The sequence below is a fragment of the Carcharhinus amblyrhynchos genome, chromosome 19, assembly GCF_965287045.1.
Source record: "Carcharhinus amblyrhynchos chromosome 19, sCarAmb.v2.hapA, whole genome shotgun sequence".
NCBI lineage: Eukaryota > Metazoa > Chordata > Chondrichthyes > Carcharhiniformes > Carcharhinidae > Carcharhinus > Carcharhinus amblyrhynchos.
In genome coordinates, this window is record NC_137342.1 from 50,767,378 (window position 1) to 50,906,165 (window position 138,788).

Below are 138,788 nucleotides of genomic sequence, written 5' to 3' on the forward strand. Positions count from 1 at the left end.
AATCCAGATACACCACATCCACAGGTTCCTCATTGTCCACTGCACATGTAATGTTCTTAAAGAATTCCACCAAATTAGTCAAACATGACCTTCCCTTTATGAACCTATGCTGAATCTTACCAATGGGACAATTTATGTCCAAATGTCTCGCTATTTCTTCCTTGGTGATAGATTCAAGCATTTTCCCTACTACAGAAGTTAAGCTAACCGGCCTATAGTGACTTGCCTTTTGTCTACCTCCTTTTTTAAATCATGACACCACATTTGCTGTTTTCCAATCTGCAGGAACCACCCCATAGTCCAGCGAATTTTGGTAAATTATCACTAGTGCATTTGCTATTTCTTCTGCCATCTCTTTAACTACCCTGGGATGCATTCCATCAGGACCAGGAGACTTGTCTACATTTAGCCCCATTAACTTGCTCAACACTATCTCTTTCATGATAATGACAGATTTTAGGTCCTCACCTGCCATAGCCTTCCTGTCATCAATTTTTGGCATGTTATTTGTGTCTTCCACTGTGAAGACCGACACAAAATACCTGTTCAATGTCTCAGCCACTTCCTTATTTCCAGTCATTACATTCCCCTTCTCATTCTCTACAGGAACAATGTTTACTTCAGCAGCTTTTTAAAATATATTTGTAGAAACTTTTGCTATCTGTTTTATATTCTGAGCTAGTTTAATCCATCTTCCTTTATAGCTTTTTCCATGGTTTTCTGTTGACCTTCAAAGATTTCCCAATCCTCTAGGTTCCCATTAATCTCTGCCACTTTGTATGCATTTTCTTTCAATTTGATATCCCCCTTTATTTCCTTAGGTCTCCATGGCTGATTATCTCTTTTTCTACAGACCTTCCTTATCACTGATATATATTTTTGCTGAGCACTGTGAAAGATCGCTTTGAAAGTCCTCCTCTGTTCTTCAGGTGTCCCACCATAAAGTTTTTGCTCTCAGTCTACCTTAGTCAAAGCCTCCCTCATTCCATTGTAGTCTCCTTTGTTTAAGCACAAGACATTGGTATTGGATTTTACCTTCTCACACTCCATCTGTATTTTAAATTCAACCATACTGCGATCGCTCCTTCCAAGAGGATCCCTAACTGCAAGATCATTAATTATTAACTGCTCATTAACTGTGTCATTACTCAGGACCAGATCTAGGATAGCCTGCTCCTTCATAGCTTCCATTACATACTGTTGAAGGAAGATATCGTCGATACATTCTATGAATGGCTCCTCAAGGCTACCTTCACCGGCCTGGTTTGACCAACTGGTATACAGATTAAAATCCCCCATGATAATTGCTATACCATTTTTACATGCATCAATTATTTCTTTGTTTATTTCTCACTCCCCACCGTGATGCCATTATTTGGTGGCCTATAGACTATGCCTATCAGTGACTTTTTCTCCTTACTATTTCTAATTTCCACCCAAATGGATTCAACCTTTTTTCTACAGTGTCCATATCATCTCTCACTCCCGCCCTGAAGTCACCCTTAAATATCAGAGCTACTCCACCTCCCTTACCTTCCTGTCGGTCCCTCTGAACAGTCTGATACCCCTGGATATTCAACTCCCAGCCTTGACCATCCTGCAACTATGTCACTGTAATGGCCACCAAATCATACTCGTTCGCAATGATTTGTGCCGTCAACTCATTTACCTTGTTTCGAATGCTACAAGCATTCATATAAAGTGCCCTTATGCTAGTTTTCGTACCTTATTTTTGAATTCTAACACTTCCATTAATAACATCTCCTGAGTTCTCCTTCCGTTTAACTTTTTTCCTGATTTTTGATGTAGTTGGAACATTCTCCCCACATTTTGTCCTTGCTCCCTCCTGGGACTCTTTACATAGGTTCCCACACCCCCTGGCATATTAGTTTAAACGCACCCCATCAGTCCCAGTTCTGTCCAGGTGTAACCCGTCCATTTAGTACAGGTCCCACCTCCAGCATGATGCAGGTACTGTACCTCTGGACAATTCCATATCTTGCTCCATTCCCTGTGTAAACTACAGTTGAGTAATCTAGCACAAGTGGTAATCCTGGCAGCTGTGATTGTGGTAGCTCTAGTAATGATGGGATGTTAGGTCTTCACTCAGAGTCGCAGACCAATGCTGCCTCAGTTCAATGTTTCAACTGGCATAGTAACCTCAATGACTGCAGCCACACAGGTGGCCATGTACAGCAGTAGTGTTCTCAAAAGTGCCCTCCTCCCCATTCTTCCAATCTCAGGAATTAACATTATGCTGCCACATATTAATTCAGAGCAATTCAAGTCTCTATGGATTGCCTCTGCAAATCCAGTTGGTGAATGTATTACATTCTCTGATATATTAATACTTATAGAGACCCTAACCAGAATCCGTCCCTAACCTCATTACTGTCTGCCACTTTGTCACATTCTGTCCAATCCCGAGGTTCTCCTTTGCAATCTTGCTTTATTGTTCCACTAATTCAGTCTCCCATGTACTGTCACAGTGTTTCTCCCTGTTAACTGACGTTCAATTACTGATTTATAAAACAAATAACTTGGAAATTTAGGCTTCTTGAAGTAATTTGTTGTATGAATCGGGAAAATGCTTTCAATGGCATTCATCAAACATGTGTGTTTGAAGGATGGTTTGGCCATGTGGAGGAACACAAGGCAGTTCATTCAGAATGGGCTGTTACAGTCCCCACATGGTTTGCAATGAGTCCGGAAGAGTATTCTCAGCTGCATTGTAGCGTCATGAGTTGCCTGGTTACAGATGACAACAACACGCCAACGACATCCAACGTCCAGCAATCCAGGATAAAGTAACAGTCCAGCCTGTGTTTTCTGTGTAGAAATAACCAATTGTGCAGCATTTCAAAGGTAAGTTCTTCTCCTGTGTGTCTTTGCTGCCGAATTTTTAGCAAGCTAAATAACTAATCAGCTAACTATGGGGATCTCACTATGGGGGAACTGGAGGATGATTGAAGTAAGCAAGCATCTGGTTCAAAAATGCGGTCCCAGGGATTGGAGTTTACACTCCACACCTTCGGGAAGGTTGGTCATCCTTCAGCAGAGCCAGGCAAGTCTGCAGTACTTCAGGCTACTGCTGTAGATTGGCCAGACTGACTCATTGCTGGATTTGGGGAACAGATCCGTCACTGGGAAGTTTCCCCACTCAATAGCCTTGAATATTAATACCCTGAAGAGCAGGGTGATCCCAAGTAAAATTACCAATGCTCTTTGCCAATAAACTACAGAATTTTTGTCAATAGATATCCCTTAAGGTTCTTAGATAAGAGAGACATGACTGTAAAGGAAACATAGAAAATAAAATTTATTTATTAGTTTATTACAAGTAGGCATACATTTACACTGTAATGAAGTTACTGTGAAAATCCCCTTGTCACCACATTTCAGCACCTGTTTGGGTACACTGGGGGAGAACTTAGCATGGCCAATCCACCTAACCTGCACATCTTTGGACTGTGGGAGGAAATCAGAGCACCCAGAGGAAACCCACACAGACACAGGGAGAACGTGTAAACTCCGTATAGACAGAAACCCAAGCCAGCCATCCAACCTGAGTCCCTGGAGCTGTGAGGCAGTTTTGCTAACCACTGCACCACTGAAAATAGGAGAGTTAGGCTATTCAGCCCCTTAAACCTGCTCCACCATTCAATGGCTGATCCTCTATCTCAACACCATATTCCTGCTTTCTCCCCCTATCCTTTGACAACGAGTATCCATTTCGAATCATACAAAGAGAAAGTTCATTTAAGTTACATCTCTCAGTATCCTTCTGCACAGTGATGGCTTTGTATTCATGCTCCACACATATTGGGCAGGTCACAGCATGCATTTCCAAATGACATGGACAATGTCACTATTTGAAGAAGAGCGGGGGAGTTTTACCTTGGTGTCTTGACCAATATTCATCCCTCAAGCAGCTAAAGCAGGTTATCTGTCATTGCTGTTTGTGGGGTTTTGCTGTGTGCAAATTGGTTGCCCCGTTTCCTACATTATAATAGTGACTGCAATTCAAATATATGTCATTGGCTGTAGAGTAACTTGGGATGTCCTGAAGCATGAAAAGCTCAATATAAATGTAACACTTCCTATTATATGTATTCTGAAGGATCCGTGCCCACACTAAAACAACTTCAGATTTTTCATATATTGGTGCTGAAGTTTAAAAAATAATCAGTGATAAAGGTGTGATTTGTAAACCAGTTTATGTGAAGGTGTACGTTAGAGGGTAGACTTTTACTTCCTTTTCTATTTTAGGTATTTATTACATTATGTCTTTGAGAGATTTTGGAACCCAAGGGCAGGAAGTAAAACCAAAATTTATGAGCCGTGCCAAACAGTGGACTGAAGAAATTGAAAATTTGTATCGATTTCAACAAGCTGGGTACAGAGATGAAATAGAATACAAGCAAGTAAAACAAGTAGATGGGGTAATGAATTCCATGATTTATTAACTGCATGCGACAATTGACTAATTTCCATTTTTATAATTAAAAACCTGCAGAAATTTTATAAAGGGTAGTACACATTTATCTAATCCAGATGGTTTAACCTGTAGTATGATCACCCTCGTGGTGACAATAATGAGACATACTTAGCTCGACTTGTAAGGTCAACCAGGTTTGACTGATGAAGTCACAAATGCATTATGGCCAAGTTCTACAATTCTACAAGTTATAAAGACTGATTTAAAATTTATTTTGTTAGTGTCACAAGTAGGTTTACATTAACACTGCAATGGAGTGAAAATCCTCATGTCACCACACTCCAGTGCCTGTTCAGGTACACTGAGGGAGAATTTAGCATGGCCAATACACCTAACCAGCACACCTTTCAGACTGTGGGAGGAAACCGGAGCACCTGGAGGATACCCACACAGATACGGGGAGAACGTGCAGACTCCTCACAGACAGTGACCCAAGCTGGGAATTGAACCCAGGACCCTGGCGCTATGAGACAGCAGTGCTAACCACTGTGCCACTGATTTTTATAACATAAAGGCAGTTTAAAACTATCTCCTAATTTAAAAGTAGCGATTGTTACATTTCTCTGAGGAAAACGCAGCTTTTGAAACAATCTGATGGTCTAGGCACCGTAGATTTTTGTCCTCATTTTACAAACCTAACATTGGTTAGTTAATTCCCACTGGGGAACTGTGAAATACTTATCAAATAAAGAATAAATACCATCCCACACAATGCTTGTAAAATAATTTTTAGGAAGTTTTATGATGTATTGCAACAGCTACCGAAATATTTCATATGCTGCATCTCAATGGCTACATTTCAGTTTGCGATGTGCTGTATGTGTGAGATACTCAAGGAAATGGATGACAAAACTGAGACAGTGATGTTCTATTCAACGCAGGTGGATCGTTGGCCAGACACTGGATACGTGAAAAAACTTCAAAGACGTGATAACACATTTTATTACTACAGTAGAAAAAGGGAATGTGAGGACAAAGAAGTTCAGAAAGTCAAGGTTTACGCCTATTGAACAATTCTTGTTTGTCACACTTTTGAGTCTAAATAAATCAAAATTTACCTTCAAAATATTTGTGGTTGAATAGTTCACATTTTAACATTTGTGAGTTTTTGATTTTTTTTTCCCCTTTGCTAGTTAAACTTGAATGAAAATGTGTTGATGTTGCTACCATATGATAGGTTGTTGAATCAGGTTAAATTTTGTGGGATCCAGGGTGAGGTGTCTAAATAGATACAAAATTGGCTTCTTGACAGAAGCCAGATGTTGGTTGCAGAGGGTAGTTTTTCAAACTGGAGGCCTGTGACCAGCAGTGTGCCTCAGGGATCAGTGCTGGATCCACTGTTATTTGTCATTTATATTAATGATTTGGATGAGAATATAGGGGGCCTGGTTAGTAAGTTTGCTGATGACACTAAGACTGATGGCATAGTGGACAGTGAAGAAAGTTATCTCCAATTGCAACAGGATCTTGATCAATTGGGCCAGTGGGCTGATGAATGGCAGATGGAGTCTAATTTGGACAAATGCGAGATGATGCATTTTGGTAGATTGAACCAGGGCAGGACTTACTCAGTTAATAGTAGGCATTGGGGACAGTTACAGAACAAAGAGATCTTAGGGGTACATGTTCATAGTTCCTTGGAAGTGGCGTCACAGGTGGACAGAGTGGTGAAGAAGGCATTCGGCATACTTGGTTTCATTGGTCAGAACGTTGAATACAGGAGTTGGAATATCTTGTTGAAGTTGTAGAAAATATTAATAAGGCCACACTTGGAATACTGTGTGCAATTGTGGTCACCCTATTATAGAAAGGATAGTATTAAACTAGAAAGAGTGCAGAAAAGTTTACTAGGATGCTACGGGGACTTGATGGATTGAGTTATAAGGAGAGGCTGGATAAACTGGGACTTTTTCTCTGGAGCGTAGGAGGCTGAGGAGTGATCTTATAGAGGTCTATAAAATAATGAGGGACACAGATCAATTAAATGGTCAATATCTTTTCCCGAAGGTAGGGGAGTCTAAAACTAGAGGGCATAGGTTTCAGGGGAGAGGGGAGAGATACACAAGTGTCCAGAGGGGCAATTTTTTCACACAGAAGATGGTGAGTGTCTGGAACAAGCTGCCAGAGGTAGTAGTAGAGGCGAGTACAATTTTGTCTTTTAAAAAGCATTTAGATAGTTACATGGGTACAATGGGTATAGACGGATATGGGCCAAATGTGGGCAGTTGGATTAGCTTAGGGGTTTAAAAGAAAAGGGTGGTATGGACAAGTTGAGCCGAAGGGCCTGTTTCTATGTTGGAAACCTCTTTGACTGTATGTGAGCTCTGTTGCAAAAGACCAACAAGCTTATTTAGTGACTGATGAACATATTATCCATCTGAATGTTTGTTATTACAAGGAAGGCAATTTTACTTTAATGTTAAGAACAAAACCAATTTAATAAAATTGTTCATTTTTAAAAACACTTTTATTACAAACATTTTAAAAACATATTTATTAAAGAAAATTTTAATAAATTTTTAATAAATGGGAAAGTGATTAAAGTTTTTTTTATTAGTGTCACAAGTAGGCTTATGAAGGTAATTTCATTACTGTGAAAATCCCCTTGTCGCTACACTCTGGCGCCTGTGTTGGGTGCACTGAGGGAAATGGCCAGTGCACCTAACCAGCACATCTTTCAGTCTGTGGGAGGAAACCGGAGCACCCGGTGGAAACCCACACAGACACAGGGAGAACGTGCAGACTCCACACAGACAATCCTAATTGGATTGTCTTATTTTGACATTTAAGTGTCAATTTTCTGTTTAATTTTGTCTTTTTTCAGTCTACTTCTGAATGGACCTATCTCATATTAAGTTGATCTTTCCCCACACCCTAGCTATAACGGTAACACTACATCTGCACTCTCTCATTTGCTTCTCTATGAAGGGTATGCTTTGTCTGTATAGCACCCAAGAAACAATACTTTTCACTGTTTAGTAATACGTGTGACAATAATGAATCAAAAAAAATCAATTTCCTCTTCTAGTTGGGGGACTGGACACTACTTATTTGGATTGACAGATTTACTAGGTGTCTCTTTCAATGTTACATTTATTTTGGGTGAGACTGCACTTCTTGGAGAGTGGGATGCATCTCCTTACACAGCAAGATGGATCCAGGAGTTGGAGGCAAAACTATAAAGGTGAGGATTGGGTGCACTGTGATCTGTAGCTGTCTGGTATAGAGGGGTCGATCTTTGGCAGCATGTGCAGTATGTGCTATTGGCCTTCCTGCGTTGTTCTGATGTTTAAAGATGGACATCTCACTTTAGCCATTCCCCTGCTTCCTTTACACTTGGCCTCAGTCACGTTACCACACACCTTTCAGGCTTTCTGTCCCGGCTTTGGTTATAGAATAAGGCTGGTTACAAGGTACAGATACACTTGTGAAAGGTTATTGGGCAACAGAGGAAATTTTCCAAAAGATGCGTTGGTTGGTGCTGAAGCCTGGAGAGTTCTGGGAGATTTCTTCATCTGGAGATAGCTGGGTCGGTCATGTTGGACAAAGTGAAATTTGTCAGTTAGCCAATGGAAAACATCACTTAGCCCCACGTGCACTAGTGTTTCTATTCCCAATTACTCTCTAAGTTTAGAACCTTAGCTCTTCAACCTTGGATTGTTGTCAGAAGCAACTTCAGTAACAAAAGCAGAAGGCAGCAGCACCAGCTCACAAACTATATCACCCAATCTCAATCTGTAAGGTAAGGACACCAATTCTTCCAAGTCAGAGAACATTAATCATGGTGCAACGGTTGAGACTTGAAGCTTTAAAATAAACTTTGGATCATTACAGCATGTTTAGCTTGCAATCCCATAATTTAGGAAAGAAACACTCATCCTTGTTTCAGTAATATTTTGCTCCTGTTTATGGTTAGACCATTTCATTTTACAGAGGAAGTGAACAAATTAATCTCCAAGCAGTTGGCTAACAAGTTATAGTCTTTCAAATTGATGCCAAAATGCTCCCAAGGAACAGGACACACTAATTGACTGTGTGTACTGACATGCTGTATGAATAATTTCTACATGTTTTGTTTCTTTCCCCATCTGTTTATGTAACCCTTAGCCAGGGTAATGGTAGATGCACTACAATTGGCACTGGTGTCCGTCACTTGGGAAAGGAAGATTAATTGGGATCCCTGATGCTGAGCTGCTTTTTCAGTGGTCCTGCTGGAAGTGTCTGTGTGTGAACACAAGGTGAGAACCAGGTTGACTCAAGTGTGATGGCTCTATGGTGGAATACTCTACTAACAATCACTGTTGTTATGAATAGGAGGGGCATTAATTTAAACAGCACTAATTTCTCCTCTCACCACCCATCTACTAGTTGAAGACTTGTTTGCCTCTTTGTAAGTGGTGGCGTATTTCCCAATCCCTCAGTTTTTGTCTGAACCAATTTTCTATTAACAATCTCACAGCAAATAGTTTAACCCCACACAATAGTTTGTTTGTGCACTTTCAAAATGTGGGAGGTGGAGTATGTACGTCTGCACTCACACAGTAAAAAGGGGGATAGGAGAAAAAAGGATTTACGGTGTAGAGACCACAGAAAAAATAAATATTGGTTCATGTGCATCATAGAATCCAGAATCCAAGTCCAATGAGGAATTCCTTCACAGAGATCAGTGGGTTGAAACCGCTCAGTAAATGCAGATGGCCTTTGTATAGCTCTCTTTGAAATTGACCAATACAGTCCATTGAGAATGCCATTGTAAGAATAAGTCTCAAGGAACAGGACACAAAAACAGGATAGGGTGGGGTCAAGGAGAGGTCCCAACAGGTAGTCCCAGGTAACAGACAAAGCCAGGGAACAGAAATAGGTCACCTTAAGTGAAGTTAAGGAAAACAGCAGAGCAATAGGCTCTGAATTCAAAGAAGAGTTACAGACTTTAAGCAAAGTGGGCATGAGAGGAGTCCCGAAGAACCAGGAAGACAAAGGTGGATGACTCTGTGCTGCAGGATGTTGGAGCAAAGGTACCACTTTGGAGAAGTGGTGTTCTACTTGGCATCGTCAAAGATCTGAAATTGTGCTTGGAAGGTGAAGCTTGGGACTGCTCGAAGACTTAAGGTTAAGGGATCTTGGAGACAAGGTTGAAATTATGCAGGTGGGTTGCCGTCCAAGTGGGAATGAATTTTGGACAGAATTCCAAGGCAATTTCTTTAAAGATTGGAAACCTGTGTGAGAAAGATGAATTTTGAATGAGATTGGTTGGCTCACAATGTAACAAACACCTTGATGGGTTGTTGATATTTGAGCCTCCCAGTTCTAGTTCAGTAAGGGGACACAAATTCTGCTTCTTCATGAACTACCTTTATTTCTTTGATCCAACTCCATATACAATTCTCCACCAACATCCAGTGCCATGTGCAGCCTCTTTATATATCTGAGATTTCTATTCAACAATTCACATCAAATTAGGACTTAATTGGAAGGTCTGTTAACACATTCCTAACATTTGAGAAATCCATGGAATCTGTTTTGGTCTTATTTGTCATCTATTGTGCAAAGTACCATAGTTTACCTATCAATTCGCATGTACCTCATGCTTGAATGTTAGCGTATAAGATATATATTGCAAATTGGTTCATCTTTTTGAACTTGTGGTGTAAAGTTTATTTTTGTTTGTTCAAAACCCATGGAATCTTGTGTCTTTATTCACTGTGTCAGTGTTTTCAATCTCAGACTTTACCCACTTAAAACAAATTATTATTAGTTCTGAACTGGATCTCCCCCCCCTCCCCCAAAATTTCAGGATCTGCCCATCCAATATCCTTTCAAAATCATTGATTGTCTCCACTTCCACACCACGCGCTGTTAAAAAAAAACTTCCTCACACCCTTCTGTACTTCTTGCCCTGCTCCTCACATCACAGTTAAATTCTTTGACAATCCACCCTGCTGCCTCTGTCTTAATTCAAGTCAGTTGAACTACTGCAAGTAGCCACCAGATGGAACTGGTGAGAGGAGCTTTTCACATCCAAAGAACAAGAGGGAAGGTTGCACATCTGTGCAAAGGTTAGTTATAATAAGGACAAGAAAGTAATGATCATGTATATCATTTCCATCCAGTGCCCTTTCATCACATTCACATTTAGACGTCTGATGTTTAATTGATGGGGTGGCACGGTGGCATAGTGGTTAGCATTGCTGCCTCTCAATGTCAGAGATCTGGGTTCGATCCCAGCCTTGGGTGGGTGTGTGGAGTTTACACATTCTTCCTGTGTCTCCTCCTGGATTTCCTCCGGGTGCTCCAGCTTCCTCCCACAGTCCAAAGATGTGCAGATTAAGTGGATTGGCCACACTAAATTGCCGCTCCGTGGGGATTAGAGGGGTAAATATGTGGGGCTACAGTGATAGGGCCTGGAGAAAATGGCTGTGTCAGAGAGTCAGTGCAGGCTTGATGGGCCAAAAGGCCTCCTGTTGCACTGTTGGGACTCTATCAATTTATGATTCGTAGAACCTCTGTTGCTTAAGATATTACAATTCAATATGTCAAAAGAATAAAAAAAGGAATGGCAATTCCGATGGTTGTCATGGAAATTAAACCATGGGAGAGAGGCTTATGCCAAGCGGCTGGCCTGGCAGGTTTTTCTGCATAGGCAGCTGGTAGACTGGAGAGTAGGTGGAGTGTGTGGTCCTCCCTCCTGAACTGGCCCCTGAGGCTCATTGGAGAGCAGCCCAAACCCCCGCACGGTGTAACCACACCACCCCCACAATTCTTTCACTCCTCTATGGCTTCTCAAACTCCAGTCGCAATCCTCCTATCCCACAGCCACTCCCCTCGTCCCTCAGACATTTACAAAGCTCTAATTCATCGCAGCTTACCCCTTCATCATCTGACTGCCGTACCAACCCCTGTGTGGATCCCCAAGATATAAAGAATAGAAGCAGAAGTTGATCATTTTGCCCCTCAGGCTTGCTGCATCATTCAAGAAGATCATGGCTGATCTTCAACTGGAACTTCATTTTTCTGCACTATCCCCTTGATTCACTTGATTCCCTTGGTATCCAAAAGTCTATTGATCTCAGCTTTGAATATCCTCAAATTCTGAGCAACCACAGCCCCCTGGTGAAGAGACTAACCCAGACAGGAAACTGGGGGGAGTTAAGATGATTGACAGAAATATGGTGAGAAAATAAAACAGGCAGCGGTTGCATTATTATTATTATTCACACATCAATATTTGAATTGTTTTTAGGCGACCTTCCATCTACAAAACCTTCCCCTGAAGGCATATTTCCTGCAATTATTGCACAAATTACGCAACCATTTCATGTAAATAAATCCTGTGCCAGTACAAACAAACACATGGAAGCACATCACTCAACAACACAAAGCTTGTTTTAGCGGATGGAATGATGAGAGAAAAGAAGGAGAATCGTGGGCACTTCAGCTTTGAAAGGCCAGGAGCTGAGAGGAGACTCGAGCAGAGGCTCATTGGGGGATAAAGAATAATATAGCGAAAGTAAATCCAAAAACCAGCAGAACAAGTGACGAGGGCACTCGATGTGAACGCATATATTTGCCATGTTGCGTTCACTCCAATGTTATTACAATGACACCTTTCTGTCTTGAGGCTTTTCCCTGCCTGGTTGTTGCTCTGTAACTACGAAGCCAAAAAAAAAATGTTTTTAATCAAGGGCTTCCATCTCGCTGAGGAGGCTTCAGGCAATCCACATCCAATAACTTGCTCTGAAAACTCTGCTCAACTTTTGATAGCTGTGACAAATTCCACTGCAGTATCTGAGTCAATCCACAACATTTTAAAACAAACAACAAAATTCTAAATAAAACAACCCACAATATTCTAAACAAAAGACATAGAACATAGAACATTACAGCGCAGTACAGGCCCTTCGGCCCTCGATGTTGCGCTGACATGTGAACCAATCTAAAGCCCATCTAACCTACACTATTCCAATATTATTCATATGTTTATCCAATGACCATTCAAATGTCCTTAATGTTGGCGAGTCCACTACTGTTGCAGGCAGGGCATTCTACACCCTTACTACACTCTGAATAAAGAACCTACCTCTGACACCTGTCCTATATCTATCACCCATCAATTTAAAGCTATGTCCCCTCGCACTAGCCATCTTCATCTGAGGAAAAAGGCTCTCACTGTCCACCCTATCCAACTCTCTGATCGTCTTATATGCCTCTATTAAGTTACTGTTCATCCTAACAAAATCGCCAAAAACTAAGCAGTTCTCCCTTCGGCCACATTCTATCTGTGTACCAAGTTCTGTTGAAATCAGTCCAGTAGTTTCCGGCGTATATTGTTTACAGACGAACAGATGTGGATGTCACAATGGGTAACGTCCCTGCTTCTGCTCCAGATGCTCGGAGTGTGAGTCCCACTCTGGGACCAGTGGGTTGCATTCATAACTAGTTGAGTATCAACTTGTAAATCCTTCCAACACATGCCAATGACAGGCAATAAGAACAGAAATTCTGTTCAGCTGCAACCATCATTATTGCAAACTCCAGGTAATGCCATGCAAGTAAAAATGAATGTTGTTCTAGCAATTTGGACTCTTTGGGCCTCTTGTACGACAACAATAATCTCGCCCTCAATGTCAACAAAATGAAGGAGATTGTCATCGACTTCAGGAAGCGTAGTGGTGGGCATGCCCCCATTTACAGCAACAGGGATGAAGTGGAAATGGTCGCAAGCTTCAAGTTTTGAGGTGTCCAGATCGCCAACAACCTGTCACGTCTCTCCATGCTGACGCTATAGTTAAGAAAGCCCACCAAAGCCTCTACTTTCCCAGGAGGCTAAGGAAATTTGGCATATCAGCTATGACTCTCACCAATTTTTACAGATATACCATAGAAAGCATTCTTTCTGGTTGTATCACAGCTTGGTGTGGCTCCTGCTCTGCCCAAGATGGCAAGAAAACTACAAAGTGAATGAAGCCCAATCCAGCACGCAAAACACTCTCCCATCCATTGACTTTGTCTATACTTCCCGTTGACAATAATTAATCAAATCAAATCAAATCCTTGGATGGCTTCGGCAAAGTGCCCAGCATAATCAAGGACCCCACGCACCCTGGACATACTGTCTTCTATCTTCTTCCATCAGAAAAAAGATACAAAAGTCTGAGGTCAGGTACCATCCGATTCAAGAACAACTTCTTCCCTTCTGCCATCAGACACTCGAATGGACATACCTCATATTAAACTGATCTTTCCCAACACCCAAGCTATGCTTTAACACTACATTCTGCACTCTCTACTTTCCTTCTCTATGTACAGTATGCTTGTCTGCATATTGCACAAGAAACAATACTTTTCACTGTATACTAACACATGTGACAATAATTAATCAAATCAAATCAAATCCTTGGGTGGCTGATTGGCTCAGTTGGGTGAATGGCCAGCAGGAATCAGATTGGTGTTAGTAGCACAGGGTTTGATACCCCACACCTGCTGGGGTGGATTTGAGACCTGCTTCCTCTCCCTACCCAATGCCAAGTTTTCAATATTGTGGATCTGTCTTCGGACAACAAAGTGAAGGAGGAAATAACTGGGGCAAAAGCAATACCCCTGACACTGATGGTGGCTTCCAGGTATATAAGCAAAGAGAGATAAAGGCAAAATACTGGAGATGCTGGAATCTGAAACAAAAACAGAAATGCTGGAAGATCTCAGCAGGTCTGACAGCCTCTGTGAGAGAGAACAGAGCCAACATTTCAAGTCTGGATGACCCTTCATGAATGTAAATGATTACAGAGTATGAATGCTGAATTGGGAGGGAGAGGAGCTCCCACAACTGGGTCTGAACACACCGGGATTTGGACACATCTGCATCTGGACACACCTGGATCTGAACACACCTGGATCTGGACACACCTGGATGTGGGACCCCTGGGTCTGGACCGGGAGACGTTGCCTTTAAGCACCACCCCTTTAAGGGCCGCTGACGTCGCGCCGCTTGTGTTTGGCCGACAGTTTTGGGAGCAGCGGCGGTTGGAGCGGAGCGGCGGCCCGGTGAGTGAGGGGAGGGTGAGTGAGGGGAGGGTGAGTGAGACCCGGGCCCGGGGGGAGCTCACTGCCGGATCCCGGGGGGCTGCGGGGGAGAGGGGGGCAGTGTCGGTGCGGCGATCCCGGCCTCGGAACCCGGGCTCCGGCTCAGGGAGAGCGGCCGAGCCCCAGGCTGCGGCAGAGGCCCAGAGAGCGGGGGTGGGGGCTGTGTGTGTGTGTGTGTGTGTGTGTGTGTGTCCGGGGGGGGGGTGTGTGTGTGTCCGGGGATGGGGGGTGGGGGGCTGTGTGTGTGTCCGGGGGTGGGGGGCTGTGTGTGTGTCCGGGGGGGGGTTGGGCATGTGTGTGTGTGTGTGTGTGTCTGGGGGTGGGGGTGAGGGTATGTGTGTGTCCACTGGGGTGGGTGTGTGTGTGTGTGTGTGTCTGGGGGTGGGGGTGAGGGTATGTGTGTGTCCACTGGGGTGGGTTTATCTGTCGTCCCCCAGTCTGAGGCAGTGTGTTGGGGGTTCCTCTCTGTCCTGCTGCACACTCTGCTCCAGCCATGGGGACATTGAGCTGGATCCAGTGGCCGTGTTGCTCTCTGACACGCAATGGGTTGTAAAACCTGGTTTTTAGTGTATTTATTTTGGAGTTATAAAGCCAGTGTGTAGGGGCAACCCCCTAATCCACCTGATTGCTTGCTCCAAAATCTAATTCAAATTGAATCCAAATGATGGTCCCCACAAAAGAGATGTACTGGATCCAAGCTGATGAGCAGGCATTATTCCTAATCTTAGCCAGAAGCCTGAGAAGCAATATCCCCCCCCCTCGCCACCCCCCACACAACCAGTTCAACCTCAGCTACTAGTCTCCAATCTGACCCAGTGCCCAGTGAGAGTTGTGTCCCCTCCCAGGTTTAACAGGCATTGCTGTGCTGGTTTTTACTGCAGTAAATCTCATATTGAGGATATCATGTGAGATTTATTGTGTGAGTCTCATGTTGGCTGATTGTATTGGTTTCTCTGACTGTTTGGTGATGTGAGAAATATATTTTTGAGTTTGTTGGAACACTTTCCTTTCCCTTAGTTAACTCAGTAAGAAATCTCAAAACACCAGGTTGAAGTCCAACAGGTTTATTAGGAATTACGAGCTTTCAGAGCGCTGCTTCTTCATCAAGTGAGTCTCACAACACCAGGTTAAAGTCTAACAGGTTTATTAGGAATCAGAGCTTTCGGAGTGCTGCTCCTTCATCAGGTGAGTAGCGCACCAAAAACTTGTGATTCCAAATAAACCTGTTGGAATTTAACCTGGTGTTGTGAGACTTTTTACTGTGTCCACTCCGTCCAACACTGGCATCTCCACATCTTGGTTAACTCAGCTATGTTGGTTTCTGTTGCTGGCTTGTCAGCAATATAACACTGGGTGTAAAAACAAAAAGTGCAAGAAATGCTTGGCAGGTCTATCAACAAACAGATGTTTGACAAGAACCATTTATAATCAAATGGCTTGTTTAACCTGTTGCTCAAATGTTTTAAAATACTCTGCTTTTCTCAGGTAGTTTGTGGGAGAGTAGCATTTTTCAGTGACAGTCTTTAGCTAAGCAAACCACTTCACATTGCTACTGTGCAGTGGTTTTGCAAGTTGTAGTTTCCAATAACAGGATGCTGCCATCAGTCCAAAAAATGTTCTAGGCGGCACAGTGGTTAACACTGCTGCCTTGTAGCTCTAGGGACCTGGGTTTAATTCCTGCCTTGGGTCACTATATATGTAGTTTGCATGTTCTCTCTGTGTCTGTGTGGATTTCCTCCCACAGTTCAAAGATGTGAGGGTTAGGTTAATTGGCTATGATAAATTGCTCCTTAGTGTCAGGGGGACTAGTAGGGTAAATATGTGGGGTTATGTGGATAGGACCTGGGTGGGATTGTTGTTTGTGCAGTCCTGATGGGCCAAATGGCCTTCTGCACTGTAGATTTGATACCACACTTGAGCTGGCAGAAGAGGTGGTAGAGGTAGGTACAATGACAACATTTAAAAGATATTTGGACAGGTATATGGATGGGAAAAATTTAGAAGGGTATGGGTTGTCTGCAAGCAAATGGAACTAGTTCAGTTTAGGAACCCTGGTCTGCAGGGATGAGTTGGGCTGAAGGGCCTGTTTCTGTGCTGATTCTATAACTTAGTGTATGAATGAATGTGCTGGGGCGATGCCAGGTATGAAGACCATATGTGCAGCAATTGGTTGATCAAATCAAACAGCATGTTTCTTAACTCTATTTTGTCTCCTTATAGTTACTGCCAGTCCTAAGAGATTTTCCAGCAGTCTCCCTTCTTGTTTCAGATTCCAGCATCCACTGTATTTTGCCTATTCTAGCATGTTCCTTTGATTGTTTTTGTGATAAGCCTAGTCTTGACCATACTCAACCAACCCATGCTCACAAACCCAAAACTAAATGTCTACTGTTAGATGGGATTCTGCGCTCACAGCTACACTGACCAATTTAAAATAATCAGTCAAGCTCATAACATGGCTCGTTTACACTTATTGGAGATGACATACATTACACGCAGGGACCTTTTCTCCTCAACAGCAAAAAATGTCCAAGCTGTCCTTTTCAAATTATTTGGGAGTCTGGGGAGCCTTTGTAGTTCCCTGTTGTCTCTATGGCAATGTCCTGACCAATGAGAATCAATTTGCCAACCAATCAGCACTCTCTTCTCCTGGCATATAAACTGTTGTGGCTATTTGAAATTTGGTATTCTTGCATCTGTCCTGATGAATGCAAAGTGGAAAAACTTTGGCAACTTGTCTCTTTTCAGTAATTTTTTTTCTGTCTTTGGGTGCTACTAGTGCTTCTGACCTAGTATCTGCTTGACAATCTGCTGACTGCTTGCATATATTGTGCTTTCCTTGGAGTTATGAATAAAAGTTAGGGGAAAATGATTCCACGCTTTGCCTATACATTGATTTGATATGCCAGCCTGTTTAAGTCTAAGATCTGCATGTTGCACTGTGAAAAATTTTGTTTTATGGCAAGTTTTTGGACTGTGGAAGTATTAGATACACATTGAAATTCAGCCATTAGGGAACAATTATGGGAAAAATAGCACTTCCTCTACAATGAGAGTCAACAATAGTTTGAAGTGTCATCTTATATCTTCACATAAAAGGTTTACATTTATTTTTTCCTGACTTCATCTTGTCTATTCAGCTATGGTTTCATGGTGCTGTCTTGTGAGAGGGTAGTGTTGTAGCCGATAGCAGTCTTTCACAATGCTTCTAGTTTACTCTTCCACTCGCTGCTTTCGGCCAGCGCTGGCTAGAAGCAGAGCTGACAAACCCACTATTAGCTTTCAAAGTCCCATAATAGCGTTTGTTCCCCACCTGTACAGAGCAAGGTACACATCAGGTCTTTACGAGTGAAGGTGAAGCTGATAGTGGACAATGCTGTTTACTGTCAGCTGCATTTCAGTCTTTGGGCTTCTGAAGAAGGGATACAAGAAATAGAAGCAGGAGTAGACCACCAGGCACTTCAAGGCTGCTCCACCATTCCATACAATCATGGCTGATTTATGCCTCAGCTCCTTTTCTGTGCCATTTCCTCACAGCCCTCAGATTTGTTTTATTTGTGAAGTGGTGGATTTTGCAGCTGCTTTTATTTTGTTGAAAGATAACTGCAGTCTTGAGTGTCCCAACCAGCCCATGTGCTGTGAGCCTCAACAGCATATTAACTTTATAATTTTCCCATTGCAGTATCTATTTATTTATTAGCCACAAGTAGGCTTATATTCGCACTACGATAAAGTTGCTGTGAAAATCCCTAATTGCCATACTCCAGCACCTGTTTGGGTAAACCGAGGGAGAATTTAGCACTGCCAGTGCACCTAACCAGCACGATTTTCTGAGAGACTGGAAGGAAACCAGAGCACCTGGAGGAAACCCATGCAGACATGGGGAGAATGTGCAGACTCCACACAGACAGTGACCCAAGCCGGGAATCGAATCAGGTCCCTGGCACTGAGGCAGCAGTGCTAACCACTGTGCCACCGTGCCGCCCCAGCAGTAGCTGTTTCTAAGGGTACATGACACTACCGGTGCAGTATTAAAATTAGTGTGTTATAAATTGGGTGTTGAGGTTTGAATTGACTCTGCAGTGAGACAGTTCTTTGTGAAATGCTAATTCACCATTTCAATGGTTTTATTGTAAATGCAGTCCGAAGTGGTTACAATTTTGTCAATGATTGCAGTTGTGGGAGACATTTTGAGAAAAATAGATGAATTTAAAAAGTAGCACAAAGCAAATTGGAAAAGCGGCGAAGGGACAGGAGGGTGTTTTAGGCACAAATCCAACTTCAAACTGCAATATTCGCTTATCCAAAAATAACTTTTGAAATTTTGCTCATTTGGCTACTTTACAGAATTATCGTATCTGCTCAATATTGAAGCAGAAGTATTATTATAATTAGTATAGAAATATCCAGAATGTTCTGGAAACTAGATTGTGTCAGTTTATTTTAGATATTTGGGATTTGTTGTACAGCACACAGGTTGTCATTCAGTATGTGCTGTGCTGCATGGTACCTCAGAGAAAATAAAACATTGTCAGGATGTCTCAAAGTGCTTTACGACCAATTAAATATTTTAGTGCAGTCTCTTGTAATGGGGGCAAAGTGACAGCCAATTTGTACACTACAAGCTGCCACAAACAGCAATGTGATAATGACCGGATTGAGGGTATTCTGATTTTGTGATGTTCATCGAGGGATGAATATTATCTTCAAAACAGCACCATACGATCTTGTGCGAGAGTGCAGACAAGGTCTTGGTTTAATATGTTCATCAAAAAAACACACTTCCAGCAGTGTAGCAGTCCCTCAGTACTTCAGTGGAGTGTCAGTGTGGATCTTGTGCTCAGGTTTATGGTGTGAGGCTTAAACACACAACCTTCTGACTCGAGAAGATTACTAATGTCCAGACCACAGCTGACAGAATGAACTGATAAGGATGTGGTCTCAGCCAGTGACTCCTAATGATTTCAAATAAGCAACAGAGTAGAGCTTAATGTGTTTTTCATTATTTAATCATCCAATTTAACACGAGTGCATTTAGTCCTTTGTGCCGCCTCTGAAAGAGTAGTTGTCCATGTTGTCCTGTCCCTGCTGTGGAAGCAGCAACCTGTAAATTCGAGCTCGGAGCTGCTGTGCAAGTGGGTGACCAGATTTCAGTCAAGGGGAAAAGGAAACCACAGCCTTCCTGAAGATATCTTAGCCATGAAATATTAATTGCTTTACTTCTAGCTTCTCTTTGCGTTGCCTATCTTCAGATAGCAAAGGAAGCAAAATCTAAACATTAAAAAGGGAAAAACATCTTCAAACCCAGATGCTGAATTACCTAGCTTCCTCTTAAATAATTCCTTTTGTCGTTTTTTTTCTGTTTGTGGTTTGTTACATAAAGTACTGAGGAAATGGACAGCATACAGATGGCAGTAATGGAATCCAGAAATTCACCATGCATCATCGTTGAAGTATATTGCAGGACTGATTTAGAATGCACATTACTTGTCCTAGAGTGTGACCTGAACCTGGAGCTTCTGACTCAGAGGCAGGGATATTACCCACTTCGTCACAAGACCTTCCAGAGCAGAGTATAGTGAACCAAAGTCTTTATGCTGGTTCATTGGGTCATTGTGATCTGGTCAAAATCTGTGATGTAGTCAAAAAAATAACAAGCTGACATTCAATCTCGAGGGATACTTTTACCAAGTCCTGTCACAGCAGAACATCATTAGGTTTTAGAAACATAGAAAATTATTTCTATGTGGATTAGGCCATCTGGCCTTTTGAGCCTGCACCTACCATTCAATATGATCGTGGCTGATCATGCACTTCCAGTATCCCACTCCACTTTCTCTCTCCATACCCCTTGATCCCTTTAGCCACAATAGCCATATCCAGCTCCCTCTTGAACATCTCTAATGAACTGGCCCCAACAGCTTTCTATGGTTGAGAGTTCCACAGGCTCACAACTCTGAGTGAAGAAGTTCTTCCTCATCTTAATCCTGAATGGCTTACCCCTTATTTTTAGACTGTAACCCCTAGTTCTGCACTTCCCCACCATCAGAGCATTCTTCCCACATCTAGCCTGTCCAGTCCCATCAAGATTTAATGTGTTTCTATGAGATCCCCTCTCATTCATCTAAATTCCAGTGAGTACAAGTCCAGTCTCTCTTCATATGTCAGCCCTGCCATTCCAGGATTCAGTCTGGTGATCCTTTGCTGGACTCCCTCAATAGCAAGAATGTCCTTCCCCAGACTAGGATCCCAAAACTGTAGGGATTCTATGATTCTGTTCCAGATGTGGTATCACCAAAGTCCTGTGAAATCATTGCAAGACTTCTTTAATCCTGTATGCTAACCTTGTCTCTTTTGAATATCAACATTTCAGTTTCACACCTTTATTAAAAAAAACTTCCTATTCTTACAACCAAAGTGAATAGTCTCTTTCATCCCCACATGAGACTCCATCTGCCAACTTATTGCCCACTCTGTTAACCAGCCTTTATCTCTGTGACCTCTGTCCTCCATACAGCTTGCCTTTCCACCTAGCTTTGTATCATCAGCGAAGAAGACCGAAAGCGAGAGAGGAAAAACTTATCTAAATCATTGTACCATAGATTGTAAAAAGCTGAGGCTGTTGTACTAATCCTTGTTGCAATTCTAGTCAGAGTTTCTTGGTTCTAGTTAGGCTATCAGGAAACATTTTATTGGAATGAACAACTATAATGTGAATCAAGCTGGCCTATTGTTCACCTTTAAAGTAAAAGCAACAATGACCTGGATTTAGTAATAGCAATGAAACTTCTAGGGTCCACGTACATATGGTTAAACTTAGAAATGTTCTGGCTTTTTCCCATAAGGTGTGTTGTTGAGGTCCGTGTAGACTGCAATCAAGTAGAAATCATTGAATTGATATGAACTCCCACTTTTACGGCCTTAGACTCTACATTAAAAGTTACGGTTTGTTGAGGGAGGTGTAACTGAATTTTGAAGTGCAAAACTTCATATTTACTGCCAAATAACCTCTGATCCTGGTACCGAAGGTTCTAACTTAATCCATTGTGTATGTCCCAATCTGTGCTCTCTGTGGCACAGTGGTTAGCACTGCTGCCTCATGGTGCCAGAGACCTGGTTTCGATTCCCGGCTTGAGTCACTGTCTGTGCGGAGTCTGCGTGTTCTCCCTGTGTCTACATGCGTTTCCTCCAGATGCTCCAGTTTCCTCCCACAATCTGAAAGAGGTGCTGGTTAGGTGCATTGGCCATGCTAAACATGCGCTCAGTATAACCCGAACAAGTGCAGAAGTGTGGCTACTAGGGGATTTTCACTGTAACTTCATTGCAGTGTTAATGTAAGCCTACTTATAACATTTTTTAAAAAGTTAGAATATTAAAAAGTGAAGGTTAATCAGTGCTTTTAACTTCCTGGATGGAAATACCCTGCAGAGCAGGTCAGGCACCATTCATAGAGCAAGAAAATCAGAATTAAATTTTCATGTTGGAGTCCCGGACCATAGAATCCCTACAGTGCAGAAGGAGGCTATTCGGCTCATTGAGTCTGCACTGACCGCATTCCCACCCAAGCCTTATTCTCCATAACCCCATGTATTTACCCTAGCTAGTCCCCCTAACACTAAGGGGCAGTTTTGCAAAGCCAATCCACCTAACCTGCACGTTTTTGGACGGTGGAGGAAACTGGAGCACCTGGAGGAAACCATCGCAGACATGGGGAGAACATGCAAACTCCACACAGTGACCCAAACTAGGAATCAAATCTGGGTCCTTGGTGCTGTGAGGCAGCAGTGCTAACCACTGTGCCGATGCTTTGGGTTCTGGGTGGGGATCCTATGGATGTTGGTAATCACTGGGTTTTTGAATATTTCTGTGTTTGTTGAGTGCACTAATTTCAGCAGCTGTACTTTATTCTTCAGCAGTAGCATTATTTGCTTTGTTTAGTTAATGCCTTCAGAATTATGGATAGACAGTCCTCATGAGTGTGTTGGTATTTGTAGAGGACCCTTCACGTACTTTTGTGAAAATCTCTGTTCTGTAGTATAAGGATAGACTTTGGAGTGAAGCATCAGTCCTTGAAAGGGCATGTGGGGAGGGCAAAAATGAACAGTTTTTTGTTCCTGTCACTCTGAGAAAATTCCATTTTGTTACAAATCCAGTGGAAATGTTTTTTTGCCACTTCCATGAATTTGGCAGTTACATAGAAGGACTATTGACAATCTGAGTTTAATATTCTGCAACAAGATATAGGTCAATTTTACAACATGTCTTTAACCAATTGAAATGCTCATTGATCTCTGTGTAATCCAATGTTTTTGGAGTTGTAATTAAACCAGAAATTGTAGGAAATGCTCAACAGATCTGGCAGCATCTGTGGAGAGAGAAATAGCGTTAATGTTTCATGCTGAAAGTCTTAGAGCTGAAACTCTGTTTCTCTATCCTACGACACTGCCGGATCTTCTGAATATTTCTAGCCCTGTTTTTTTAAATTTCAGATATTCAGCATTTGCAGTATTTAGCTTTGAGTTGATCTGCTCCAGTATAGTTTCTGAAACCAAATCTGAGTAGTGACTATTGGATAGCTGTTAGTTTTAGAATGGGTATCATTGTGGAGAAAATTAAATATTGGAAGTTTGTTTGCCTGCTGTTGCCAATAATAAAGACATGTCTTTGCATAGCGCGAAGTATATTTGAAGAACTTAATGGTTTAATGTAACTAAAATTAAGTTGCATGAGAAAACATGGTCTGGCAGTGGCGTTTGTTGTTGGGAGACTGTTGATTTGTACAAAGGAAACCATTCATCTTTCTTGTCACAAGGCAAAGCAAATCAAAAGAGCAGTACAGGCACAAGTTCATTATGACTCACTCATTTATTTCTTTTATTTCAGAATCATTCACCATGAAAAACAAGTGGAAGTAGTCAGCAGCTGAAGTGCGTTCCATTAGATGTCTCCATGAATTAATATATTTTCCATGATGTACTCAGGATAACTTCTTTATAGAGAGCACAAGCAAGATTTTGGTCTGCATGAAAGTGTACCATCTAAAATTGCAATGGATGAATATTCCACAAGGACTTATGGCACTAGTGTGCAAGACAACAGGCCCTTGTTTGGAGAGACATCAGCAAGGGTAAGGATGTACAGAAGGCAACAGTTCATTGTGATCTCCAATTTTAAAGATTCAGATGAGTTTAGTGATGGATTTGGATAAAAGTACTATAGTTTCAAATTTGGTTTTCCACTGAAGCACAAAGTAATTTGATTTTTTTTTCTTGTTTATTGCCTGCTTTAGGTTTGGTTTGAAATTGATGCATTATTTTTGAGTAAGTAACAAATGTGGTAATAATATGGGAAAATGTGAAGTTGTTCATCCTGGAAAGGAGATCAAAAGAACAGTATTATTTATATGGAGGAAAACTGCAGAAAGCTGCTACACAAAGGGACTTGGGGGTACTTGTGCATGAAACATAGGAAGTTAGCACACAGGTATAGCAAATAGTCAGGAAGGCTAATGAAATGTTGGCCATTATTTCAAAGGGGTTGGAGTATAAGAGTGAGGAAGTCTTGCTGCAGCTGTACTGGTGAGACGACATCTGGAGCACCGAGCAGTAATATTTAAGGATATTATTTCATTGGAGGTAGTTCAGAGAAGGTTCACTAAGGTGATCCTGGGTACGGAGGGATTACCTTCTGAGGAAAGGTTAAACAATTTGATTTCTACTCATTGGAATTTAGAAGAATGAGAGGTGATGTCATTGAAACATGTTGGAGTCTTAAAGGGCTCAACAGGCTAAATAAGGATGTCCCCCCCCCCCCCCCCCCGCCCCCCCACCCCCAGGAGAGTCCAGGAAGAGAAGGCAAGGTCTCGGTTTAAGACTGGGATGAGGAGGAATTACTTCTGAGAAGTGAGAATCTTTGGAACTCCTTGCCACAGGGAGCTGGGGTGGGGTGCGGAGGAGGAGGAAGGAGAGAGAGTGTGTCCTGGTGCACATTTAAGGATGGGATAAATTTTTGATCAGTAAGGGAATCAAGTGTTACGAGGTAAGTGCAGGAAAGTGGATTTGCGGAATATCAGATCAGCCATGATTTTATTGAATGGTGAAGCAGGCTTGAGGAGCCAAATGGCCTATTCCTGTTCCAGTCTTTTGATGATAAAGTAACAGATACCTGGAGTAATTCTATGAATTGCTGCCATGTCATGGTTTATAGAATTAACAGAGTGATACTTACTATTAAATATTATTTGCAAATTTCATTTGAAAGCACCTCTTAGTTTTTGATATTTAGAACCTCTGAAACAAGGAAAACAAACAGGAAAGTGGGAATATGTTAGTTCTGATGTGGAGCTTGTAGCAGCCAAGGTAAAGTGAGCGATCGCCTGTGCTGAAATGTTATTGGTTCCAACAACAACACTTAAATACATGCTATTTAGCCCATTTTATGTTTGCTTTTTAATACTGTCTCCACTTTTCCAAATCAACTTTTGTTACATTGCACGTTTTCATGTGTTGTGCATAGTGAGTTTATTCACAAAGGCCCCTGTCCAACCTTGCCCCTTGCCTGAGGTGTGGTGATCGTCAGGTTAAATTACCACCAGTCAGCCCTCCCCCCTCAAAAGGGAAAGCAGCCTATGGTCGTCTGGGACTGTGGTGACTTTTATTTTTGCATAGTCTCTCCAAAATGGAAGCAAGATATGTGCTTTGTTTTACAAAATGAAATTGTAGCAGTAACTTACTACTGCTGTTATTTGTAATGTCACATTTTCTGCTCTTGCAGCACAAGCACATTCAGGGAGATTTCATCTCTCTACTTACAGCAAGATCGTAAATACAAAGAACACATTTACACTCCAGCTATAAATACTGTGCAGAGGAGTTCTTCTCAGTCTGAAATATTGTTATTAAGCATGCACCAAGGAGTCAGTGTCAGATCGAGAAGATTAATTGGTGTACTTGCAAAAGCTTAATGTTTTATTTAACATTATTGATGAGTTTTTCAAACACTATAGTTTTGGTATAGGGACAAAATCAGTGTTCCAGAGAAGATGCATACCGAAGTACTGGGTAATATTAATCACTGAAATTTGATTCTAGGGTGATTAGCACTGCTGTCTCAGCATCAGGGATCCAGGTTTGATTCTGGCCTTGGGTCACTGCCTGTGTGGACTTTGCATGTTCTCCCTGTGTGTGTGTGTGTGTGTTTCCTCTGAGTGCTCTGGTTTCCTCCCACAGTTCAAACGTGTGCAGGTCAGATAGATTGGGCATGTTAAATGTGTGTGGTTAAGGGGATAGGGCAGGGAGCTGGGTGGCTGGGTAAGATGCTCCTTTGGAGAGTTGGTGCAGGCTTGATGGGATGGTTGGCCTCTTTCTGTACTGTAGGGATTCTGTGGTTCTATGGTTGAACTCAGTTTACATAATGCAAGAAAAGCCGGGGGATAAAAGGACAGTTAGTTCATCCTTCTACATTGCCTAAGCTGTCATATTCCCAAGTATTTTGAATGATGCATATATTTTTACCTCTGTTCTGCTTGGCAGATGATTCCAACCGTTTATGATTAATTGAATAAAATTATTTTTCAGTTATCTCCTTCAAATTTTTTAAACTAATTTCCATTTGACTTATGTGGTCTTAGTGTATTTTCAAATGAATGTGGGTTTTTTTGTATTGTTTATAATATATTTTAGTGAGGATCTTCTATTTGCTTTCTAGACTGATGAAGCTTTGCAGATTCTCCTTCATTGTTTATCTTTACACCTGGGATCAGTTCTGATGTTCAAGCTTTTCAGTAAATGCATCGTTTTGTAATTATGGTTAGAAACTGAACACAGTATTCAATATGTGGCTAGATTGGTGCTGTCTAATCCTACAAACTGGTGTTTTTCTCTTCTTTCAGTTGCTTCACTTTGAATGCTGAAAGTGTTCCCTTCCTGAGTCTCCATATGCTTTCTATTGAATTCTGTTCATTGTATGTATATGTGTCACCCTTTTTTCCTAAATGTCTGAATATGGAACATCAAAGGACGCATTACTGTTTATTTAATCTTTAAAATCCTCCAGAGTTTTCAGGTCTTCTGTTTCAAAGTACATTATGGTTGTTTAAGTTTCTGTACACTTTCTCTTGGCTTTGAATCCATTGTTTTCCCTGTTACTGATGTTGGACTCTGTATATTTTAAATACACTGGCTGAATTTCCACAAGTTACTCTGGTAAACTGCTGTGAAATGAGCAATTGGGCACAGAAATTTGGACAGGGGGCTATTTCACCACTGTCCGATGCCATGTTTAGGATGGATGTAACACTTGATGTATAATCTGTCAAAGCTGAATGGGCATAATATAAGGGAATGGATGTTATTAGAATACATCACACAATACATTACCTGCCATTTATGCCATTACATCCGTGTTAATGTTGCAGTCCTGTCACAATGAAGTGCATGTTCTAGTTAAATGAGAGCAGCTGGGAAAGGTTCGGGCATTATACCTCAATATAGACAAGAACTGGTTTCCACCTGTGTGGGTGAGGAGGAAAAGGAAGCCTGCGTTTGTGTTCTCAATATATGGTGAGGAAACACTGGCTCCAGATTCCTTCTTTACTCAGTGAGCAGCACATTACAACATTGCAGAACTGTCATCTCTTTTTCTTGCATGGTCTTCTATGGTTTGTTTATTTAAGGATGTGTCTTTTTAACTATTTAGAGACTGCTTATTTAGCACACTTCATATAATTGTAGAAATCTATAGCACAAAAGGAAGCCTTTCAGCTCGGTGTGCTGATGCTGGCCCATTGAGAGCAGTTAGTGTTCAGTCCCACATAGTCATAGAAGTCTACAGCATGGAAACAAGCCCTTCGGCCCAACTTGTCAATGTCGCCTTTTTTTTTAAACCTCTAAGCTAATCCCTAGGTGTTAGTCCTATTGAAGTCATTGTGATCATAAAGACACTTAGTGCTGCACCTGATGGTTCTGTTCTGTTGTATTACTTCCATTAAGGAATTCCTAGTTTATTAACATCATCTCACTGTAGGAATATATAAAGACCATTGCATGACTGTGGTTAGAGTATTTTGGGAGGCAACATGGGGATGTTGTATGGTAAAATGGGACAAGATCCAGTACTAAAGGCCATGAGAAATGGAAGCAGGTGTTGGCTATTTGGCCTTGAGTTTGCTCCACCAATCATTGACGTCATGGGTGATCTTGTGTGGTCTTAACTCTACTTTCCTGTTTGTCGTGTAGTCTTTGACTCTGTTGTTGATCAAAAATCGAACTTGGCCTTGAATGCATTCACTGATCCAGCCTCCATTACAGCTTGGGAAGAGGTTCCCAAATACCACTGACTAAAATTGGATCATAGTATTTTAACACCCTGATTGTATGTACCTTGAAATCTTTCTTGCATTTTTTTTCAGGATCGAATTATCAACATTGTTGTTGGTGTCCTCACTTCTTTATTGCTAATAGTAAGTACAAGTGTTTTCAAATCTTAATTTGTTTACTGACTAAAACTACTGATTTAGTTTTTAATCAACTTGGTATTTTAGAAACATAGAAACTAGATGCATGAGCAGGCCATTCGCCCTTTCGAGCCTGCTCTGCTATTTGTTTTAATCATGGCTGTTCATAGAATTCAACATCCTGATTTCCATTCCGCCCCCCCCACCCCACCAAATATCCTTTGATCCCTTTAGCCCCACAATGTTTTGGCCTCAATTACTTTCTGTGATGATGAATTCCACACATTCATGACACTGAGTGAAAAAATTTCTCCTCGCCTCTATTCTAAAAGATTTACTCCTAAACTCAAACTATGACCCCTTGTTTTGGACTCCTCCACCATTGGGAACACTTTTTCTGAATCTACCCTGTCTGACTCTGAGATCCCGCCTCACTCTTCTAAACTCCAGTGAATATAATCCTAACAGACCTGCCATCCCAGGAGTCAGCCAGGTAAGTCTTCACTGTACTCCCTCTATAGCAAGGACATCCTTCCTTAGATAAACTGCATACAATATTCCAGGGTTGGCCTCACCAACGCCGAATGCAATTGAAGCAAAACATCCCTATCCCCATACTCAAATCTTTCACTAGAAAGTTAACATACCATTTGCTGCCTTTACTGCCTGCTGTAGCTGTGCGCTTACTTTCAGCAACTGATGCACAAGGACTCCCATCTTCTATTGCAAAAGATATGGAGGCATAGGATTGAGGGTGATTTAGTGGTTTGGATCAGAAATTGGCTAGCTGTAAGAGCAGTAAGAAGTCTCAACACCAGGTTAAAGTCCAACAGGTTTATTTGATAGTAAATGCCACAAACTTTCGGAACATGCTGTTCCTTTGTCAGGTGAGTGGAGTTTCCACATCATAGCTGTAAGAAGACAGAGGGTGGTGGTTGATGGGAAATGTTCATCCTGGAGTTCAGTTACTAGTGGTGTAAGGATCTGTTTTGGGGCCACTGCTGTTGGTCATTTTTATAAATTACCTGAATGACGGCATAGAAGGATGGGTTAGTAAATTTGTGGATGACACTAAAATCGGTGGAGTTGTGGACAGTGCAGAAGGATGTTGCAGGTTACAGAGGGAGATAGATAAGCTGCTGAGAGGTGGCAAATGGAGCGGAAAAGTGTGAAGTGATTCACTTTGAAAGGAGCAACAGGAATACAGCATACTGGGCTAATGGTAAGTTACTTGGTAGTGTGAATGAGCAGAGAGATCTTGGTGTGATTGTGCATAGAGCCCTGAAAGTTGGCATCCAGGTTGATAGGGTTGTTGAGGTGTACGATGTGTTAGCTTTTATTGGTAGAGGGATTGAGTTTCGGAGCCATTAGGTCATGTTGCAGCTGTACAAAACTGTGGTGCGGCTGCACTTGGAGTATTGCGTACAGTTCTGGTCACTACATTATAGGAAGAGTGTGGAAGCATTGGAAAGGGTGCAAAGGAGATTTACCAGGATGTTGCCTGGTATGATGGGAAGGTCTTATGAGGAAAGGCTGAGGGACTTGAGGTGGTTTTCGTTAGAGAGAAGGTTAAGAGGTGACCTTAATAGAGGCATATAAGATGATCAGAGGATTAGATAGTGTGAACAGTGAGAGCCTTTTTCCTTGGGTGCAGATGGCTAGCGTGAGGGGACATAGCTTCAAATTGAGCGGTGATAGATATAGGACAGATGTCAGAGGGGTTACTCAGAGAATAGTAAGGGCATGGAATGCCTTGCCTACAATGGTGGTGGACTCGCCAACATTAAGAGCATTTTAAATGGTCATTGGATAAACGCGGATAATATCGGAATAGTGTCGGTTAGATGGGCTTTAGATTGGTTTCACAGGTCGGCGCAACATTGAGGGCCGAAGAGCCTGTACTGCGCTGTAATGTTCTATATTCTAAGGTCTTGTTGACTATCCACCTCTCTCAATTTAAGCCCATTCGAGTAATAATGTGTCTTCCTATTATTGCTACCAAAGTGGATGACTTCTCATTTATCTACATTATATTGCATCTGTCAAGCAGATGTCCACACAGCCTGTCCAAATGACGCAGAAGCATCTCTGCATTTTGTCGCTCACCTTCCCACCTAACTTCTATCATCTGCAAATTTGGAGATAATACATTCAGCTCTCTCTTTCAAATCATTTATAATGGGGTCCTAGCACAGATCTCTGTGGAACCTCACTAGTCACTGACCGCTAATCAGAAAAAGACCCATTTATGCCAACTCTTTGCTTCCTATCTGCTAACCAGCTTTCTATCCGTCTCAAGACGTTATCTGCAATCCCATGTGCTTTAACTTTACATAATAGTCTGTTATGTCAGACCTTGTTGAAAGCCTTCTGAAATTCTAAATAAACCATATTCACTGGCTCCCATTGGTCAACTCTACTAGTTACATCCTCAAAGAATTCCAATAGATTCATCAAGTATGATTTCCGTTTTGTAAATCCATGCTGACTGTGTCTGATTTTACCACTGCCTTCCAAATGCTGAGTTATGAAATCCTTGCTCATAGACTCAGTACCCAGTTCTGATGTTAGGCTCATCAGTCTATAGTTCCATGTTTGCTCTCTACTTCCTTTTTTTGAGGGTTTACCTCAGTTACCCTCCGATTTGTAAGCATTCCAGAGTCCAAAGCATTTTGGAAAATAACCACCAATGGATCTACAATTTCCAGGGCCACTTCCTTAATTACTCTGGGATGAAGATTATCAGGGCCTGGGAATTTATCTGTCTTCAATCCCATCAATTTCCTCAAAACCATTTTCTACTAATGCTGATTTCCTTCAACTCCTTACTAAAACATGTTTCTGCCAGACTTTTGGTACTTTAGGTATCCATGGATTGTCTGCTTTCGCAAAATTGTGACTGTGCTTGTAACAACAAAATAGGCAAATTTAGGATGAATGCCTCTGTGTTTTGTGAAATAGACTGCCAGGATGAGTGTTTGAGACCAGAATATTTGATTCCTATGAAACAACTAGAAACTGTAATAGAAAAACATTAGTGCCAGTGTTTTGGAAGCAGCTTACCAAATTGGTGGTTTGTTCAACTTTATCTGAACATATCTAATGGTCAGGTTGTAAAGTGGAGATCGGAGAGGAGAAAGCAAATAGGTTCATTTGCAAGCAGTGAAGACTCTCAGTTCTTTCAAAAGACTGCAACCCTCTTCATTTTGGAGTTATCTTTGTCTATTTTTTAAAATTCATTAATGAGATGTGGGCATTGCTGGCTGGACTATCCTTGGTTGCCCTTGAGAAGGTGGTGAGCTGTCTTCTTGAAACACTGTAGTGCCTAACGTGTAGGCACACCCACAGTTCTGTGAGGGAGGGAGTTCCAGGATTTTGACCCGGCAATACTTGCATTTATTTACCACTTTTTTCATGGTGTAACATCTTAAAATGCTCGACGTACAGATTTGTTAAAGTGCTGTGAATATTATGTGGACAATTTTTGTTCTATATTAGTAACTATCAAATAGCAGTGAAGCACTTGAATCTATTTTTGTGTATAGGGAGGGGGAGTAAGTTAGTTGGAGAATGCCGTGCGGTTCCTCTGAACCATCAAGATAGGAAGCTGGGCCCAGCTTAACTTCTGATGCCTCCAGGAATGGAATTTTCTCTCAGTTGCTCATTTTCATTGTGGCTTGAGATATGTCGAAAATCTTTGATGTGTTATTCTGAGGCTATTGAAGAACAGATTTAAATTCATGATGTTGCTGAACAAATGGTATTGTAAACAAAGCACAATCGTTAGTGAAGAATCTTCATTATCCTTCCAATTCTCAACACTTCAGCCCATTATGTCTGTGCCTGCTATCAAATACCTATCTATTCTAATCCCATTTTCCACCAGTTTTGCATGCTGCCCTCATTGATATCCTGGAACATGTCAGGTTTCACGTGCATGCTGATGACGTAACATCACCTCATTGAACCCCTGTATACAGACTTTAGTAAAGCCATTGATAAGGTTCCTCATGGCAGGCTGATACAGAAGGTGATGTCATATGGGATCCGAGGTGAGCTGGTAAGATAGATACAAAACTGGCTTGGGCTTAGAAAGCAGAGAGTGACAGTGGAAGGATACTTTTTGAACTGGAGGTCTGTGACAAGCGGTGTTCCACAAGGATCAGTGCTAGGGCCTCTGTTGTTTGTAATATATATAAATGATTTGGAGGAAAATATAGGTGGTCTGACTTGTAAATTTAAAGATGATGCAAAAATTGGGGGAGTAGTGGATAGTGAGGAGCATTGTCAGAGGATAAGCAGGATATAAATCGGCTGGAGACCTGGGCCGAAAGATGGCAGATGGCATTTAACCTGGACAAACGTGAAGTGATGCGATTTGGAAGGTCTACTGCAGTAGGAAAGTATACAATAAATAGCACAGCCCTTAGAAATATTAGCATAAGAGGGATATAGGCATGCAGATCCACAGTTACCTGAAGGTGGCAACTCAAGTGGACAAGGTGGTCAAGAAGGCATATGGCATGCTAGCTTTCATTGGGCATGGCATTGAGTACAGGGTTTGGAAATTCATGTTGTAGCCGCATAAGACTTTGGTTAGGCTGCATTTGGAGTACTGTGTACAATTCTGGTCACCACACAATGGGAAGGATGTTGATGCGTTGGAAAGGGTGCAGAAGAAATTTACCAGGATTTTGCCTAGTTTGGATGATATGGACTATAAAGAAAGGTTGAACAAACTTGGATTGTTTTCATTGGAGTGTCAGGATGAGGAGGGAACCTGATAGAGGTTTACAAGATTATGACAGGCTTGGATAGATTGGATAGTCAGAATCTTTTTCCCAGAGTTGAAGGGTCAGTTACTCAGGGACATAGATTGAAACATAGATTGCAGAGAGGGAAAAGATTAAAAGAGATGCAAGGGGTGAGTTATTCACACACAGGGTGGTGAATGACTGGAATGTGCTGCCGGAGGAAGTGGTGGATGCAGATTCTATAACAATATTCAAGAGGCATCTGGATAGGCAGGAATAGAGGGTTGTGGACCACTTAGAAAATATTAGATTAGAGGCATCAATGCTGGCACAGACTTGGTGGGCCAAAGGGCCTGTTCCTGCTTTGTACTGTTCTTTGTTCCCTCAACTGTCTTTGATTTCTGTCAAGCACCTATTGTAGGTGTAAGGAGACCAGAAGTCAATGCAAGTTGACAAGGATGGGGGTGATGGGAGAGTGGCACTTGGTATAGGGATAGGCCATAGTTGGTAGTTTTGAATGAGCTGAATTTTATGGAGGAGAGGTCTGGGGGGCAAGGGGGTGTTTGAAAAAGTGATGCAAATCCATTTCAGTTTGTCTTTGCCTTTTTAGCCGAGTTGGAATTTGGAAATGTTAAGCCTGTGATGCAGTAGAATACAAAGTCTGTTTCCTTTTACAATCTAACTGGCTTCCTCAGCAATTCTTGACAGTTAGTGTTGTGGGTAAACATGTAAGCTTCTTGTGCAAGCCCTTAACCTTGAATCATGTGTTAGCATGTACTGTAAGTTATGGGAACAGTCTGATTTGCCAGTGGGTACTGCAGTACATTTTCTTCAAGTTCTAGGTTTTGAGGCTCAGGTTCAAATTTGTGAGGCATTTGCTACTGTTGCAGTTGTTTTTGGTTGTGCCTGTCATACCACTTAGTGTGCCAAAAATACTTCACAGCTGTGACCTCAATTGTGGTTAAGAAAAAAGTCGTTTGAGTTTATTTTTAAGGATTTGAAAGTATGCAAATATGGTGTAAGGAACAAAACTTAACTGTGAAGTGGTACGTTCTTCTTGAGCTATGACCTTGCTGGAAAATCTCAGCAGGTCTGGCAGCATTTATAGAGAGAAACAGTGATGTTTCAAGTCACTGACCTTCCTCAGAAAATTTAGAGATGTAATGGGTTGTAAGCAGGTACAGAGGTGGGGATTGAGTGGAGTGAGGGAGTGGAAGAGCAAATGGTAGGTGGAAGGCTGGAGGGATTACATGAACAAAAGGTAAGATGGTAATTGCATAGAAGAACAAACAAAAGTTGTGTATTGAGGAGGTTTTAATGGGAGAGGAGAATCATAACCAACAACTGACAACCAAAAAAAATTGGAGAAGATGCTCTGATCTGAAATTGCTGAACTTGGTGTTGAATTTACAAGCCTGTAAAGAGCCTGATCAAAAGAGGATATACCATTCCTCAAGCTGCTGCTGTTTAGTTGGAACAATATTGAAAGCGGAGTGGGAGATTAATGTGACTAGAAACTCTGTCCAGTTTTCAGATTGAGTGGAGGTCTGCAAAGTTGTCATTGATTAGCTTTTGGTTTCCCCAGTGTAGAGGAAGGAGGTAGCACTGTGAGCTATGAATTCAAGATACTAAATTGAAAGAGGAACAAGTAGCTGTTTCCCCTGGAAGGTCATTGAGTGGTGTGAAGAGCGGAGGTAAAAGTGGAAGTGTTCTATCTCTTGTACTTGCCTGAAAATATCTTGTGGGAAGAGAGGGAGGGACTGAGGTTGAGCACGGTGTCACAGAAGCAATGGTTGCTTCAGAATGCTGAGGGGAATGCATGTTTGCAAGTGGCATCAGGCTAGAGATGGTGCAAATGTTGGTGAATTGATGTTGAGGCTTATGGGGTGGAAGTTGAGAATTAGGGGAATCTTTATCACACATTTCTGGGGGTGGGGAGTGCTAAAAATGGAAAACATTCTGTCAAGGGCCTTGTCGACTGTGGTAGGAGGGAATTCTTTGAAGAAAATGGGTGGCATAGTAGTTAGCACTGCAGCCTCAGAGCATCAGGGACCCGGATTCAGTTCTGGTCTTGGGTGACTGTCCATGTGGTGTCTACACTTTCTTCACGTGTGTGATTTGCTCCAGATGCTCCAGTTTCTTCCACTATCCAAAGATGTGTGGGTTAGGTAGATTAGCCATGGTAAATGTGCAGTTATGGGGATGGGTGGGCTTGGATGGGATGCTCTTTCGGAGAGTCAGTGCAGATTAGATGGGCTGAATGATCTCTATCTGTACTGTCAAGACCCTATGGTTCTGTTGTTAAGCCAGAGAAACTAGGACAATGGAATAGAGTTCTTACAGGGAGCAGTGTAGAAGTGTAGCCACAGTTACTGAAGGAGTCATTGGGCTTATTATGGACATTGGTTGATAACCTAGCTCCAGAAATGGAAATGAAGAGGCCAAGGAAGGAAAGAGTTGGATATGAAAGTGTGGGACGTGTGCTTAAAAGTTTTAGTGTCACAAGTAAGCTTACATTAACAACAGAACAAAGTTACTCTGAAAATCCCCTAGTCGCTACACTCCTGCAACTGTTTGGGTACACTGAGGAAGAATTTAGCATGGCCAGTGCACCTAAATAAAATGTCTTTGGACTATGGAAGGAAACTGGAGCACCCAGAGGTAATCCACGTAGGCACAGGGGAGAATGTGCAGACTCCACACAGACAGTGACCCAAGCCGGGATTTGAACCCAGGTCCTGGTACTGTGAGGGAGCAGTGCTTGTGAATGTGATGAGATTATTTGGCTTTGTTCCAGTCTGAACAAAAGTTCTTTACTCATGAAGAAGGAAGATTCATTAAGATGACCTTTCGATCTGCGTTGGCTTTTACTGTTTCCATTCTGGTTTACTTTCTACTTAACACACCCTCAAGATGCTTTGTGAGGAAGAAAATTAATATTCCCCTTTATACACTTGTTTAAAACACTTTGCAATGTCTTGGAATACCTGGGCATGTTTAAAGTATTTGCTTCATAACATTGGGTCCTCTAGTAAAAGCCTTCCCAAGATTAACAATATTGAGCATTGTGGTTTTTGAAATAGTGGGTGTTACAGTAACTTGAATCATGTGGCCAGGACTCATGCACTTCTCAAAGATCAGATAAGCCTCTATTAAGGCCTAAATACTGGTCCCATTGTTGAACAGTTGAATCAGTCCACATTTATGTAGGTTTTTGAATCCAAACCAACCGTTCTATTGGTATATATATCTTAAAAATACTCTTTGGAAATTGTACTTGCATTGTGTGCCATGTACATGAGTGAGGCACTGCAAAAAATAATTTAAACATAAAAAAAGTGTTTAGTTATCACCTGAGGCCAGAGTTCTTGTATGAAGGAAGCAACCAGGTTTATCTAGTTATCTGTGCAGTTGTCACAAAGGGTACATGCTTGTGAAGGCCCATCTTACACTCAGCATCTCCAATAACACAGTTTAAAGAAGTTGACAAATGATGGGTGTTTTGAATAAAACTGCCCTAGTAATTAAATGTAGATCAGATATAAATACAGGAATGTAAAGTTTAGGTGTAAGTAGATACAAAAAAAAACTTTCAGGAGCTTATATTTAAGGAAAATTATGATTAAAATTGCCTTTTACTTCCTATAATTGTCATGCATAAACATTGGTGATACGTAACTGATACAACTTCTTAAGTAAAATCTATTACAGCAATAAGGACCATTTGTTACCAACATTCCTCAGTGTTTTTGTCAACTGCTATGTAACAACATTTCTGCAACACTTTTGTGATCTAAATATTAGCAAATTACAAACGATTTTGCAATAATTTTTCAATAATGTCTGTACATGGATTAAGAGATTATATGGCTAACAAATTGTAAGCATGCTACTTATGATGGGAACAGCACCAGTTTTGAATATTTGCATGTTTCCCTGATTCACCATAATGCTGCCCAAGATCTGTCACTCTGACTTGCTAGTTTACCCTTTCAGGATTGAAAGTTTCAGACCTGTTCTCAATGCCTGTGGCTTTTGGAGACGTAATTTTAGTCTTTTCTTTTGTGATGCTTGGCTGCTGGCAGCTGATGTCTCCTTTCAGTCCAGGCCTAATTATTCAAAAGTACTGCTTTTTCAAACTAAATACTTTTCTTATGCTGGCAAGCAATTTTCCAAATGGGGATTAAAACGATAGGCGTAACCATGGTAGATCATGGGTATCTACCTCCTGATCATTTTCTTACAAAAAAAAACAGTATCTTTGCAAGTGATACATCCATTTTGAAAGCAATATTAGAACCATAGAAAATTACAGCTCAGAAACAGGCCTTTTGGCCCTTCTTGCCTGTGCCAAACCATTTTTTTGCCTAATCCCACTGTCCTGCACTTGAACCATATCCCTCCACACCCCTCTCATCCATGTACCCGTCCAAGTTTTTCTTAAATGTTAAGTGATCCCGCATTTACCACTTAGCTGGCAGCTCATTCCACACTCCCACCACTCTGTGAAGAAGTCCCCCTCTAATATTCCCTTAAACTTTTCTCCTTTCACCCTTAACCCATTCCGTCTGGTTTTTTTCTCCCTTTTCCTCAGTGGAAAAAGCCTGCTTGCATTCACTCTATCTATACCCATCATTCTAATATTTAATATATATAATAATTCTTGTATTTTAATACAGACAATAATATTCTAATACCAGAAGGTAGGAGGTTGGATTAATTCCTTTCAATAGTCATTAGAAGGAAAGCACATGGGATTGCAGGTAATGTCTTGAGATGTATAGGAAGCAAAGAGTTGGCATAATTGGGTCTCTTTCTGATTGGCAGTCGGTGACTAGTGGGGTTCCGCAGGGATCATATGAGGAGAGACTAAGTCGGTTAGGATTATATTCACTGGAATTTAGAAGAGCGAGAGGGATTTCATAGAAACTTGTAAAATTCTAACAGGGTTAGACAGGGTAAATTTTGAGAGAATGTTCCCAATGGTGGGGAAGTCCAGAACTAGGGGTCATTGTTTGAGGATTAGGGGTAAACTTTTTAGAACTAAGGTGATGTGAAATTTCTTCACCCAATGGATGGTGAATGTGTGGAATTCATTACCACAGAATGTAGTGGAGGCCAAAACGTTGTCTAATTTCAAGAAGAAATTAGATATAGCTCTCATGGCTAAAGGGATCAGGAGATATGGGAGGGAAGGGGGGTGGGGGGAAATCAGGATGTTGAATTCGATGCTCAAGATGTATGGCAGAGCACGCTCGAAGGGCCAAATGGCCTACTCCTACTTCCAGTTTCTATGAAAGGGTTGAAATATGTTTATTCCCATTTACTCATGCAATGAGGCTTCCCATAGAATAGGAGTCCAATATTTCATATTTGAAATAATGTACACTAATACATCTGTGGATTGTGTTTTATTTCAGATGGATACAATCTGGAACGTTTACAATTTGTAAACGGGAAATAAATTGGATACTCCTGTAGTTTTATTTAAGATTTCAGATTAAATGTAGGTTAAAATGGTAGCAACTTGTTTTTAATTTGTTATTCTGAACATCTATTGGAGTTATTGTAATGCATGAATAAAAACAGCGAAGAATGCTAGTTTTTGAATTGATGGCAGGTAGAATAGTAGAATTTTACAGCACAGATGATTACCTTTGGCCTATTTTACAAACCTTTCTAAATGGGTTTGTGAAAGCAAAGTGGGAAGTTTTATCTATTTCCCTTTCAAAAGGCAATTCAATATCCTAAAATATGAACCCACACCTGTTCTTTTGGTAACTTTTCCCACACTTGCCTTTTTAAAACTGCTCAGAGTAACTCAAAATTATGTCGCAGATTTCTTTTGTTGGGGCGGGGGTGAGAGGGAAGAAACCATTTCTGTAATCATCCTCCATATTTCAAACCTCTCGTGTTCCATCCCCCCTAATGTAGGGGACCAGAAAGCTGATACATTATTTTTCTGTAGTTGCAGCAAGGATTTTAAAAAATTTACAATTGTCCCAACTTTTAAGATTTGGGCATTTAAATCCCCTGGTGTCCCCGCCTTTATTCGTTTTAACACTTTACCACTTAGAATCTATTATCCTTGCCGTTTCTTCCAAAGTATCCCTCATCTCTCTACATCTGTTTGACTAGTGCACATAGAGCTATAAAAAGCAAATGGTAAAATAAACACTTCAGCTGTTTACTTGTATTTTATTAAACATGGAACGTGTATGTAAGAAACGGGGAAATGGTGTTGGGGGTTAGAAAATGGTGGCCTAGCCAATAGAAGTGACTGCTTTGGGAGGAGGTCAAGATGAAAAATTAAAACTGAATGAAAAGAATTCAGTGATACAGTATGCTCTGTTTATATACCCTCCTTGCCTTTGGAAGGAAAGGAAGAAAAGTTAATGTTGGTGATTCTGTGCATCTGATGTCTAATTTTTCCAACTTCTGTTCCACAGGTAACAATTATTAGCGCTTTTGTTTTCCCTCAGTTACCTCCAAAACCACTGAATGTTTTCTTTGTTGTCTGCATCTTGCTGAGTTGCGCCTCCATTGGTGTTCTTGTAAGTATTGAGATTTTGTAATTTGATTTTCAGAAGTGGTGATAAATATAAATTTCTGTAGAATGGCTAGAGTAAATATGACACGATGGGCTGAATGGCCTGTACTGTAACAATTCTGTGATTTGGATAATTTTTAACTGATTATAAGAACTGAAAGGAGGCACTTATGGTAAATTGAGAATGAGGAGGATAATAATCTGAATATCTCTGGTGCACAGGTAGAATTTCTTGTGTGAAAGTATGTAGCGTGAGAAATAAAGAAATGATTTGAAACACAATTCTATTTAAAGAAGGTCTGCTGCAGTACCCATTAATGAGACATATTATAACCTGAGCAATATGATGAGCTAAATAAATCTTCCTGGCTATAGGATCTTTGGGAAAGAGCGAAATTGGTGAGATAACTACTGATAAAACACAGTTACAATGTTGAGAAGAAGGGATATTATGAAAGGCAAGGAGCAGTAAAAATACTGGGTGGTGAGTGAAAACATGGCAAATAGAATATAATGTGGATATGTATGAAGTTACCCACTTTGGAAAGGAAAATAAAAAATTTTTAAATGAAGTGAGATTGGGAAATGCTGGTATTCAGAGGGACCTGGCTGTCCTTGTACATTTAATATGCTGGGATAGCAAATGATACTTTAGTCTTTATAAGACTAGAAGGCTTAATATAATTATACACTTGAAGTACTTTGTCCAGTTTTGGTCCCTGTACCCATGCCTCAGTGCGAATGTAACAGAGGTTCATCAGATTGATTGCTCAGTTGAGGAGATACACCTGATGAGGTGAGACCAAATAGCCCAAGGCCTGTATTTCCAATCTGAGGTGACTTTGCTGAATTGAGGAAAGATTTTTAAGGGGCGTGGCATGGTAGATGCTTAGGGAGTCTAGAATTAAGAGGTCATAGAAACTAGGAGTAGGCCATTCGGCCCTTCGAGTCTGCTCTGCCATTTAGGGGTATGGCTGATCATTGAATTCAGTATCCTGATCTCAACCCCCCTGCCACCTTCCTCCCTCCCATACCCCTTGATCCCTTTAGCCTCAAGAGCTATATCGAATTTCTTTTTGAAATCAGACAATGTTTTGGCCTCGCTACATTCGGTGGCAGTGAGGAAGGAAGAAGGTAAGGGGGGGGGGGGGGTTAAAAAACATCCATAGCTAAACAAGGAGGTCAAGGACAATTTAAAGACAAAAACTAAGGTATATCATATTGCAAAGGCCAGTGGCAGGCTGGAAGACTGGGAAACTTTCAAACATAAAGGGACACTAAAAAAGCAATAAAAAGAGCTAAGATAAATTACAAAAGGAAACTAGTACAAAATATCAAGGATAGCAAAAGCTTCTAAAAGTATATGAGGGAAGAGAGTTGCTAGGTGAATGTTAGTCCCTTAGAAGATAAAACCGGAGAGTTGAAATGATAGATGTTAAATCAATACTTTGCCTCAGTTTTCACAGTGGAAGACACTAGTACCATTCCTATAGAAACGGGCAAGTCAGAGATAATAGAAGGGGTAAAACTGAGAACAATTAACATCGCTAGGGAAAAGGTACTCAGCAAACTCGAGATTGAGGGCAGAAAAGTCTCCCGCGCCTGATGGCCAATATCCTCGGGTATTAAAGGAAGTAGCGGCGGAGATAGGGATCCATTTGTTATAATATTCCAAAATTCCCTAGACACAAGGAAGGTTCCAATGGATTGGAAAAATGTTAATATAACACCCTTGTGCAAAAAAGGAGGGAGGCAAATTTGGGAACTTTCAGACCAGTTAGTTTAACATCTGTGGTTGGGAAAGTGTTAGAATCAATTATTAAGGAAGAAATATCAGGACATTTGGAAAGTCAAAAACTATCCATCAGAGTCAGTATGTTTTTATGAAGGGCAAATCATGTCTGACTAATTTGCTAGCGTTCTTTAAGAATGTAATAAGCAAAGTAGATAATGGAGATCCTGTAGGTGTAGTGCATCTGGACTTCTGGAAGGCATTTGATAAGGTGCCACACAAAGGTTAATTCACAGGGTCACATCACATGGGATTAGGGATAATTTATTAGCTCGAATAGGTGACTGGCTGATGGACATAAGACGAAGTCAGCATAAATGTTTTTTTCTGAATGGCAAGTAGTAGCTGGTGGGGTGCTACAGGGTTTGGTCCTTGGGCCCCAGCTATTTACAATCTAAATGAGTTGGATACAGGGATAGAAGGCTCAGTAGCTGAATTTGCTAGTGACACAAAAATAGGTGGGATTGTAAGTTGCAATGAGGAAATAAGAACCGTACAAGTGGATTTAGATAGGTTAGGGGTGTGGACCAAAATGTGGCAGATGGAGTTTAAGTGTGAGGTCATGTGTTTTGGTCACAAAAATGGGAAAATGACTTATTATCTAAATGGGGAGAAACTTCGGGGTGCTCCAGTGCAGAAGGATCTGGGTGAACTTGTTCATGAGTCACAGAAAACTGGCATGCAGGTACAGCAGATAATACAGGGAATGGATTGTTGGCATTTATAGCTAAAGGAATAGAATATAAAGGTGAGGAAGTATTGTTGCAACTATACAAGACATTGGTGAGGCCGCACCTGGAGTATTGTGCACAGTTTTGGTCCCCATGTTTGAGGAAGGATGTAGTGGTATTGGAGGTAGTTCAGAGGAGGTTCACTAGAATGATTCCAGAGATGAGTGGTTTGTTGTATGAAGAGAGATTCAACAGATTTGAGGTGTTAAAGATAATAAAAGGTACAGATAAATTAGATGTGGGGCACTCTAGCAAATTAGTTTTAGGATAGTCTTAAAATAGAGTTGAGGAGAAACCACTACTCCCAAAAGGCTGTGATGCTGTGGAATTTGCCATACCAAAGCGCAGTAGATGCTGGGACAGTGAGTAATTTTGAGGAGTTAAACAAATTTTTAATTGGTAATGGACTGAAAGGTTATGGGGAGGAGGAGCATATCAGCCATGATTGAATGGTGAAGTGGACTCAATGGGCTGAATTCTGCTCCTGTATCTTTTGAACTTCAATGATAATTGAGAGAATAATGAGATTTTGGTATGGTTGCATCAGTTTAAAATTTAAAGACCTAAGATTGATGCATTAAACTAGGATGTCCAAGGATATGGGCCAAAATATGGAGTATTGATGATCTGATTGAATGGTGGAAGATGCTTGAAATCCTTTTTCCCCCCTTGTTTTTAAATTGCAGTTTCTTAATCATGATTTTAAAATCAGTGATAGTTTTAACCTCAAGATTTGACGCTTGCAGTAATGGGGGAAATTCCTGCCAGAGAAATTTTGTAACTTTTCAAATTGAGCCTTGTGGCACTAGGAAGGAATTCTACTCTTCTCAATTGTAAAATTTGAGCCCCGTAATCTTAAATGTCCCCTTAGTTTGTCAAGAGATACAGCAAGGAAGAAATTGGGGCTGGACCTGGAATCTCTGCCCTGAACTTGTGGCAGCTAAAGTCTTGATGGCCTGTCCATGACAGACTGCTGTCAGAGGAAGTTAAGTTGAGCACTTCCCCATGTCAAGACTTGCATTAGTTTCCAGCTTTGCAGGAAAGACAAGTCAATTTCGGGTCAGAATTAAAGAGCCTGGAATCGCTTACATCAAATGGATCGATCAGCCTTTTGACAAAGGATACAAAATTACTTTCACAAATTTGTGGAGAGTTTGCCAGTGAAACTCTTCCAAGTGGGTGTCCCAAGATGGGCTTGGCAAACTCATCCACTGATGGAAACAATAGACTCTATATATTCTGACTGGGTTACTGGCCTTCATTCTGTTCACTGAATGTAAGCCCCAGTGTCTTTCACTAATAATAGATTCCAAGTACTCAATGTCGGTTTAGGTTTTCCTTTTGAAGATTTGTGCAGAATCCATCATTCAAGTGGCTGTAGTTCTGTTTCTGATCACTAGATTATATGCAGATCATTAAGTGTAAACATAAATCTAGGCCACTGCTGATTTGTGCTCCCTACATTATTCCCACAATTATTTGTGGGAAAAATACTTTAACATACAGGAATCAATGTTTTTATGTTGACTTTCAATTCGCAAAATTCATCCAGATTCTACAGGAACTTCTCCATCATGCTCCCCTCATCCCCCAAATGCATAATCTTCCTATAACCAAACTAGTAATTATGAAAGATGAAGTACACCTGTCATTCAGTTCACATTAATTTCTTTCAGATTTTCTGGTATCGCCAAGGTGACCTGGAACCTAAATTCCGGAATCTAATCTACTACAATTTATTTTCCATCCTTATGCTGTGCATATGTGCCAACCTATATTTCCACGATGTTGGTAAATGACAAACAGTACCTGCTCGAGAATTCACTCCCAGTCTACCACATGCTGAAGAAGATAGATGGCACAAATGAAGTTATCAGACGTGGATGTGGAATTTCTGGTCTGCGCAGCAAGAAAGAATGTTTTTGAAATGTGGAATGAATTTCCTTACCAGCTTCGTATTGTACTACAGAACTTGAAGCACACTGGATGCAGATTGTGTCTGCGTGAGCTGAGGTTGATGCCACAAACATTAATGCAATTTGTGTTCCAGAATCAATTTTAAGACTTGCACTAAATGAACATTCCAGACTTGCCAAGGTTTCGAGATGACACACACATTCTCTTTTTTGTAAGGGGTGTTTTTTTTTCTTTCCTGTAAATTTTTTTAATTATATACAGCACTTGAAGGACAATGACCTGTTTAAATAAAGTGTAACACAAAGTAGAAAGAGATACTGCAGGACAAATATACTTTTATTTTGTTTTAAGTAATGAAATAATTGCACTATGCAGCCACTTAACTACTGGATTTTTACAATAAAATGAAATAGCCAAACCTGTGAACCAATACTAGACAATACAATGGTAAGAAAGCATTTACTTTGTTTTAAAGAATAAATAGTAATAAAATAATTTATATACATTGAACTTGTGTCTACACTTTTGTTTATTTGTGCACAAAAATAAGTTGAATACTAATTGATTAATTCCTGGAGATGTCACAAAATTGACAAGTATTATCAAATTAATTGTCACTGTAGTGCAAGTTTGCTTTTGGTAGGTTCAGCTTTTTCCTTAATCATGCCTGGAGCACTTAATTCCTGTAATTTTCCTACACAATAATGAAAGGGAGCAGAGGGGTATTCTCTCCCTACACTAGACTAACAAACACTTCTAGATATAAAGACAGTTCTGAAATACTGTGGAATTACAACAGATGTAGGAAACTTGCATTTAAGCCACATTTCTAGTATGAATTACATTAAAAAAATCTTTGACTTGTGGGATTTTACAAGGAAGCTTTGAGGAGGGATTCTTAAACTAGAAAGTAAACAGCTGTAAAGGTGACATTAGTAAAACGAATTTTAGCACATTAAGCAATGATGATTAGAGTTTAAAAAATTAGCACTTCTCTCCCATTTCAGGCAGTTCCCCAACTCAACCCTACATCAGTTTGAGAATTAAGGAGAAGGGTGATGTAATTTTTAAAATATACTTTCAGGAATTTTACAGTTTTCTTGGCACAATGTCACTTTTTAAGTTTACATTGCTTAGTAAATTTGCACCATAGGAAATTAAATTGTTTTAAAAATTATTCAATCAGCAATTGGTTTCAAAGGCAGCACCATACATTCAGAAATACTGAATTATTATTAGTGACCATTTCATTGATTATTCACTGTTAAAGACAGCAGGACAGTTATTTTCAATCATCGGGGTCTGGGGTTTCCAGTGATGAGCCAATGATGTCTGAACAGTCACCTTGGGGTTGTAAAATAGGATCTGAGAACAGAAAGTGAGAATTTTAATCTCTCATACGAGTGTTGTAAACTAGGGTATTCAAACTTGTAGGAACATGGAAACAGACAATTCCGTTCTTGAGTTTTAAATAGTGCTCATGTAAATGAGGGTAATTATTGCTGAGAAATGGAACACTTCCTATTTTAGAAACCCAAATATCAGCATCAAGCACTCCCTGCAGATTCAAATCCACAGCACAGCTAGATATGGAGTAAAGTTCCATTGCACTCTCAGCTCCAACCTCAGGAATATATCCCGTACAAAACTATTGTGACTTGGAGGGGAAATTGAAACAATTGCAGTGATTGGTTTCACCAACTACTAGTATCTTTGCATTGTCCAGGCATGATGCAAGCCACTGAAGACTTTTCCCTCTGACCCTCATTTTGCTACTGTTCCTTGGTGCCACATTTGGTTGACTGATACCTTGCTCTCCTCTTACCTCATCTCTGGTATTCAGCTCTTGCGTCCATGGCTGGATCAGTGATGTTTTGAGAGATGGAGCCTGGCTCAATTTCAATGTTCTGATAAAAGTCACACAACTAGAAGGCAGGAGTAAAAAAAAATGAACAAGTTCTGAGCAAGACTACAGATTTGGAGAATAGCTCCCCAAAATAATATGTGGAATAGACTCCCCTGTAAAAGCAGTTATTACTATGTGGATTGTTTTCACAAAGGCTTAAGTGCTAAAATAGAATTTAAGGTGAAGGCTAGAAGGATAAGTGCAGAGGATGAAATAGCCATGGGACATGAGGTTTTTGTTGTGGCAGGACCAGGGAGTTAAAGTGGGTTGTAAAAATTGGTCTTATACTTTTTTAGATCACTACTACAGAGGTCAGGGAGAAATTTCACCAAAGATTTACTTTCCTGGATATTTTATCAATTTTGTTTGTTTGAGCAGGCTCGTACAGCTGAATGGCCTATTCCTGCTTCTAGTTTCTATGTTTCCATGTGCTTGTGACTTTCCAGTTAAAATATACATTTGCACAGCATGAACTAGACAAGGTTCTAGTTTGGGCTGATAAGTGTCTGGAAATAATGGCCATTTCCAACGAAAAAGGGAATCCATATAACGCCCAATGGCATTCAAAGGCTTTAACTATTCTGAACCTCCCACCATCAAAATCATGGAGCTTACCATTGATCAGAACCTTAATTGGACCAGCCACACACAGGCTGTGGGTACAGGAATGGGTCAGAGCTTTGGATTTTGTGGTAAATAAATTTACTTGTGCTTTGGAGAGTTGAGAGTTATGGAACAAATTCCATTTGACTGGATGAGTGCAGGTCCAAAAACCTTCAAGAAGCTTGACACCATCCAAGCTGAAACTTGATCAGTATGCCATTCGTAAGCTTAACCATTCACTCCCCTCACCACTGACCAAGCATGGCTGCAGAGTTTACAAACTGCATGATGCAATGCATCAACTCTGAACCCTTGGACTCCACGTCTGAAGACAACAAGGGCACATAGGACCGACCACCTGCAAGTTCCCCTCCAAGTCACACAGCATCTTGACTTAGAAACATATCACCACTCCATCATTGTTATGAGGTCAAATTCTTGAACACACTACCCTCACAGCACTGCAGGAATACCTTCACTACACTCTCAGTGGTTCAAGGTGGCGGTTCACAAACCATCTGCTCAAAGGCATTTAGTAATGGGGAGTAAAGTTTGGCATGTCTGTGACACACACCCTACAGCTGAACAAAAAGAGGGTGGAGGTTTATCTTGCACTGCCATGCTGATATGATGCTGATATTGAGTGCTCAAAATGGAGAAGTGTCCCCTCCCCAGCACCAAAATTACTCAATTACTTGGCATTAATAGTAAAATAGCTGTATCTTCGCAAGCACAAAGATATCTCATGTTAATATTTCACAATTGTAGAATGCTTACAGCACAGGAGGCCATTTGTCCAGAGGATCCATGCCAGCTTTCTGCAAAAGCAACTTAACGAGTTTTGCTCTCCTGTCCTTTTCCTGTAGTTATGCATTTTTGCTCCCCTTCATAAGTTTATCCAATTTCCTTTTGAAAGTTTAGTTTGAATCTGCCTAACTCCCCACAGGCATTATATTTCAGATCTACATTACTTGCTGTCTAAAATAACTTTACCCTCATATCACCTTTATTCATTTGCCAATTTAAATCTTTGTCCTTTGGTTTTTGACCCTTTGGCAACAGGAAGAATTTCTTTTTATTTATCTTGATAAGACCCCTCTTGATTTTAAACTCAATCAAATCTCCTTCAAAACTTCTCTAAAGGGAACAATCACAGTGCCTATTTATCCAGAAAACTGAAGTTCTTCATTCCTGAAACTGTTCTTACAAATCATTTCTATTCCCTCGCTAATATCTTCACATCCAACTAACTAAGGTGCCCAGAAGTGGTCATAATATCAGAAGTGTGCCCAGTGATTCATAAAAATTAATCATAACTAACTTGCTTTTGCACTCAAGGTTTGTGATTTGGTTTCCACTTTGAATACTACTTAGGTCTCTCTATGGGTAACTTATGGCCTGTTCTGGATTGGGAGGGTTTACCACTACTAATAAGTTGATTTAGGACAAACTCTGGCATGTTTCTTCAAAAACTCCTTTATTTACACTTGCGCAATTTAAGCTTCTAGGTAAGTACATCTCTTTCATGTACAGATTATTCCATCTATCTTAGTCTCTTGCACGTGACTGTGATATCACTTCATAGAATCTACGGCATGAGACAGGCCCTTTAGCCCAACTGATCCATGCTGACCAAAAAGCCCATCTAAGCTAACCCATTTGGACAATATCTCTCTAAACCTTTCCTATCCATGTATCTATCCAAATACATTTTAAATGTTGTCAATGTCCCTACCTCAACAATCTCCTCCGGCAGCTCATTCCACATGCATACCATCCTCTGCATAAAAAAAGTTGCCCCCCAGGTGCCTATTAATTATTTTCTATCTTAACTTAAACCAATGCCCTCTAGTTCTTGATTCTCGAACTCTGGGAGAAAGATTGTGTGTAACCACTCTATCCATGTCTCTCATGACCTTATACACCTCTATAAGATTCCCCCTCAGTCTTCTATGCTCCAAAGAAAAAATCCTAGCCTGTCCAATCTCTCCCTTTAACTCAGTCCCTTGAGTCCTGGTAACATCCTTGTTAATCTCTGCACTTTATCCAGTTTAATAACATCTTTCCTATAGCAAGGCAATCAAAACTGAACACAATACTCCAGATGCAGCCTCACCAACATCACATACCGACTACAACATAACTTCCCAACTTCTACACTCAATGCCTGACTGATGAAGGCCAGCGTGCCAAAAGCTGCCTTCACTGCCCTACTACCTGTGACTCCACCTTTAGAGAACTCCAAGGTCCCCCTGTTCCACAACACACCTTAAGGTCCTACTATTCAATGTGAAAGTCCTACTGTGATTTGTCTTTCTAAAATGCAACACCTCACACTTATCTATATTGAACTCCATTTGCCATTTCTCAGCCTACTTCCCCAGCTGATCAGGATCCTGCTGCAATTTTTGATAACCTTCCTCACTGTCTACAATACCACCTATTTTAGTGTCATCTGCAAAGTTACTGATCATACCTTGTACATTCTCATCCAAATCGTTGACATAGATAACAGATGACTTACATCGTGATACATATCATGATGGGTGCGGTACCCTCTAGGCATACAGGTTTAGCATCGCAAGGCAATAGTCATTCTTGACCTTACAAGTCCCCAAAAGAGCTGTGGGAATTCTTGGTGGAACTCTGTGCTGTTATCTTGCTGTAGGATCTTGTCTATTGTTTTCAGAAGACCCAGCTGTAAGCAGGTGCTTTGCTTTGAATGCGCATGATGTACAGGGTCTCCATAATCTCTCACTCCTTGTAGCTAAGGGTGGCAGCTATCTGACCTTTCACTCGAAGATCCATACCACCTGGGCTTTGCAGTTTAATTCTTGATAGTTGGATGTCATAGAGGTTTACAGCAGGCAAACAGGGCTTCCATCCAACGTGTCCATGTCATCCAGTTTTTAACCACTAAGCTAGTCCCAATTGCCTGCATTTGGCCTATATCCCTCTATACCCATCTTACCCATGTAACTGCGTAAATGCTTTTTAAAAGACAAATTGTACCTGCCTCTATTACTGCCTCTGACAATTCGTTCCAGACATTCACCACCCTCTGAATGAAAAAATTATCCCTCTGGACTCTTCTGTATCTCTCCTCTCTCACCTGAAACCTATGCCCCCTAGTTTTAGACTTCCCTACCTTTGGGAAAAGATGTTGACTATCTACATTATCTATGTCCCTCATTATTTTATGGACATTTATAAGATCCCCTAAGCCTCCTATGTGCCAGTGAAAAAAGTACCAGTCCATCCTTATAAGTCAAACCATCTACTGATGTCTACTGCTTTGGGCCATTCCATATGATCTTCCAGGAATCTAACGTGAGCTCCAGGCTTCAACTCAGTTTAAAAATCTTTCACTTCAAAAGCAGCTGATCAAAATTTCTGAAACTTTTCCTGGGAAATCTATGTTTTTTCCTTATTCCCAATTTCCCAGATTCTTTGCTTTTCAGAGACAATCTTTTGCTTTCTTTCTTTAGTTCCATATTTAGATTCACAGAATTGCCTGAAGTGTCCTGACACTCTGCTTTGGAAATAGCTGGCGCCCACTATTTAGGAACTCTGCCTTATGTGCTGCTTTTTAGTTCCACAGCGTGGGCACATTAAATTGGCTGCTGCAGGGTTTCCCACTTTTTCCCCTTTTCCAGTGGGCTTTTGAGTGGGCAGGGCTGCCACCTTTGGACCTACCCAACTACTAGGCATATCCAAAGCCTTGGTATTTCCACAAATTATAGCCCAATTTTTCTCCCTAAGTTTGTCCCGTCTAGTCCAATGTATTGGACCGCTTGGCTGAGTAACAAAAACCGACAACATTTCATTGTGGACTCCAACAATGATGTGGTTACAAGTTTATCTTTCAATGAAACAAACCGGCTAGCCAAGTCAAACTATTCAATGGATATCCCTGGCTTTCAGGATCTTTGATTAAATCACGCTCGCTTGATTACGAGGTTCTGTTTTGGGTTGAATAATGCATCAAATGACTTTCAAAACCTGCAAAAAGCTCACCAACGCCTCTTATTTTCTCGGAAGATTAAGGAGATTTGGTATGTCAGCTACGACTCTCCCCAACTTTTACAGATGCATCATAGAAAGCATTCTTTCCAATTGTATCACAGCTCCTGCTCTGCCCAAGACCACAGGAAATTACAAATCGTTGTGAATCCATCACGCAAACCAGCCTCCCATCCATTGACTCTGTCCATGCTTTCCGCTGCCTTGGCAAAGCAGCCAGCATAATTAAGGACCCCATGCACTCCGGACATTCTCTTTTCCACTTCTTCCTTCAGGAAAAAGAAACAAAAGTCTGAGGTCACATACCAAGCGACTCAAGAACAGCTTTTCTTTCTGCTGCTGTCAGACTTTTGAATGGACCTACCTTGCATTAAATTGATTTTTCTCTACACCCTAGCTATGACTGTACCACTACATTCTGCACTCTCTTCTTTCCTTCTCCATGAACGGTATGCTTTGTATAGTGTGCAAGAAACAATACTTTTCACTGTATATTAATACATGTGACAAATCAAATCAGAGGTCTCTTCTATCACCTGTCTCAGGAGGACATCATCAGAAAACAGCCCCACTGCATACAGGAACGTACTAACCTGGTGTTTGCGCTCTTTAGCATGCAAACTTAAAGCTGCTCTATACCTCTGGAATTGCTTCTTCCACAATTCCTAATGCTGACCTCTCTGTGGACCTTCGAGGTTTGCAAATGGCTGCAGGATGGACATTGACTGCTCGACTGGTGCTGATTGCTACCAATTTTCTGTATTGCTCACCAAGGTAAATCTGATTCTTCCTCACAAGATGTTTTCTTCTGATTTCTCCCCATGGGTGTTCTGTCGATGGCATCAAATTGCTGTCAGATTGATGTCACTCCTGCTGCTACTATGGTTTGGTTTCCAGTTTGATTATTATTTGGAATTCTCTTCGGATAACTTGTGGCCTGTTCCAGTTTGAAGAGGTCTCTTGTACATGACTGCTGTTGTCACTGTTACATCATACACATCACTATCTTATCACCATAACTACTGACCCTATTCTACATCCTATGCCTTTACTTATAAAGCGTATGATTCTATATGCCTTTTTAACCACATTTTCAAGTTACCCTATCATCTTCAACAATCAATGTACATAAACCCAGGTCTCTCTGCTCCTGCATCCCCTTTATAATTGTATCCTTTATTTCAGAGATTCCCAAAATGGGGTCCGTGAACCACCAGAGTCTGTGAAGGGTCTGCGGGGGAGGTGGGGGGGGACTGCCACGTGAGCAGGAAATGCCGATTTGAATATGCAAAATTTAAAAATGAGAGAAATCAATGCACTTATCAAAGCAAGATCTCCTGGAGCATGAAATATTCAGCCTATCAGCATCCAGCCTTGCTCTGGTTGGCCCATTTGATTTATTCCACTTCGCTGTTGTTGGGCAGAATAGCTCATGACCGACACTGAGGCAGAGGTGTGGTGGGAGCAGCAGATGATGAATCGGGCAGAAGCTAGGCAGCAGTGAGGAGAAGCTGTGAGTGGTCTACAAGCTGTGACAGGACCTTGGGAAAGGAGCGTGGTTTCCAGGCATTGGCAATGGATCGGAAAGGGTGCAAGCTTGAGCCTCAGAGAGAGTTGTGTGTGTGAGAGGATACGAACATGTGAATGAGAGAGAGACATGAGTGTGTGAATGAGAGAGACACGTGTGTAAATATGGGATATGTGTGAATGTGAGACAGAGGCGTGAATGTGTGTGAGAGAGAGAGATGCGTGTCCAATATTAGAATCACCTTTCCAGCATCATTCCTCTCATTAAAAATGACAAAGACTTATATATCTTTTAATCAGAGAATTTTTTATTACCAGATTAATATATACATAGATATTGCTAGAAAAGACTTGTTTACATTTGATTTCTGTGTTTGCACCTATTTCACAGCACAAAAGGAGTGTTGACATTATGAGAGTGTTTGGGGTTCTCTGATGCTCTTGGGAAGTCACTAGGGGTTCCACAGCTTGATAGGTTTGGGAAATAAGGCTTTGTCTGATATTGCCTTTACTCGTGTGTCAGCAGTGGCCCAATTAGTACCACACATGACTCCAAATCACAAGGTTCTGGATTCAAGTCCTACTCCAGGGCTTGAACACAAAAATCAAGGCTGACACTTCAGTGCAGTACTGAAGGAGTGCTGCACTCTCTTTTGAATGACGCATTAAGTTGCAGTCCCAGCTGTCTGGTCAGCTGGATGTAAAAGCCCCCACTGCATCTTTTCAAAGAAAAGCAGTGAAATATCCCTAATGTCTGGTCGATATATATTCCTCATTCAACTGACCAAAAGCACAGATTATCTAGTCGTTGTCACATTGCTGTGTGTGGTAGTTTGCTGTGTGCAAAATGCATTTCCTACATCACAACAGTGAGGACAATTCAAAAAGTACTTCATTGGCTGCAGGTTGTAAGGCATTCGGTGGTTGTGAAACACAATATAAATGCAAGTCTCCCTTTTGTCCTCCTCACTCTCTCTAACAAAACATTTCATTCCACACTTCTCTGCCTTAAATTACATCCGTAAATATCTGCCCATTCCATCAGCCTTTGTCTTCTTGAAGTCTATCACTATTTTCTTATAGTTCATAATCCTTCTGAGTTTTGTGTCATTTGCCAATTTTGAAATTGTGCCATGTACATCAAGCTCTTATGTTATTAATATGTCAAGAGAAGTGTTGGTTCTACAACCAATCCCTGAGGAATACCAAGGTGACTTTTGTTACAAAAAAGAGTGGAACTCTACCATTTTGAAGTTACTATTTTTGACTGTTTTCTAAGAAATGCAAAACAAATTTATTAAGTTAGCTTCTTTACATGATTTTATAACCATAGATATATATGTGCCCTGAAACAATAAATTAGCATTTAACCACACACAAATAAAAATCCTTACCAGTCAGTGTTGTTAATGGCAAAACAGAGTCATTATCAATATCATCTGTTGATTGAATAAACCCATGATCTGATGAAGCAATAAGTGTTGTTTCTTCATCAATGCCCGCTTCAATACTGGGAGAGCCTAGAGCCTATGAATGGAAACATGTATCGAGAGAAATATAAATTACATTCTGAATTCAACCGTAAGCAGTGTTTGGGAATATGAACAATTCAATATCTGGCTTCAAATAAATGAAAATCTAGGTGTGGAATACAGCAACATAATAGAATAGGTGAGTATTATCATTAATGATTAGGATTAAAAGTCAGATTCACCCTCTATTGGGTCACTTGGTATTCTCTTCTATTACTACTTTGCAAATTCTATATACAATAATATTGCAACACCTTTATTTTTGATTATTTAAAAATAAGATGTGAATTTCTTTTTCAAGTGACAGTTCTTACCTCAGTTACATAAGCACCGTTTAGACCAGACTGTACTTCCACATCCTGTCTGAGGTCCGATTCAGTAATATTTACATTTGATCCCATCACTTCCTCACCAGCATCAGAGTTCAAGCTTGAATGGGCAATTTCTGCTTCAGTAAGGTCTGTCTGACCTGCACTTTGGGCTTCAGTTAACTTTGCCTGATCAATCTCACTGTAAGTTTCAGTCTTAAGAGATGTGGAATTAATCTGATTCTCTGTCAAATCTGTGTGGTCGATTGCTGAGTCAACTGTCAACTCAGCTTGGGTTATAGAAGATGTGATGTCATCAGTGGCGACGGCGTGGATGATGACACTCGGGTGCGTCATTTGTACGCTGACATTTTCATTACTGCTGTGAAGAAGAGCTTCAGGCTGTGGAGAGATGTCAGAGTTGGCTGAGTCAAAAAAAACATTTTCATCAATATTTTTTGAACTCCAAGCACTCAATCATGAACTGTATTTTTTGAATAATCATACTAATTGAACTAATACAATAGTTCAGGAAATATTTAGGAACCAAAGGTACTTGCAATGGAGAAATATGGAGACAAACTGAATCAGAAATTCAAGTGTTTATAATGTAAGTATCTGAATTATATACAAATTAAAATATTTTGAACACTTTGCTTACAGTATTTTAACTGTCATATTTGCTTTCCATCAGATATTTTAGCAACTATTACAATCCCAGTCCAAACTCCCAAATTTGGTTCTGATTCAGTTAGGGACTAGTAACATTTTGTTTACAGTAGACAGAATTTAAAATCACAGTTATCCACTAAGAAAATAAAGTAACGAGATTCCAAGATTCTACGCTTTTTAAGCAAACATTTACGAAAGAGGAAAAATTGTTATAGCCCAAGATGGCTATATGTGACCTCTTGATTTTGATTTGATTTATTATTGTCACACGTATAAACACGTGACAATAATGAGGGCACCTCAGCAGATTCAGGAATTAAACCCGCACTGTTGGCGTTGCTCTGCATCATAAACCAGTTGTCCAGCCACTGAGCTAGCCGGACTCCCCTTATACAAAAAGTCAGCAAAGCAAACACTCAACCATGTCTATCTTAACTCTAACATCCAGACTTGAAATGAGGTAGACATGAATTAAACAGGAAAACTGCGGTCAACTACGAACTGCATGTCAAACAGCAGAAACAACAGTCTGGTCCCATGAATTTTTCAGCAACCCAGCTACACAAGAGTGATCACAGTGAATTATAAAACTCCTTTCAAACTCTGTCTGCCTCATGGGGCATTTCTGCTCCTCTCTTTTGAGGATCAAATCTCTGTTTTCCCTCAAAAGCTGCTCCAGCTCAGACCACCTCAATGATTGCTTGTCTCCTAGTCGCTCAGTCCCCTCCTGAGACTGCACACCACTGGGTTCACAAGGCTGCACTCCAGCATCTGATCACTGCCACAACTCCAGCTCTTTAGCTGCTCTGAGCAGAAATCTATTGGCAGTGTCATTAACAGACAACAATTGTTGACAGGCTTGACTTAACCCATCTGCCAGCTGACAGTTCCACTGAGCTGATAAGTGTACCGAGACTTTGTTACATATTTAAGTAGTTGTGTGATTGCTTTAACAGCTGGTCACATAATTTGTAGGTGATGTTATTTGGAGTGTTGCATAAGCTGCTGTTTAGTTTCAGTTTGCACTCTGTAAAGAGAACATCTCTTTCAATAAACTTGCGTGTTATTTTGAATCTGCACGTGCAGACCACATCTCTTTTTGTTGAAGTGCACAATCCTTAACATAGTTAGGACATTACAAAAAGAAAATTGGCAATGAGTCAGGATTTTGTTGCATTGAGAAAAGATCCTGCTTACAGAGAAAACAAAAACATTGTGGGGCCCTCACACTACAAGTATTAGAAGGCTGGGGAAAAATCAACAACAGGACTAAAGATTGAAGTGCAGGAAGGCCAAATAATTAAAAAAAGGTCTCTGTTTGGTTTTAAAAGGGTTTTTTTCTGATCAGAGAGGTTGAGATCCTAGGCAGTATCTGGCAAAATTTGAAAAGAAGAGATGCTTTGCTGTACAACTGGGGTCATTTAAAAAAAAACTTCAAGTCAAAGGTTTCTAGAGCAAAAAGGGGAGTACTGGGATGACAGTATAGAAAAATATCCTGAGCAGTCTCAAGTTGCTAGTACTTGCAAGAGAAATGGCAGGACAATTAGGATCCATGGATCCTTTCAGTGAAGAAAATGAATCATGGGGTTCCTATGCAGAGCATTTTCAGTACTTTGTACAAATGAATAAAATCACAAACGAGTTACTCGCACTAGCTTTTCTCAACACAATATGAAGTAAAATCTTCAATTTGCTCTGAAGCTTGGTTCATCCAGCAAAGGCAGGAATCAAAACTTACGACTTGACAAAGAACTTTGAAAAGCATCACACTCCAAAACCATTGATCATCATGGAATGGTTCACTTTCCATTGAAGGAATCAAGTGAAAGGCAAAAGCATTGTTCAGTTTGTGTCAACCTTAAAAAGGCTGACACAACACTGAGTTTGGTGAGTTATTAGAAGACACTCTTTGTGATCATCGAGTTGGTGGACTCCAAAAAGAAACTATCCACAGAAGATTGTTTATTGAACGTGCTTTGACTTAAAAGACGGCAATAGAAATTGCAATATTGATGCGGGTGCAAGAATGAAGATCCACAAGTTGGGAACTGCCCATAAGATGCAAAAACAGCAATAAGCATGTTACAGATGTGCCAAATTGGGCCACAGAATCCCAACAATGCAGAAGGAAGCCATTCAGCCTCAACATCATCATCAATAACCTTTCCCAAAGGTAGGGGAGTCTAAAACTACAGGGCACAGGTTTATGGTGAGAGGGGAGATATCTAAAAGAGTCCAGAAGGGCAATTCTTTCACTCAGAGATGTGGAGTTGCGAGCTTTGGACTGGGATAGTGACAGTAAGTAGTCTCACAACACCAGGTTAAAGTCCAATAGTGCTGCCCCTTCATCAGGTCAGTGAAGGGGCAGTGGTCCAAAAGTTCATGCTACCAAATAAACCTGCTGGACTTCAACCTGATGTTGTGAGACTTCTTATTGTGCCTTCACACAGAGGGTAATGACTGTCTGCAACAAGCTGCCAAAGGCAATAACAGAGGCAGGTACAATTTTGTCTTTTAGAAAATATTTAGACAGTTATATGGGTAACATTGGTATAGAGGGATATGGGCCAAATGTGGGCAATTGGACTAGTTTGGTGGTTAAAAACTGGGTGGCATGGAAAAGTTGGGCCAAAGGACCTTTTTCCATGCTGTATGTAAACTTCTATGACTCTACCAGCCCACTAAGTCTGCATCAACAATCCCACCCAGACCCCATCCCCATAAACCCATGTATTTATCCTGCCAGACACTAGCGGACAATTTATCATGGCCAATCAACCTAACCCATGGGGTGTGGGAGGAAACTGGAGCACCCAGAGGAAACCCACATGGGGAGAACATGCAAACTTCACAGAGACAATGACCCAAGGCTGGAATTTAACCCAGGTCCCTGGCGCTGTAAGGCAGCAGTGCTAAACACTGTGCCACCCTCTGACATCCAGCGAATAAATGCTGGAGCAAGGATAGTCAATGCAAGAATTATGGCAAAGTGAGTCACGTTGCAAAAGTTTATTGGACTAGTCCAGCTTCCCTTGAGAAGAATATTCTGAGGAAGGAACTGAGTGCCTTCAAGAAGCAGAACAAATTGTATTCTGCAAAAAAGAATTTACAGATGGAATAAAAGAATTATAGGTGTGAAGAAGAAAGTGTCCAGAAATATGAAGAACACTAACTGGAATGTCTTATCCATATAGGGTGAATCACAGGTTCTGGGTGACTCTGAAGTGAAGTGGACAACCTATTAGGATGGAAGTTGATACTGGTGCTGCTCTAGCTTTAATTTCTGAGACTACATACCAACAAAATCTCTAGTTAACTGCGATGAAGGAGTCAGAGGCCTTCATAATATTTAAGAAGGATTTAGATAAAATCTTACGATGCCAAGACATACAAGGCTACGGGCCAAGTGCTGGAAAATGGGATTAGAATAGTTAGATGGTTATTTCTGACTGGCGCAGATGTGATGACCCGAAGAACCTTTTCTGTGCTGTAAATCTCAATGAATCCATAACCATTTCCACAGGTGCTAACTTACAAAGAGACAAAGAAAAATATCCAAAAAGAGAGATTTCATCACGCACCCATTATTGTGGTAAAATACTCCACTTCCCAATTCACCACAAGTAATGACAAATTTTGTCACAGTTAGTGTGTGACAGACATCACATTTGGTCTTGATGAAAACAATATTAAAATACTGAGTGTTTCTGAGATACTCTGAAACTGACAAACATTATCCATTAGGTTGTCTCACTAAAATACCATTATGCTCCAAATGACCTCAATTGGTGGTTACTTACATACAGCAAAGACATTAGACATCTTAAATACAGTTTGATCTCTGCAGTGTAGTAATATGCTTTAAAAGCCATTAGCACCAGGATTGGCTTTACCCATCTGAAACTGCCAGTGGTGTAATTTTATCTGTAAAACACCAGGTACAAAATAAGCAAAAGTGAATTGTTAATATTCTTTTTCTGGTGTTGGATTTACTTCTCCCATTCTTTGCCTCATATTTCAGGCCCATAGGTTGAGAATAGACAGAAAAAAGTTCCAAAGATCAGGTTGGAGGTAATTCCGCTGTGTACTGTCTGGCAAGCTTTGATTTCGGTTGACTCTGGAAAGGCAGGGGTTCCACGGAAGTATTGCAGGTCAAATAATTTCAGGGATATGGGGAAGGGCAAAAAGGTGGAAGTATTCAGATTGCTCTTCAAAATGGCTGGCACAGAGGTCCAATGATCTCCTTCTGTGCTGCATCATTCTATTCGATGTAGATCACGTGTATTAACATTCCTGTCAATCCACAATTATGCATCATTCACTGAGCAATGCTACAGAAGGTAAAATGATATAAATCACCTGCAAAAAAAAAACCCCTCTCAATCTGGGTATCACACCTCAGTTACAGATATAAACTATCTTAAAATGATGAGGTTGTTTTGAAAGTCAGCCTGAAAATAGCAAGTGTTTTCCAAAGTATAATGTTCCCTAACCCAGCAGCAATTAAACTCTAACTGATCTAACCATAACTTGACACTGAGACTTTCTGAGCAGGGACACAAATATTCTTCAGCGGTGTCATTCACTTACAAAATGGAGCATCAAAGTACGCTCCAAATCCCAAACTACCTGTGAGCAACATCAAAAGGAGTTAGTAATTGTACTTACCACTACAGCTCCTGGTTACTGAGAGACACTTAAGGGAACTTTTCTACTACTGATACCATTCCAAGATTGTTGCCTGCAAAGGGTAACCTATGGCAACCATCTAGTTGCAATATCAGCTATAAATCATTCATTTGCCACGGACTCAGAGTGGAACTCATGAACAATCATAGGCAGGCTGACTCAATCATTCAAATGTCAGCTAAATTTCACGATGAGATAGCAGTGTCCCATAGCTGTTTGGTACAAAATTTGTTTGAATTTAGGCTGTGCTTTTGAAGCTGTTTACTAATAGTTTGTAAATCTGCCATCAGACTGTTGAATGGACCTACCTCATATTAAGCTGATTTTTCTTTACACCCCAGCTATGGCACTACATTCTGCTCCCTCTGTTTTACCCTTTTTCTGTATAGTGCACAAGAAACAATACTTTTCATTGTATACCAATACATGTGGCAATAAAAAATCAAAATCAAATGAAAAATTCTGATCTGACTTCGGGGCATTTAGTATTATCACTAAGTCTTGACAAGAAATGTAAAATGTATCGTTCTCCATCAATCCCACTCATTAGCTGGAAGAATTACAGGTAACTAATTTAAAATGATCAGTCACGTTCGCAATGTAGCTGACTTATGTTTGCTAGGAGTTACATATATTCATACACAGGGTCTGTAGCTGAAAGGAACATGTCGTGCATTGTGCCTTTTTGAATTAAACAACAGGGTGGGGACAATAGCTCCCTGGTGTATTCTCTGTGGCAATGCCTTGACCAATCCGAGACAATTTACCAACCAATCAGCATCCTATTGTCATGCTGTATAAATTGAAATTTGGTATTCTTGTGTCTGTCCTGATGAGCGCAAGACAAAACCTTCGACAGCAGGGCTCTTTTTCAACAATGCTTAAGTTTTATGCTACCAACCATCAAATGACTATTAGCTTGAAAGAGAGAAAAATCCAGCCTTGTGGAAAATTAAAATGGCTCATATTAAAACTGTAGTGCATTCTAATCAGTCAAAATTACACAATGACAATTATAATAAATTACATAATATTAGGCTAAACTACATTATTATTCTGGTATTTCTGAGCTTACAAATTCTGATTCTTAAAACTTTTACTTACTGAAAGGGTGTGTAGAATAATCTGTTCTGGAGAGGATGGTGAGGTAAGGGCGACAGTTGGACTAGTTGTCAATGTTATAGGAAGGCCTTGATTCGAGCTAGTCTGAATCAGGTACGTTCCTGGTGTTCCTGTGGGCTGTAATTGGAAAGACTAGGAAGAAAGAAAAAGGAACAAAGTGAGGAATTCTAACATAATGTAAGAACTCAAAACTTTAACTATGGATGAATAGATAAAAACATTTTTAGACAATATAATTTGCAATTACATGGGAATTAAGATAAGGCTATTTGGCCCAGCCAGTTTGTGTCGGCAAAATCTGACTTTTTGCCTTTTCTGTTGCTGCTTTTTAGAATCTGTACTCTCTTTTGCATTAATGGTTTTAATGTAGTTGACCTTCCAGGTTCTAACACTGCGACATTAAAATCTGTTATGAACAGCGCAAGATCACTGTACGATAATCTTACATGAAGTTGACTCCCCATTTAACAATTCCTGACACCCAGTAGGGACTAGGATTTTGGTTAATACTAGGTGCTGACCAATGTTTGATAACTTGGTTTCAAATGTCTTTTTTAATACTTGAAACATTAGCTATTTATTCTACTCCTATGGACTATTATTGGATGATCAATTTTTTTTCCAATTCTTAATTTTTCCCTCTCCTCAAAGTGCGTTTCCTTGCTGGAATACAGAACCTTTGGAAATCCGAGAGATTAAACTATGAAGGTGAGCAGACTACTTCAGTACACAAGGCATTTTGGGGGTGAAACGGATGTGCACCAGTGTGGAATAGGCTTATTGTGAATCAGTAGCTGACTTAAAAAAAAATCGCATCCAATTTTCTTTCCTCTGAACGGAACAACAATCCGAACTCTTTTAAGAGTCTTGTTTCCTGCTCCTAGTGTCTGTCCCAAATGCCTATTTGTCAGTTTTTTTTCTATTTCTCCCCAGATTCCATCAATTGTGAACAATCCCATGCATTTCCCAGGCCTTGAGTATTGAGACTAAGTCCTACAAGCACTGAGCCCTCACTAACAGCTGGAAGTTCAGATAAGTAACAACTTATTTGAACATCAGCACTTTAATTCCAAGGGGGGGACTGTTTGTTGTCAAATCTATCAAGGTGGCAAGGCACGGTGCCCAAGTGGTTAAAAAACAGGTATACATGGCTTAGTAAATTAGTGACATTGAATACTAATAAGGACGGGATGCTATGCCTGGTCAGGCCTCAGTTGTACTTAATATACAATTCTGGGCACCGCACTTTGGAAAGAATGTCAAGGCCTTACAGAGGGCGCAGAGGAGGTTTACCATGATGAGGATGTTCAGTTGTTATCCTTAGAGCATATAACGTTAACAGGAAGTCTATACAGTATTCAAAATGATGAAGGGTTTTGATAGAGGAAGTAGGCAGAAAATCCTTTCTGTGGCAACTGGGATGATAACTAGAGGTTATAGATGGCAAAACTTATTTTTAATCTTATTTGGAAAAGGGTAAGTATGAAACTAAACTAGACAACTCTTCCAAAGAGCTGAGGTGTGGAGTATGTACTGAAACACGAGCTGGTGGGGTCGGCTAGAGACTCAGGTCTCAGCGAAGCACTGAAGACTGTCAAGGACACGAACCTTTCTCCAAATTGTTGGATTAGGGATCCTGAAAAGTGTGCTGTAGAGTTCTGGTGATTTCTGACAACTCTGCCACAACTGAGCTTCTTTGAACTATTCACTCTTCTCCACTTGCCAATTCTCCCCATTCTGGTTCTCTGAAGTACTTTCTTAGTTTATTTTCAGGGTTACAGTTCTCCAGAGGTTGCTGATCAAGACGTCACCCAAGTGGCAAAGTCAACAGGCTATATGACTCTGTGGGCATGACAGCAAAACTTAATTGCTTCCTTAGTAATGGTATATTAATTGCCTTAATCACATGCAGAGATAGGCATAAACAGCCATTGGGTGGAATTTAATTCAAGTGATCAGGGTCTTGCCCTTGCTGCACCTGCAGGCTTATTTTCAGCAATTGGTGTACAAGAACACCCAGGTTTTGTTGCACATTCTCTGTTTTCAATCTATAGCCATTCAGATAATAATTCCTGTTTTTGCTACCAAAATGGATAACCTCACATTTATCCACATTATACTGCATCTGCTGTGCATTTGCCTACTCACTCAGTATATCCAAATCACACTGAAGTGTCTCTGCATCCTCCTCACAGATCACCCTCCCACCATGCTTTGTGTCATTTGCAGATTTGGACATTTAGTTCCCTCACCTAAATCATTAATATACCATAAATCATTCATATGTACTCTGTTACGATCAGCTGGCTCAGGCTGAGCAACTTTTAATCCAGTCACATCATTTGTCATTAAATTTGAACCATAACTATTTTATTTTTTGTTGCAAGTCTCCCATGAAAGTATCTCTCCTCCATTAGCTTGGTTCTCATTAACAATCCTAGGAGAATATAGGGGTTATTGAGTGTGACACTCCAGGTGTAGTTCCTGTTGATTTGCTTTACTTACCGGTAGGAATTCGAATCTCTGTAGAGTCGTCGCGTTCAGCGTTATTGTTTCACAATCTGTACTGCTACCACAAGAATCACTTGATGCTGCACAAAAAATACTTAGTTGAGCTACGATACACATATTGCAAACTCATAAATATTTAATATAATCAGAAAAATAGTAAAAAAGCTCCTCTTGGATGCAGGGTTGTATTATTGGAGAGCTGTAAAAATGACTGGACACTTTTTGGGCATGGTGCTAAATGGATCTGGTTCATCTAATCAGCTAAGCAAGTGATTAGGAAGCAAATGGATTTTGGTGCTTATTGCAAGAGGAATGGAATATACAGTTAGGGAAGTTTAATTACAGCTCGACAGGCTTTGGCGAGACCACATCTAGAATGCTGTGTCCAGTTTTTGTCTGCCTGTTTGAGACAAGATTAGTAGTAGTTCAGGAAAGGCTCATTCAAATCATTCCTAGGATGAAGGGCTCATTTTATGAAGGAAAGCTGGTCAATTTGGACCTGTATACACTGGAGTTTAGATCTTATAGAATCATATTAGATCCTGGAGGGACTTAATAGGGTGGATACCAGGAGGATGCTTTTATTTGCAAGGGTGACTAGAACTAGGACAGGCGAGAGGCGGCACCCGTCTTAAGAAGATGAGGGGAATTCCTTTTGGTTATTGGTATTTGGAATTCTCTTCCCCAGAATGCAGTGCAGGTTGGGTCATTGAACTTATTCAAGGCAAAGTTATATAGATTAGGGTATGGATTATGGGAGGAAAGTGAGGTTGAGATCAGTCAGATGAGTCATAATCTTATTGAACGGCGCAGCTGGCTCAAAAGGCTGAATGGCCTACCCTGACCTAAATCTTATGTTCTTAAAGCATAAAATCGCTTCTAATTTTGTATCAAAGAGGCCAGGAGACAACTTGTGTGGGAAATATGTGACCGCTCTATAGCTGCTCGGTAATAAAAAGTGTGTTGTTCTTCGGCATTAATACCTCTTAAAGTTCACATAAAGAGTGACGCAGATTAGTACTGTGTGCAACCACAGACCAATGCTCCAACTCACGGTGATTACCCAACAGTCCAAGTTACTGACTGCAGAATTGTTGGAAAGTACAGGGACTTAAATTTTTGTTTCCCTTAAAACTTCTTGCTAGCAGGTTTTAGAGATGCCACATAGAGACCTAGAAGCAGGTGAGGTATTGTGTATGGAAGAAGAGAAGAAAATAAAACAAAGAGGCAGTCTTGATTTGAAAAGTAAACTTAATGGGAGCGATCTTACTGGTTTGCCGCGTTGGTTGATTGGTGTGGTGAGCTGGGCAGTTACAGTGAATGGAGCAAAATGTTTGCTAACCTCCTGACCTGGTTTTGCCAGCGTGAAGCATATTAACATAAAGTTGACCAAAGTTAAAAGCACTTACCTGGTTCAGAACTGCTGCTTCCGCCCTTATGGGTGTTCCGTGCCCCTCCCGCCCACTGATGTGACATCATGCTGATGAGTCACTACTGCTCTGCAGTGGTTAGGGGGATTTGAGGGGTGGGGGTGGTGGTGAAGGTGCCATGGTCACAGTGGGGGAATCAGAGACCACTGAAGATCCTGCGTGGTTGAGGGCAGGACTGGGAAGTACCAGCCTGGCGCTGTTGCGATGCCCAGCTGGGCACCATAAGTGTGATGGGGCAGTGCTAAGGAGGTATAACTCCTTAGGTATAATTCTGCATGACTCCCTGTCTCCCTGTGGCCTGAGTGGGCACTATGATGGGGGACATTAACAATGACAGGGAGCTCTGCACCGTGGGTTGTTGTGCGGGGAAGGAGCCGTGGAGGACTCTGTGATATGTGGGAGAGAGGGGGAGAATATCAGAGTTCCGGTGCCTTGATGCCAACGAGCCATGTTGGGTATGGGGGGGCGGGGGGGGGGGGGAGGGGAGTTGTTGACAATGCTGCTGATGATTGGGGACGGGAGGTCTCCCATTTCAACAGGAGGTTGTGGCGCCCTGCGCAATGGCACTCGAAAGCTCTGCAGCCAGCTTCCCGCCATACTTAAGCTTCACTCCCTCCTTTACTGGCACAAAGCTCCTAGCTGTCAGAAAAACTGACAGGATTGCAGTGCCAGACTCTGTCAAACTTATTGAATGGCGGGGCAGGCTCAAAGGGCTAGATGGCCTACTCATGCTCCTATTTCTTATGTTCTTATTATGACACATTTGAAAAATAATTTTGCTATTGACTGTTGGGACACAATTAGGCACGATTTTCCCGTCCCACCGAAATTCGATCGGCTTTTGGCTGTATCTCCAAGTTTTCAGTTTCTGGCCAGTGGCAGAGCCAGAAACTCCCAGCCAAGATTACAAGCATACGAAGGAGCACCCCTACACAACCGCTGTCCTTAAAAACGTACCAACATGAGTGATTTGCACTGGAATCTGCAGAGCGGCCACTGGGCTGTTGGAGACGCTGCTGCTTTCTTCCACTTGAGTTAACCGAACCCGCAGATGCTGAACGGAGGATGAATTTGAATTGCGTGAACTCGATCCGGTTTGACACTCGGGTAATTGATGCACCGACTGTGGCTGCTTTAGACTTTCCACCAATTGTCTCAAATTCTCTACCAATTCTGTCATCGAAAAACAAAAGAAATGTACCAGTAGAACTTGGAGCATTGACAATTAATAACTTCATTATGCAAGTGAAAATGCAGATTATTATCAAATCCTTACAGTACAGGAGGATGCCATTTGACCATTCGAGTCTGTACTGACCACATTCCCACCTAGATCCTATCCCCGTAACCCCACACATTTATCCTGCTAATACTCTGACACTAGGGGTCAACTTAGCATGGCCAATCAACCTAACCGGTACAGCTTTTGGGCTATGGGAGAAAATCAGAGCACCCGGGGGAAATCTACACAGACATGGGGAGAACGTGCAAATTCCGCATAGACAGAGACCCGAGGCCGGAATTGAACCCGGGCCCTTGGCGCTGTGAGGTAGCAGTACTAACCACTGTGCCGCTCAAACATCAATTTGTGTAGGATACTTAGCCAAAAGTTAAATGTCATTTCTCGGTCCAACAAAAATATGATAATCAATCTGTTATTCAGATAAATTATCAACTTTTCTGGGGGGAAACGTAAAAAGATTTGAAGATGAAACGTGGACAAGTTTTTGTACTCCCTGGTTCTGACTGAAAAGCGGGAAATAATAAGAAATGTACCATACAACATATACATGGCTTGATCTTTATCACTGGCTGAAAACTATAAAAACTCCCAAAATAAAGGATTTAAATAAAAATACAAAATGACCTGTTACACCGCTGAACAAGTTAATTGTATTAAATCTGTTTAATCAAATACGACTATTGTTAGTTAGAAATCAGAAAAACCTGGCAACCAAAATAACTTCTGGTGATCACAACTGTCATAGAGCTTCTTCAGTTGTTATTTGCAGCTATCATTTTGAAATCATTTGTTTTTATAAAACATGCAATATGTTGTCAGATTGATCATAGTGGTTTACTCACTGCAGAAAAATATATGTTATCATTGCATTTGAGGATATTATTGTACCTGCAAATGTCAAATCTTTATGGTTTGTAACCTGCCGTTTGATAGTCCACCATTTACTTCTCAACCACTGGGGTGAGCGGACACTACTCCAACCTTCTGCCATGATGTCCCAGTTAATCTCACTTTCATCCTCTGCATTGAGTTCTGCGATTCTACACAAAATAAATTAAATATCAAACTATTAAAGACAACCGCTCATCAAGAATCAAAGTGTTAGCAAATCTAAGCAATATTTGAAGGTTCCATCGAATCACCAACTATACAATATTTATTAGTCTTAATTCCTATAACTGAGAAACTTTGAAAACTTCTCCTAATCTTCTACCAGTCTTAGCCCTGTAGCATCCTGCACTGTACAACTTGCTTGGCTCTTAGCTAATTCCAGGTGCCACTGATTAATCAAAACTCTAACTTTGTTTGACTGGGTAAACTTGCTGATAATCAGTCACACACCCGGGAGTTTTGTCTTTAATGACAAAGACAATTGCTTGGACATTATAATCTTTTAAATAATGATAATGAGTTAGCTAGTTTGTAATTTCTTCAGTATTTTTAAATCATTTTCTTTAAACAACATTTTTCCATTTTACCTGTGGTATGGCATCAATGCACTAATGATGTGGAGATGCCAGTAAACGCAGTAAGAAGTCTCACAACATCAGATTAAAGTCCAACCTTTGGACAACGGGTTGGACTTTAACCTGGTGTTGTGAGACTTCTTACTGTATCAATGTACAAATCCATTGCAAAAATCAAGATTACGAATCCCACTAAACTTCCTATTGTAGGATTAAAACTCTATTTCAGAACACAAGGAATTAAAATATATCCTTAATATCTGGTTTCAGACCTGTCCATGCAGTTCAGTCCAAGTATTCCTTGCAACCATTGAACTTAAGTTTATGTACTAACATTCTTAAGTTTGATAAGATGCCACAGCAGTTAACAGCAGGACATCGAGACTTATAGCACAGTAAGCCTTTGGCCATTGCGTCAATGCTTGTTCATTATAGTGTAACCCAAAATTAATTCCACTCTCTCCCTGCATCTTTCGCTGCTTCAAATATTCATCCAGTTTTTTCTCAAGTGTAATTGTCTGCAGGAATGCATTCATGCCCCAACGATCCTGAACTTAAAAGAAATTAACGCTTATTTATCACAAGCAGGCTTACATTAACACTGCAATGAAGTTACTGTGAAAATCCCCTGGTTGCCACACTCCGACATCTGTTCAGATACACTGAAGGAGAATTTATCAATTCACCTAACCTGCACATCTTTGGACTGTGGGAGGAAACCGGCGCACCTGGAGGAAGCCCACGCAGACTCGGGCAGAATGTTTAAACTACACACTCTGACCCAAGCCGGGAATCAAACCTAGATGCTTGGCTCTGAGAGGCAGCAATGCTAACCACTGTACCACCACACCGCCCCAGCAATAAAATTAAATTAACTGAACTCTTGGAAAAAATGTACTTTCTGTGGGACATTTCTGACCTCTGCCTAGAAACAGATTGCTTGCTTTCCTCTTGGAAGTAGCACTGTTGGCAGCTGAATTAGTATACCTTAAAATTAGGTTTATTTCATCGTCTTTGCTCCATTCTGTCCCTCCACTTTGCTTCCAGTTGAGGTAATTCAGCCACTTGGAACGGCATTGCTTCTCTGAACGGGTGCCCACCCGTTCAGCCACTGCAGCCCAAGAGACACCTTGGGTGACAATGTCACCTGGGTCTGTGGCAGTTAATTCATGGACCACCTCTGCTAGTCGCTTCTCTTCTTCCACCGTCCATTTACCTGGGAAAGGAGAAGTTACAAAATATTTGCGCAATTTGAGCAATCAGGGTTCACTGAACATAAACCGTTGAAGCTTTTTCACATGGTAGGACAGAACTGAAAAGAGAAAATGAGGAGAACATTCGCAGTTCTTTGCAAGCTACAGAACTGGACTTACTTTAAAATAACAAAATGAAAATAATGCAGATGCTCGAACATGAAACAAAAACAGAAAATGCTGAAAAATCTCAGTAAGTCTGACGTGCATCTGTCAAGAGAGGATAGAAACAATGTTGATTGGTTGGATCTATTCTTTCTCCACAGATGCTGTCAGACCTGCTGAGATTTTCCAGCATTTTCTGTTTTTGTTACTTAAATATTATCCTAATAAGACTAAGATCATTTTAAAGACAAAACATTCCAACAAAAAGTATTACTGAGACAAAATGTTCTCAGAGAGGATTCTGGTCTTCCAATGTATTGGGCTGAATTTTCGATTGAGGTAATTCTTCACTATTACAATAGTTAACCTCAGCCAAATCACAAAGAGTGAATGGTTAAGGGGAGGTGATGGATGGGGTGGCTTTGTGGTGATTATGTTATGATTTAGTCTAAATTTTAAATTAAATATTTTGATACTTAAATTAAGCAATGTAAATAACACATCAAAATAGGAACTTGGAGCGAAGATTGCCAAATTATTTGTTAATCTAAATTCACAACATTGCATTAAGAATAGACTGCAAAAACTTTTGAGAAGATGCACTTTTTTGGTAAAAGACTGACAATGATCAAGAATGGTAATGGCAAGCATTATCAGATATAGAGTAGGGGAAAATCTGTTAAGAATAAAAGCCCAGAAAATGCTGTTAACTTTAAGGCAATTTCTTGGCTTCTGTTCATTCTTGTTAATTCGTGTCTGACAGAGTCATGGGGTGGAGTTTTCCAGCTGTGCTCACCCCGAGGCTGGAAAATCCCACCCGAGGTCAATGGAGCACTGCATGGTCTGTGTCCTGCCCGCTATGATTCCTGTGGCTGGCGGGACTGGAAAATTCCACGCATAGTCAGAGTTTACAGCGCAGAAAAGGCCCTTTGGCCCAGCACGCCTGCACCGACAATAACTATCATTAAAAGCGTGCTGATCCCATTAGTCCTGCATTTGTCCCATATCCTTGAACGTTAGGATCTTTCAAATGCTTGTCCAAATATTTTTTAAAGATTACAAGATTACTGGCCTTCACTATGTTCCAGGCAGTGCATTCCAGATTCCCAACACCCTCAGTGAAAAAGTTTTTTCTCAAATTCCCTCTTAATCTCCCACTCCTCACCCTAAAACTATGTCCTCTCATGACTGACCCATCAACCAAGGAGAACAGCTACTTCGTATTCTCCCTGTCCATGCCTCTCAATCTTATACACCTCAGTCGTGTCCCCCCCTCAGCCTCCTCTGCTCTAAGAAAACAATCCAGGCTTATCTAGTCTCTCCTTATAGCTCAAATGCTCCATCCTAGGCAACATCTTGGTGAACCTCCTCTGTACCCTACCTAGTGCTATCAATATTGTGAGGTGACCAGAACTGCACACACTACTCCACCTAACTAATGTTCTGTACAACTCCAACATTACCTCGTTATACTCTATACCACGACTGATGAAAGCAACATCCATATGCCTATTCACATACTCTGCTGACTTCAGGGATCTGTGAATAATTACCCCAAGATTCCCCCAGTTTCTCTGACAATGCTTGTTTGCTGTTCCTGATGATTTTCATTCTTTTAAAAAAACTATCCTTATTCTAAATGTACCATTTAATTAAATTTGTTATAAAACCATAATTATGCATGGCTTAAAAAAACGTGGTAACAAATTTGTAACAGATATCCTGCTCATTTTAAAACTGATGTGGAAAGAACATTCAGGTCAAGTGCTAATGTGATTATTTGCAAAGCTCCAATTAAAGTCAGACGAAGCATTCAAGAATAAAGTATCCTATCGTGTCAGCTTAATATGTTATTTATTTGATGCAATCACCCTGCTTAATTGGAACAGGCAATGTAGGAAACACTGTAGTGAAAAAGTCTTGGTCGGAATTAACCAGCCCCACCATTGCCAGGATCCTCAGTCCTGCTGAAAGTAAATGGACTTTACTTTCATAATCTTATACACCTCAATCATGTGTTCCCCTCAACCCCCCTTAGCCTTCTCTGCTCCAAAGAAAACAATTTAAGCCTATCTAGTCTCTCCTTATAACTCAAATACTCCATCCCAGGCAACATGCTGGTGAATCTCCTCTGTACCCCCTTTACTGCCATTACATTCCCTGTGGCAGGGATTGGAAAATCCTAACCAAAATCTTCATTTAAAAGCAAGCAGTTGAAAAATTTATTTCCACATTATACGATGCAAACATTTCCTCCAAAAATCTTTTGCAAGAGGAAATGGTGCACTGTGGCTCCAGTTTATCCAATTCACCAGAATAACCAGCTTCACTTAAAGAACTAAAGAAACCAAACAGTTGGGTGCAAGGAATCCTCATGTATGTTTTTTGTCTCATAACACAGGGCAACAATTTGGGCACTAGCACAACAGAGCCACTTTACTTTTGTAAAATACAACCTAAAACAACAAAATATATCTCGTTGTTGGTTACCAGTATTGCAAGTGTCTTTCATCAGTCTGCAGCGATCTTTCACTGAGGAAGCACTCCTTCCCAGAGCTGCCCCTATCGTTGCCCAGTCATTACCATGCTTAGATCGTAACCTATATATCAGGGAAAATAGAAGTTAAATAAAATTAAAGTTTATTTATTACTCATAAATAAGACTTATATCAACACTGCAATGAAATTACTGTGAAATTCCCTCAGTGGCCACACTTTGGTGCCTGTTTGGGTCAGTACACCTAACCGGCATGTCTTTCAGACTGTTGGAGGAGACCAGAGCACCCAGAGAAAACCCAAGCCGACATGGGGAGAATGTGCAGACTCCACACAGACACTGACCCAAGACAGGAATCAAACCCAGGTTCTTGACTCTGTGAGGCAACAGTGCTAACCACTGCATCACATATCTTGCTGTGCCATATATCTTTGCTTTGCAGGTAACATCAAGCAATATACAATTCCACCTTTTACATTTCAACAGCAGCTTTTTGAGTCACAACCAGGTGCTCCGGTTTCCTCCCACAGTCCAAAGATGTGTGGTTAGGTCGATTGGCCATGCTAAAATTGCCCCTTAGTGTCCTGAGATGTATAGGTTAGAGAGATTAGCGGGTAAAATATGTAGGGATATGGGTTAGGACCTGGGTGAGACTGTGGGTGATGTAGACTCGATGGGCCGAATGGCCTTTTTCTGCACTACAGGGATTCTATGATTTCTATGATTCTATGAACATGTGAACAACTTTTTGATATTTGAAACCAAGAACTATTACTTCCTTTTTTGATGAGGCAGTGAAGAATCTGAGTGATTAATTTAACAAACTGAATTGCAATTATTGATACAATTACAGCTCAATGTGTGAAACCAGTACCATTTTGCTTATATATTTATTCGTGTCACAAATAGGCTTATATATTAACACTGCAATGAAGTTACTGTGAAAATCCCCTAGTCGTCACATTCCAGCACCTGTTGGGTGTACTGACAGAAAATTTATCATGGCCAATGCACCTAACCAGCACGCTTTTTGGACTGTGGGAGGAAACTGGAGCATCCAGAGGAAACCCACGCAGATATGGGGAAAATGTGCAAACTCCGCACAGACAGTGATCCAAGCCGGGAATCGAACATGGGTCCCTGGTGCTGTGAGGCAGCAGTGCCACCATGCACCCCATGAGCTATTAAAACTGTCTAAAGCACTGAAGTAGAGTTACAAATGAAACATAATCCAATATTTAATTACATAGCCACAAATATAATGAATGCCAATTTTTTCTAGTGTTTGTTAAAGATTTACTTTCATCTCATCTGAAGTAATCAATCAATTTGATTCTTAGCATTGTCTCTAATTTGCCCTCAGAGAAAAGAGAGGTCAGATTGTTTCACTTTCAACACTGAAACTGTCAGCTCTTTCTTTTGCCCAGCATACCTATTATGTATTTGGCAAGACATAAGTCGGAATTCTGACCTTGGCGGTGGCTGGGATTCTCCTGTCCCACTGCAGTGAATGGAAATTTGGTGAAATGCCAAATTCCCCATCCTCGCTGGCAGTGATGGTGGGGCGTACAACATTGGAGAATTCCAGCCATAGTTTCCAGAAGTTCTCAGCTCAAGCTGAAATATCCAGTTTCTACAACTTGGCTGTTCAGCTCACATTTAGCAAGTGTAGCTAGCTTAGGAAGAAAATTGACAAAAGCCTGAGAGAGGACACTTGCCATTCCTCCTAACCATGAACTAATGCCTGGGGAACCAAATAAAGGAAAATTTTAAATGAAAAAAAGCAGTTCCATAAAATTATATCTGAAGAATAAGCAGTGTCTATGTCATTAAGCTGCAATGGTGGTTTTATGGTGATTTGATTACATTATAGTCTCGTCCAAATTTTATTATCATGCATCATTTCCATATGGTCTCTTGAGAAGTGGCAGCCATGGCTCAGTTGGTAACCTCCTGACTCAGAGGTGAGAATGTGCTCTGTTCTTAGGACCCATGCCAGAGCTTTGAGCACAGAAGTCCAGGCTGACACTTCAATGTAGTAATAAGGAAGTGCTGCATCATCAGGGGTAACGTCATTTGGATGAGATGTTAAACTGAGGCTGCATCTGTCATCTTGGATGGATGTAAAAAAAATCCCACAACCCTGTTGCGAAGAGCAGGGGAATTTTCTCCACACCCTGGTTAATACTTCTTCCAAAACAAACATTAAAATTGATTATCTCCTCATTATGACATTATGGTCTGTGAATATTTCCAATATGTAAATTGACTGTGGTATTTCATACACACCAGCAGTGACTACACACTTCACAAGTACTTCATTGGCTGTAAAGCATTTTGGGACACCCTGAGATCGTGCATGATGCCAAATGAACACAAGACTTTCTTGGTTACCTAATTAACCAATAACAAGGAAAGATAAATGTTAATTATTGTGCGACTGAGGCACCATTTTGACAGAAATAGTTATTTTCCAGCTTAATCAGGAAACTTAGGCAGTTTGTTCAAACAACTTGTCGATGTCCAAGTTAATTGTATTGGCTTGAATGCTCGACTATACTGTCGTCTGAACCTCAACTTGTCTCATCAAACACAACAACACAGGCAAGTTACTTCGTAGGTTGACTGTATGTAGTTAGGAAAAAAAATGAGCAAGATCACATTCTATCATGTCAGATGACAAAATTATAACAGCAGCAGAAGCCAGAACGTTATTTAGTGACAGGAGATTTTAGTCCGAGGGGAGAAGTTGTAAATAGAAAGGATAAATGGGGATGAGAGTTTAAAACATACAGTAACATAGTAGAACACAACACTTACTCTTTAAGTTTCTCAATTTCTTGTGGAGTATACCTGATAACAACAACAGTTCAGAATGGTTAATAAAACCAAACAAAATGATTTAATTTGTGAAAATTACATTATAGTATAAAATACAAATTGATTGTACTTTCCAACGTGGTTTCTGTTGTCATACATCCGAAGCACGCGTCTATAAACGGCGAACAATGGCCTGTTAAGCCCTCTCGCTATTGTCCGATAGAAATCTTTTCTTTCATCTTTTGACATTTCAAATATGACTTCTGTGGCATCACTTAGCCCATGTATCTACAGAAGAACAGGGAAACAGGGGCAAACAATCACTTTGGGTACTAACATGCTGCATTATTCAGAAGGTCAGATGCAAAGGTGTTGGAGCGTACATGCAGGAGTCTAAAGTCAAAGGAGCAGACTCGGGGATCCAGCAATGCTGGAACAGATTAGAAAGTACAGAAGGGACGAGGCCAATAATAAAAATAAACACAATGACTGGGAACTAATGTAATGCAAGGGTGATTGACAAATGGGATTTGGTGGGGGAAAAAGAGGCAAGCATCAGTTTTTTGAATAAGCTGCAGTTTATAGAGATTGGAGCATCAAAGAACACCTAGGGGAACAGAGAAGGAGATGACAAAGGTACACCTGAGTGTTTCAATAGCAGATAGGCTCAGGAGAGTAAAAGGGGAGAAATGAAAGGTGACATGCCTGGGTGACAAGAATAGCTGGGGGCTGGGGGAGGAGGCAGGGTGCAATAGAACAGTACAGCCAAAAACAGTCAAGAGAAAGAATGAATGATATAAACAATGGCCTAGAATAATAATATAATTGTTTTTCATTATTCCTTACCTGTAGGTAGGTTTCAATGTTACTCATTAAAATGTCTATTTCCTCCTTTGACCACATTCCCTGTTTCCACTTGTGACCTGTTAAAAACAAGCACAAAATTTCAAAATATTTAAATAGCCCCAAAGGGAGTAACAGGTCACAGCTTCATGTTAACAATTTCTACATCAAATTTCCAGACTTGGCAATGCAAGCAAGAGAAACACAAAAGAGGGACTAGCTGCCAAGGAGCAAGGCAAACAAAAAATAAAAGCAATACAGAAGGCTTTTTTTGGGCATCTCCCAGCAAGTTGCTCAAGGCTAACACTGGCTGGTGGCTGTAAGCAGGTAACTCCTATTTATATGGTGCAAGACACAGACAGACCTGAACAGTGGGCTGGAGAATGAGTTACATTTAAATAAATACGCAAAGGAACTATGTAATAGACTAAGCCATCATTACAAGATAAATCACTGTAGCCATGCACAACAGAATGCAGCATACATTTTCCTCATCTTACACAAGTTTGGGTTGAATGTATGCTGCATTTGTATATTATGTATTCCTGCCTGAGATCAATGTTCATTTCTGTTGTCTGCCCCTTGCCCACTCTGATTCCAGGGTGATCGAATTCTGGTGTACATGTGGTATTTACAAGTATACATGGAGTGGCATGGTGGTATGTTGGTTAGTACTGCTACTTCACAGCACTAGAGAACCAGGTTCGAATCTGACTTCGGGTGATTGTGTGGGTGGAGTTTGTACATTCTCCCAGTGTCTGTTTGGGTTTCCTCCAGGTGCTCCAGTTTTCTCCCACACTCCAAAGATGTGCAGGTTAGGTAGATTAGCCAGGGTAATTATGTGGAGTTAGAAGGATAGGGCACAGGGAGGGCCCAAGTGGAAAGTTCTTTTGAAGAGTTGGCGCAGACTTGATGGGCCACATGGCCTCTTTCTGCATTATAGGGATTCTATAAGATACCCAAAATATTGTAACAAAAGTAAACAGATGGCCACATTACAATGCCATTCTCTGATTCCAGTCTATGTTTAATTTTAAATAACTCTGTTAACTGGATTCAAGTTCCATTGACAAGCTTGAGTAGAAAAATTGATGCTGACACTACATAGTTCAAGGATGTGCCCCACTGTTGGAGGTGCCATCTTTTGGATGAAACTGCAGTTCTGTCTGATTGCAAGCAAGGATGTAAAAGATCCCATGGCATTATTTTGAAGTAGTGCAGGGGTATTACCCCGGTGCCCCGGCAAGTATTAATTCCTCAATCAACATTACAAAAAGATGATGATCCGACCATTATCACAATGCTGCATGTGGGAATTTCAGTTTAATTTTGTACATTTTGGTGTCATAATCAGTTTGGATTTTTTGTCAAATCGAGAAAAAAATGACAAATGTACATTACCTATCTTTATTTTTTATCGAAATGAGAAATGATAGACGGGTCAATAGCATGTCCTGTATTTTGCTGACAAGCCCATAATAATAACTGTCTATCAAACAATCATTTGCCTCAGTATTAATATGATGAAAAAACACTTTGAACAGAACTCATGATTTGTTTACCATTTTTCATGATTAGATTAGTTTAGTTTACAAAGAACAAAGAAAATTACAGCACAGGATCAGTCCCTTCGGCCCTCCAAGCCTGCACCAACCATGCTGCCTGATTGAACGACAACCCTCTACCCTTCCGGGGACCATATCCCTCTATTCCCATCCTATTCATGTATTTGTCCAGGCACCTCTTAAAAGTCACTTTAGTTGATTATATTTGTTAAGCTTACCACCAGGAAGCCTATAATCTATTCTGGGAGGTACACAATATCCCTACCTTTATTCTGAAGTGTGTCCTTATCTTCTTTCGTCGTAAACCATGCCTGGCTAACAGGATCCAAATCTTCACTGTTTTGGGGAGAAATGCCCTCCATTTGATCTTCATTGTGCAAAATCTACACCATACAAACACGAAATAAGGAAAGAAAGTGAATTTATACAGTTCCAATGCGTGACCTCAGGACATGAGAAAAACACTGTTATATAGTGAAATGTGGCAGCCAGTAAGTGCATAATAAGGCCCTGCAGACAATGAGATAAATGACGAACTCCTTTAATTTGTGTTGCTTGAGGGATTATGTTTGTCAGGGTATCAGGATAATTCCACTGCTCCTAATCGAAAACAGCTATGCGATATTCAAGTTCCAACTGAAAGGGCAAACCAGAACTCCATTTAGCCAAACAACAGTACCGGAGGAGTGTCAGCCTAGGCCACAAGTTCAAGCCTTTGGTCTGGGCGAGTTGAACCCGTGATTCAGAAGTAAAAGTGCTCCGAGTGTAAGGTAACAAATAAAAAGGGGGAGAAGGCTGAGATTTTTTTGTCAGAAGAAGAAATGCTCTCTTTACAGTTAAATCTCCTCTCTTTTCACAAGACCATTGTATAGTCAGCAGGGAGACAGAATTGAACAGCTCATCCTTTGCTTACCGGATCCAGGCTCAATCCTCGGCTTGGTTCACTGTGTATGTGAAGTCTGCATGTTCTCCCCGTGTCTGCATGGGTTTCCTCCAGGTGCTCCAGTTTCCACCCCACAGTACGAAAAAAATATAGCTTATTTATTAGTCACAAGTAAGGCTTACATTAACACTGCAAAGAAGTTACTGTGAAATTCCCCTGGTCATCACACGCCAGCGCCTGTTTGGGTCAATGCACATAACCAGCATGTCTTTCAGACTGTGGGAGGAAACTGGAGCACCTGGAGGAAACCCACGCAGACACAGGGAGAATATGTAAACTCCGCACAGACAGTGACCCAAGCCAGGAATCGAACCTGGGTCCTTGGCGCTGTGAGGCAGCAGTGCTAACTATCATGTTGCCCAAAGACATGCTGATTAAGTGCACTGGTTATGGTAAATTTTCCCTCAGTGTGCCCGAACAGGAACCATAAAGTGGCGACTAGGGGATTTTCAAAGTAACTTCATTACAGAGTTAACGTAAGCCTACTTGTGACACTAACAAATAAACTTAAAATTTGTCTTCAATCTTAATAAGCTAAAACTGTAGCAATTACAACACAAAACAGTGACTTTCCAAGATCACCTTATGTCTGATCACGGAATCACCAAAGTCTCTGGTAAAAATTATTTGCCCTACAGCACACACTTTAATACACAGATTAATCCTTTATAGTTTTGAAATAAGAGAATAAGTAGGTGACAATATGATGGTAAGGGAACAGAGCTTTACTGAAGGTAGGTTAATATTTAAATTCTTGGGCTTTTTTAATGAGTTTGGAACAGAAGGCATTTTTTAGAATGAACATTTACCTGTATTTGAGTAATAGTTTCACTATCTTCAATTTCACTTGCATGAGTCAGCTCGGATGCTGCCTCTCCGGTCATGGTCACCTCAAAACTTTGATCGTTGTCTGAAACTGTTACCACAAAATATCCATAAAGGTCCAGAAAATAAGAGCAGAGGAATTGAGGGAATTGAAAAACAAGTAAATTCTGAAAATTAAAAATCAAATTGCTATGGTTTATTCCTGCTGCTTGAACAGTATTGATTATAATAGTGGGTACAGTGGAGTTTTCCTTACAGGGTCATTACTGGCAAAGGCAAAAACTGCTCTACTTTGAAGTAATCCTTTAAACAGGAGCAAGATTTGTGAGGGAAAGAGAAGGGGTCTGAAAGGAGAAATACAAAGTCTAGGGCCCTGGTTTTATTGGGGAGGGTGAGACTCGCAGAACAGCATTCTCCATTGACCTTGGATGTGATCTTATGAACTTTGGGCAGACATGCCAGTAAAATTCCGACATCAGTGTTTAACTTCGGAATAAAGTACTATCAGATCCCTACAATGCAGCAGAAGGCCATTTGGCCCATCGAGTCTGCAACAACTCTGAAAATGCATCTTCTCCAGGCCCTTCCCTTTGCCCCAGCCCTGTGTACTTCCCACAGCCAATCCACCTAACCTACATACCTTTTCAATGCTCCCTTAAAAGTTAGCATGTCAGCATGTCAGTTTTAATTAAATAAATGGATGAAAAGAAAGGGGTCAAGGTGAGGTACAGCAAATCATCTGAAGTTGTTGAATTCGATGTTGAGACCAGAAGGCTGTAAAGTGCCTAACCGGAAGATGAGATGCTGTTCCTCCAGTTTGCGTTGAGCCGTTTGGCCATTCACATCCTTTATTTTCTCCGTGGACAGCTATTAGCAGTCTTTTCCCCAGTTTCTGTGGCTATGACTAATCTTTCATTCCCGCCCCCTGCTGTATAAATACCTCTCACATTCAATGCCCTTTAGCTTTGATAAAGGGTCATCTGCACTCAAAACGTCAGCAAAAAAAAAAGGGGGGGTGCGTAAATGGGTGTTTTTCTGGTTGACGATCTGTGACTAGGGTTGTGCTTCAGGGATCAGTGTTGGGATGCAATTGTTTATGGTTTATGTAGATGATTTGGAGTTGGAGACCAATTTTGATGGTATCAGGCAGGAACTTTCAAAAATTAATTGGGGGAGTCTGTGGGAAGGCAAAGGGACGTCTGGTAAGTGGCATGCTTTCAAAAGTGTGTTAACCAGGGTTCAGGATAAACACATTTCTCTTAGAGTGAAGGGCAAGGCTGGCAGAAGTCAAGAACACTGGGTGACTCAAGATATTGAGACCCTGATCAAGAATAAGAAAGAAGCACATGACGTGCATAGGCAACTGGGATCAAATGAATCCCTTGAAGAGTATAGGGAGTGTAGGAGTAGAGAGGGAAATCAGGAGGGCAAAAAGGGGACACAAAATTGTTTTGGCAGATAAGTCAAAGGAGAATCCAAAGAGCTTCAACAAATACATAAAAGGCAAAAGAGTAACAAGGGAGAGAGTAGGGCCTCTTAAGGATCAACAAGGTCATCTATGTGCAGATCCACAAGCGATGGGTGAGATCCTAAATGAATATTTCTCATCAGTATTTACTGTTGAGAAAAGCATGGATGTTAGCAAACTTGGGTAAATAAATAGTGACATCTTGAGGAGTGTACATACTACAGAAAAGGTGGTGCTGGAAGTCTCAAAGCGCATCAAGGTAGATAAATTTGCAGGACCCGATGAGGTATATCCTAGGACGTTGTGGGAGGCTAGGGAGGAAATTCTGGATTCCCTAGCCAAGATATTTGAATGGTCTATAGTCACAGGTGAGGTGCCTGAAGATTGAAGAGTGGCAAATGTTGTGCCTTTGTTTAAAAAGGGCTGCAGGGAAAAGCCTGGGAGCTATAGGCCAGTGAGCCTCACATCTGTGGTGGGTAAATTGTTGGAAAGTATTTTGAGGGACAGGATCTACAGACATTTAGAGATGCAAGGTCTGAGTAGCAACAGTCAGCATGGCTTTGTGAGTGAAAAATCATAAGAACATAAGAAGTAGGAGCAGGAGTAGGCCATCTAGCCCTTCGAGCCTACCCCACCATTCAATAAGATCATGGCTGATCTGAAATGGATCAGTTCCACTTTCCCGCTTTCTCCCCGTACCCCTCATGTCTCACAAATTTAATTGAGTTTTTTGAAGGGGGTAACCAAGAAGGTAGATGAGGGCATGCAGTTGATGCTGTCTGCATGGACTTTAGCAAGGCCTTTGACAAGGTACCACATGGTAGATTGTTGCATAAAGTTAAATCTCACTGGATCCAGGGAGAGGTGTCTAAATGGATACACAATTGGCATCTTGACAGAAACCAGAGGGTGGTTGTAGAGGGATGTTTATCAAACGGGAGGCCTGTGACCAGCACTGTGCCTCAAGGATCAGTGCTGGCCCCACTGTTACTTGTCATTCACATTTAATGATTTGGATGAGAATATAGGGGGCATAGTTAGTAAGTTTGCAGATGACACTAAGACTGGTAGCATAGTGGACAGTGAAGAAAGTTATCTCCAATTGCAACGGGATCTTGATCAATTGGGCCAGTGGACTGATGAATGGCAGATGGAGTTTAATTTAGACAAATGCGATGTGATGCATTTTGGTAGACTGAACTAGGGCAGGACTTACTCAGTTAATGGTAGGCATTGGGGAGAGTTACAGAACAAAGAGATCTAGGGGTACATGTTCCTTGAAAGTGGAGTCACAGGTGGACAGAGTGGTGAAGAAGGCATTCGGCATGCTTGGTTTCATTGGTCAGAACACCGAATACAAGAATTGTGACGTCTTGTTAAAGTTGTATGAGACACTGGTAAGGCCACAATTGGAATACTGTGTGAAATTCTGGTCACCCTATTATAGAAAGGATATTATTAAACTAGAAAAAGAGTGCAGCAAAGATTTACTAGGATGCTACCGGGACTTGATGGATTGAGTTATATGGAGAGGCTGGATAGACTGGGACTTTTTCCTCTGGAGAACGGGAAGCTGAGGCGTGACCTTACCGAGGTCTATAAAATAATGATGCAGCATAGAAAAGATAGTTAAGTCAATATCTTTTCTCAAAGGTACGGGAGTCTAAAACTAGAGGGCATAGGCTTAAGGTGAGAGGGGGAGGAATACAAGAGTATCCAGAGGGCAATTTTTTCCCAGAGGGTGGTGAGAGGAACAAGCTGCCAGAGGTAATAGTAGAGGCAGGTACAATTTTGTCTTTTAAAAAGCATTTAGATAGTTACATGGGTACGATGGATATGGGCCAAGTGTGGGCAATTGGGATTAATTTACGGGTTTTAAAAAAAGGGCGTTATGGACAAGTTGGGGCAAAGAGCCTGTTTCCATACTGTAAACCTCTATGACTCTAATTGTATACAAATTGGTTTTGTATTTCCGTATATTATTCCTATGACGCATCCAGAAGCAACAATGCTTTCATACTCAATCCAGTGCTAAAAAGAGTTAGAATTGGGAATAGGTAATTCTCATATAACAAACCTTAGCAAAATTGTTCTCTTATTACACTGCACAAATTAGCTGGAAATTTCATATTTATATCATGCCAAAAGGAAACATACTTTGCAAGCTAAGTTTTTTAAAAAATAAAAATGCTACGTTTCATGAGCATTTTCAAGCTTTGTCACAATCAGGTTTTTCATGGTCTATAATTTCAAAACTAGCGTTTCGAAAAGAATGCAGCAGACTTGAAGCGCAGCCAGTGTACTGGCAGTTTGCACTAACTGACCCTTAATTGCAACAGGCAGAATAATTGAGAGACATTATTTGATTATTACAGCAAGTTAAAGGCACAATTATACAAGATGAAATGAACAAACATTCATGAATTGTAGCAGATATTCGTAATGATCTTACTTGGAAGTGTAACCACAGACTGGACTGCTGCAAATGGACCAGCAATACCCGTGGATTCAAGACTCGCTTCATCTTCTGTCGACAAACAAAGCCTTTTGTGCAGAGGTTCTTGATTGTCCTCACAGTCTAAATCTACATTCAATAGAGACAAAAAGTAGTTCTTGAGGCGTAACAGGAAAAATAATGTAGTAAATCTTAGGCAACCCTTATTATCAGTAAGGAAAGCAACAGGGCCGGATGGGGTACCCGGCCGTGGACACACGGATCAGCTGGAGGTATTCACAGACATCTTCAACCTCTCTTTACAACAATCTGAGGTCCCTATCTGCTTCAAGAAGATGACCATCATCCCCGTACCTAAGAAAAATCAAGCAGTGTGCCTTAATGACTATTGGCCGGTAGCTCTGACATCCATCATCACGAAGTGCTTCGAAAGGTTAGTCATGGCACGAATCAATTCCAGCCTCCCAGACTGTCTGGATCCACTACAGTTTGCCTACTGTCGCAACAGGTCCACAGCAGGTGATATTTCCCTGGCCCTGCACTCAACCCTGGAACACCTAGATAACAAGGACACCTTTGTCAGACTCCTATTTATTGACTACAGCTCAGCCTTCAACATTGTTATTCCCACAAAACTCATCTCCAAACTCCATTTGGGCCTCAGCACCTCCCTCTGCAACTGGATCCTAAACTTCCTAACTCTCAGAACACAATCAAAAGGATAGGCAACAACACTTGCTCCACGATCATCCTCAACACGGGTGCCCCATAAGGCTGTGTTGTCAGCCCCCTACTATATTCCTATGCACCTACGACTGTGTGGCCAAATGCCCTTCCAGTTCGACTTTCAAGTTTGCTAACAACACCACCATAGTGGGTCAGATCTCAAACAATGACGAGACAGAGTACAGGAATGAGATAGAGAATCTGGTGAACTGGTACAGCGACAATAATCTCTCCCTCGATGTCAACAAAACAAAGGAGACTGTCATTGACTACAGGAAGTGCAAAAGAGTACATGCCCCTGTTTACATCAGGGTTGAGAGCTTCAAGTTTTTAGGTGTCCAGATAACCAGCAACTTGTCCTGCTCCCCCCATGCTGATACTATAGTTAAGAAAGCCCACTAAGGCCTCTACTTTCTCAGAAGACTGAGAAAATTTGGCATTTCAGCTACGAGTTTCATCAACTTTTACAAATGCCACTACAGAAAGCATCTTTCTGGTTGTATCACAGTTTGGTATGGCTCCTGCTCTGCTCAAGACCACAAGGAACTACAAAAGGTTGTGAATGTAGCCCAATCCATCACATAAACCAGCTTCCCAACCATTAACTCTGTCTACACTTCCCGCTGTCTTGGCAAAGCAGCCAGTATAATTAAGGACTCTACGCGCTCTGGACATTCTCTCTTTCGCCTTCTTCCTTTGGGAGATCACATACCAACTGACTTAAGAACAGCTTCTTCCCTGCTGCTGTCAGACTTTCGAATGGACATACCCTGCATTAAGTTGATCTTTCTCTACGCCCTAGCTATGACTGCACTCTCTCGTTTCCTTCTCTATGAACAATATATTTTGTCTGCCTGGCGCGCAAGAAACAATACTTTTCACTGTATGCTAATACAAGTGACAATAATAAATCAAATCATGAATGATACATAAATATTAAATATAAGCAGCAGGAATGACAATATATTAGTGATAGAAGAATACATCATCATAACCATTTTTGATTCAGATCGAATTATATATTCCCACAAAGAGCGAGACACTGACAGGCAACAAATCTTTCCTGCAGGAGGGGGAGATTTCCTTTCCCACAAGGAATGGGGAAATTGCAAAGGCAAACAAATTACCTTGTTCTTTCTTAGTAGCTGGCTCTACCTTAGAATCCCTGGAGTCCAGATGGAAGCCATTTGGCCAACTGAGTCTGCATTGACTTGGAATCATACCCAGGCCCACACCGCCACCCCATGCCTACCTGATCCCCACAACCCCTAATCCACTCTACTATCACAACTTGAGATACAAGGGGCAATTTAGTATGGCCAATACGTCTAACCTGCACATCGCTGGACTGTGGAAGGAAACCGGAGCACTTAGAGGAAACCCGGGGAGAGATGACTGCTATGACATCCAAGTTCTTGAGAGCGGGTACTCCAAGTTTTGACAGCTTTAGGAGTTTTGTGCATGCCTGGGGCAGTTGTGAGCGGCACATGTGCAATTCAGCATTTTTAGAGTTCTTTGGGCCAAGGACAGGCCCAGTGCACCTGCATCAAAGAAAATGGCACAAAAACTCCAATCATGTAAGCAAGAGCAGAGGGCCATGATCAGCAAATTGTGTGGAGGGTGTAGAAAGTCTGCAGAGGGATCTAGATAGGCTGAGCGAGTGGGCGAGGACCTGGCAGATGGATTACAATGTTGGCAAGTGTGAGGTTATCCACTTTGGCAGGAATAATAGTAGGAAGGACTACTATTTAAAGGGCGAAAAGCTGCAGCATGCTACGGTGCAGAGGGACCTGGGGGTCCTTGTGCATGAGTCGCAAAAACCCAGCCTACAGGTGCAGCAGGTGGTCAGGAAGGCAAATGAGATGCTGGCCTTCATAGCGAGGGGGATTGAATATAAAAGTAGGGAGGTCTTGCTGCAACTGTACAGGGCACTGGTGAGGCCGTAGCTGGAGTACTGTGTGCAGTTTTGGTCGCCGCACTTGCGCAAGGATATTTTGGCCTTGGAGGGAGTGCAGAGGAGGTTCACTAGGCTGATACTGGAGTTGAGGGGGTTGAACTATGAAGAGAGGCTGAATAGACTGGGCTTGTACTCATTGGAGTTTAGAAGGATGAGGGGGGATCTTATTGAGACGTATAAGATGATGAAGGGGATGGATAGGGTAGAGGCGGAGAGGTTCTTCCCGCTCAGAAAGGACAGCAGGACTAGACGGCACAGCCTCAAGATAAGGGGGGGGGGGGCAGTTTAGAACAGAGTTGAGGAGGAACTTCTTCACTCAAAGGGTGGTGAATCTCTGGAATTCACTGCCCGTTGAAGTGGTGGAGGCTACCTCGCTAAATATATTTAAGACACGGGTAGATAGGTTTTTGGTAGGCAAGGGGATTAAGGGTTATGGGGAGAAAGCAGGAAAGTGGAACTGAGCCACTTCAGATCAGCCATGATCTTATTGAATGGCGGGGCAGGCTCGAGGGGCTGGATGGCCTACTCCTGCTCCTATTTCTTATGTTATGAAAGGAGTCCCACGCAGTGGACAGAGAGGAGTTCTAGTTGACAAGTAGAAAGACAGAAACAAAGGAAAAGATTCCAATTGCAAACAGGGTTGCAATTGGCAGACCTTAAGCGGAGAGAGTTCAGGATAAGCCTTTGCAATCTAAGAGGTTAAGGTTTACTTAGATAGGCACATGAGCGAAACAGGGATGGAGGGGTATAGGAGACGGTTTTAAATAAGGGTCAGAGTCTCGGGACATCACTGGAAATCTAATGCTACATGTGTTGACGTTTTGTCTCTTTTACTCCGCAGGTGTGTCGGTCCACCTTGTTGTCTAACGAGGGGCATGCACACGGTGGGTCGTGCATGGGCTGCTCTTGGATGTTTCGAGAGTGGCCTAGTACTTTGCGTCGTTGTGTATGCTTAAAACTGGACCAGCAGATGGGCACCACAACAGCTCAGTGACTATCACTGCTAGCTGTGCAGATACGTGGATTTGGGCCAGTATCTGTGGGAGTTTGCGCATTCTCCCCGTGCTTGCGTGGGTTTCCTCCGGGTGCTTCGGTTTCCTCTCACACCCCAAAGATGTGCTCTTAGGCTGATTAGTGTAACAGACTGTCCCCAAATTATTCTCCCCTGAATCTGGTTTCCAATGGGGGGGTACCATAAGCATAGACACAGGTCAAGGGAGGTGTAGGAAAAATGCTTTGTTAAGATGGTGGCGTGGGCTCGTTGGGCCGAAGGGCCTGTTTCCTGTGCTGTGTTGTTCTTTGTTGTTGAGGAGCCCTGGTGATCGAAGGAGGAAGCAGAAGTTTGGAGACAGTGTGATGTGGACAATTGGGGTGAAGGTAAGCCTTTGGAGCAGTAGTATTCCACACAGTAAGACCAAAGGTCTTGGGCTGTGCTTGTGAGTGAGTGCTGGAGTGCAGACTTGGGAATCCAGGGTACCCGAGTCTCAGGAGATGAAACTGAAGCCCTGCAAAACTGAACATTGTTGAGATTGTCCAGTTAGAGTGGTTCAAGGCAAAAATTTTTTGGCACAATGATATTCACCTATCATGTTATAAACACGAACTGCAAGACGACAAAAGATAATTCCAAGCGCTAAATCAGTTGCTGATTGGTTGCTCATGACATACAAAAAACAATGTGATTATGTTTCTGGTGCTTATACAGCAGCAGAAATATACTGATTAACATAACCTAATTATATTAATCAGTATAAAGGGACTACTACAGTCTGAAAGACGTACTGGTTAGGGGCATTGGCCATGCTAAATTCTCCCTCACTGTACCCAATCAGATGCTGAAGTGTGGCAACTAGGGGATTTTCACAGTAACTTCATTGTAGTGTTAATGTAAGCCTACTTGTGACAATAATAAGTAAACTTGAACATGCGAGTAGAATTTAGCTTCAGCAATTTTATCATTACATTTGGGTGATTGTGGATTTCATTGCATCTAATCGATCAATATAAAACAATGTGTTCCTCCGCAATGTCACACCTCAAATATCAACCCACTTTACACTCAAAATACTTGATCGTACATGCACCTAATTAGCTCAAATGTAATACTGGTAAAACTTGCAAATAATCATAAGAACAAAGTCAAATATTAAAAAAAATTGTAAAGTTGGTGTGAATTTAACAGTAAAAACAGTTATACCCCGAAAAACCAATACAAACTATATAATTATAAAATTCTTATTTTCACCAGTATAGTGTTAAACGTCTGGGTTTACAGACAGCCCATCTCTTCTGATGAATTTGAGGAACTTGGTTGTAATTTAAATTATATGGTTGGTCTTAGCTGACTATTCTTACAATAAAGCTAATTGTTTTGATAGCCTAGTGTCCATGTTAGTCACAGCAAGTCATGCCCCTCACAATTTTGCCGCCAGGTTTTTGCAGGTTTTTCTTCTCTGAATTGAACAAACATTCAGAGAGCAGGTCAGCATATATTGTTTCAGAGCCCTGCTTCACTGCTGCAAGGAACAGCAAGTCCAGAAGCTGATGGGTAACTGAATCTGTTAAAAATGAAAACCGTGAATGTTTTGTTTAAAAGACTCCAATGATGTATCCTGTCCATAATAAAGACTGCCTTCTTTCACCTCTGTAACATCTCCCAACGCCTCAGCCCATGTGCTGCTGAAAACCGCATCCATGTCTTCTATATCTCCAGACTTGGTTACTCTAATGCTGTCCTCAAGAAAGTCTCCCATCCTCCATCCTCAACTCAGCCAAAATTATGCTGTTCATATGCTGTCTTGGCGAAAGTCCCATCTGCCAGTCAGCCATTGTTGGCCTCTTCTAACTCCTGCTATTCTAACATTTTTACCCTCATGCTTACATTCCTTTAAGCCCTGTTCCTCATTATTCTTAGCATCTCTTCCAGCTCCCATCCCCAAGCTCTATTTCTCCAACTTGGCCTTTTTGTGCTTGTCTGCCCTTCACTCCACTATTGGCAGTCATACTTTTATGAAGGATGCATTTTGCCTCCATAAACCTGTCTTTTTACAATTAAGCACCACCAGCTCCTCAAGGGTAATTAGCGATGGGCAATAAATGCGAGCCTCACTAATGATGCCTACAGTCACAATCTACTGCGTGAATATGCCATAAAACACTGTGCCAATAATGATGATTTCTAAGTTTTCAGTTCAATTAACTTTTTACAAATATATTTTGACTTTTCTTCAATTAAAACACCCACTCAGCGCAATTTCTTCTCTCTACACTTTGAAAGGTAAAGCAAAATTTGGGCTTCACAATCCCCTTTTCAGCATTTTACCATTTCCAGATTCACAATTTAAATATGAAAAATGAACATATTAAATTGAAAATATTAAATCAAAAATATGACTTCACAATTATGCACCAATATTTCAATTGTTCCCTAGCCCCTCTAATCCTCTTTCATTCGAACACCATACTTTGGTCTTGACCCTCCAGGGCTGGAAATAGAGTGAGTAGTCAGCATCTTTTTATTAACCCAAAATGACCAGCCTGAACTAACACTGCTTCATAGCACACACTAATCATTCTGATCAGCAAATGGTCAGAATTATATGTCTTTTTTTTGTGGATCTCCACAAAACCACTGAAGTCCTGACCCTCACCTCCTCAGCAGCTGCCCCTCGTCTTTCCCCAGCCCACACTTCATCACTACCCCAGGCAGGGCAAATAGCAAAAAATGTTCCTGTCGGTGGAGGAGTCAAGAATGAGAGGACATAGATTTAAAGGCTTGGTATGACCCAAGGAGAAGACATGTTATGATCTCTGGAATGCGTTGCCCAGAGGGTGGCAGAAGCAGATTCAACAGGTCAAAATCCTGGAATTCCCTTCCTAATGGCATTGTGGGTCAACCCACAGCACAGGGACTGCAGCAATTCAAGAAGGCAGCTCACCACTTTCTCAAGGGCAGCTAGGGCTGGGCAATAAATGCTGGCCAGCCAGCGATGCTCATGTCCCATGAATGAATAAAAAAAATTCAAAAGGGAATTGGATAAGTACTGAAAAGAAAAAAGAATACAGGGCTATACAGGTTTGGGGAATGGGGCTGGCTAAATTACTCTTGAAGAGAGTTGGTGCGGGCACAACACAGTGCACGGTCTCCTTTCCTGCTGCAATCTATGATTCTATTCTGTAATTCTAAATGTAACATGTTACATTTTCGATGAATCCTCCTAGCACCTAGTTACTGTTGTCCTGGCTGGCTGATATTTCAGAGGCTAGAATGACACATCACGTTGTGTGGTAGGATGCTTGTAATCATCAACGATTCTAGTCCTTGGTGCATGGAGGTGGCAACCAACTGGGACTCAGGGTTTGGGTGGACAGAAGAGAGTTGCAGTTGCTGGTGAGCTTTGGGGGCTTAGCAGAGTGGGCATGCAGGAGCTTTTCTGAGGCCTGGGTGATGTAATAAACATTCCCCCTGATCATTGCATTTAAGGAGGAGATTTTTCACGCAGAGAGTGGTGAGTACCTGGAACTCACTGCCAGAGGTGGTGGTGGTGGAAGCAGGCAAATTAGGAACATTTAAGAGGCATTTGGATGGGTACACGAATAGAGGGGAAAGAGAGTAATACGGTCCAAATAAGGGCAGAAGGTTTAATTAGGGCATCATGGTCAGCACAGACTTGGAGGGCCGAAGGGCCTGTTCCTGTGATATACTTTTCTTTGTTCATTATTCCCTATAGGGTCTGACTTAAAACTCTGCAAGAATAAACAGCAGTATTTGCAATTTAAATAAAACAGGATATTCACAGTCTTCCCTGCCATTCTGTCTGTGGCCCAGACAGTATTTACAATTTGATGGCTTGTGATTCTAACTGAATCTTTCCCTGACTAATATCATACACTGAGAAAAATAATCTGCAGCATTCGTCTTCTTGGCTAAGCCATCCAACACCCAAAAAAGGGAGCAAAAGAGACGTGATAAAGAAAAGAATGAGAAATAGAAACAGGAGAAAAATTAAAACTGTATGTCACTCTCAACACACAGACATAGAGGTTTACAGCATGGAAACAGGTCCTTTTTTTAAAACCCCTAAGCTAATCCCAGTTGCCCACATTTGGCCCATATCCCTCTATACCCATCTCACCCATGTTACTATCTAAATGCTTTTTAAAAGACAAAACTGTACCTGTCTCCACTACTACCTTTGGCAGCTTGTTCCAGACACTCACCACCCTCTGTGTGAAAATACTGCCCCTCTGGACACTTTTGTATCTCTCCCCTCTCACCTTAAACCTATGCCCTCTAGTTTTAGACTCCCCTACCATTGGGGAAAGATATTGACTTTCTACCTGATCTGTGCCCCTCATTATTTTATAGGCCTCTATAAGATCACCCCTCATCCTTCTACGCTCCAGAGAAAAAAGTCTGTCTATCCAGCCTCTCCTTATAACTCAAACCATCAAGTCCCATAATATCCAGTAATATATACACATGTTACATTTGTAAGGAGTTCATTTGTATATTACACATCCAGCAATATACAAATGAACTAATTTCTTATACATGTTCTTTTAAAACAACATGAAAAAAAATGTATGATCCAGCTTACTGTTCTGAGGGCAATGCAAAATCAGATTGCCTTCTGTGTCTTGCGCTAGAGTTACTGAGCTGATTGTTTCCAAGGTAACTGTGCCTGATTCGTCCTCAATTGTGTTCATACTCAATCTGAAAGAAATAAGACATAAAATTTAAAGTATGTATATCTTGTGATGCTCAGCGATTTTTTTTTGGGTGGCACAGTGGTTAGCACTAACGCCTCACAGCACTAGGAACGTGGGTTCGATTCTGGCCTTGGGTGAATGTCTGTGTGGAGTTTGCACGTTTTCCCTGTATCCGTGTGGGTTGCTTCCAAAGATGTGCAGGCGAGGTGGATTGGCCATGTTAAATTGCCCTTTGGTCTCCAAAGATGTGTTGGTTTGGTGGATTAGCCATGGTAAATGTGTGGGTTAATGGGATAGTGGGGGGTGGGGCAGTGGGTGGGTGTCAGATGCTTTTCCAGAGTTGAATGCAGACTTGATGGTCCGAATGGCCTCCTCCTGCACCGTGGAGGTTCTAGAAACAGAACAGCACAGGCCCTTTGGCCCTCAATGTTGTGCCGAGCTATGTCCAAGCCCAAGATCAAGCTATCCCACTCCCTATCATTCTGGTGTGCCCCATGTGCCTATCCAATAACCGCTTGAAATTTCCTAAAGTGTCCGACTCCACTATCACAGCGGGCAGTGTATTCCGCATCCCAACCAGTGAAGAATCTACTTTGGACATCCCTCCTATATCTCCCACCATGAACCTTATAGTTATGCCCCCAGTAACACCTACATCCACCCGAGGAAATAGTTTCTGAACGTCCACTCTATCTATCCTCCTCATCATCTTACAAACCTCTATTAAGACGCCTCTCATCCTCCTCCACTCTAAAGAGAAAAGCCCCAACTCCCTCAATCTTTCCTCATAAGACCTACCCTCCAAACCAGGCAGCATCCTGGTAAGTCTCCTCTGCACTCTCTCCAATGCTTCCACATCCTTCTTACAGTGAGGTGACCAGAACTGCACACAATATTCCAAATGTGATCTCACCAAGGTCCAGCATTGTTGCAGCATAGCCCCACAGCTCTTAAACTCAAACCCCTTGTTAATAAACGCTAACATACTATAAGCCTTCCTCATGGCTCTATCCATTTGAGTGACAACCTTCAGAGATCTGTGGATATGAACCCCAAGATCTCTCTGTTCCTCCACATTCCTCAGAATCCTGCCATTGACCCTGTAATCCATGTTCAAGTTTGACCTACCAAAACGAATCAGGGTTAAACTCTATCTGCCACTTTTTGGCCCAGCTCTGCATCCTATCAATGTCTCTTTGCAGCCTGCAAGAGCCCTCCACTTCATCCATTACTCCACCAATCTTGGTGTCATCAGCAAATTTACTAACCCACCCTTCAGCCCCCTCTTCCATGTCATTGATAAAAATCACAAATAGCAGAGGACCCAGCACTGATCCCTGTGGTACATCGCTAGTAACTGGCCTCCAGTCTGAAAATTTTCCCTCCACCACCACCCTCTGTCTTCTATGAGACAGCCAGTTACCTATCCAATCAGCCAAATTTCCTTCTATCCCACACCTCCTTACCTTCTTCATGGGTCTACCATGGGGAACCTTATCAAACGCCTTACTAAAATCCATGTGTATGACATCAACTGCTCTACCTTCATCTACACACTTAGTGACCTCCTCAAAGAATTCAATCAAATTTGTGAGGCAGGACTTACCCCTCATGAAACTATGCTGACTATCCCAGATTAAACTGCATATACATTACTTTAAAGGCCATAAATAAATATAAGTTGCTGTTCATATAGAGAGAAATTTTGGGCAGGACTTCAGGAAAATTTTCCATAGAAGAAAGTGGCACAGGAATTTTGCTATTTACTATGCACCAGCTCAGAGCCTCCACTAGTGCTTTATCTAAAAGATACTATCTTTGGAGAATGTACACACACTCAGTATTGCACTGAAAGGGTACACTAAATGATGCACTTAAGCTCTGGGAACAGATCTTAAAGCCACAACTTGCTGATCAAAATTGACTATGACATCACTGAGCCAAACTAACAATTAGTCATGAGAGCCAGAGTTCCCAACTCTGCTTAGAATATTCCTAAAGGTACCATAAAGATATTCAGATACATAATTCCCTCCCTCCGTGAAGTAATAGCAAAAGCACAGGTGTCAAAATGTTGTTTCTATTTCAACACATTAATGCTGTTACAGAAACTAACATGTCTCCAATGTAGACTGAAGTCACTTGACAACAATTTTATTTTAGTGAAACAAGTGCCAAAGAAATTAAATCATGCGCTTGTAATATAACATTTATTTTATTCTGTGCTTAAACAGAGGTTGTTTACATACAGGTGTTCAAGAAAGTGAACTTTGAGATTTGTTTGCCTACGTACAGTTCAGTGGGAATTATAACACTATAAAATATGAAGGAGCTTGTATTGGATGTAATGAACAATGAGTGCTGTGAGGGATAAAACACAACGCTTATGATTTGTGATTAGAGAAATAAAGTAAACGAACAGCAAATTCTGTGGCTTCCATTGCAATGAAGGAATCAGTTAATTTCAAGACAGCTTTTATCTGCCTTTCCTGCAATATAACAATGCAAACAGTTACAATTAAATACACAGATTAAGAAATGGGAATAGCTCAGTATTACAATATCCAGCAAAGGAGTATGTGCTAAACTGGCAAGTGGGACAACCACTTGTGGTTGTAGCCTTCTGCGTCACTTCAGAGTATGTTTATTCCACAGATAACTTAATCCATTGATGTTGTATCTGAAAGCCTGATACATGACTCCGTCTATTTCGACTGAGATAGTCAAGTTTAGTGTGAGGCTAGAAGCAAAATATATCTTTCCACAGTTACAGTTAGTCTGAGAATTATGCATTTGAACTGCAAGTAGAAGCTGGACTTCTGATGAGCTGCTGACTCACTCTTTCACGCTTAAATTGAAGGATAAGCTTCCCTTTCTATTTGATGAGCTGGTTTTTCCCATTCAGTAAGTATAGACATTCCATGGCTAATCTGTAGTACATTTATCATTAAGCCACTGCAGTAAACCAATTGTCTGTAGCCCTTTGAATAGAATATGGAGTGCTACCTGGGCTGAATCTTTTTACAAGGAAGTTAGTTGGATGTTTATCTAATATTCCAACATCCTGCTCAAAACCATCCTGATTGACCAGATTAAGGGGTTTAAATTTGGAACTGGTATTTGCCAGATATCAAAAGTTTACTTGCAAACAGTGGTTACAGCTATGCTAACTGGTGTTTTATTATACTTCCAATCATGTGTGTTATGCGCTAGATTTAAGTGGAAAATGCACCTGATTCAAGACCATAGGAGCAGAATTAAGCCACTTGGCCTATCAAGTCTGCTCCACTATTCAATCATGGCTGATACTTTTCTCATCTCCATTCTCTTACTTTTTCCCCATAATCCATGATTCCCTTATTAATCAAAAGCCTATCTCTGTCTTAAAGACACTCAGTGACCTAGCATCCACAGCCTTCTGCGGCAAAGAGTTCCACAGATTCACCTCTGGCTGGAGAAATTCCTGCTCATCTCTGTTTTAAAGGATCGAGGTTGTACCCGCTGGTTTCCATTTTTCCTACTAGTCGAAACATTCTCTATATTTGAGAAGTTGGATATAATAGCGATCAAGAGAAATATGATCATCATATGTACTCTTTTACTTTCTATCTAATCCCTACGCTGGCAAGTTGCTGATGAAGAAATGAATGCATCCAGAAGGCAGAAAATTAATTTTTGGTTTATAATGCATGATCGGTAAGTGAAATGGAATTGCAAACGGATGAACTGTTAAAAGAAAACAGAAGAACGGGAAGTTAACATTCTGCTCCTTGCTCACGTTGGGCAATCCACTGATTTGTACTCTATTTCATCCATAACCTTTGATAATCTCTTATCTAATCAGAATCTACTGATCTCAGTCTTGGAAATTTCAATTAACCCAGTAACTTACAAACTTTTGGGGGGGGGGAGGGACAGACTTCTAGATTTCGTGTGGAAGTAGTACTTCTTGATATACTCCTTAACATTGGCTATGTATGACATATGGGACAGAAGCAGGCTCTTCGAATCAGTCCATGTACGTGTTTATGCTCCACTTGAGCCTCCTTCCATCATTATAATCCTTCATTCTTTTGTGGCAAGTGGTGTCCCACAAAGACCATTCTTTTCCATCATTGATACAGCATCAGCCATCAGTAAATGCAATTTTGAAATGTAATCACTGTTGTAATGCAAGGAGCATGGCAGCCAATTTGAGCATTGCAATCTTCCACAAACAGCATTGCGAAAATGACCAAATAATCCATTTTTATGATATTGTTTGAGGGATGGGATAGCAGGGAATTCCCTTGCTCGTATTCAACACAATGCCACGGGATCTTTAACATGCGCCCAAAGAACAGATAGATGGGGTCTCAGTTTAACATCTCCTCTGAAAGATGGCATCTCTCCCAGTGCAGCACTTTGTCAGCACTACACTGAAGGGCCACCTCAATTTTGCTCTCACATCTTTGCAGTAGGACTTGAACCCAAAACTTTCTGACTCAGAGGCAAGTGCTATGCACTAAGCCATGACTGGCAATTAAAAAACTCAATTACGTTGAAATAAAAACAAAACATTGCAGATCCTGGAAATCTGAAGTAAAAATGGAAGTGGTGGAAAAGCTTAGCAGGTCTAACAGCATCGGATTCTGAGGAAGAGTTACACTGAACTTGAAACGTTGGCTCCGTCTCTCCAAAGTTGCTGTCAGACCTGCTGAGCTTTCCCAGCACCTTCTGTTTTAATGTCCGTACATTGTTCTGGTTCCCTCTAGTGTTCCCAAACAGATAATTCACTCTATTTCCCCAAGGATAGAACTGAATACAGGAGGGTTCTATTCATCAATTAAAATTTTTTTTTTAAGGACAAGAATTACAATGATCAAAGGTACAGTAAAGTTTCATATTGTTATGGACTCTGCAGTCCACTGTTTGTAATGTAATGTGGAATTGACAGGTACCATAGAGGCTTTCCCAGCCTGAGTAACAAGGTTTATAATATTGGAACCACGTTTATCTCCAGCCTGTGCTCATGTTTAACAATGCTCTGCCACACAGTATCAGAGCTAACTTTCATGAGACAAAAGCACAATACTGGGAGGCTAGAATTCAGTATCCAGCTGGACATGCACAGGAGGTCATGTAGCATCAGCAGAGAGAAAAAAGTCAACGTTTTAAATCCATGACCTTTCATTAGAACTGGGAAAGTTAGAAATGTAACAGGCTTTAAGCAAACAGAAAGGGGGAGGTTAGGAAAAGAACAGAAAGAGAAGTTTTGTGACAGGCTGGAAGATAGTGTTCTAGGGCAAAGAAAGGGTAGTGGGATAAGTAAGAGAACAGAAGAAGTGTACAGAGGAGATATGAATGACAAAATAATGAATAGCTACCATCCAAAGTGAAAATAAGAGAAAAATGTAATTAGGACCACAACCTGCAAAGAAAAAGGAAACAAAACAGGGGCAGAGATTATGATCTGAAATAGCTGAACTCAATACTGAATCCAGAAGGCTGAGTGCTCTTCCTTGTGCTTCAGTGGAGCTGGACTTGTGAATGCAGGAATAGGTTGAGTATCTGCGTTGATTACTCCAAAATTCCTTACGTTGCCACCATCATTCAAGTTGAAACGTCTCTCCTCATCATGGTAGTCACGTCTACCCTCCTATCACTTTTCCACTCTTGCTCTGACGTCTGGATATAGCAAATCTAGGTGAAACTTCCTACTCATCAATACTTCAGGTGGTGGGAGTTCTGTTGTTGCTTGTGGCATGATACAAACTGGAACAAGAACTGCCAGCGCTTGGTTCCCAAAGGATCACCTGTGATTCTCCTCGATCCTCTTTTCAGTGCTTGAACAGCTCACTCTGCAAAACCATTTGGAGCTGGATGAAAAGGTGCAGTAAACGCATGGCATATTCCATTTGTTTGCATAAACACTTGGGAAAAAAAACTCGTAAATGTTGGGCTGTCATCAGAAATGAGAGAATCTGGTAAATCATGAATTGCAAAAACTTAACATAGCTTCTCAATCATGACAACCACTGTCGTTTTGTTCACTTTGTGCATTTCTAACCACTTAGAATGCGCGTCCACGATGACTAAAAACAAAAGAGAAAACATTGGAAAATCTCAGCAGGTCTGGCAGCATTTGTAAGGAGAGAAAAGAACTGACGTTTCAAGTTCAGATGACCCAAGGGTCACCTGGATTTCAAACGTCAGCTCAGATGACCCATGGGTCACCCGGATATGAAATGTCAGCTCTTTTCTCTTCGAACAGATGCTGCCAAAACTGCATTTCCAGCATTTTCTCTTTTGGTTTCAGATTCTAGCATCTGCAGTAATTTGTTTTTATGACTAAAAATGTATGATCCATAAAAGGCCCTGGAAAGTCCACAAGAAGTCTAGTCCACAAGTAATCAGGCTACGCCCATGGACATAGCGGTGCTGGTGGCATCATCTTTTGGTTGATCTGACATGCAGAACAGGATCTCACTTTGTTCTCCAAATCCTGATACACGTTAGGCACCAAACATATGACCTGGCCAAACTTTTCATTCGGGAGGCACAAGGGTTATCCTCATGAACATCATCCAAGTCTTGTGAGTGACCAGGGGATTGGACGACTACCCTGGATCCCCAAATGATACAACCATCCTGCACACTCATCTCAGGCCGACCCTGCCAAAGGAATCTCTTTACCCGGGATAGAACAGGGTCCAGTCCGGTCTTAATTTGTTTGGCATTCAGTGGAGAATGTGGAAGTGTTTTGAGCAAGGAAATTGCATCTGGAGGAAATATTTTCTTGGTGAGCATGTCAGGTAAAGGAAGGTGACTCAATGGGTCTACGTTTGCATTGTCCTTCACTGCCTGTGCACAATGTTATACTGGTAAGCTGACAATGTGAGTGCCCAGCGCTGTTTTCTTGCTGAGGCTATAGGAGGAATACATTTGGATTCACTGAAAAGACTCAATGGTTTGTGGTCAGTACACACAGTGAATGAATGACCATAAAAGGTACCAATGAAACAGTCTCACAGCAACGACAATGGTTAACATTCCTTCTCAGCTGTTGTCAGCATATGTGATGCAAAACCAGTGGGTTTTTCTGATTCGTCCTCCATCAGATGAGAGAGTACAGCCCCAACACCGCAGGGCAAAGCATGACAGAATGAGTTTTCTGTCCTGGTCAAAGTGAAACAGCAGATTAGCTTACTGCAACAGCGTTTTACAGCCTTGAAAGCTTTCTTTTGTGCTGACCGCCACTTTCACTTTGTTTCTTAGTTAAGTAACAGGTTGGCACCAACACTGTTGAAAGATCTGACAGAAACTTCCCGTAGTAACTCACCATGCCCAAAAATGATCTGAGCTTGGATACTCTTCTAGGGTGGGGCTTCCTTGATAGCTCTGACTTTGCCTTCCACAGGAGACAGACCCTGCACTGTGATTTTGTGACCCAAATATCCCACACTGTGTGCCTGGAAAATGCATTTACTATGCTTCTTTAAACATTTGATCCAGGTTGGTGAGGCGCTCCTCCTCAGTTTTCACTATGATCAGGATGTTGTCCAAGTAAACTGCTACATGAGAAATCCCCTGCAACAGATTGTCCAGTGTCCTCTGAAAAACTGCAGAACTGGAGATGACCCTGAAAACCAGAGGGTTGTATCTGAATAAAGCCTTGTGAGTGTTGATTGTATATTGCTGTTCGAGTCCTCCTCTAAACAAAAGCTGCTGGTATGCGCAGCTCATGTCAAGTTTTGAGTATGTCTTGCCTCTGGCTAGTGATGAAAACAGATCTTCCACCCTCAGCAATGGGTAAGCATCCAGTTTGAAGCCTGATTGATGGTAAGTTTGTAATCCCTGCATATATACACCATACCATCATTTATAAGAATAGGAACAATTGGAGCTGCCTAACGAGAAAATTGAATTAGCTCAATGATCCCATGCTTCTGATGCTGTTCCAATCCCTTCAATTTACCTTCCATAGCATAGAGCACTGTAAGAAGTCTCACAACACTAGGTTAAAGTCCAACAGGTTTATTTGGTAGCAAAAGCCACTTGCTTTCAGACCGCTGCTCCTTCATCAGGTAAGTGGGAGTTCTGTTCAGAAACAGGGCATATAAAGACATGACTTTATCACTGATACTATCTATACTTCCTGCAGTCTTGGAAAAGCAACCAACATAATTAAAGACCCCGTGCACCCCGGACACACACTTCCACCTTCTTCCATCAGGAAGATGTCTTGAAAGTAATTGTCTGTTTTCTTTATTGAAAACCACAAAATTTGCTGTTGAGCAACGCTTTAATTCTCTAATCTCAGGCAGTGACCTGGAGATTAAAACCTTTGAGGTTAGACTTTCTAATTTAGCACCTAGCCGTTCATAATCCTCAGCAGAACCTTTTTCGTAGTTCTACCCATGTTGTTGGTACCTAGGTGAACCACTGGATCCTCCCCCTCCCATTATAAGCTTCTTTCCACCTGACAGCAAACGTCCCAAACCTAGGCACTGGACAGGCACAGCTGTCCAAATCCTGCTCTAGGCTGCAGAGAACTGTGTCTATCTCCCTGACCATTCTGTCCACAACCACCAATACATTCCTATTAACTCCTCTTGCTTGAATGGCTTCCTGTACCATGGTCCACCCTGTAGCCACCGCGTCATCCATTCTGGCAACAAAAACCTTAAACCTGTTGGATAACTTCAAAGGCTGAAGCTCTTCTACCTCTACGTTCTGATGCTTTGGAATGTTTATTATACTAATGCAATTCCTTTTAAAGTGTAAGATTTTACTGTAGTGCTAAATATAATTGTACGATCCAAGCGGCCAAAAAGATCCCTCTAGTTTCCCCACAAATTCTCGAAAGGCATGTAGGTTAGGTGGATTGACCGTGGTAAAATTGCCCCTTAATGTCCAAACATGTGCAGGTTAGATAGATTAGCAATGGTAAATGCATGGTCTTACAGGCATAGAAGGGGGCCTGGGTAAGATACTCTGTTAGAGTCAGTGCAGACTCAATGGGCTGAATAACCTCCTCCTGTATTCTCGGGAGTCTGTTTCTATAAACATTATCCAACTAAAAAGTACTCTCCCCCACCCACTTATAAAACATTAAGAAACAAATATACAAATCCATCCAGAATTAGACTAATTAACCTATTAAAAAAAACTGTTCCAAAACATTTCCAAAACATCTGACAAAACATTTCCATCAGATACATAGAACATTACAGTGCAGTGCAGGCCCTTCGGCCCTTGATGTTGCGCCGACCAGTGGAACCAATCTAATGACCCTCTAACCTAAACTATTCCAATGTTATCCATATGCCTATCCACTGGCCATTTGAACGCCCTTAAAGTTGGCGAGTTCACAACTGCTGCAGGCAGGGCATTCCACGCCCTTACTATCCTCTGAGTAAAGAACCTAATTCTGACATCCGTCCTATAATCACCACCCCTTAATTTAAAGCTATGTCTCCTCGTGTTAGCCATCACCATTCATGGAAAAAGGCTCTCACTATCCACCCTTTCTAACCCTCTGATCATCTTGTATGCCTCAATTAGGTCACCTCTTAACCTTCTCTCTGACGAAAATAACCTCAAGTCCCTCAGCCTTTCCTCATAAGACCTTCCCACCATATCAGGCAACATCCTGGTAAACCTCCTCTGCACCCTTTCCAATGCCTCCACATCTTTCTTATAATGCAGTGATCAGAACTGTCAGATACTAGTCAGCTAATGGAAATGAAGTCTTTTGTTTTTTTTTCAGATGAACAAACTTCTGTCTGTATTTGTGGTTTTATCAGAATATTATTTTAGAATAAAAGTTTATTGAGACATCAGAATGCATTGACAGCATTGAGCAAAGACTAATATAATTACTACACTATTATACCCAAACACACAGGAAAATAGGAACAAGAAGTCATTTAGACCATCAAGCCTGTTCTGCCATTTCATAGGATAATGTCTGATCTTCGATCTAACTCTACATTCTCACCTTTACCCCACATCCTTAAAACCTTTGGACCACAGAAGTTACAACACCTTTTCTGTGAAGTTTTTTTTAATTTCAGTCCTAAAAAGTTTGGCTCTAATTTTTAAACTGTGGCTTCTAGTCCTAGACATTCAAACTAGGGGAAATAAGTGCTTTTGACCCAATCAGTTCCCCTTATTATCTTGAAATCTGGAATCAAATAATCACATCCAAATTCCAGGAAACTCCTAGTTTAAGAAATCTCTCCTTGTAGTTTAATGTTTGTCAATCTAGATGTGGAGATGCTGGTGTTGGACTGGGGTAGGCACACTAAGTAGTCTCACAACACCAGGTTAAAGTCCAACAGATTTATTTGGTAGCACGAGCTTTCATCAGGCGAATGCCCCTTCACCTGATGAAGGGGCAGTGCTTCGAAAGCTTTGTCAATCTAGATGAGTGCAGCTCCAACACTGAGGAAGCTTGACACCATCCAAGACAAAGCAGCCCACCAGATTGGCCCCATCATTCAATCTTCACTCCCTCCACTACTGATACAGTGGCAGCAGTGTGTACTACTGTAAGGTGCACGTCAGCAACTCGCCAAAGCTCCTTTGACAACATCCACCAAACCACTAGGAAAAGGGCAGCAGGTGCATGAGAACACCACCACCACCTGCAAGACCCCCCCTTTCCTGCACCCCCAAAGCCACACAACATCCTAACTTGGAACTACATTGCCATTCCTTCACCATCACAGTCAAAATCCTGGAATTCCCTCCCGCGCAGCAATCTGGGTGTACCCATATCACATGGATCGCAACTGTTCAAGAAGCCAACTCACCGTTACCTTCTCAAGGGCAATTAAGGTTGGGTCCACCAACCTCTACTTTCTCAGGAGGGAAGGAAATTTTGCATCTCTGCTATGACTCTCATTAACTTTACAAATGCACCACAGAAAGCATTCTTTCTGGTTGTATTACAGCTTTGTATGGCTCCTGCTCTATCCAAGACAGCAAGAAACTACAAACAGTTGTGAACGAAGCCCAGTTCATCATGCAAACCAGCCTCCCATCCACTGACTCAGTATACACTCCCCGCTGCCTTGGAAAAGCGGCCCGCATAATCAAGACAGAATACAGGAATGAGATAGAGAATCTGGTGAACTGGTGCTGCAACAATAATCTCTCCCTCAATGTCAACAAAACGAAGGAGATTGTCATCAACTTCAGGAAGCATTAAGGAAAACATGCCCGTTTACATCAACGGGGACAAAGTAGAAAGGGCAGAGAACTTCAATTATTTAGGTGTCCAGATCACCAAGGATCTGTCCTGGTCCCTCCATGCTGACACTATAGTTAAGAAAGCCAACCAATGCCTCTGCTTTCTCAGAACACTAAGGAAATTCGGCACGTCAGTTACAACTTTCACCAACTTTTACAGATGCACCATAGAACGCATTCTTTCTAGCTCTATCATAGCTTGGTATGGCTCCTGCTCTGCCCAAGATTGCAAAGAACTACAAAAGATTGCGAATGTAGCCCCATCCATCATGCAAACCAATCTCCCAGCCACTGACTCTGTCTACACTTCCCGCTGCCTCGGCAAAGCAGCCAATATAACTAAGGACCCCATGCACTCCAGACACACTCTCTTCCATCTTCTTCCTTTGGGGAAAAAGATACAAAAATCTGAGGTCACGTACCAACCAACTCAAGTACAGCTTCTTCCCTGCTGCTGTCAGACTTTTGAATTTAAACCTTGCATTAGGTTGATCTTTCTCAATACCCTAGCTATGACTGTAATTGTACATTCTGTACTCTCTCGTTTTCTTCTCTATGAATGGGATGCTTTGTCTGTATAACGAAGAAATAGTGCTTTTCACTGTATGTTAATACACATGACAATAATAAATCAAATCAAGGACCCCACACCCCGCAAGCACACACTCTTCCGTCTGAGGTCACGTACCAACCAACTCAAGAACAGCTTCTTCCTTGCTGCTATCAGAGTTGAATGGACCTCTCATATTAAATTGATCTGTCTCTGCACCCTAGCTCTGACTGTAACACTACATTCTGCTACTCTCTCCTTCCCTTCTCTATGAACAGTATGCTTTGTCTGTAAAGCGCGCTAGAAACAATATTTTTCATTGTATGTTAATGTGTGTCAATAATAAATAAATCAAAATCAATAAATGCTGGCCTGGCAGGATAGACCCACGTCCCGTGAACAAAAAAAAATCCAGCAAATCTATAGACACACACACACGAGTAAAGGTAAACACGATACAGTAAAGTTTTATGATACATATACATTTGATTGCATGCATGTGCATTTCATCATATCCATATATAAATACAAACATTTTAAAAACAATTGCTGCAAGGAACTTTAAGACAAAATAAACAAACATGTTGCTCATTTAATATCAACATTTTTATTGTGTTTTAAAATAAACAAATGGACAAATCAAAACGTTTTGTTAAATTAGAACTGGCTGATAATCAGTCGTTAAAGAGGCTGGAGCAGCCACAGCAATGGCTCTGCGTGGCCAAATTCCCCTCCAATTCGATTTTTAAGTTTGCTGACGAGACTACTGAAGGGGGGTTGGATCACAAACAACAATGAGACGAAGTACAGGAATGAGATAGAGAGACTGGTGCAGCAACAATAATCTCACCCTCAATGTAAACAAAACAAAGGAGATTGTCATCAGCTTCAGGGAGCATAAAGGAGGACGAAGTAGAAACGGTTGAGAGCTTCAAGTTTTTAGGTGTCTAGATCACCAACAACTGTCCTGGTTCCCCCACCAACACTATAGTTAAGAAAACCAACCAATGCCTCTACTTTCTCAGAGGACTAAGGAAATTTGGCATGTCAGCTACGACTCCCACCAACTTTTACAGATGCACCATAGATGCATTCTTTCTGGTTATATCACAGTTTGATATAGCTCCCATTCTACCCAAGGCCGCAAGGAACTACAAAAGATCGTGAACATAGCCCAATCCATCATGCAAACCAGCCTCCCGTCCATTGACTGTGTCTACACTTATCGCTGCCTCGGCAAAGCAGCCAGCATAATTAAGGACCCCATACATTCTCTCTTCCACCTTCTTTCTTTGGGAAGGAGATACAAAAGTCTGGGGTCACATACCAACTGACTCAAGAACAGTTTCTTCCCTGCTGATGTCAGACTTTTGAATGGATCTACCTTGCATTAAGTTAATCTTTTTCTACACCCTCGCTTTGACTGTAACACTACATTCTGCGCCCTTTCCTTTCCTTCACTATGGACGGTATGCTTTGTCTGTATAGCGCACAAGAAACAATACTTTTCACCATACGTTAATACATGTGACAATAATAAATCAAATCAAAATCAGTGAGTCCAGCAGCCGGAGCAGTGACCCCCCGGCCAGAGCAGTGGGTTCAGCGGCCAGGGGAATGGCTACAGTAGCCACAGCAGTGACCCCAGGCAACAGCAGTGGGTTCAGTGGCCGGAACAGTGACCCCGGGCAACAGCAGTGGGTTCAGTGGCCGGAGCAGTGACCCCGGGCAGCAGCAGTGGGTTCAGTGGCCGGAGCAGTGGGTCCAGCGGCGGGAGCAGTGACCGCGGGCCGGAGCAGTGACCCCAGGCCGCAGCAGTGACTCCAGGGGGTCCCGGGTCTATTGTGCGGTTGTGAGGGAGATAGCCGGCGCCATGTTGAGCCGCGGTCTCGGTGCCGGGGGGGGGGCCGGAGCCCTCAGTGCGGCTGTCCCTCAGTGTGTGTGTCCCTCACTCACTCCCTCCCTCCGTCACTCACTCCGCCTCCCGCTTTCACTCACTCTCTCTCGGCTGCATTTACTTACTTCCTGTTTTCAGGTCCGGGCACTTTTTCTGCGAGAGACCAGGATGATAAAATGCCAGGATGCAGACACAGAGAGAGAGAGAGAGCCGCTCTCCCTGCCGCCGCCGCCGCCCGCCCGCCGGAAACACCCTCCCATCACCCACTGACCTCACATCCGCCCCGCCACCATGGCAACGCGGCCTACAGCGGCCCAAAGCCTGCAGCTCTCAGACCCAACTCCAGCCCCACATTGGGTCTGCCCCCCCCCCCCAAAGATTATTTTAATTACTTTATTTATTCATCATTCGCAAGTAAGGCTTACATTGATACTGCAATGAAGTTACTGTGAAATTCTCCTAGTCGCCACACTCCGGTGCCTGTTCGGGTTACACCGAGGCAGAATTTAGCACGGCCCAATGTACCCTAACCAGCACATCTTTCAGACGGTAGGAGGAGACCAGAGCACCTGGAGGAAACCCACGCAGACATGAGGAGAATGTGCAAATTCCACAAGCCAGGAATTGAATCCAGGTCCCTGGCTCTGTGAGGCAGGAGTGCTAACCCACTGTGCCACCCCTGTCTGCCTTCCAGATTCCACCCTCCACCGTGTTTGTAAACATTTTTGTAAACCACAGACCTCATCATCAAAATCAAACTGCTAATGTTGGGAATCTGAAATAACGACTCATGCTGGACGGAGAAGAGCAGCATGATCTGTAGGACAAAAGCACAGTGTTAACGTTTCACATTGAAGACACTTCATCAGAAGCAGTGATCTCTCTGTGCAACACATTGGACTTCAATGAATCCAAATGAAAAAACAGTTGATTCCAATTTGTATACATACAGGAACGGCCACAAGAGGATGCTATTCACTCCTCCCTGCTGAATGAAAATGCTACACTCAAGTTAAAATTCCAACGTTTACAAATCACTGGTTTCCTCTAAGAGGATACAAAGGAATGCAAAAACAATAGGAGTAGGCTTTTCGGTCTCTTAAGTCTATTGCACCATTCAATTCCATGGCTGATTCTACCTCAGTACCATTTTCCCACATTTCCCCACATACCTTGATGTATTTAATATCTCAAAATCTACCAAGCTCCATGTTGAGCATACTCAATTATGGAACCTCCACTGGCCTCTAGGGTAGAGAATTCCAAAGATTTAACACCTGAGTGAAGGCATTCATACTCCTCGCAGTTCTGAATAGGCTACCCCTTATTCTGAAACTGGCCGGAATTTTACTGGCACCCTCACCTGAAGCTCATAGGATCATGCTCGAGACCAATGGGGAATGCCGTTCTGTGAGTCTTGCCTGCCCTGAAATTGGGGTGGGCATGCCAGTAAATTCAGGGCCTCTGTCTCTCGACCCTCAAGCCTGGAGAAACATCTTTCTTGCATCTACCCTGTCGAGCTGTGTAAAAACTTTGAATAATTCAATGAAAATACCTCTCATTCTAAATTCTAGGCCAGTGGTTCCCAACCTGGTGGTCTGCAAGGGTGGTCCGTGGGAGCGGCACAGCGGTTGGCACTGCTGTTTCACTGCTATTCCCGGCTTGGGTCACTGTCTGTGTGAAGTTTGCACATTCTCTCCATGTCTGCGTGGGTTTCCTCCGAGTGCTCCTGTTTCCACCCACATTCTGAAAGACGTGCTGGTTAGGTGCATTGACCTGAACAAGCAGCATGGTAGCACAGTGGTCAGCACTGCTGCTTCACAGCTCCAGGGTCCTTGGTTCGATTACTGGCTTGGGTCACTGTCTGTGTGGAGTTTGCACATTCTCCTCATGTCTGCATGGGCTTCCTCCGTGTGCTCCGGTTTCCTCCTGCAGTCCAAAGATGTGCGGCCTGGCCTGAGTGTTACGTAATGAAGTTTTTTTATTAAACCTTTTTCTTTGATTTACTTTGTGAAGTTAGTTATTTTATTGCTTGCAACTGGAATATCTTTACTGCTGGATAAACAATGGTGACCTCAGATACCAATTCAGCTGAGACTTCTGGGGCGGATGACGTCGTCTCGCTGACCTCTTGTTCAAAACGAGCATAGAATGCATTTACCTTGTTGGTACATTGTTGTTGGTGATTCTACACACCTTCACCTTGTAGCCTGTTATGTTGTATAAACCTGCCATAATCAGCGGGGGTCTGTGTGGCTAGCCCGGGACTCTTGCTTGTTCCGGCACTGTCTCTTGGCATCTTAGGTGGGGCTCCGTGAATCATATCTTGACTTATATAGGTCAAGGTCACCTGACTTGAATGCCTCAGACCTGGACTTCAGTTAGTAGTGGATGTCCCTGTTCATCAGTGGTTTCTGATTGGAAAACACGCAGATTTGCTTCTTTGGCACACAGTCTTCTACACACTTACCAAAGAAGTCTGTTACTGCAGTGGCGTACCCGTTCAGATTGGTTGCTGAGTTCTTAAATATTGTCCAATCCACTGATTCGAAGCAGTGCCACAGAAGATCACCCAATTCCTCAGACCAACATTGCAGAACTTTCTTTATCAGATTCTCCTGCTTTAGTTTTTGCTTATAAGCCAGGAGCAGGGGCACAGCCTTGGTGTGATTTACCAAAGTTTGATTCAAAAGGGATGAATGATAAATGGATGGGAGATGTGCAGGAGGGATTTTATGGTTTTGGGATGAGAAAAGCCATAAAATCTCACGCTATATTCTGCACCCTCTCCTTTCTTTCTCCTCTGTATACTCTATGAACAGTATGCTTTGTCCGTATAATGCACAAGAAATAATACTTTTCACTGTACGCTAATACATGTGACAATAATAAATCAAATGAAATCAAAATTCCAGCTAACTGAACTCTTGCCTTCTTCATGCTGTTTATATCTTTGCTGTTGGTATTGCTGTTTCTCATTGCTTGCCAACACTAAGATCTCCTTTTTAATTGACCCCGACTTCCAGAACTTTAGGAAGGATCTTGATCCATTTTGGCATATGTCAGAGGAAACATTTCCTCTAACAATGACTGATTTTTTTAATAGAATTTTCCATTTTATCAGACATGTTTGTTTACTCTGACTCAGATATGAACTGGTTTCAAGCACAGCTTGTGTTGGAGTAACTGTTGGTCCTTTACTCACATCCCAACTCATCATCTCATTTGAATCTTCCTAACTTCCTTCTTTGTGACCCTCTGAAGGTAAAGCATGATCTATTTGCACAAATGTAACCTTTCCACTACCTAATATCTTGAACCAAAATATGTGTCAGGACCACATGTTTTCACGATTCTTCCTGGTAATCATTTCAGACACTTAAGCTAATGATCTTTCACCTTCACCTCTGCTTCAACTTCTGATCTCTTTCTCTCACTCTACTGCTTAGAAATGCTAATACTTACCTTAATTTAAAATCAACAGTCGGTGGTCAGGAACTCAGGTCTACATGCAAACATACAAAATGGAGCAGAAATAAACCATTCGGCCTCACATGCCTGCTCTGCCATTCAATAATAAGAACATAAGAACATAAGAAATAGGAGCAGGAGTAGGCCAACTAGCCCTTCGAGCCTGCCCCGCCATTCAATAAGATCATGGCTGATCTGTCGTGGCTCAGTTCCACATTCCCGCCCTCTCCCCATAACCCTTAATCCCCTCTCTTATCAAAAACCCATCAACCCGCGTCTTAAAAATATTTAGCGAGGTAGTCTCCACCACTTCAACGGGCAGAGAATTCCAGAGATTCACCACCCTTTGAGTGAAGAAGTTCCTCCGCAACTCTGTTCTAAACCGCCTCTCCTTTATCTTGAGGCTGTGCCCCCTAGTCCTACTGTCCTTTCTGAGCGGGAAGAGTCTCTCCACCTCTATCCTATCCATCCCATTCATCACCTTATACGTCTCAATGAGATCTCCCCTCATTCTTCTAAACTCTAAAGAGTACAAGCCTAATTTATTCAGCCTCTCCTCATAGCTCAACCCCCTCAACTCCGGCATCAGCCTAGTAAACCTCCTCTGCACTACCTCCAAGGCCAAAATATCCTTGTGTAAGTACGGCGCCCAAAACTGCACACAGTACTCCAGCTGCGGCCTCACCAATGCCCTATACAGCCGCAGCAAGACCTCCCTACTTTTATATTCAATCCCCCTCGCTATGAAGGCCAGCGTCCCATTCGCCTTCCTGACCACCTGCTGCACCTGCAAGCTGGGTTTTTGCGACTCATGCACAAGGACCCCGAGGTCCCTCTGCACCGTCGCCTGCTGCAGTTTTTCTCCACGTAAATAATAATCCTTCCTACCATTATTCCTACCAAAGTGGACCACCTCACACTTGCCAACATTAAATTCCATTTGCCATTTCCTGGCCCATTCGCCCAGCCTATCTAGATCCTTCTGCAGACTCTCCCCACCCTCCGCACAATTTGCCTTTCCACCAATTTTGGTGTCATCAGCAAATTTCGACACCCTACACTCGGTTCCCTCCTCCAGATCATCTATATAAATGGTAAATAGCTGAGGCCCCAGCACCGACCCCTGGGGCACTCCACTAGTCACCATCCGCCAATCCGAATAGCACCCATTGACCCCCACTCTCTGCCTCCTATTTGACAACCAGTCCTCTATCCATGCTAACACCCTACCCCCAACTCCATGCCCCCTTACCTTCTGCAATAACCTCTTGTGAGGTACCTTGTCTAACGCCTTCTGAAAATCAAGAAAGACCACATCCACTGGCTCTCCTCTATCCACCGCCCTAGACACATCCTCATAGAACTCCAGTAAATTTGTCAGACACGACTTCCCCTTAACGAAACCATGCTGCGTCTGCTCTATCAAGCAGTTCCCCTCAATATGCCTCGCTATTTCCTCCTTGATGACGGATTCTAACATTTTACCTACAACAGACGTTAAACTAACAGGCCTATAATTCCCCGCCTTTTGCCTGGCACCCTTCTTAAACAACGGCGTAACATTAGCCGCTTTCCAATCTTCCGGCACTTCCCCGGAATCCAGCGACGTCTGGAAAATAACCACCAAGGCATCCACTATCACCTCCGCCATTTCTTTCAGGACCCTCGGATGCATCCCATCCGGTCCTGGGGACTTGTCCACAATCAGCCCCTCCAGTCTGTCGAGCACCACCTCTCTAGTAACAGTAATGTCATCGAGACCCTCCAGTCCTACCACCTTTCCATCTCTAACATCCGGCAAATTATTCACGTCCTCCTCCGTGAAGACCGAAACAAAAAAGTTATTCAAGACCTCAGCCATATCCCCATCCCCTACCACTAAGTCCCCCTTCTCATCCTCTAAGGGACCAACGTTCACCCTAGCCAGCCTCTTCCTTTTTAAAAATTTATAAAAACTCTTGCTATCCTTTTTTATATTAAGCGCTAGCCCAGCTTCATAGTTTCTCCTACCCTTCTTTATCAACTTCTTTGTCAATCTTTGTTGACATTTAAACCTCTCCCAATCCTCTTCTCGCCCACTACTCTTAGCTACTTTAAACGCCTCCGCTTTTAATTTAACACTTTCCTTCACCTCCTTCGTTATCCACGGCTTATTATCTCTCCTACGGTCCTTTTTTACCATCGGAATAAATTTCTGCTGAGCACCAAGAAAGATCTCCTTAAAGATCCTCCACTGCTCCTCAGCAGACCTACCTTCCAATGCGCTCCCCCAGTCCACATTCGCCAATTCTTCTCTCATCCTACCGTACTCCCCTCTGTTCAAACAAAGGACGCGTGTCCGGGAACCCACTTTCTCCTCCTCCATCTGCACCAGAAACTCCACCATACAATGATCACTCTCCCCAAGAGGAGATGTCATAGATCTGTTTGTCTTTTAAATTCCACATTCCCACCTTCGTCGCATACACGGGTTGTGAAATGGCTGCACATGTGCAGTTGGTGTTTTCAGGTTGGGAACCGGCATTTTGCACCAGCGCAGCAGAAGAGAAGAAACAGTATGAAAAGCAGGTCAGGAGACCTGAACAGGAGCATCATGCAAGAGAAGGTGTCCCAGGGAGAAGGACACGGGGGGAGAAAAGGAAAAGGTCCCAGAAGAAAGTCCCAGACAGGCACAAAGATAGGAATCAGAACTATGTCAAGTTGAAGAAGAGGAGCAGAGAAATAGGTTCCGGGTTAAAGACAGAGCTGTGTGAAACAGACCTGAAGAAAAGTGAGCTTGAGAAAAGTCATGATGATCGAAGGAGGCAGCCAAATTTGGTGACTCCTTACTGCACTCTTTTTGAGCAGTGGTGTTATGCTTTGCAAGGCTGAAGATCTGAAATTGTGCTTGTAAAGTGAAGCTTGATTGTACGTGAAGGTCCAGGGGAAAGAAATCTCAGTGGGCAGGATTGAAACCCTGCAAGGTGGCTCATTGTTGCAGTCGCCCAAAGTTCCTTAAATATGGGGATCGGAAAACCTTGTGAGTAAGACAAAGTGTGGAATTTTCCCGTCCCCTCGCCATGAAAATCATAGTGGGTGGGACATGGACCATGCAAAGGTCCATTGATCTCTAGTGGGATTTTCGAGCCTTGGGGTGAGTGCGGCCAGAATACCCGCCTAAGTCTCCACAAGACTGGTTAGCTCACAATGTGACAAGTATCTGGGTGGGTTGTTGAGAAATCCATGAAATCTACTTAGACTGCATTTGTTATTTAATTTGGAGTCAGGTGTGTCTGAGCACAATTTTCCTGTTAATTTAAATGTACCTCATACTTACCCTGAAAGTTAGCGTATAAGGTAATTATTGCAACTGTTTGTCTGAATTTGTATGTACCTGTGAATATATTGTTGGAATAAAAGAATAATGGGGTATGAATAATTTTCTTGGGTTGTTATTGAGATCTTTCCAACTCTTTGTCAGATATAATATACTTCATTTTTCTTGTTTAATGGATATTTTATTCTGTGTTAAAAGTTCATTAGCAGACTCCTGTTTAGTAACTTTCCTACACAGTTTCTAAGAGAAACAAAGTTAGGATCTATCAGGCCAGGTTACTCTCTGGGATCTGACTTGTTCAGTATTAACATCAGCTGCGATCGTAACACTGACCCTCTTTCTGCCTGGATTGTTACTGTTTTATTGACTGTACTAAATGTGGATTCAGCAATGAAAACTTTGTCTCTATGTCTTAATCTAACTCTAGCCACCAAAGATAGCTTCTTGCTGGACTCTTTGTCAAGCCTATCCCTGGATATTGATCTTGAAGATCACAGCTACTGTGGACAATTCAGGCATTACAACTCTGGATCCACACACAACACAACACTTACCAACACACAATTAATTTTTACATATTAAAAAAGGCAAATTTCTAAATCCAGTATGTGTGTTAGCCACTCATTTGCAATGTAGCCATACACCCTTACCAATACGAAAGAACATAAGAACTAGGAGCAGGAGTAGGCCATCTTGAGCCTGCTCTGCAATTCCATAAGATCATGGCTGATCTTTTCGTGGACTCAGCTCCACTTACCCAGCCACTCACCATATTCCTTTACTGTTCAAAAATGTATCTATCCTTGCCTTAAAAACATTCAATGAGATAGCCTCAACTGCTTCACTGGGCAGGGAATGCCACAGATTCACAATCCTTTGTGTGAAGAATTCCTCCACAACTCAGCCCTAAATCTGCTCCCCCTTATTTTGAGGCTATGCCCCCTAGTTCTAGTTTCATCTGCCAGTGGAAACAACTTCTCTGCTTTTATCTATTCCCTTCATAATTTTATATGTTTCTATAGGATCTCCCCTCATTTGTCTGAATTCCAGTGAGTATAGCCCCAGCCTACTCAATCTCTCCTCATAAGCCAACTCTCTCAACTCTGGAATCACCCTAGTGAATCTCCTTTGCACCCCCTCCAGTGCCAGTATATCCTTTCTCAAGTAAGGAGACCAAAACTGTACACAGTACTCCAAGTGTGGCCTCACCAGCACCTTATAAAGCTGCAACATAATCTCGTTGTTTTTAAACTCCATCTCTCTAGCAATGAAGGAAAAAATTCCATATGCCTTCTTAATTACCTGCTGCATCTGCAAACCAACTTCTTGAGATTCCTGCACAAGGACACCCAGGTCCCTCTGCACAGCAGCATGCTCCAATTTGGGTTCGCTGTGAGTTGTTCTACCAACGTTATCTGCTGGGACAGGTAGTCAGCACGTCACTGTTTGGGAGGACTTGACTCCACCCCAGCCATCTCTGACTGCTTCTTTTTGTGACTTTACTTTCCACTTTGTCCTAAAGCTGAACCAGAAATCTTCCAAGGACGTAGTATGGAATCTTCACTCCAATTTTAGGCATTTATGGGCGGTGCATCAGGGTAAATGAAAGGATTAAAAGATGAGTTGTATCAGAGCTCAGGGAAAATAACTCTCCCACAATCACATCACGTGACCCCCCCCTTCCGAAAATATTTCAACATTGTGCCTGATTTGCATTAGTGTTCCATGGATGCTGTCTGGTGTAGAATATTTTGCAATTACTACGTGATCTGGGTGCACTGCCAGATTTCTAGTAAAGTTGGCTTTGGAACTGGGTAATAGACTTTTTCCAAAAGAGAGAGAAAGCCACTTGCAGCCTGTCTCTTCTGATGAATTCTTTCTCACAATCTCAATGCAGCCTAGATAAAAGCAAATTACTGCACATACCGGAATCTGAAACCAAAAGAGAAAATGCTGGAAAACCTCAGTAGGTCTGGCAACATCTGGAAGGAGAGAAAAGAGTTGACATTTCAAGTCCAGACGACAGCTTTGACAAAGGGTCATCTGGACTCAAAACATCAGCTCTTTTCTCTCCTTCCAGATGCTGCCAGACCTGCTGAGATTTTCCAGCATTTTCTCTTCTCTGCAGCCTGGCTTGTTATACTCCACCCATTGTGTATTTTCAACAGGCTCTGGTTGAGTCTTACTGTGGCAGCTATTGCTTAAATATCCAGCACTTTGCATTTTGCAATGATGAGTTTCAGCGGGTCTCTGAAGGTTTGTTAATTTGTCACTTTCACCTTGGAAGGTGGTCTTGCATTTTAAGTGGTTTGTTCTGTCTTATTTCAAATTGCAAAATTTCCAGTCAGTCGAAAGTTTAAAAATCATATGTATACATAGGTCCACGGATATACAAATGGCCACAAGAGGGTGTTATTTCTTGGTGATTAACCCAAAATGTTGAACCTAACTAACTAATTGAAAACCCATTCACTTGCACAGATTTAAAATCAGGCCCATTAACTTTTCCTCTCCACAGGTGTTGCCAGACCGGCAAAATCTTTCCATTTTTATCGTCAATGATCATCTTAGCAAGCTGCCAAAAGCAAAATCTGAATCAGATCTCATTTTATAGTTCGGGAGAATAATATGTTCAACTTTTGGTGTGCAAGTACTTTTGATAAGTGATTTAAGGACCAGGTCTGTGTCTAGTACAGTCCCATTTTGAAAAAAGGATGTGTTTTGAAACCAAATCTTAGATACTGGGCAATACCTGAAGAGAGGGAATCTTTTCAATATTTCCCTTTCTTTACAGATAGAAATATAGAAGATAGGAGGGGCCACTTGGCCCTCAAGCCTACTCCGCCATTCATCACAATCATGGCTGATCGTCCAACTCTAGCCTAATGCTGCTTTTTCCCCGTTACATTTGATCCCATTCGCCCCAAGTGCTATATCTGGCCGCCTCTTGAATACATTCAATGTTTTGGCATCAATGACTTCCTGTGGTAATGTATTCCACAGGCTCACCACTCTGGGTGAAGAAATATCTCCTCACTTCCATTCGAATTGGTCTATCCCCAATCCTCAGATGTGACATTACACCGAGGATTTTTAACATTTTCTGTTTATTGTTCCAGCTTTCTAGTTGCAGTTATTAGATATGTGTTTTACAATTCACAATATCGTCATATGTATGTTTATTGAGACAATTTGGACTGTACGTTAATCCATCCAGAGAAACGCCCATCAGCAGCATTCTCATATGATTCCAGGTGTTTATTGTGCACTACACTGGATGTTTAGTTCCCAATTTGAGCACCCTTTATATTGAGAAAAAACTGCTAAAAAATACTTTTTTCTACTTTGAATTTACCTCCCCTAGTTCCACTTCTCTAGTTTAAAGTAATAATCCAGGTTAACTAACTCTGTATGGTTAACTAACCTCAATACCTCCCTCAGATGACTCCTGCACAGGATAAAAAAGGCTTAGCTTATCCAACCTTTCGTCATTACTCAAAGAGCTTTGAGGCCAAAAATTAGGATTGCATCTTTTCTTCCTTCTGCCTCCAATACTCGCATATCTCTCTATTTCTTGGCAAGAGGGAAGTGGGTGTTATATTCTTGGTGTGGTCTGACCACCAAGAACCTTCTCTTTCAGCTTCATCCTTAGTAATTTCAACAACAACTTATATTAATGTAGCGCCTTCAACGGAGTCAAATAAAGGTGCTTTAAAGGAGCATTATCAGACTAAATACAATACCAAGCCACATAAAGAGATAGGTGATTTGATTTGATTTTTTATTGTCACATGTATTAACATATAGTGAAAAGTATTGTTCCTTGCACGCTATACAGACAAAACATACCGTTCATTGAGAAGGAAAGAACAGAGTGCAGAATGTAGTGTTACAGTCATAGCTAGGGTGTAGAGAAAGATCAACTTAATGTAAGATAGGTTCATTCAAAAGTCTGACGGCAGCAGGGAAGAAACTGTTCTCGAGTCAGTTGGTACGTGAGTTCAGATTTTTGTGTCTTTTTCCCAGCAGAAGAAGGTGGAAGAGTGTATGAAAGAGAGCTTAATCAAACCAATAGGTTTTGAAGAGCATCTTAAAGGAGAAAAGAAATGGAGAGAGATCGAGGCTAAAGGTTGTTAACTAGTCCAAGAGTCAGGACAAACGTGACACTGTTAATATACAAAACAATTATTTTCTCTATCTATTCACTAACATTAAGAAGTCTCATAACACCAGGTTAAAGCCCAACAGGTTTATTTGGAATCACAAGCTTTCAGAGCACTGCTCCTTCATTAGGTCAGTGAAGAGGTAGGTTCACCAACACGGCATATATAAGCAAAAACACAATTGCAAGATAATGGTTGGAATGCAAGTCTTTACAGGTAATCAAATCTTTACAGGTACAGACAATGTGAGTGGAGAGAGAGAAAATCATGAGTTAAAGAGGTGTGAATTGTCTCAAGCCTGGACAGTTAGTCAGGGATTACTTCAGCAGTCAAAGGCATTCAGCCTCTGATCTTCGGGTAACTGTTCTTCAAAGTGGCTTTTACAACACACGGCAAAGCAGAATTGTCAAGCAGAAACTGACAGTCAAGTTCCACACACGTGAGGACGGCCTCAACCGGGATCTTAGGTTCGTGTCACACTAAGTGTATAACCTCCACCATTTGGCCTGGGCTTGCAAAATCTTACTAATTGTCCTGGCTTGAAACACTTCACACCTCTTTAATCTATGATTATCCCTCTCTCCACTGTTATTGTCTGTAACCTGTAAAGACTTGATTACCTGTAAAGATGCACATTCCAATCATTCTCCACATTACAATCGGTAATTATCTTGCAATCGTGTCTTTGCCATGTTTGCGAACCCAATTCTCCACTCACCTGATGAAGGAGCAGTGCTCTGAAAGCTCGTGATTCCAAATAAACCTGTTGGATTTGAACCTCGTGTTGTGAGACTTTTTACTATGCCCACCCCAGTCCAATGCTGGCATCTCCACATCATATTCACTAACATGACTGACATGCCCATCAGTAATCCAAGCAAGATCAATGATACTGGGTAAAGGGTTCAAAAGGAATGAATACTTATTCCGAATCCTTAAATACTTAAAGAAACAAGGGTTGATGTTTCCAAGGCATTGACTCCTAACAGGTCGATGGAGGTAATGTCACTTGCCTAGTAATCCACAGGCTCAAGGCTAAAACTCTGGGGGCATGGTTTCAAGTCCCACCCCTGCAGCTGGTGGAATTAAAATTAGATAGAATTAATAAAATTGGGAATTGAAAGCCAGGCTCAGGAATGGTGACCATGAAACTGTCATCGATTGACGTAAAAATCCATCTGATTCATTCATGTCAAATTAATGAAATTTTACACAGACTGGCTTATATGACTCAAACCCACAATGTGGTTCACTCTTAATGGCCCTCTGAAATAGTCTCTCCATTAGGGATAGTCTAGCCAGTGACACCCACATCTCTTGAAAGAATAAATTGAAAAAAGCACAGCCTTTGAACCTTAGTAGAAAGACGTTCAGTTCTGGCCTTAGGTCACTGTCTCTATGGAGTCTGCACATTCTCCCCATGTCTGTATGGGTTTTCTGCGAGTGTTCCAGTTTCTTTCTACAGTTCAAAGAGATGCAGATGTTCAGGTTAACTTAATTGGCTACGCTAATTTGCCTCTTAATGTCTAAAGGTGTGTAGATTGGGATTAACGGTATAAATTCATGGGGTTACGTGGATAGGATCTGGGTGGGATGCTCTGTTGGAGAGTTGGTGCAGACTTGATGGACGAAATGGCCTGTTTTTACACTGTAGGGATTCTATAATTTCTATGAAGTTGACCTGTTTCATGAGTCAGCATATTGGGATGTGAGGGGTTTACTGGGGATTTAATCAATTGATTGGTAAACAGTTTTTGTACTTCTTACCCAACAGTCAGTCCACCATCCAAAGAGTCCTCAGATTAAAAAAGATCAATTTCATTTCCTTTTACTTCATTCAAAAAAATGTTATAAGGTTGTGCTGAGAATGAATAAAGGTTATATTTAAATATAACAGGGCCACTTAGCTAAACAACACTGAAAACAGGTAATCCTATTGTGCTGTAAAGTGCTCCCTTTCTCTCTTCCCTTTAAAACAATGAATTTTGTTTTTCCTCTTACCAGAAAATGACCATTACAAATGACAAAAAAAAGTTTCCTATTTTTGTCCAGGCTTTGGGTTAATGGAATTTGACTAGTTTCAGTTAAAATCCATAGAAACTACTAAATGTCCCTCGCCCACACACTCAATCCCATTTTCAAAAAATTCAGACAGATTTGTTTGTTGCAGACATTTAAAAGGATATTTCAGAATACACAGAATAGATACATTCCAGCGAGAAGGAAAAATTCCAAGGGTCCATTATCTGTGGTTAATTAAAAAAGTTAAAGACAGATCATCAATATCTTTTCCCAAAGGAGGGGAGTTTAAAACTAACGGGCATAGGTTTAAGGTGAGAGGAGAGAGATATAAAAGGGTCCAGGGGGGCAAATTTTTTCACACAGTGGGTGGTGAGTGTCTGGAACAAGCTGCCAGAGGTATTACTAGAGGTGGGTACAATTTTGTCATTTAAAAAGCATTTAGATAGTTACATGGGTATGATGGGTATAGAGGGATGTGGGCCAAATGCAGGCAATTGGGATTGCTTAGGGATCTTAAAAAAGAAAGGACGGCATGGACAAGTTGGGCTGAAGGGCCTGTTTCCATGCTGTAAACCTCTATGACTCTGTGACAATATTAAACCTAAAGAAAAAGCATATACTTGTGCAAAGGTGAGTGGCAGATCAGGAGATTGAGATGAATATGTATTTATGATGTATGTGGAGAGATTAGGATTGTTTTTGCTGGAGTTCAGACAAAGGGCAGCAGGGTGGCACAGTGGTTAGTCCTGCTGCCTCACAGCGCCAGGGTCCAATTCCAGCCTCGGGTAACTGTGTGGAGTTTGCACATTCTCCCTGATGCTACGTGGGTTTCCTCTGAGTGCTCTGGTTTCCTCCCACAGTCCAAAGATGGGCAGGTTAGTTTGATTGGCCATGATAAATTGACCCATAATGTCAGGGGGCTCATGAGGGTAAATATATGGGGTTATGGGGATAGGGCAGTATCTTGCTGGGATTGTTATCGATACAGGCTTCTTCTGCCTGTAGATTCTATGATTCTATGAATGAGGGGGGATCTCCTATAAAATTCTAACAGGACTAGCCAGAGTAGATGCAGGGAGGTCTTTTCCTGGTTGGCAGCATGTGATGGGCAGTGTGCCACAGAGATCAGTGCTGGGGCTTCTACCTTTATAGTTTACATAAATGACTTGGATGAAAGGACTGAAGGTATGGCTGCTAAATTTACTAATGACACAAAGATAGATTGTAAAGTAAATAGTGAAGAGGGTGTAAGGAGAATACAAAAGGACATAGATAAGTTAACTGAGTTGGCAAAACTCTAGTAAATGGGTTATAATATGGGAAAATGTGAAGTTATCCATTTTGGCAGTGTTGTTGGGGTACTCGAGGTGACCAGTACTAACAGGAAAACTCAGACAATACAAGACTCACAAAGCCAGTGTTTCTGAACCAAAGATATAATTTTGTTTAACCAGAGGCTGTTAGGGGATTATCAGAATGTCAAGTCAGCACTCGGGTGGAGCAGTCAAACCACTCTGAGTAGATCTTGCCTGTACAAGTCTAAACAGGTAAATTATAGGTTTTCTTATCAATCATTTCCCCCTTACGTTAGCTGAAAATCAATCATCTTTAATATGGACTTATCGATAATAATCCCTGTCATGTACCTCAGCCAATTTCATCTCCATATCCAGCATAAAGAAGATTGGGAGAGGTTTAAATGTCAACAAAGATTGACAAAGAAGTTGATAAAGAAGGGTAGGAGAAACTATGAAGCTGGGCTAGCGCTTAATATAAAAAAGGATAGCAAGAGTTTTTATAAATATATAAAAAGGAAGAGGCTGGCTAGGGTGAACGTTGGACCCTTAGAGGATGAGAGGGGGGACCTAGTGGTAGGGGATGGGGAAATGGCTGAGGTCTTGAATAACTTTTTTGTTTCGGTCTTCACGGAGGAGGACGTGAATAATTTGCCGGGTGTTAGCAATGGAAAGGTGGTAGGACTGGAGGGTCTCAATGACATTATTGTTACTAGAGAGGCGGTGCTCGACAGACTGGAGGGACTGATTGTGGACAAGTCCCCAGGACCGGATGGAATGCATCCGAGGGTCCTGAAAGAAATGGCGGAGGTGATAGTGGATGCCTTGGTGGTTATTTTCCAGACGTCGCTGGATTCCGGGGAAGTGCCGAAAGATTGGAAAGCGACTAATGTTACGCCATTGTTTAAGAAGGGTGCCAGGCAAAAGGCGGGGAATTATAGGCCTGTTAGTTTAACGTCTGTTGTAGGTAAAATGTTAGAATCCGTCATCAAGGAGGAAATAGCGAGGCATCTTGAGGGGAATTGCTTGATAGAGCAGACGCAGCATGGTTTCGTTAAGAGGAAGTCGTGTCTGACAAATTTATTGGAGTTCTATGAGGATGTGTCTAGGGCGGTGGATAGAGGAGAGCCGGTGGATGTGGTCTTTCTTGATTTTCAGAAGGCGTTTGACAAGGTACCTCACAAGAGGTTATTGCAGAAGGTAAGGGGGCATGGAGTTGGGGGTAGGGTGTTAGCGTGGATAGAGGATTGGTTGTCAAGTAGGAGGCAGAGAGTGGGGGTTAATGGGTGCTATTCGGATTGGAGGTTGGTGACTAGTGGAGTGCCCCAGGGGTCGGTGCTGGGGCCTCAGCTATTTACCATTTATATAGATGATCTGGAGGAGGGAACCGAGTGTATGGTGTCGAAATTTGCTGATGACACCAAGGTTGGTGGGACGGCAAATTGCGCGGAGGGTGTGGAGAGTCTGCAGAAGGATGTAGATAGACTGGGCGAATGGGCCAGGAAATGGCAAATGGAATTTAATGTTGGCAAGTGCGAGGTGGTCCACTTTGGTAGGAATAATGGTAGGAAGGACTATTACTTACGTGGCGAAAAACTGCAGCAGGCGACGGTGCAGAGGGACCTCGGGGTCCTTGTGCATGAGTCGCAAAAACCCAGTCTGCAGGTGCAGCAGGTGGTCAGGAAGGCGAATGGGATGCTGGCCTTCATTGCGAGGGGGATTGAATATAAAAGTAGGGAGGTCTTGCTGCAGCTGTATAGGGCATTGGTGAGGCCGCAGCTGGAGTACTGTGTGCGGTTTTGGTCGCCGTACTTACGCAAGGATATTTTGGCCTTGGAGGGAGTGCAGAGGAGGTTTACTAGGCTGATGCCGGAGTTGAGGGGGCTGAGCTATGAGGAGAGGCTGAATAAACTAGGCTTGTACTCGTTAGAATTTAGAAGAATGAGGGGAGATCTCATTGAGACATATAAGATGATGAATGGGATGGATAGGATAGAGGTGGAGAGACCCTTCCCGCTCAGAAAGGACAGTAGGACTAGGGGGCACAGCCTCAAGATAAAGGGGGGGCGGTTTAGGACGGAGTTGAGGAGGAACTTCTTCACTCAAAGGGTGGTGAATCTCTGGAATTCTCTGCCCGTTGAGGTGGTGGAGGCTGCCTCGCTAAATATTTTTAAGACGCGGGTTGATGGGTTTTTGACAAGCGAGGGGATTAAGGGTTATGGGGAGAGGGCGGGAATGTGGAACTGAGCCACGACAGATCAGCCATGATCTTATTGAATGGCGGGGCAGGCTCGAAGGGCTAGATGGCCTACTCCTGTTCCTATTTCTTATGTTCTTATGTTCTTATATAATCATCCATTAAATCCAGATGTCAAATCACATCTTGGCTAAAGTCACTTCCAGGTTACCCTAGATGCTCACTACAGGGGTCAAAGTGAATGTTATGACAGGGTAATTGGCAAACTGGATAGAGATGTGATCCCATGCCCGGTAACATTTCCATCCTGAGCCCCTGCTTGTAAGCTGCGATTCATGAGAATTATTCTGATGAAGCCTTGCGAGAAGGAATTCAGGCACGTCCAGCCTTTCCTAATTGCTGCCTAGTCTAAGGCCTGAATTTACATAGAACATAGAACATTACGGCACAGTACAGGCCCTTCGGCCCTTGATGTTGTGCCGAGCTATGTCCAAACCCAAGATCAAGCTATCCCACTCCCTATCAATTTAACCTCCTATGTTGGTAATCTTATGGCCACTTTGGATTTGATGGATGAAGAGGAACAAAAATATACCTCTGCGTCTCTCCATAATGCATGTCCTACCAGGAAACGAAATCTGTTTTGTTTTCTGAAAAGCTTTGCTGAAATGAATGATTATCATTTATGTATTTATAGACTCACATTTCCTTGTTACAAATCTCTTGTGAACTTTAGCTGGTTGAACCAGTTTGTTCCTTTAAACAAGAGACGTGCAGGCATAGTATGCAGCCCATCCCACTCTCATACATGTTTCTGATTTGCAAACCATACCAAACAGTAAGATCCTGGAGACTTACAACATCCTGGTAGAAATGAATCAACAGGATTAGTGAAAACAGAAGATTAAAGGATGGAGTACTCAAAAAACTATTTAAGGTCTGTTCAAGATAGTAATCTTTCAATTTTAAATTCTACAGCCACTTTAAATTAAGCTGCTATTTCTCATTTCCAGAATTACAAAAAAGAAAAGCTATTCCCCATTTTCTACTTTCTCACAGACACTCGCGCTTGCTGGTGTGTAATGCTGCATATACCTGCAGCTCTCCTCTGTGTTAGTCGTCTTTCTTTACAATATAACGGTGGACAGTGAATTTTGACAGATTATTTGAACAGAGAAAGCAGCACAGTCCCATTTATCCCATTATAGGCTGATATTTACACTCTGCATCTTGTAGCAGGGTTGATCCTCAGGAATGGAAATATTGATTAATTTTTCCATCCAGAGGGAATGCAGCATCAACTCGGGACCAAACTTTAATTTAATCTGTTAAATTTTTATTATTTTTCAAAATAATTTTAAAGCTTATTGATGGTGTCCCTTTAAAAAGAGGGTGCTTGCTGATTTTTTGGTAACCGTAGTCATCCAAATTGGAAAAATCGTTTAAAAGAGTTAGTATTGAAGTAAGATCCCGGCCACAGTAACAACGACTTGTATTTATTCGGCACTTTCGACGTAATAAAACATCCCAAGGAGCCTTATGTTATGACCCAGTGAGATGGAGTGAACAAGGTTTCTTTTTCACAAAGGTATTGGTTGGAGTTTTCCAGCTGGCTACGCCCCATTGCTGCTGCAATGTGAAGATGGAGAATTTGGCCAAATCTCCGTTCATTGCAGTGGGAACAGATAATCCCACCAGCGTGAATGGCTGGAAAATTCCAGTCGTGCATTTTCGAAATCAGCATCTGTTGAACTGTTTACTCTGTGAGGGTGGGATTTTCCCACCTTGGGGCCAGAAGCTTCTGGCTGAGGTCAATGGACCCTTTGCTTAAATGATCCACATGCGGACAAACACACACACACACACACACATACAGACACACACACACACACAAACAGACATGCACGCACACACATACAGACAGACACACACACACATACAGACAGACACACACACACAAACAGACATGCACACACACACATACAGACACACACATACAGACACACACACACAGACGTGCACACACACAAACACACACACACAAACAGACATGCACACACATACAGACACACACATACAGACACACACATACAGACACACACACACAGACGTGCACACACACAAACACATGCACACAAACAGACATGCACACACATACAGATAAACACATACACAAATGCATACACACACAAATGTACACATACACACGCATACAGACACAGATAAACACAGACACACATACAGGTCCACACATACACACATGTACAGACACACATGCAGTCACACTCACAGACACACATATACACATACAAGCACACGCAGAGTCACACACAGACACACACAGTCACACATATTAGGAATGGTTTCAGTAAAGGAGACTTGGTTAAAAAAGAGATAGGACAGGCAACTAAACATTCCAGAATGTCAATGTTTTAGATGAGACAGAGGAGAAGATAAAAGAGGTGGAGAAGTTCCAATACAAGTTAAGGAACATATTAAAGTTGTACAGAGGGAGGACACCCTGGAAGAATCATGTAATGAGACACTGAGCTCAGAAACAGGAAGGGGGCAGTCACTATGATAGAGGTGTACAGGCCTCCCAACGGCCCACAGGAAGCTGAAGAAATGATATGGAGGCAGAGTCTAGTCTTAGAAATAATAGGATTGTTGTGGTGGGAGACTTTACTTTTCCACATTTTTCCTCATATAGCCTTAGGGCTCGGGGTCGTGATGGTAAAGAATTTGTTAAGTGTGTCCAGGAAGGTTTTTTTGGAACAATATGTGGATAATCCGACTAGAGAGGGGGCTATACTGGACCTGGTACTAGGGAATGAGCCCAGCCAGGTCATCAAAGTTGCAGTGGGGGAACATGTGGCGGGTTGTATCCACAATTCTGTAAGTTATCAGATCATGAGATTGTTTTGGCAGGTAAGTCAAAGGAGAATCCAAAGAGCTTCAACAAATACATAAAGGGCAAAAGAGTAACAAGGGAGAGAGTAGGGCCTCTTAAAGATCAACAAGGTCATCTATGTGCAGATCCACAAGACATGGATGAGATCCTAAATGAATATTTCTCATCAATATTTACTGTTGAGAAGTGGATGGATGTTGGGAAACTTGGGGAAATAAATAGTGATGTCTTGAGGAGTATACATATTATAGAGAAAGAGGTGCTGGAAGTCTTAAAGTGCATCAAGGTAGATAAATCTCCGGTTCCTGATGAAGTGCATCTCAGGACGTTGTGGGAGGCTAGGGAGGAAATTGTGGGTCCCCTATCAGAGATATTTGAATCATCGATAGTCACGGGTGAGGAGCCTGAAGATTGGAGGGTGGGAAATGTTGTGCCTTTGTTTAAAAAGGGCTGCACGGAAAAGCCTGGGAGCTACAGACCAGTGGTGGGTAAATTATTGGAAGGTATTTTGAGAGACAGGATCTAGAGGCATTTAAAGATGCAAGGACTGATTAGGGGCAGTCAGCATGGCTTTGTGAGTGGAAAATCATGTCTCACAAATTTGATATAGTTTTTTGAAGGGGTAACCAAGAAAGTAATGAGAGCAGTGCAGTTGATGCTGTCTACATGGACTTTAGCAAGGCCTTTGACAAGTACTGCATTGTAGGTTGTTGCATAAGGTTAAATCTCATGGGATCCAGGGTGAGGTATCTAAATGGATACAAAATTGGCTTCTTGACAGAGCCAGAGAGTGGTTGTAGAGAGTTGTTTTTCAAACTGGAGACCTGTGACCAGCGGTGTGCCTCAGGGATCAGTGCTGGGTCCACTGTTATTTGTCATTTATATTAATGATTTGGATGAGAATCTAGGGGGCATGGTTAGTAAGTTTGCAGATGATACTAAATTGGGGGATGTCTAATTACAATCGGATTAGGCAGGATTTGGAGGCTGTTGTTTGGAAGGGGCTGTTTGAGAGTAAATTTACATCTGGCATTTGGGAGTCTTTTAAGGAGCGGTTGATTGGAGTGCTGGACAGTCATGTGCCTGTGAAAAGTAAGGACAGGAAAGGCCGGATTCAGGAACCATGGATAATCAGGGAAATTGCGAGTCCAGTCAAAAATAAAAAGAATGCATGCATAAGGTTTAGGCAACTAAAAGCAGATGAAATACTTGAAAAATAGAGGGAAAGTAGAAATTAACTCAAACAGGGACTTAGGAGGGCAAAAAGGCACCATGAAATGTCCTTGGCAGACAGGATTAAAGAGAATCCCAAGGCATTTTATACATATGTTAGGAATAAGAGTGTAGTAAGAGAAAGAGCTGGTCCATTCAAGGACAAAGCAGGGAAATTATGCGCAGAACCAAAGCAAGTGAGTACTTTGCATCTGTATTCACAAAGGAGAGGGAGATGTTGATTGATGGTATCTCAGAGGGGTGTGTCAACCCTTTAGAGCAAGTCACCATTATGAGGGGGGAAGAGTTAGGTGAATTAAAAAGCAAGTAGACAGGGCCAGATGGCATCCATCCCAGATTACAGAGGTGAAGAAATAGGAGAATAGCCACGATCTTATTTAATGGCAGAGCAAGCTCCAAGGGCAGAACGTTGTCCCACTGCTCCTATTTCTTGCATTCTCATAACACAATTAAATGGAGGTGTGGTTCAAAAAAAAACAATATATGCGACTTTCAGCCAGGAGGAATGCACGTCACCTGTGTCACCAACGTAAATTGTAAAAACTTAACCCACGGAACAGACCCCTGCGGGACTCCGCTCATCATATACTGTCAACCAGAAAAATACCCATTTTTGCATACTCTCTGTTTTCTACCAGCCAATCTTCTATCCATGTTTATATGTTACCTGTGAACTTTTATTTTCCATAATGACCTTTGACTTGACATCTCATCAAATGCCTTCTGGGAATCTAAGTCCAGTACATCTACAGGCTCCCCTTTATTCATACCACATTCTATTCCATTAACAGACTCCAAAAAAGTGGTTAAACATGATTTCCCTTTCAAAAATCATGCTGACTCTTCCTGATTAACTTGAGGGTACAGCTATAACTACCTGAATGATCAATTCTAGCACCTTCCCCATGACAGATGTTAAGCTAACTGGCCTATAGATTCCTTGCACAGTGGGGTCACATTTGCTACTCTCCAGCCTGATGGGACCTTTCCAGAATCTAGCAAATGTTAGTAAATTAAAACCAATGCATCTACTACCTCATCAGCAACCTCTTTTAATTCCCTGAAGTTCATCAGGACCTGGAGACTTGTCAGCTGTTGCTCCAGCAGTTTATTATGTAGTTTTCCCATAGTGATTGTAATTCCAGAAAGTTCCTCCCTCCCTTCCACCTTCTGATTTACAGTTATTTTCAGAATGTTTTTTGTATCCACTCTAGTGAGTAAAGTAAAAGTAAAGTTGATTTATTAGTCACAAGTAAGGCTTACATTAACACTGCAATGAAGTTACTGTGAAATTCCCCGAGTCGACACACTCCAGCACCTGTTCGGGTCAATGTGCCTAACCAGCATGTCTTTCAGGACGTAGGAGGAAACTGGAGCACCTGGAGGAAACCCACGCAGACATGGGGAGAACATGCAAACTCCACACGGACAGTGACTCAAGCCGGGAATCGAACCAGTGTCCCTGGCACTCTGAAGCAGCAGTGCTAACCACTGTGCCACTGTGAAGACCAAAGCAAAATATTTGTTCATTTAACGTGCCACTTCCTTACTATCTACTGTTAACTCCCCATTCTCACCTCCAGAGAACCAACATTACACTCTTCCTTTTTAATTTTTACATTATAGCAATGACGATACTTAAAAAATGTTTTATTTGGCTGTAAAATGCTTTGGGTTTTGATTTGATTTGATTTATTATTGTCACATCTCTTGGTATATAGTGAAAAGTATTGTTTCTTGTGCGCTATACAAAGCGTACCATTCATAGAGTACATAGGGAATGAGGAAAAGAGAGGGTGCAGAATGTAGTGTTACAGTAACAGCTATGGTGTGGAGAAAGATCACCTGAATATAAGGTAGGTCCATTCAAAAGTCTGATGGCAGCAGGGAAGAAGATGTTCTTGAGTCAGTTGGTGCTTGATCTCAGACTTTTGTATCTTTTTCCTGATGGAAGAAGATGAAAGAGAAAATGTCTGGGGTGCATGGTGTCCTTGATTATATTGGCTGCTTTACTCAGGCAGCAGGAAGTGTAGACAGTCAATGGATGGGAAACTTGTTCACATGATGGACTGGGCTATGTTCCCAACCCTTTGTAGCTTCTTGCGGTCTAGATCAGAGCAGGAGTCATACCAAGGTATGATACATCTGGAAAGGATGCTTTCTATGGTGTATTTGTAAAAAATGGTGAGAGTCATAGCAAACATGCTGAATTTCCTTAGCCTCCTGAGAAAGTAAAGGAGATGGTGGGCTTTCTTAACTATGGCATCAGCACGGAGGGACCAGGACAGGTTGTCGGTGATCCGGTCACTTAGAAACTTGAAGCCCTCGGCCATTTCCACTTCATCACTGTTGATGTAGACAGAGGCACATCCTCCTAAAGTTGATGATTCCCTGCTTCGTTTTACTGACATTGAGGGAGAGATGCCTGTGGGATTGTGAATGGCACGATAAAAATCTGTATTTTTTTGCTTTTTATTTCCTCTACAGCAAATATATGTCTTGACTAAATTACATTTCAAATTGTTTTCCAGGTAAATGTTAAGTTTGAAATAACTTGCGTGTTATTTTATAATACTTCAAAATCATTGCAGATGTAAATGAACATAAAAGGGCTGAATGTTTTTTGTACTTTACTGCAACATAATAAAGGACACATAATTACTGCTTCCAAACAGAATCAAGCTGCAGATAATGTATATCCGATTTCTGGCAGCAGAAACAATGTACAGCTGGGCACAGACAGGAAAAATTGCTGAATTCTGTTAGAGAATAAACTAAAATGTTATTCTATTTCCTCCTTTCAGGAACTTGCTGACATTTTTGTGAATTTCCAGCATTTTCTGTTTTTATTTTATGTAAATGTTTGAAATAACCGCCGCTATTCTCTCAGAAGTGCTGAATTGGTGAGAAGATTATTCTAAGTCCTGACTGTTTTGTCAGTTCAGCTTCTCACCTGAATCTCCGCACTCAGTGCACTGCAGAGGTCCTAATTGTGAATCTCCTTAAAAACCTGCGGGGGCAAAGCCAATTCATGCTGGAGTCTGACAGTTCTGGAGCTTTGCGCACGCGCAGTGGTCCCAATCCGTCAGTCTCCCTGTTTGCTGGTCAGCTCGATCACTGGCCAGCCCAGGACCCCCACAGTGCTACCCCTCCAGACCCCCCCATGGCTCTATAACAATTCCCAGGCCAGGTCTGAACCCCTCTGTCCCGGAGTGCCCTTATGTAAAGCTCACTAACCCCAGCAATGGCGATCCCCCAGCCCCCCATCACCCGGCAGGCCTCCCCTCCCCCACTCTCGCTGACGCACCAGGGGTCAGACCCCCCTCCCTCCACGCCCCTGGGAGGCAGGCTCCCCTGGCAGGCCAACCCCCTCCCCACCCATAGCCCACACCAATCGCTGCCCTTCCTCCATCCCAGACTGGTCGCAATACAGGCTGGCAATGGAAACCCCCACCACCACCACCGATTGTCCCTAGGCCCCACCCACCCCCTTGGCACGGCCCCACACCCAATGGGCAGTGCCAAAGTGCCCTCTGGGCTTAGGCACTTTGCCCCTTGGGCAGTGCCAGGGGCACCATTCCCCCACCGCCCAACCTCCAGGGAGGCCCCGATTGCCCCTGATTCATTCCAGAGGGGTATCTGCTAGATCCCCGAACGTGAGGAGCTCGGCTGAACCCCGCTGGAATGAAGTACTCCTGGTGGGATGGGAGATTCAATCGGGACCAGAACGTTCCCGATAATGATCTGCTAAACATATTTAAAATACATTTGAAAAAGATTTAAACGACTTGCCTGCCTTCCCGCCGGTTTCCAGTGTGGTCTGACCGGCGATTGCTCTCTGGCTCTGGGAGATGTGCATACGTTCCGGCACATACGCAAGTCCCAGTGCCAGGCCGGCAATGGGCGAAAAACTGCAGCAGGCGACGGTGCAGAGGGACCTCGGGGTCCTTGTGCATGAGTCGCAAAAACCCAGCTTGCAGGTGCAGCAGGTGGTCAGGAAGGCGAATGGGATGCTGGCCTTCATCACGAGGGGGATTGAATATAAAAGTAGGGAGGTCTTGCTGCAGCTGTATAGGGCATTGGTGAGGCCGCAGCTGGAGTACTGTGTGCAGTTTTGGGCGCCGCACCTGCGCAAAGATATTTTGGCCTTGGAGGGAGTGCAGAGGAGGTTTACTAGGCTGATACCGGAGTTGAGGGGGTTGAGCTATGAGGAGAGGCTGAATAAACTGGGCTTGTACTTGTTAGAGTTTAGAAGAATGAGGGGAGATCTCATTGAGACGTATAAGATGATGAATGGGATGGATAGGATAGAGGTGGAGAGACTCTTCCCGCTCAAAAAAGACAGTAGGACTAGGGGGCACAGCCTCAAGATAAAAGGGGGGCGGTTTAGAACGGAGTTGAGGAGGAACTTCTTCACTCAAAGGGTAGTGAATCTCTGGAATTCTCTGCCCGTTGAAGTGGTGGAGGCTGCCTCGCTAAATATTTTTAAGACGTGGGTTGATGGGTTTTTGATAAGAGAGGGGATTAAGGGTTATGGGGAGAAAGCGGGAAAGTGGAACTGAGCAGCGACAGATCAGCCATGATCTTATTGAATGGCGGGGCAGGCTCGAAGGGCTAGATGGCCTACTCCTGCTCCTATTTCTTATGTTCTTATTTTCTTATGCACATCTCCCACTGCGACCTGACAGAAACAATATGGGTTGTGATGGGAGAATCATGGTCAACATTTCTAAATGCTATTCACCAGCAGTAATTGATTGTACTCACAAAATTGTATTTGCAATGTTCATCTTTTTCAGGTGCATTTTCATCATTTTCTGTTTTTATTAAGATTTCCTGACATTAATCAAACTAAATTAAAGATAAATTATATTTTAATTAAGTTTGAAGTTTATTTATTAGTGTCACAAGTCGGCTTACATTAACACTGCAATGAAGTTACTGTGAAAATCATAAGAACATAAGAAATAGGAGCAGGAGTAGGCCATCCAGCCCCTCGAGCCTGCCCCGCCATTCAATAAGATCATGGCTGATTTGTCGTGTCTCAGTTCCACATTCCCGCCCTCTCCCCATAACCCTTAATCCCCTTGCTTATCAAAAACCCGTCAACCCGCGTCTTAAATATATTTAGCGAGGCAGCCTCCACCACTTCAACGGGCAGAGAATTCCAGAGATTCACCACCCTTTGAGTGAAGAAGTTCCTCCTCAACTCTGTTCTAAACCGCCCCCCCTTTATCTTGAGGCTGTGCCCTAGTCGCCACACTCCAGTGCCTGTTTGGATACACTCAGAGAGAATTTAGCATGACCAATGCACCTAACCAGGACGTCTTTCCAGCTGTGGGGGGAAACTGGAGTACCCGGTGGAAACCCATGCAGGCACGGGGAGAACGTGCAGACTCCGCACAGACAATGACCCAAGCTGGGAATTGAACCTGTAATTAAAGTCATATCGGAATTTAGGGTAGGGAATGAAAGAGATGGGAGAAAGCATTACCTCATTGAGTTCACAAGTTAAATGCTAATGTTAGATGTTACATTAATAATACTTGTTTTACACAATAATTCATTTCCTTGCAGTTGCCAATTGAAGTATCTGTCCAATTACGTTTATGACTAACTGATTTTAAAATAAAGCTTTGTCTACCAAGTTTTTCAAAATTAATGGGAAAAGTCAAACTGGGTCAGTTTTACCCAAGGAAATATTCAAATACTTTCATATTTGAAATGCTGTGAGATGTAACATCGCACTTTGGACAGAGCACACCAGTTCCAAGGCGAGATATTTTTGAAAGCAGTTGTTTAAAATAAATCAGAACAATACAGGTGTTTGGTATGTGGAATGCCCTGTTTGACAGATCGGTGAAAATAGAGCCAATTGTAGCGTTCAAAAAGAGAATTAGATAAATATTTGAAAGAAAAAAGATTTCAGAACTATGGGGAAAGTGCGGGTAGTGGAATTAACTGGATTGTTCTTCAAAAGAGATAACTCAGACTCAATGGACTAATGGTATCATTTGTGCTGTAATAATATTCCACAAAAATACATTATCATCATAATTGCCTTAAAATGAATGAAACCTCAAGTGATATTTGCTAATTGCATTTTATAAAATCTGCAAGATTTTTGCCTGACAATTCTTTGCAGTTCTGGGCTACTTTAAAAGAGTTAGTATTGCAGGCGATGTCAAGGTATATTCCCTTGAAGGGGAAAGGTAGGACAAATCAATTGAGAACTCCCCAGGATGACAAGAGAGATAGAGGTGAAGATGAAAAGAGAGAAGTGTGTGTATGGCAGATGTCAGGTGGAAAATACAGTGGTGAATCAGACTGAATATAAACGGGCCAGAGGGGAAGTAATAAAAGTGATTCAGAAAAGCTAGCTGAGAGCATGAAAAGAGACCGGCAGTTAACATAAAAGGAATCACAACGTCTTCTATAAGCATATAGTCAGCATATAACAAAAGGATGGTAGATGAAAGAGAAATTATAAAGGAAACTTGCAGGTGGAGGCAAGAGAAGTAGTGGGAATGATAAAGAACCCCTTTTCCTTTGTCTTTACAAAGGGAACAGATGCTGTCCAGGCTGAGGTGAGAGAGGAGGTAACTGGTATGTTTGAGGAATTTGCAATCAAGGAAGAAGACATTTTAGAAAGGCGATCTTTGTTTAAAATTGATAAGATACCAAAGCCAGGTGTGATGCATCCAAGAATACAGAAGAGATTACAGAGGCAGTGGTGATAATCTCCCAGTATTCTTTAAACACAAATTTGGTACTTGAGGACTGGAGAATTGCGAATGTTGCACCCTTATTCAAAAAAGGGTGCAAGGATCATGCCAGCAACTGCAGACCAGTCAGTTTGTCTGGTCCCTTCAGTGGTAGGGACACTTCTGGAACTATAGTTTGGAAAAATAAAATCAGTATCCAGTCATATAGCAAGAAATCTCACAACACCAATCTCACAAGATAATGGTTAGAATGTGAGCCTTAATGATGAAGGCACAAGACTCCGAAACCTTGTGCTACCAAATAAACTTTTTGGACTTTAACCTGGTGTTGAGAGACTTCTCACTGTGCCCACCCCAGTCCAACGCCGGCATCTCCATATCATGGCTACCAGCAACACCACAAACTGCCAGCTTAAAGTGGAGAGGATCACCAAGAAGTTTGCGCATGTCGACACAGACACCAAGTTTGTACAAAGATGCAAGAAAGCAGATTACCTATTAAGACTCACATTCTAACCGTTATCTGGTAATTGAGTCTGTGCCTATTTATGCCCAGTTTGTGAACCCAACTCTCCACTCACCAGATGAAGGTGTGGCGCTCCGAGATAAACTGTTGAACTTTAACCTGGTATTGTGAGACTTCTTATGGTGCCCACCCCAGTCCATCACCGACGTCTCCACATCACTTATATAGCTGCAGGTTAATTAAAGAAAACCAGCAAGGATTCTTTAAGGGAAAATCATGTTGAATTAACTTGCTGGAGTTTATTGAGGTGGCAACAGAAAAAGTTAATAAGGGCAATGCTGTTGAGGTGATGTATATAGATTTTCAATAGACATTCAATACAGGATATTGATTTTGATGATTAGCCATGATCAAAATGATTGGCAGAACATGCTCGAAGGGCCAAATGGCCTACTTCTGCTTTTATGTTTCTATGTTTCTGAATGTTCTTGAAGAGTGGATAAGATGTCTATACCTTTCATGATCTAAAGTTTTAGAAATCCCCTTCTTCTTAAACTTACAAGGAGCAGGTTGCAGTTATCACTGAAAGTTAATGGATTACTTTGATTGGCAGACTATCTGCTGCAGTCCAGAAAAAAAAACAGTGGCATCAGATCATGCAATTTCAATGGAATCCATTGTTCAAAATTTCCCAAGGGCTATTACTGTCTCATCATGAATGTTTGGCTAAGTTCCAAAAGCTACAGTTATCTCAGTAGGGGATTTGCGTTCTCTGTTTTATTGACAGTATAACAAGGCTGATAAAGATTTCCATGTCTTTGATGTTTGGTTTGACTGCAAGTTAATTTGTTTTTATAAGAGATTAAGTGTTTAAGGAGAAATTAAAGGTTTAAATGAATGAGCAGGAGATTTCAACTCCCAAGCGTGTACAAATGAGTGTTGTATTAAATTGTTAGAAGTTTATTTTGTTTTTTTCATCTCCATATTTCCACTGAGGTCTGCCCACGGTGGATACAAACTAAGTGGGTATGGAGATTACATGGAGCATATGAAGGATGAGAGAAGTGGGTGGGATTGAGGGATGAGAGTTAGAGAGCCTAACAGGTTCTGAACTGGCTAGGGCAAAATCCCAGAGCATTGAATTGAGGTTCCTAACCAGCCTAGCTGATCTGACCTCCTGGCTGCTCATGCTGTGCTTTTGGTGTCAGTGGGTCAGACTTCACCCTGAAGAAACCCCCTCCCCCTGGAGTGAAAATTATGCTATTCAAAATTTTTATTACCTGCCCAGGTCTGGTGAATCAGAAAATATCCTGAATTGAACTAATTGCTTCGATTGAGAAAATCTGGTCCTAGTGCTTAAAGTTTGATGTCATGGTTATTATGGACTTCCAGCCAATACTTGGAAAATTTTAAACACAAACAGTCTATTAAAAAGGGTCATTGAAAATCATGTGACCTTTTGGTTTCTGTGCCCTGAGTCTCAAGCAAATATCTAATTAATTATGGACATTCACAATTGTTATGTATGAGGATGGTGAGTGTCTGGAACGAGCTGCCAGAGGTAATAATAGAGGTGGGTACAATTTTGTCTTTTAAAAAGCATTTAGATAGTTACATGGGTACGATGAGTATAGAGGGATATGGGCCAAATGCGGGCAATTGGGATTAGTTTAGGGGGCTTAAAAAAGACAGGGTGGCATGGACAAGTTGGGCCGAAGGGCCTGTTTCCATGCTGTAAACCTCTATGACTCTATGACTCTAATGTTGATTCCAGATACCTGCACTTAGCACTGTGTATTCATATATTCATGTCTTCATCAGAAGTGATATTATAGGTCACTAGCATAGGAAACTGTCAGAGTGAAGAAGAAGCCATGTTGTGAACATCACCCTGTAATTAAACTCCGTTATTTTTAACCCTCCGTGCTTCCTAGCACTAATTCTCCGATATTTAATTTCAGCCATCTGGAGATTCACACCTCACTTTCTTAAAGGATGGATCATCCAGAAAGAACCATAGCATTCCAGCAAATGTTATCTTTCTGTTTCACCATGGACCGTAGAAACATCAAAACTCAATGTGTGTTAAACAAGTGGGAGTTGACTCCATCGGCCTTCCATTGTTCCAATGATCTCTCATATAAACTAAAGTTTATTTATTCGTCACATGTAAGGCTTACATTAACACTGCAATGAAGTTACTGTGAAGATCTCCTAGTTGCCACACTCCTAGCTAGATTGGGTGAATGTCAAGGTTCAAAGACCATCCAGGAAGTGTAATCAAAAAGGATTTTGAACTTTTACAAGTCATATGGTAAGGAATCTACTTTGTGGTTTCCTTTAAAAATTGAGCAAGAAACTGCCTAGTGACAGAAATCCACCAGACAGCCAGCAACCAGCTGCACATCCCCTAAGCAAACCAAGGATTAGATAACCATACACTGAAAGTGGGAGGAGGCATCTCCCTAACCTGTTCCAACTTCAACTTCACCCATGAATCAACCCCCTGGAAATTCAACTACAAGAGGCTTCACAGCTCACTTAAAATCCTCTTCATTTCAACCAAAGTATCAACTCAACTCAGAAACTACAAGCCTGTTATGAAAGACAATCATAAGTCGTGATTGTATTTTCCCTGATTTGTATTTAATCTTTCTGTATGTGGTAGTGTGAGTGAGTTGAATAGGTGAGACATTGCATTTTAATCCTCTAGGACAAGTGTGTCATAATAAATAACCATCTTTATTTTTAAATTCATGAAAACTTGCTGTTGGGATTATTTGAGTTGGGACACTCACTCCGAGGGTAAGAAAACACACATCCCTCACAGACAAAACATGCTGATCATGGGCAGTAAGAAAACATATAAATTCTCTCTATGACATCAGATAAAAGCGATTACAAGTGTATGATGACAGAATTGACTAAAGTGTTTATTTAAGGAGAGGTATTATCTCATTGGAGTTCAGAGAAGGATCACTGGGATGATCCCCAAAATGGAGGGATTGTTTTATGAGGAAAGGTCAAACAGGTTGAGACTCTACTCATTGGAATTTAGAAAATGTTCTCATTGGAACATATAGAATTCTTAAGAGGTTTGACAGGGTAAATGCTGAGAGGGTGTTTCCCCTCATGGGAGAGTCTGGGACCAGATGACATTGTCTCAGAATAAAGGGGCACCAATTTAAGACTGAGACGAGAAGTCTTTGGAACCCCTTGTCACAGAGAGTTGTGGGGCAGAGTCCTTGGGTATGTTTAAGGCTGAGATAAATAGATTTTTGATCAGTAAGCGAATCAAGAGTTATGGGGAAAGAAAGTGAACATGAGGAATGTCAGATCGGCTATGATCCTATTGAGTGGTGGAGCAGGCTCCAGGGGCCAAATAGCCTATTCCTGTTCCTATTTCTTATGGTCTTAAACCAGCAAACGGTAATTAAAAAGTAACAAAGAGAGAAAACTAGCAAAATGAAGCAGAAACATAAAAACAGTGGGATATAGAAAGCACGAGAGCGGTGAATGCGAGAACAGATCCTGTAGAGGATGAGACTTGGGGAATTAATAATGGGAAACAAGAAAACGTCAGAGACTTTGAACAAGCATTTTGTTTCTATCTGCACAGCAGAAAACACAACATTCATCCTGAGGATATAGAAAATCAAGGGGAAAAAGGAAGGGAGGAATTTAAAATGATCACAATCACTAGAGGCAAAGTATTAGGAAAAATAATGAGACCTAAAGGCTGATAAGTCCTCAGGATCAGATGGCCTGCATCCTAGAGTATTAAGTGAAGTGGTTACAGATATAATGGATGTATGGGTTATCATCTTCCAAAATTTCCTACGTTCTGGACAGATCCCAGCAGATTTGAGAACCACAGACATGGTGCCACTATTCAAGAAAAGGGGGAGGCAGTAAGCAGGAGCCTATCTGCCAGTAAGTCTAATATGGGTTGTCCAAGCATTTCACTCAACGCCTATATTTATATATTTTCTCACTCAAGGGGCATATAAATCACAAGAAGTTAGCACGCAGGTACAGCAAGTAACTCGGAAGGCAAATGGAGTATTGATCTTATTGCAAGAGGGATGGAGTCTGAAAACAGAAGGGAACTCTTGCTACGGAGTGTACAGATCATTGGTGAGACCACACCTGGAGCAATGTGTACAGCTCTGGTTTCCTTACTTAAAGGAGGGATATACTTGTATTGTTAGCAATTTGGAAAAGGCTCTCTTGGCTGCTTCCTGGGATAAAGGTGCTGTCATTAGAGTTTAGGCAAGTGAGGGCTGATGCAATTGAAATAGATAAGATTTTGAGGAGCTTGACAGAGACGCTGAGAGGATATTTCCTCTTGTTTGGGAATGTAGAACGAGAGGGTGGAATTTAAAAATAAATAATATACCCTTTAAAACAGAGAAGGAGGGAGTTCTTTCAGTGGGCTTTTAGTTTTTGGAATTCTCTTCCCATATAGAGGCTGAATCATTGAATATACTTAAGGCTGATTTGGACAGATTTTTGATTGTGAAAGGAGTTAAGGATATTGGGGAACAGGCAGGAAAGTGGAGTTATGGTCACATCAAATTAAGCATGATTTTATTGAATGGTTGAGTAGGCTCAAGGAGCTGAATGATTTTCCTGCTCCTTATGGGATGTAAGTTATTGTTTCCTGTGGCAATATTGCAGCTTGACATTCAATTTTATGAACAGCTATCTTGAAACCAAGTTCCTTTAAAAGCAAAAGTTAAATTGCAGTTGTTGGGGAATGAGATATCATTTATCTTTACAATGGACAAGTACACAAAAATAGACTCCCAGAAAAGTTGCAGCAAGAAAGAGACCATTTGTCCCATCATGTCCATGTCGACCCAAGGACATCAAGGTGCCCTTCCTGATGCCATCTTTCGGCTCCCGGCCTATAGGCCTGTAATTTACAGCACTAAGTGCAGATCCAGGTCCTTTTTTGAACGAGGGTCTCTGCCTCCAACACCAACTCGGGCAGCGAATTCCAGACACCCACCGCCTTCTGCACAAAAAAGTTCTTCCTCGTGTTCCCACTACACTTACTGCCACTTATCTTGAATCTACTTTTCCTGCTACTAGAATTGTCTGCCAGGGGAAACAATATTTTCCTGTCCACTCTATTTCTTCCCTCTTATTTTGAACACCTTCATAAGTCACCCCTCAATCTTCTTTGTTTCAAGAAAAATATCCCAATCAATCCAATCTCTCCTTGTAGTTACACTTTTCTAGTCCTGACAACATTCTTTGAACTTTCTCTGCACTCTCTCCAGAGCAATTACATACTTCCTGTAATGTAGTGCCCAGAACTGCCCAAATACTTGAATTGTGGACTCACCAATGTTTTATACAATTCCAACATTATATCATTACTTTTATCTTTCGTTCCTCTGCCAATGAAGGAGACCATTCCATATGCTTTCTTTACAACCTTGTCTACTTGAACTGCTGTCTTTAGGGATCTGTGTACTTGTACACCAAGATCTCTCACTTAATCTACCCTTCTTAGTATATTCCCATTTATTGTGTATTCCCTATAACTGTTTGGCTTCCCTGAATGCATTACCTCATACTTCTCTATGTTAAAATTCATCTGCCACTTTACCACTCACTCCATCAACCCCTTGATGTCATTTTGTTGATTATAGTTACCCTCTACACTATCCACTACTCAGCCAATCTTTGTGTTGTCTACAAATTTTCCAGTCGTGCCCCTGCCACATTAATCATTAATATATAACACAAACAGTGAGGGTCCCAACACCAAACCGTGTGGAAAATCACTTGAAACAACTTTTCATTTGGAAGGCATCCATCGACAATTACCCTTTGTTTCCTGTTATTAAGCTAATGTTTTATCCAGTTTGCCATGTTACCCTTTATCCCATGGGCTTTTATTTATTGACCAATCTGCCACGCGGGACTTTGTCAAACACCTTGCTAAAATCCACGCGCACAACATCCATTGCACTACCTTTATCGACCCTGCTTGTCACTTCCCTCAGTAACAAGGAAAGTCAAACTTGTCAAAATTTGTCTTGTTGTATTTGTAACGAGTAATACAAGACTTCCACATCCATCACAGCTTTATTTAATTATCGCAAGTAGGCTGACGTTAACACTGCAATGAAGTTACTGTGAAAATCCCCTAGCCACCACACTCCGGCACCTGTTTGGGTACATTAAGGGAGAGTTTAGCATGGCCAATGCACCTAATCAACACATCTTTGGACTATGGGAGGAAACCGGAGCACCTGGAGGAAAACCATGCAGACATGGGAAGAATGTGCAGACAGTGACCCAAGTCGGGAATTGAACCCAGGTCCCTGGCTCTGTGAGGCAAAGGTGCTAACCACTGTGCATGCCACCCTGCCACTTTAATTGAATCTGCTAGAGCTTAATACTTAGAGATTCCAGTTAATGAATTCCAAAAGCAAATTTATGAGAAAGCCTTCAGATTCCTGTCTTAGCTAATATTTATTCTTCAACAAACTTCCCTCAAGAAGATTATCTAACCATTAGTATGATAGATTATGAGCTACAATCAATAGTGCAATTTTGAGGGAGAAACATCAAATGCAATCTACACACCCCCTGCTACCACAACATCCTGTATTCATATAGTGCCCTTTAATGCAGTAAAACATTCCAAAGATCAAAGGCACAAGGCAAAAAGAGTTGATATGGAGTCCCATAAGTGCATTCCTCCTCAAAGTTGCTTCTATTTTTTTTTGAACCACATTTCCATTTTATTGTGTTATAAGAATGCAAGGATTAGGAGCAGTGGGACAACATTCTACCCTTGGAACTTGCTGTGCCATTAAATAAGGTCATGGCTGGGCTTTTATCTTAGTTCCAACTTCCTGCACTATCCCCATATCCCTTGATTCTCCGGGCACCCAAAATTCATTGATCTCAACCTTGAATATGCTCAGTGACTGAATAGTCACATCTCTCTGTGATAGAGAATTTCATCCATCCATAACCCTCCTGACTGAAGAAGTCTCTATCGCAGACCTAAATGGCTGACTTTTTCCTGCCAGAGACCACATCCTCCCCACCTCAAAAATCTCTTAGTATACTTTTCAACGAGGTAATTTCTCATTCTTCAAAACTCTAGAGAACACAGGCTTAGTGATTTACTGCGAGTTATTTATGTTGAGGGAACATCTCAAATCTTGGCACTAAGCATTAAATTGCCAGGGCTGAAGTTACTTCTCAGCTTGTGCTTTCTGTAGAGAAAAAAAAGATGAGTTACATTTCCTGGCTTGGGAATTGGAACTTGCAGGATGTGGGAAGTGACACTGGTTCCA

At 41.7% G+C, this 138,788-nt stretch overlaps 3 protein-coding genes across 5 annotated transcripts; 2 read left to right on the plus strand and 1 right to left on the minus strand.

The window, feature by feature from the left end:
• The first annotated feature begins 2,751 nt into the window (after positions 1 to 2,751).
• meig1 (meiosis/spermiogenesis associated 1) lies at positions 2,752 to 5,655 on the plus strand. Its single transcript, XM_080207111.1, has 3 exons — positions 2,752 to 2,865; positions 4,270 to 4,442; positions 5,380 to 5,655. Exons 2-3 carry the CDS (start codon positions 4,284 to 4,286, stop codon positions 5,506 to 5,508), a joined length of 288 nt encoding a protein of 95 aa, XP_080063237.1. The 5' UTR covers positions 2,752 to 2,865; positions 4,270 to 4,283; the 3' UTR covers positions 5,509 to 5,655.
• An 8,817-nt stretch (positions 5,656 to 14,472) lies between these two features.
• Positions 14,473 to 44,285, plus strand: tmem243b (transmembrane protein 243, mitochondrial b). The gene is made up of 5 exons (XM_080207773.1): positions 14,473 to 14,539; positions 23,462 to 23,705; positions 27,987 to 28,037; positions 39,235 to 39,339; positions 43,535 to 44,285. Exons 2-5 carry the CDS (start codon positions 23,628 to 23,630, stop codon positions 43,655 to 43,657), a joined length of 357 nt encoding a protein of 118 aa, XP_080063899.1. The 5' UTR covers positions 14,473 to 14,539; positions 23,462 to 23,627; the 3' UTR covers positions 43,658 to 44,285.
• On the minus strand, positions 44,094 to 103,878 carry dmtf1 (cyclin D binding myb-like transcription factor 1). 3 transcript variants are annotated; one of them, XR_013889001.1, is made up of 18 exons: positions 103,787 to 103,878; positions 89,865 to 89,980; positions 81,579 to 81,710; positions 77,643 to 77,749; positions 76,156 to 76,273; positions 74,329 to 74,405; positions 73,613 to 73,770; positions 73,483 to 73,515; positions 70,656 to 70,765; positions 67,795 to 68,023; positions 66,230 to 66,381; positions 65,056 to 65,271; positions 62,663 to 62,748; positions 60,140 to 60,289; positions 53,681 to 54,076; positions 53,229 to 53,361; positions 45,601 to 45,700; positions 44,094 to 45,140 (listed from the first exon to the last, which is right to left on the minus strand). XR_013889001.1 is itself a non-coding variant. In XM_080207771.1 (17 exons), exons 2-17 carry the CDS (start codon positions 89,971 to 89,973, stop codon positions 45,064 to 45,066), a joined length of 2,283 nt encoding a protein of 760 aa, XP_080063897.1. In that variant the 5' UTR covers positions 89,974 to 89,980; positions 103,787 to 103,878; the 3' UTR covers positions 44,094 to 45,063. The 3 variants fall into 3 exon arrangements, 2 of the variants coding, with proteins under 2 accessions (XP_080063897.1, XP_080063898.1); XM_080207771.1 differs by lacking the exon at positions 45,601 to 45,700; XM_080207772.1 differs by having other exon boundaries at positions 44,094 to 45,700.
• Positions 103,879 to 138,788: the final 34,910 nt, after the last annotated feature.

Excerpts from the sequence above, each read along its gene's own strand:
- dmtf1 (XM_080207771.1), bottom strand. The coding sequence starts at position 89,973 with ATGAACACAATTGAGGACGAATCAGGCACAGTTACCTTGGAAACAATC. Across the intron at positions 76,274-77,642 it reads AAACTATTACTCAAATACAG|ATTTTGCACAATGAAGATCA; the intron begins GTAAATGTTCAT and ends TGTATGGTGTAG. Across the intron at positions 70,766-73,482 it reads GAAATTGAGAAACTTAAAGA|GTTACGATCTAAGCATGGTA; the intron begins GTAAGTGTTGTG and ends CCTGATATATAG.
- tmem243b (XM_080207773.1), top strand. The coding sequence starts at position 23,628 with ATGGATGAATATTCCACAAGGACTTATGGCACTAGTGTGCAAGACAAC. Across the intron at positions 28,038-39,234 it reads TCACTTCTTTATTGCTAATA|GTAACAATTATTAGCGCTTT; the intron begins GTAAGTACAAGT and ends TCTGTTCCACAG. Across the intron at positions 39,340-43,534 it reads GCGCCTCCATTGGTGTTCTT|ATTTTCTGGTATCGCCAAGG; the intron begins GTAAGTATTGAG and ends AATTTCTTTCAG.
- meig1 (XM_080207111.1), top strand. The coding sequence starts at position 4,284 with ATGTCTTTGAGAGATTTTGGAACCCAAGGGCAGGAAGTAAAACCAAAA. Across the intron at positions 4,443-5,379 it reads AAGTAAAACAAGTAGATGGG|GTGGATCGTTGGCCAGACAC; the intron begins GTAATGAATTCC and ends TATTCAACGCAG.